The sequence below is a fragment of the Danio rerio genome, chromosome 13, assembly GCF_052040795.2.
Source record: "Danio rerio strain M-AB ecotype USA chromosome 13, GRCz13ab, whole genome shotgun sequence".
NCBI classification, from domain to species: Eukaryota; Metazoa; Chordata; class Actinopteri; order Cypriniformes; family Danionidae; genus Danio; species Danio rerio.
In genome coordinates this window covers 36,102,712-36,246,890 of record NC_141033.1, presented here as the reverse complement: position 1 = coordinate 36,246,890, position 144,179 = coordinate 36,102,712, and the positions used below count along the sequence as shown (strand labels likewise).

General features: G+C 35.5%; 3 protein-coding genes and 1 long non-coding RNA gene across 10 annotated transcripts in view; 2 read left to right on the top strand and 2 right to left on the bottom strand.

The window, feature by feature from the left end:
* Positions 1–10,369, top strand: part of rrbp1a (ribosome binding protein 1a) — a 27,338-nt gene extending 16,969 nt beyond the window's left edge. For 2 of the 4 annotated variants that reach the window (NM_001145555.1, XM_087277924.1), the window contains exons 16-29: positions 10–50; positions 183–270; positions 717–809; positions 1,769–1,861; positions 2,157–2,246; positions 2,325–2,417; positions 2,588–2,659; positions 4,660–4,755; positions 4,924–5,007; positions 5,130–5,210; positions 7,150–7,233; positions 7,319–7,414; positions 9,658–9,801; positions 9,881–10,369. In NM_001145555.1, coding sequence (NP_001139027.1) covers positions 10–50; positions 183–270; positions 717–809; positions 1,769–1,861; positions 2,157–2,246; positions 2,325–2,417; positions 2,588–2,659; positions 4,660–4,755; positions 4,924–5,007; positions 5,130–5,210; positions 7,150–7,233; positions 7,319–7,414; positions 9,658–9,801; positions 9,881–9,919 — 1,194 coding nt within the window. In that variant the 3' untranslated portion in view covers positions 9,920–10,369. The remainder of the gene's footprint in view (positions 1–9; positions 51–182; positions 271–716; positions 810–1,768; positions 1,862–2,156; positions 2,247–2,324; positions 2,418–2,587; positions 2,660–4,659; positions 4,756–4,923; positions 5,008–5,129; positions 5,211–7,149; positions 7,234–7,318; positions 7,415–9,657; positions 9,802–9,880) is intronic. The other 2 variants (XM_087277926.1, XM_087277925.1) reach the window with 1 other exon arrangement.
* Positions 10,370–12,642: 2,273 nt separating this feature from the next.
* Positions 12,643–15,375, bottom strand: cfl1l (cofilin 1 (non-muscle), like). Its single transcript, NM_213639.2, has 4 exons — positions 15,035–15,375; positions 13,666–13,964; positions 13,223–13,299; positions 12,643–13,067 (listed from the first exon to the last, which is right to left on the bottom strand). Exons 1-4 carry the CDS (start codon positions 15,035–15,037, stop codon positions 12,955–12,957), a joined length of 492 nt encoding a protein of 163 aa, NP_998804.1. The 5' UTR covers positions 15,038–15,375; the 3' UTR covers positions 12,643–12,954.
* A 43,354-nt stretch (positions 15,376–58,729) lies between these two features.
* LOC137487421 (uncharacterized) lies at positions 58,730–62,030 on the top strand. Of its 3 annotated transcripts, none has more exons than XR_015506184.1 (6): positions 58,730–58,861; positions 59,107–59,250; positions 59,968–60,084; positions 60,177–60,218; positions 60,563–60,649; positions 61,034–62,030. It is a non-coding gene; the product is annotated as an uncharacterized LOC137487421 (long non-coding RNA). The 3 variants fall into 3 exon arrangements; XR_015506185.1 differs by having other exon boundaries at positions 60,563–60,693; XR_015506186.1 differs by lacking the exon at positions 58,730–58,861 and having other exon boundaries at positions 59,198–59,250; positions 59,968–60,071.
* Positions 62,031–65,462: 3,432 nt separating this feature from the next.
* On the bottom strand, positions 65,463–134,185 carry jag2a (jagged canonical Notch ligand 2a). Of its 2 annotated transcripts, XM_087279547.1 has the most exons (26): positions 133,977–134,185; positions 133,197–133,508; positions 116,125–116,185; positions 103,936–104,190; positions 101,136–101,196; positions 99,743–99,873; positions 97,641–97,760; positions 97,376–97,489; positions 95,169–95,282; positions 92,319–92,432; positions 91,263–91,309; positions 88,755–88,928; positions 88,520–88,670; positions 88,261–88,425; positions 87,672–87,785; positions 86,892–87,005; positions 86,697–86,810; positions 84,388–84,504; positions 84,176–84,203; positions 83,826–83,911; positions 82,127–82,240; positions 79,852–79,967; positions 79,059–79,313; positions 78,809–78,940; positions 73,862–74,015; positions 65,463–70,840 (listed from the first exon to the last, which is right to left on the bottom strand). In XM_087279547.1, the coding sequence occupies exons 1-26, from the start codon at positions 134,037–134,039 to the stop codon at positions 70,374–70,376; spliced, it is 3,693 nt and encodes a 1,230-aa protein (XP_087135673.1). In that variant the 5' UTR covers positions 134,040–134,185; the 3' UTR covers positions 65,463–70,373. The 2 variants fall into 2 exon arrangements, with proteins under 2 accessions (XP_087135673.1, XP_087135674.1); XM_087279548.1 differs by lacking the exon at positions 92,319–92,432.
* Positions 134,186–144,179: the final 9,994 nt, after the last annotated feature.

Genomic DNA, 144,179 nt, shown 5'->3' with positions numbered 1-144,179 from the left:
CATTTACAGCTGGCAGACAGCACAGCCCAACTAGATTCACTACATAAAAGGTACATAATCAGACCCACTGAAGGCCACTGCATGTTTATGTGCCTCCCTAGCCACCCACGTTAGCATCATTCTTTGATTAAATGCCTTCCTACACGTTGAGTGTTTTTTTTTTTCTTTATGGTGTTTTTCAGAATATCTGAAAAAGAGAGCTTGATGACAACACTACAACAGGAAGTACAGCAGCTCAAGGAACTAAACCAGTCACAAAGCAAGAGTTTTGTAAGTAGCTGGGACAATTGTGGACGTGCATGTCATTATCTTGCGTGTACACAGTGATTCATAAAAATATGCGCAGACACATGTTATCATATCTTGTCGACAGGGTTTATGGCCTTACTGCGTAAATGAGATTGTCACAGTACTCTTACATTTCCATTTCAGGAGTGTTGACGTTAAAAGCACTATACGCAGGTCTTTCTGTGTGTAAAATGTAACCGGTATAACTGGTATTGAAAAGAGTGACATCAAGAAAGGAAGTTTTGAGCGTCATCATGTTACTCAGCAGTTTTTAGTTTCGGATTAAATCCATTTGTTACAATTTATTTTGCTTAGAAATGTGCTAAGAGATACAAAACATGCCTTTTTGTTGAATATAAGTGCTTAAGTTAGAATTTTTGTTTAAGCTGTTGCGTTCGGTTATTAATAAGCTTATAATTGTATTACAGGAGAGTTTGGAGGATATGCTGAAGTCTTTCCAGGGCGAAACTAAAGAAGTTCTTCACTCTCTTTTCCCACACATCAATATAGAGACAGCAAAGGTATTTAGGGTTTAAGTCGTCTCGTAGTTTCATTTCCCAGTTCTGTTTTTCGGATCCACATGTAATAGTGTTTTGTTTTGGAAACACGCATACACATGACCTCAGTCTCTCTGTATGTGCATCACTGTTCAAAGGTCTGGAGGCTGAATATACTTCCATTTCAAATTATCTTTTGGAAATCATTGTAATATATGAGGATTTTTAATCACTTAATTTGTACAAAATTCTTTAATAAAAACAATATTTAAATAAATTATATATATATATATATATATATATTTATATATATATAGATAGATAGATAGATAGATGGATATAAACTGAATTAAGTGTATACATTTACTGTATTTGATCATATTAACATTGTTGCTTGCTTTTTTTTACACAAAGATTCACACTACTTTGACACCTCAATTTCGAATAGTAGTGCACTTAGTCTTGTCATAAACAGTTAGTGACATTATTTTAAAAATGAATGTACAAAGCCACTCCAGCTCTTCTATTTACATTAGGGCTGCTCAATATTAGAAATATGGCATGACAATATTTTGATTTGTTGCGATATATATTGCAATATAAATACAATTTCACTTGATGATCTGAATCGCTCTATTTGGAAAGATTTCATTAATTTAGATCAACTGGAGGGACCAAGTCTTTCTACGCTGTGCATCTGCATAAAATATGATAAATTACAAACATTTATAATTACGATGGACTAAAAATAAGTAAAATAAAGTGGCCTATGGTTTTCTGGGGAATCTGACAGTATTCAAATGTAGAAATTGAACAATCAAATATAAAATTATATAATAATAATAATAATAATATTTAATAATAACTTTACTTCTAATCTTGCGATGTGACCATTGTAGATCCACACATTGTGATATCGATGCTCGCATATTGTTCAGCCCTAACATCCATCATCACTGAATGTGAGCTCATTTTTTTTTCAGACCAAATGGCTGCAGGACTTTGCTGTAAAAGCACAAGAGCTTTTAAATCAGAAGCAACAAAGCCAAGAATCTCAGCAAAGCACAGAGATAGTGGTAAGCATTCTGCAGTTTCTAACCAAGTGTTTGTCATAAAGTGCTTATTTGCAGCCCCCTAGTGGGGATAGAAGGAATATTTTTCTTGAAAACACCTGAAACCAAAGACTGTAAAACTCTTGAGTTCTCAACTATTTGTATTGAAGTTTCTTCTTTATAAAATGTATACTGCATTGAACAGTTTACATGGAAAATTAACAGATGAACGTTAGGATCCAGGTTGTGACTTTGAGCACTGTACATTAGATTTCTTTATATATATTTGTGGTTTTACAGTGTTGCTTTGATTTAATAGGAGATGATGGGTAAGCTACAGGCAGCCCAGGAGAGTCAATGCACATTACAGTCTGAGTGTGAACAGTACAGGATCGTTCTGGCGGAAACGGTGAGATTCTGCACCCTAGAATCTGTTTCAGCAAAGCCTGAATGCCAATGAGCCTGATGTTTTCCTGTTGTTCAATAGGAGGGGATGCTGAAAACACTTCAGAAGAGTGTAGAGGAGGAGGAGAGTGTGTGGAGGACAAAGATTTCAGAATCTGAGGACAAACTGAGGATGGTGAGGTTTGACATACATAATTCTGCAGACGTAGTGTAAATGCAAAAGAAATACTGAGTGAATATTAGTTTAAGTATTCACAAACATGGAAGTATCAGTGTTTGTGGGTAATTCAAAAGTTTATTCCACTGTCTGGTGATAAGTTTCAAATGATCATTTTGTTTTTGTAGGCACTCAAAAAAGTGCAAGAATTAGAAGAGACTGCAGAGCGCTTGAGAGCAGAGAGCCAAGGCAACCAACAGGTATACAGTTTTGTGTGTGTGCGCTGTATACATAAACCAACTGCATCCTGAAAGTATCCTATCAATATTTGTACTTGTCATACATATAGGAACTTATCAGACAATCTAAATAAAGGAGTGTATTTGAACACTTCTCCTTAGTGATCTCCAAGACAACAAAGCATTAATGAAATATGAAACATGCAGTATTAGTACTGTAATGCTTTGATGTAGTACTGGTATAGCAAAGTTCTTAATTATATTTTTAAGAGACCTTCAATTTGGGGACATAAAGTGCAGGAATTGTCATTTAAATGTAAAATATGATTATTAAATTATAATTGCAGTGCTACAGGTTTGCTGCGTCACTTACAAAAACACCATTCCAAGTGATTGCTTATGATTAGTGTCTAACAGAATCTGCGGACATTAAATCCTATTTCTGTACAGAATTTAGTAAACATTTGTGACTATGCAGAATTATTTTCAGAGTGTTTCAACTAAAAAACTTAAAGTTTGACAAATAAAACGATAAATGTTTTACTTTTATCTGAGGTTTACAATGCAAATCCAATTAGATCCCTATGTTTGGTAAACAAAGCAAGTATCTCATATAATATCTCTACTAAAAGAGAAAATATTACTTTACAAACTGTATTGTAAAGTCATACATACATACAAACATTTGAATATTAGTTAGCAATATTACTGAAATGAATATAAAAACTGAACAATACATATTTACACATTTACAAAAGTAAACGTATAGACTCAACGATAGGCTAAAATCTGAGGATTTCAGCGCATACAGATTCAGTGTTTGCCTATATAATGTAGTCTTGATAAATTATGGAAATGTTTACTTTGTTTTTTACATTATAATACGTTGTAGATCAGGGGTGTCAAACTCAATTGCACAATTCGGTTCCAACCCTGCTTCAATACACTAACTTGGGTATAAAACAAGCCTGAAGGACTCGATTAGTTTGATCAGGTGTGTTTAATTAGGGTTAAAGCTAAACTGTGCAGAGCTGTGGCCCTCGAGGAACTGAGTTTGACACCCATGTTGTTGATTGTTTTAACAGTGAACATTATCTCCCTCGTCTGTTTTAATGAGAAGTTGAAAGTAGGAAAGCATAGAAATTAGAATGGCAGTGTAATTTGAAATTGTTTATAATCAAAAGACCAACATAATGCATTACATTTATTTCCGCTCCCAGTCAATCTTGGTGTTTTGCTCATACAATGTTTAATATGTCTGTTTTTTTATTTCATTGTGCTGTTCTTGAAGTTCTTTTAAAAGGCCTACATTTGATTTTTAAAAACTCTGAAGATAGTCTACAATCATAGATGTAAAAAAAAAAAAAACATTTTACTTCATGTACAGTTGAAGTCATAATTATTAGCCCCCCTGTATATTTTCGCCCTAATTTTTTAACAGCTATTTTTTTTTCTTTTCTTTTTTTTCAACACCTTTTTAAAAATAACAGATTTAATAACTCATTTCTAATAACTGATTTATTTCTGGTTTATTTATTTTTGCCATGATGACAGTACATTTATATTTTGCTAAATGTTTTTTAAGATGCTAGTTTTCAGCTTAAAGTGACATTTAAAGGCTTAACTGGGTTAATTAGGTGAATTAGGCAAGTTAGAGTAATTAGGCAAATTATTGTATAAAGATGGTTTGTTCTGTAGACAATCTGAAAAATATTGCTTAAGGGGGCTAATAATATTCACTTTAAAATAGTTTTTAAAAAATTAAACTGCTTTTATTCTAGCCTAAATAAAACACATCAGACTTACTCAAGAAGAAAAATACTATTGGAAATACTGGACAAATCTATTAAACATTTGGTAAATGTTTTTAAAAGATAAAATTATAGAAGGCTAATAATTTAGACATTAACTGTCGTTGTATATACAGTAGAGTAGTATATATAAAGAAATGCGTTTTTAACAGCACTTGATATTCCTCTTTGAATCTATGCGCGTATCTAATCATTTTGTCCTGTGCACAGCTGCAGGAGCAAGTGAAGCTGCTGGAGGCTCAGTTGGAGGAACAGCTGCAGTCAGCTTCCACTGACAGTCAGAGTCAATCTGAAGAGATGGCACACGTGAGAGCACACTCCTATTCACTAAAGCACAATATGACATACAAAAGCTCAACAATCATCCCAGTCAAAGTCATGAAGCACATTATATTGTAAATTGTGCTATGTGCCGACAGACATGCATTGTGAATAGGTCACTCTTTCTCTTCTGACATTTCGTTTTGTTTTCAGTTGAAGCAGGCTTTAGCTGATACAGAAAGCCAGTTGAATTCGGCCCAGAAGGAGGCACAGACACAGAGAGAGGAACTTTTACAGGTTAGTTGGTTTTACTCAGAGGCCAGTGCAATTGTGTTTATCCATAATCCTGTGCAGAAGGTTTTGCCCATGAAAATAAAAAACACAAGTTGGTTTTGTTGAGTTAAAGCTTCCTTTTCCAGGTCAAGCAGCAACTCAACGACGTGACAAAACGAGCTCAGGGAGTGGCGGAGAACGGGCAGCCTGAGGCAGAGGAGTGTCAGGTTAGGGTGCGACGCTGAAAGGCACCCTGCACCTCACTTGGCAGCACTTGATAGAGTCTTTAGTACTATGGCTGTCTCTCAACGTAGCGCTGTGGATGAGTAAAGTCTTTCAAAAGATGGTCAACCAAAATAATGCTTACTTTTCAGATTACAGAAAAGATGCAGAGACAATTGGCAAATTCACTCATCATTGTTTTTTTCTTAAATATGCATTTTGTTATTATAGTTTTTGTAATCTTTTATTTTTATTAAATATAAAATTAATACAATAAAAAAAAATTCAGAGATGCATCATTACATGCATCCAAATTAAAGTTTGATATTGATAATTGCATTTTCTCTGTGCTAAATTAAGTACAATTTATTCCAATAAAATGTTGAAGGTCTAGTTTTTAGACCCTAATAATAATTCTCAAGTCAAGTCTAGCTTTATTGTCATTCTGCTACATGTGTGGACATAAGAAATGTCGTGTCTCGTAGGACAACGGTGCTACATAAATTAATGATAAATACAACACAACACTGGACATAAGAGCTATTTTAAAAAAAAAAATCTATGCATAATTACCCTATACTACAAGATATTCTATTATGGATTGTAATATTATTGATATTCTAATTATAATATCAATAATAATAAAATTTTGGTATGTACAGTTCTCCGAATATGAGTACACCCCGCACAAATCTGTCTTTTAAAAGTAATATTTTCTATGGGATGCTATACAATATATTTGTGTATATACATAACGCCCGATTAACTTCGGGCTTCAGCATCAATGCTTGACAGAGGACGTGTCTGAAGTTGGGGCTAATGCGATCATCATAGCAGAAACGGCCAATAAAATTAGTCAGCAATCGATTACTGTCTGAGCTGGTGTATTTGCATAAAGGAATCTGATTGGCTGACGTGTCTATTGGCACTTGAAAAATTGAGAAGTTCCCAACTTCTGTAGCAATCAACGCCACTGATGCAGCGCCGATGGATCCACAATGCAGTTCGGCAACGCCTGACGTCACCCATTCAAAGTGAATGAGAAGCATTGAAGCCAAATCTGGAGCTTATCTAACAAAAAAGTATGATAATGGTCCAAAAATTAGCACACCCAATTGAATATTAGGGGAAAATATGAAATAAAAATGTACAGGAGGAAAAATAAACAATCCAAAAATATATATTACATTTGGGTGAAATTTTGTAGTTTGTCTTTTTGTTGTTACAAGATTTAGTTTGAATTTAAATGTTATCTTTCGAAAGATGTTAGGTGACCAAACTATTATTTTAATGAATATAAGTTTAATGAATCTGCTATAATCGAATATATGAACTATTTTCACTGAAAAATTTATAAAAATATTAAATTCAAAGGGTGTGCTTCTTTATGCAGAGCACTGTATTATGTATAATGAATCCATCAGAATCCATGTTCCGTGAAAACGATTTGAATCAACAGAAAAAGTTTGTATTAAGAAGGTGAAAAATATTCGGAATCAGCCCGTAGCCATTTATTAAATTTAGCACTGGCCCCAATTTTTTTCTCATAAGTGGCTACATACATTCAGCATATACAACTTTTTCTCTTATCTAGTGCTGCCAACAATGGGAACGTCTTATTCATAAATCTAATCATTCATATTTCAGCATTTTGTTTCAGCAGCTTGTGTTAACCCAGCCAGCCGTTTTCACTTCTGAATTAGCTGCACCTTTGGGTTCTTTCTCTCATCCTCTCCTTTTATAACCACTAACATTTATCTTTTGCATTGGAAACTCACACTTCTTTGATCTTGCTGATTGTGCAGGATTTTATGCTCGTTTCACACTATTTTGAATGCAGTGTGCACTAATGCAGCTCTTGTGTTGGATGGCATGGAAAGGTTTAGCAGTAGTTCTTGTATTAGTTACAGTAGCTAATTGACCGTTTCGGTTTGCTTTTGTCAGGTCCAGGATCAGCTTGAACAGACATTAGAAAAACTGCAGGGTGAACAGGCTCTAAACCAGCAGCTCTCTGCAGAAGTGGAGCAGGTACAACAATATCCATGACCTTTACTCTCAATTCAGTTCAATTTTTAAAATTGTTGTTCACATTTATTAAACCCATTCTTTTTAGGCTCAGGAAACCCTCAAAATTCATCTCCAGAGCCATCTAGAACAGATGAAATCAGCTGAAGACACTGCAGCCATGGGAGATGTTGTTCAGCTGAAGGTACTTGGCATTTTTTAAACAAGATTTGAAATTGAATATGAAATGTATACAAATCAGTACTTCAATTTTACATTTAAAGATTTTACATAGTCACTTAGTAGTATCATTTAAAACTTGCTGCGACTTGTATTCCTAAGGATTACTAAAACAGAGTTCAACATCAAACCAAATTTGCACAAAGAATGCACCTTTTTGTATTCATGCCGAATGGGAGACGTGTCAGTATTTGTCTACAACATTTCTGACCAAGTTTAAGTTTTCGTTTAAATTGTTCTGGTTTGATGTTTGGGATAAATATAGCATTATCCAGAGAATAAAAATATTTGGCCATCAATACAAACTTTGATGTTGACATGTCAATAGACATATATTTAATTTAATTATGAATTTTACACAAATTCTGTTAAAGTGTCAAATTACATTAGGAGACTTCAAAATGTTCCATTCAAATATAGAAATCAGAATCTTTTGTATTTAAATTCTGTTCACACAAAATAAAGTACTAATAAATTTCAACAAATGACTTATACATTGACAGTACACAGTAGGGCTGCACGATATTGGATAAAAGTGACATTGCGATATTTTGTATTTCTGCAATATGTTTTACGATATGAATATAATTTCACATAAGTATTTGAGTAACTGTTTGGAAATAATTCATAATTTCACATTGATTGGGATGATTTTGTAGGGGAGAACATCTGTATAAAATATCCAAACAAATCAAAGCACAGATGAAAACAACAGAACAAAGATAAAAACTAAATGAACAGCGCTTTATGGTTTTCAGTGGAATCCTAACAATATTGAGGTTAGGCATGAGCCGTTATAAGATTCTGACGGTATGATAACTATGGATAAAAATGACTGTTTTGTAATATTGTGATTACTGCTCTAAAATGTATTTTTAAATATCTGGGTAAGAAACAAACTTTTTTTTTTTTTTAATACAAAGGTTGCATTCGAATTTGCACACTTCCATACTATTTAGTATGCTAAAAAAACAGTATGCGAACGGAGTATTATGTCCAAATTCATAGAAATCGAAAAATTTCAAAAACACAGATTTAAAACCGCATCTTTAGAGGCCTTTTCTGCTGGATATACTATTGCCCTTAAAACTTATCTATACCTTAGAAACGGTATAAATTTTATTTGGTGGTTTTAAAACCTTGACTAACTGCGGTCTACCTTGTAAATGGTCCCATGGCTAATTGAGGTACACAAATCCAATTATCAATTCTGAAATATGACTATATAGTCTTCATCTTCAAAGTAATCAAACACAATTATTCTTTGTAAAAGCGGCAAACTTGATCATTTCTTGTGCCAGATGGTTTAAATTTGCTTTAAATCTTAAGAGTCGCAGACAAAAACATGTTCAAGTACAAATCTTTCACATTATTAGATTATAATTAAAATTTGCAGTGACTTCACAAATCATGTGCACTAAACTGTAATTCCTGGTGAATTATAATTCCAACTGGACATTGCAGACTCTGTAATGGAGCTATTGCACATCGCGATATCCATGCTGAAACATTATATTGTGCAGCCCTTGTACCACAGTAATGCTTTGTCTTATCCTGAACATACAGTTGAAGTCAGAATTATTAGCCTCCTTTCGAATTTTTTTTTTTTTATATATTTCCCAAGTGATTTTTAACAGAGCAAGGAAATTTTCACAGTATGTCTGATAATATTTTTTCTTCTGGAGAAAGTCTTATTTGTTTTATTTCGGCTAGAATAAAAGCAGTTATTAATTTTTTAAAAACCATTTTTGGGAAAATATTATTAGCCCCTTTAAGCTCATTTTTTTCCCGATAATCTACAGAACAAACCATTGTTGTACAATAACTTGCCCAATTACACTAACCTGCCTAGTTCACCTAATTAACCTAGTTAATCCTTTAAATGTCACTTTAAGCTGTATAGAAGTGTCTTGAAAAATATCAAGTAAAATAGTATTTACTGTCATCATGGCAAATATAAAATAAATCAGTTATTAGAAATGAGTTTTTAAAACTATTACGCTTAGAAATGTGCTGAAACAATCTTCCCTCCATTAAACAGAAATTGGTGAAAAAAATAAACGGGCGCTAATAATTTAGGGGGACTAATAATTCTGACTTTAACTGTATGTGACAGGACTATAGAGAGTAATGCATGATCATTATTTCATATGTCTGTTTAACTGTTAGAATCGTCCCTGTAAATCTTTAATGCTTGTGTTGTTTAAGGAGTGTCTTGAGAAAGAGCGAAAGATGACCAAAGATTTAGGCCAGGCAGCCACTAAACTTCAGCAGCTGCTGAGAAACAGTCAGGACCAACTTGCCAAAGAGAAGGAGAAAGTCAGAAGCCTGCACGATCAGTTGCAAAACAAGGTGAACAAGCTTTCATAACAATAAAAGTTTGTAGGTGGTACAGCTGTGTGCTTATGAATTGATGTGCTTTTGTTTTCAGGAAGGAGATGGAGAGCTGAAGCAAGGCACTTCTGTTTGAGGTGGAAAGCAAAACATTTAGCCAAAAATTGCCTTACAATGACCAAAATGAAGCATTCCGATGTTTTTTTTTTATTATTATTATTTTTTGTCGTACTGTAGTCATGGGAGAAATTGTATGAAGACCAATGGAGAAACCTAACTTGTGCAAATGTTTTTATGGAGATGCGCTGGAACCATTTTCACTTTACATTCCACCTAAAACCTTCTGGCTATGTCAGAAACAATGCCTTATATATATCCTTCGTGTTCCTGCATTTCTCCTGATGTCAGTGTTAAAAGGGAAACCGTATGTACGTTATGCGTACATCAACTAGTGCAATTAATTACTTGGAAGTAAATGAGTATGGATAATTGTATGGTACATGGATTCAGCATTTGGAATGGCCTCTCTGTAGCTGGCTTCAACACCACTGTATAAGTTTGATAATAAATAATAAACAGCAACATAGTTACGGTTTACTGTCTTCTTATGAGTTTACCTAAAAAAAATGCATTTAATTTACTTGCATTTAAACCTATTAAGTTTTGACTTAGGTTAAAGGGGTGGTCCCCTATGATATCATATTTGAAACTTTAGTTGATGTGTAATGTAGCTGTGTTAACATAAACAACAGCTCTGAATGTAAGACGCTCAAAGTTCAATGCAAAGAGAGACATCGGCTTAAATGGAGTTAGTTTAGCAAACTCTACAGCGAACAAAGTTTGGGGACAAAAAAAAAATACATCTGGGTTAATGAGATCACAAACACTTCAGCATACGCACATTCACCATGTGCAGGAAAGCGGTGTGGCCAGAGGTTTTGTAATGAGGCAGAGAATGCTTAAATGTCATCTAAATGCTGCTATTTCCACCGAGCTTGTTCTGTTACTGTATTTGGGCCTCCGAAGGACACGACAAAAAGAGAGACGTGCTTACAATTTTATTATTATTATTATTTTTTATATTGTTCCAGATAATTATAAAATATACAGCTAGCATTTGACAAAGGATAGCTTCCAGAAACTCTCGGCTAAAAACTGTAAAACAACAAGGTTTGGATACCGAAACCTGGTGCCATTTTTAGCACCGGTACCTTTGTAATTGGTATGTACCGGATCAAATCAGCATATGAATTTCAGTGCCACTGGTGCTGCTACAAGGGCGTAAGAAGCAACAAGGGGTGCATCAAAGGCACAAATAGGTAGCTCATGTCAGGCATATTCAGCTTGTTTAGTTTTGCCTTCATTCATTTTTGATTTCCATCTTCAACACGTGATTTATTTACAACACATTTTAAAACATAATAGTTTAACTAACTCATTTCTAATATCCACTTTTTTTATCTTCCCCATGGTGACTGTCAGTGCATAATATTTTACTATTTATTTTGCAAGACGGTTGTATTCAGACAAAGTCCCTTTAAGTATTGTATTGTCTTTGATTCAGTTTAAAGTGTAATTTAAACACTTAATCAGTTAACTACGAACGTTTAAATAATTAGTCAATTATTTTGTAACTGATTTGTTGTGTATATCAAAAAATATAAATATTTCATAAGGAGGCTAATAATACTGACCTTAATTTGAATTTTTTTAATTAAAAACTGCTTTTATTCCAGAAATAAACAATAAGAAATACAACTTATTTTAACTCCAGAATAATATATTTAAGAAAACACTGAAAATTTTCAGAAACATTTTAAATGAATGGAAGGGCAAAATAAATTGACTTAACCTGTATTTCCTATCTGTTAAAGTTTACAGGTGCGACAGTGTGCCTTGATGTACTTGAATGTTAGAAATGTGTTATTCTACGCTAGTACAAAGTTACTTGTCAAATAAATAAACAATTAAGACTATTTTGAGTTTAATTTTCTTGTTTATGAAGATGAAAATGACTTCAAATATTTTTTTTAAGTATTTTGTGATATATTAAAATGTGCCCCCCAAAAGTATAAAATATATAAAATATGAATTTGATGTTTACTTTAAACTTTAATTGTATTGTTCTATTAAAATTATTTTTTTTAAAGATTGTCAAATAAAAGTATTATTATTATTATTTTTTTAAGAGGCTTAAAAGTATCAGTTCAGGTACCGTTTTGGCACTGGTACCATTTTAAAAGTATCAATTTAGCACCGGTATTGAAATAAACCCAATTGATACCCAACCCTAAAAACCGCCTGTATGCATATTTATTATTTGTTAAAATTGACCTATTACATGCATAATTTTTACTGTTAATGATATGTTGTAGCAGGGACATAAACAAGGATGTAAACAACAGTAAAAATGCTCTTCGGCAGCGTTAACAATTTAGCTACAAATTCATATCAGTCAAACCGCTGTACACCCACAATCTTCAGCAGCGCTGCAGAGTGTCTCTCTATGCAGCTGCTTTTTGTGCGTTCTACATCTCAAATAATAAACTTACAAAAGATATAACAATGTTTAATCTAACTTACACAAGCTTTAAACTCGAATGCTTAAAACTTTCGGAAGAACTAGGAAATATGACAATCGTTTTCATGTTAGCTGAATAGCTGTATGTAATCAAAGTAAAGTATACAGGCATAAAGAAATAACGTGTTTTTTTACAAACCAAGCATGAGCACACATTGCTTTGGATTTTATAAACACAATAAAGCCTTGAAAACACACCCTGGACCACCTCTTTAAACACTGAAGGATAAACACAGTATGTGTATTAATGTCAATAATTTTTAGGGAAAAAATGTATTCCTAGTTAAGACACATTCAACATTTATTGAAAATCATATGATTTTATTTCAGTATACGCTTTTGATAACAGTCCAATTATAATTTGTAATAAAGGTTTACGGTTACTTTGTAAAATGGTTTTTCATTGAAAACAACATTGGTATTAATGAACATTGAATGCAAATGGATAAACAAGAGAGTTCACATATGGTCAAATTACAAATACTGGTCTCAATGAAATACAAAGTTTCTCAACATATCTAAAGACGTTTTTAAGAGGTAATCTTTTTCATAATGGCCGACAGACTGACAAAAGGCAGGTGGATCAAATTTTAGACAGGCTTCCCCTCCAAAGACGTTACAATTTTGCTTCCACCAAGTTTTTCCACAAGACTTGATGCGTCTTTATCTGCATTGTCATTAATTTGCCACTCAAACTTCATACCTGTCAAAGAAACAAGAACAGCAATGAACTCAAAATATTGCTTTATATATGTGAACATAGTTTATTAACTTTCCCCTTTTCTGTAAAACTATTAATGTGCATTGTAAGAGAATGCATCACAGATAAATCTAAATATTATTTTAAAGGTAACAAACCTGGCAATTTGGCCTTCAGAGCATTCTTTGAGCTCGCGTACAGCATTTTACTCCTCATGGGGGCATCATCAGGGGCGCTGTACAAAACAAAAAAAAGAGAAAGCAAGAAATTAGTGCTATACAATAGTTTGCCTTGCAAAATGCAGTGTTGCTTAGTGGGCTTGTATGAAATGAGTGGCAGACATATTTGACTGTTGTGCTGTGTTGTGAATGTTACAATTAAAGATTTTTATGTGAATAGCATTGATCAGTGGTGGTGTTGTTGGATGCTCCCATTCCCATCTGACAACGCTACAGCCGAAATATGTCGAATTATTCTGAAATGAGTTTCAAATTGACTCCATTTACTCTGGAAACATGTTTAGCACAACCAAACAGTTTCACAGAACACATGCCATCATGAGCTACAAAACTAGTTTCAATGAATGAAAATGGTCTCTTACGAAAAGATGAAGACCAGGTCCTCCTTCACACTCTCCTTGTTAGTATATTTGCAGTCATACAGGGCGTAGCGACACTCTTTGGGAGGAAGCATACTGATGATCTTTTTGAAGACATCCTTTTCGTTCTCCACATCTTTGACTTTCAAACAGTTTTTTTCGTCCACTATGATGTTCTTTAAGTCATCACTCAAACGCATGACCACCAATTTAAACCTCTCTTTCTCATCTGTACCCTGGAGGCGCACCCGGATTAATTCATAGTGGGCTATCACGTCATCGCTGATCGCTACACCTGAGGCCTGGGAGACAAGTGGGAAAAAATAAATATGCAGAAGAAAGAACTGAACAACCCAATAAAGATATTTTCTTTAAAATGACTTTAAAATAACTGTAAAACGCACAACGCAGGTCATTGTTTGAATCTCATAAAATTATACATATTAGATTAAGCAGACTGTCGCTAAAGTATTTTTTCAATCAACATTCCATAAGGGCTGTCCCATCTTTATATATGCGTTTAAAAAGTAAGAGATGGAAATCTGAACCAGTTTGCAGCCTTCACATTCCTTTCCTTAACAAACAAGTCGAAACAAGAAGCCGAGTTACACCTCAAGACGCTCTGCTGCTTTCGTTCACCCTGGAATGTCTCTAAATATAATTTCCTGAGTAACACTTTAAATTAGACATAAACTCATGATTTTATATTGTTTATCAAGATATATAGGCAATCAAGAAGGAACCACTTGAGGGTGAGTATTTTTCCTTTTGGGTGAACTTTCCCTATTGTTCTGAGAACATTTGAAATGTCACTGCAACCATCCAGACAAAGAAATCTTAAGTTAAATGCTATTTTCAGAGCCATCCCATTGGAATACAACTCTGACACAAGCAATGAGCTACTCTAGTTCAAAAGTATTAACACACTATAGCTACCAGCAGTTCATTAGCATTACTCAGAGCTTTTGACATGAGAACATGTCTGATGTAAGGTGTGGCTCAACACATTCTGTCCTGTCCAAACAATTATCTAGAAAAGTATTACACAAATAAGAAACCTTAAAATATGGCTTTTCCACCAAGTCTCACCAAAGTCAATGAGCTTTTATTACTTTAATTGCTTTATATTTTAAACTGACAAGCTAGTTTTAACCTTTTATATAAAGTATTAGGGATTTAAATAAATAAAAGAAGTTTACCAATGAACAGGAAGCCACAAGCCTCTCATGGATGAATTGGCGTAATAGCTTTTTTAACATACGCTACTCTGCACGGCGCTAAACCGTTTTAATGCAAATTACCTTCACTTGATTAGCATATTTGGACACTATAGTACAGTCCACAAAACGTACACCAAAATCTGAGCACTTACCATGTCTGTCGCTTGTTTGGAGAAGAGAGAGAGAAGTGTGTCGTTGCCCTGAACTGCAAGAAAGCGACTCCGAGCAGCGCGCGGATGTGAACACTCCCTCCTCCTCCTCAAAACAGATCAGTCCTGAACGACCTGACTTTCCACCTGCTGTGCCTGTCCGCGACTGCAAACGACTTTAAATACTGGATGGTTGTGTAGGAATATATCCCGTTGCCGCAAAATTATTTATATTTTGTGCTTGTGATAAAAAAAGGTGTTATAAAAATTATGCGCTTATGGCACGTGAAATGGCTCAGGTGAGTCAGACGCAGATTTGGAGGCGGAGACTGAACAAAACGACCTTATAAGGAAGACAGAAACGCATAGAAAGCCTGACAAAAACCCGTATTTGGTGAGAGGAGCTCAAATACTAAATTTGCGCGGATGGGAGGATCCAGGTGTAAAAAATGCACGGAGCGTGACGTGGTTTCATGTTTAGCGACAGACCAGCAACTTCATTTTAATGTTTTGCGTTAATGATTATGTCATTAACTCATTACCCATGCCATGGGTTTTCATGGGTAAGAGTGTCAGGTACAGTTGTGTTTTGAAACCGTATATGGTGATTTAAAATGAACACGTACACACTTTTCAACACAATGTGGGTGAAATATGGCGAAAGCTTTTTCATTTAAAATAATTCAAAATATTTCCCAAAAGTTGGGCATGTCTATATTTGAGAATTTTAGTTGAAACTAAAGTTTTTTTTTAGATGTTAAGAACATAGCTTAAAATCTTATTAACCTTTAGTTCAAATAGTTTTAGAGCAAAGCCAAACTTTTTTGTTTGTCAGCATACTGGGGTGTTTTTTCTTCCCTCACCTACTTTGTTTGAAATTATAAAAGCAAATTAAGGATTCACATTTGACAGATTAGATTAGATTAGATTAGTCTTTGGTCTTCATACTGTAGGTGCCATTTGTGTAGGTCTTATTCGCTATGTCACATTAGTATCTTTTAAATAGCCTACTTTATTTTGGGATGGCTGAATGTGGGCTATGTAGAATTTTGAAAATGTATGTACAAAAGTCTCAAATAGATTCTCAACTCAAAAAAGTGAAAGTACAAAAAGCAAATGTAAACGTGGCAACGCCAAAGCTCCAAACTATATATCAAAATGTATTAAAAGGCTATGTAATGATTGTTGTCTGATGTAGAGCCAGTGTTGAAATGTTCCAAGCTATGTGATCACTTTTTAACAAACTTTTATATATGTTTTTTGAGCTTTATAGTGTTTAGAATGTTAAAATACTGTGGAAAAAAAACTTTTGTAACATCTAATTAAACAGTAAAAGTTTTTGATATCTTTTAGAAAGAAAACTGATTCATAGTTTTTTTGAACATCAAATGATTTTATTTAATTGCACATTGTTTCATTGGTAACTCAGTCCAGTTCTAATTATTGAATGATTTCTAATTCAGAAATGGCTGTCATCATGTTTTAGACAAGATGGTCTTTTATTGGAAACTGTTGGCATTAATGATTGTTGGTGTAATTGATTTATAACAAATCCTGGTCCTGGGAAATGCAAAGCTGATCGAAGATGATTCTAACAGGTCAAATGTTTTTTATAATGACCTCAAGATTGATAAGAAATGTTGGATGATGTTGTCTGCTTTTAAGCATCTCATATGAATACCATAATATGTCTTATTTAGTATTTTCTATGTAAATTGCACCTATCAGTAGGCCCACATGGAATCTGCGCACGCAGAATTTCGCAGATTTCTGCAGATTTTTAGCTCATCATTAATTCTGTTTATTTACTTGAGTAAATGTGTAAATCTGAATTTATTCAGTTTTTAATTAATTAATTTATTACTTTTTATTTCATATATTAAGGTTTTAGTTATGATACTCCGCTGGATACTCCCAAAATAATTCGCAGAAATCCGCAGATTTTTACCAAAATTCTCAGCAGAAATAGCAAAAAACGTCCGCAGATTCTGCCTGGCCCTACCTATCAGGCTTTAAAAACCCTTGATTTTCTTTGGATGCATCAGTTCTCGTTTAAGGCTGACAAAGCTGCAGCTTAAATATGTTGTATTATTGTAAGTATCAGCCATCTTTATGTATGCTTTGCTTTAAGGTATGAGAGGAAAATGTGAACCAGATTGAAGCTTTCACATTCCATTCCTTTACAAACAAGTCGAAACAGGATGCCAAGTTACACCTCAAGAGACTCTGCTTTGAGTAAGCTGAGTCTCTTGATTCATTAATTTGCTAAAATGTTCTGTGTCTTTAATTCTATGTGCTACAGTATAGTGTTTCTCCTCAAAACATAGACTAGAAACTAGTATTTTTTAATGATTCAGAAAAACTGTGGCAAAGTCACCAAGGCACCTCAATAAACCAACCTGGCTTAAATCACAAGTTTACCTTGGACAAATGTAGTTTTAAACTCAAATGGTGATTACACCAAATGCTGATGTAAATTAGTTAATAGAATCAATTCAGAATCAATTCTTGCTATTATTTTTAAAACCATCCATGCTTTTATAGCAATTTTTAAAAGATGGTTCTTAAATTGTTTATTGCGCATAATAACAGTGATGTTCAGAACTTTATTGTCCTTTTTCTTTGCTGAAATGTTTTTGTGTTTGTGTGTCAAAAACATTTTTAAAAAACAAGAACTTTGTGAGGTTAGCAGCACTGTCGCCTCACAGCAAGCAGTTATGCTGGATGAGTCCTGACTGGGTCAGTTAGTATTTTTTTGTGGAGTTTGCATGTTCTCCCCATGTTCATGTGTGTTTTCCTTCCTCAGCTGCTCCGGTTTCCTCCACAGTCCAAAGACATGAGGTAGGTGAATTGGGTAAACAAAAGTGGCTGTGTGTGTGTGTGTGTGTGTGTGTGTGTGTGTGTGTGTGTGTGTGTGTGTGTGTGTGTGTGTGTGTGTGTGTGTGTGTGTGTGTGTGTGTGTGTGTGTGAATGAGAAAGTGTATGGGTGTTTCCTGAGTTGTGGCTGAAAGAACAACTATGCAGTATGCCAAATATAAAATATATGCCAAAGTGAGAGTTTTTCTTTTTTATCAAATCTGTAACTGATAAAGTAGTTCTGATTGGTTTTCTGGAGCTCAAACATCCTCACTACACTGCCAGCACTCACTCAACAGGTACATTCATAATTAGTATTATTAACTGCATATATTTCCTGTTAGTTTTTGTTTCACATATTTATTAATGTTCATTGTCAATTATTATTTATGAACATATTTATCTAATAACTCTTGCATGAGCACTGCCAATTTGGTTCAAAGTTCAAGTTTTACATCAATTAAACAAAAAATAATAGAAATACTAACTCACGCATGCTTTTGAATTTCTACAATGTGTTTTATGTTTTTTTAAACCTAAAAGCATGTGAAATGCAAAACTGCACAAAAAATGACATATAAAAACAATTAATAATGTACAATTTTATAAACTAATGTTAATAATATTAATAAAATAAGCACAGTTTATGCTAAAACTAATGAAAATATTATCAAAGTATCTATTACATTTTTGTGTAGCATTTTCAACAAATGATTCTTTATGGAACCTTGTTAAAATGGTTCTATTTAGCAATAAAAGGGTATTGTTAGAAGTCAAGAAGCCAAAATTGGTACTGTGTGTAAAGCTTTGCAGGTATAGATTTTCTTGAAATGTTGCCACAGTTCTTCTGGATCAATCCCGGCATGTCATGTCTGATATGTTGTTGTTTATGCACCAGCACTTGCATTAAACCACATTAAAATCAATAATCAATATAAAATCACTAGATGGCGCTAAAAGACCTCTAAAATAGATTTTTATTTTTATTTTAATTTTCTATCAACCAAACATCCATCATATATAGCGAGGAAATGCAAGCATTTCCACATAAATTCTCTATATTTTATTAATTTCACCATACTCTACAAATTTTAATGCTCATTCCAAATTAAAGGTACCATTACAATAATGCAGTGATATACAATTCTAACAAAAAAGACATTTCTGATTTAAAAAAAATCCCACACTGAAGGACATAAATAAGCTTTGACAATACTTTTTTTTTTTTTAAGCTTTTAAGCTTTGACAATACATGAATAAACCTATCAAATAAGTTACGTAAGATGCCTTTAAAGGAAAACTATGACACATGGTCGGAAGAGGGCAATGTAACATTCCGAAAAAGTCTTCAGCTTTGTCTCTGTATTAAGACGTAGAGCCTAATAAAGTCTTTAAGACATGGCTTGCAAAGAAATTTGGATTAAAATATCTGCTCCAACGGGGAGCCTACTGCACTTCAAGAAGCAGTAAGTTGTACACTTTGTATATTTAAAGAATTTTGAACCACGTAGTCATTAGAATCACCACCTTTGCATAGTGTACACAATAACGAGGACGTCTCAATCTTACACCCCCTGAACAGATGAGCAAAAACAGCACAATTGCTGTGTGTGTGTGTGTGTGTGTGTGTGTGTGTGTGTGTGTGTGTGTGCAAAAGTTGTTAAGGCATTTGTTTGTGGCTCATTTACCATAGAGGTAAAGTTGGTTTTATATTCGCACATTCGTTCATTTAGCAGTCTCTCTATTGTTTATCATGTTACTTTGTATTCGATCGGAATTAGCATGCAAGTATGACTTCTAAACAACATTAGCACTATCTAATTCACTGTAAACAACGTTGTGCTTTGATTGTCATTTGCTTCTAATATGATTTCCCTATTTAGAATTTACTTTATTGTAATTATATTATTAAGGAGAGTGTCTAAATATCCGAATATAAAACCAACTTTACCTCGTATTCATTCACCTCACTGTGGTATTTGTGATTGTGGGTCTCGGTTTCATCATGTCGTTGCTTTGAGTAAAGGTGCACTTACACCTCGCTATCCGAACAATGCCCAAGTGTGTTCGTTTGACAAGTGTGAGTTTTCCGAATCGGGCCCAGGTGTAGTTCACTTGGCCGGTGTTCTGTCGATTTGTCCTACCTTGTCAGGTTGTCCTCCCATTCAAAAAAACTAGGTAGCACATTGTGATGATGCAATATGCTACCCATCAGATTTTGCTACCAGTGTAAATTTTAATGTGGAGTCGTGTGAAATGAAGCGGTGATATTACCCTAATAACCTACCTAATCCCTAACCCCAACCTCAGAACCCACTAAATCCATTGTTAGCATAACCCAGGTTGGAAGAGGTGTGCCAGAGCACAGTTCAGTTGGGCTTTGGCGCGGTACACTTGTAGTGTGAGTGTAAAGCACGCCAGAGGCCAAAGCTGAAGACGCAACGTCATTTAAGGGACTGTTTCATCTGGATTTTTTAATCATTCTTTTCAATGAACGCAAACTGTTGTAGTTTATTAAAAATGTAAACCCCTCAATGCATGACAGCTGCACCTTCAGCAAACCTCCTAATGTGCGGCACGATGACTTTATAAACATGAGTGTCAAAAGTTGTGGATCTGTTCTGCAAAATATTTGACTGCATGTCACTGCATGTAACTACAGCAATGTCCACTGAGCTGAGCGAGACCGCTTCTCTTCCTCTTAAACTGAACAGTCTCATCATCGATGATGTAAGCATGCTCGGTTGTGGAAGGCAAAATGCAGTGTGAGTGTAACAAACAGCAACATCCCACTCTCCTTCGTGAAGCAAATACGGAAGTAACTAAAACTGCAATGTGTTGAAATTCCGCTAGTCCTGGCTCCATAATAGAGCAAATTTCTATTGAGCCCACTGGTAAAATGGCCAAGTTTACAGCACACAAAAAGTTGTTTACAGCCTGGTACAAAGAATGATCTTGGTTCATATAGCTAATATTACCCTTCATGACAACTGTGAGGGGGGTGAATTTTTTTATAACTCATTCGTTTAGTTTATATTAAGTCTGCATAATTAAGGGCTGGCCACTTGTGTGACAGCTAGGTCTTGCTGGTCACCGTCAGATCAACTGATACATCGTATTTTTGTTTTGTTTTTATGTGGCTTCACAATTATCAGATGATATGGCATGCTGTGTGCACTTAATTTGTATTAACACGCTAACAATATGGCAATGGTTGGCCACGCCTACTTGTAGCTTCTTTTGCGATCTTTAGAAACCTATGGGTGATTTCACGGATACTACGTCCATATCTTTTACAGTCTATGGAGTGCAAGTCGTCAGGGGATAGGGGATGGGGCACAATCACGCTTCAGCTCCCTTAATCTTCATTTCTGAGTAAACTATCCCTTTAAATTTAAAAAAATAATAATTTAATTCAATTTTTTTAATTAAAACAGTTTGACTTCTTTGCAACAAACAGAGCAGCATGAATATTAAATATTTCTGTGAAGCATAAATATATCTGTCTTAGTAAAAACTCAAGCAGAATATAACCATTAATCCAAAAACACATTGGCTGGAGAAATAGTTTTCAGAGAAAGCGTTGTAAAATGTTCTAGGTTTTATCCTCATGCAATACTTATTTTTTTCTGCTCATCATGCCAAAACTTCAGCACTGTAATTGTTCTCTAGTCGTACACTTGTGTAAGTGTGTGGTTATGCACTTTTGCAATGCTAATTTAAAATGTCTTTAAGTTACGGAACCGTTGCTCTGTAGGCCTGTGCCGAAGTGACTGTTAAAATGGAGTTACACACAGCGTGCAGATGAAGCAAGCGTGGCGATTGCTCAAAACACTCACAGGGTAGGAGCAGGGTTTGGATTATTGGTATAAAAGAGATAGTGGAGGTCTGATTGGCTGCTGAGAAGGGGGCCGTTACCCATCTGGTGCAGAAAGAGATGATCTTCTTGAACCCTGTCAGTTCAGGGGTCTCCCGGGCTGCTGCGAGCTTTCACAATAGGCTTGATGTCCACTGAGCCTTATTGGACACAACCAATGCATTTTCCCAATCAAGAGGGTCCTATGTGTACAAGTGTGTGCATGTGTGAATTAATCTGCCAGAAAATCAATCTAAGCTTTGGATTCATTTTTATGTGTGTGTTAATGCTACTACGAACTCCATAACCCGAGTGAGTGCAGGGGAGATGAGGTCAAAGGTTATTTCAACACAACTGTTTCCCCCTCCAAACTCAGTTTTTAACATGTGCAACAATTAAAGATGATGACAAATATCCAGGCCCATGTGAGAACATTTCTGGCTTCTGGGGGCTTTGGAAGCATCTACCCTTCCCTGCTTTATACACTGTAACTGGGTTATGTTATGTTATGGTATTATTCTGAAAATGGCAGTGCATTCACATTCTTTTGGGGCTGTGGTTTAATGAAGTCAGTCTTGTGGTTGAAAATCTCTAAATGAAATGGCAAAGTGGTCGAACAGTGTCAGTTTTGAAAATGAAGATTACACTGTATGTGTGCAGGAGTGACTTTAAGCTCTCAAGCTTTAATGCATTTGATTTCAGGTTGTAAAAAGAAAGAATGGTCTCACTTTAAACCTGTGAATGAGTGAATCTCAAGTTACCATGAAGAATGCATACACACACTGTTTAAGTTGCAGTTTATTGAGCAGCTACTATGGTTACAAAGCAGAGAGGCGGTGAAATGATTTCACTGGAGTCAGATAATGATTTATGACTTCATAAAATGAGAGCAGAGAGCTGATTAAAAGAGTGTCATGGAAAACAACATGAAGGGGTGTTGGTGCCACCAATGGACCCCCACTTCTTTCCTTCTTGTTCTTCTTTCTTTTTTCTTTTTTTTTGTGGATGGTCTGGAAAAAATCTTTTGGAAGAAAGAACTGTAAGAATAAAAATCAGTGGCACTTTTAAATGTTATTTTAATGGTCTGCAACACAGTTGGAGTTCACCCTTCAACTCTTTTCTTTTTTATAAACAGTTTGAAAATATTCTAGCTGTCAATGAAAAAAAAAATCAAAGGTTTAGAGACAATAAAAAAGACTCCACAAACTGCAGATTTAAATTCTTTCAGAGCATATGGAATAGAACATAGACGTACATCTTATTTATTTATTTCTGTTCAGCTTTATATTTTATTTCTTATAGAGATTTATTGACAAGAGATCAAATTGCAGACATAATCTAAAATTCATATTCATGTAAAAATTCTTTAATGAACTTAATCACTGTGATGCATAGACTGCTTCTAGATGAAATGCTTGTATACTATTAGAAACCTAGTGCTAGTGACGAGCAATGTTTGATTCTTTAATGCAGAGATGCTCAAAATAGGGTCCCCAGGCCAAAGTAGGCCCATTGTATTCTTTGATTTGGCCCACCATCCCATCTAAGAGGAGAAGTGAGTATGATGGAGAGGGTTGGGACGAACACCTTTAATACAGAGATTGTCATTTTTAATTTGACATATAACCTTTTTTGTTTGTATTATTGCTGAGCTAAAAAAAAAGCAAACTGAAATTAGGGCTGGGGGATTTGGCCTAAAATCAAATTCTCGATTAATTGAACATTTTAACTCGATTTTGATTATTGAACAATTATCTTATTTATTAATTAATTAATTTATTTTTCCCCTCTTAGTTCAATGTAAGGTTTTGTACAGTAAATATGCTCACATATGACAAGTGAGCTTTTTTTGAATGAAGGGTGCATTACTTGATTTAAAAATAATTAAAGGGAAACGCACACTATCTACTATCTATGATTATTTATTGAATATCAATGCTGAACAACTGAAATTAAAACACACATTGCCTGAAGCCAACAGTCACAAATAAATAACTTGCACTTTTAGAAACGAAATTATTTTCAATGTTTTTTTATAATAAAAGTAGAAAATAAGCAGTATCACTACTAAATAAAATAAATCTTGCATATCATGTTAATAATATTTTCAACACTGCATTTCTTGCATCTTCTGTAAACAAATATTTTAATGTATAAATAAAGTTATTGTAATAAAAAAATATGCTGCCTCAAGGCATCTCTGGTGCAGCCTCAAATTAGCATCAATGTAGTGCAAATGTGTGATGTGTGACCACTGAAAGAGTCCACACCAGGACATTTAATACAGAATTAAATTAAATCAGCCTTAACACAGCGGGGTCATGTGACCACATGTAGTAGGCAAAGTAATTGAAAAAAAATGACCTGGAAAAAATTTTATTGATTATAGGTTGTAATTGTTGATTTCAATTACTTTTCGATTAATCGCCCATGCAGCCCAAACTGAAATTAAATGTTTCAATTAAATGTTGTAAATAAATCAGATTTTAAAAAATGTAAATTCTGTCACTCGATGAATAGAGGTCTATGCAGAAGATTTCTGCAAGCAAATCAAGGCAAAAACTAATGTATTTCTGATATAAATGAGTTTGTTTTGTAATTTTGTGATTTCAATATTGTAATAAGTGCTTTGTTAAATGCAAACAACTGTATTACTTAATATATGAACTATCAATATGAACAAATCAATTCAATAATTAACACCTCACCTCATAACAGATTTACGTTGTTGTGTCCAAAAAAAAGAATACTATAAATTATATTTTGGGTGACTCATAAATACAATGTGGAAGAAAAGAAAAATCCACATTTGGACCAGACTTAAAATGAATATAAATCATGATTATCATCTGTATTTTAATGATAACAAAAAGCTTTAAAAGGTAAAGGGCCTAAAATTGAACCCAGGGGGACACCAGTATGGACACAGCCATTCTCAGACTAAAACTAATTATAAGACTACAACATTGTTCAAAACAATCCCATAAACACCGAAAATAGTCTCAAGACAGTTAAATGGAAGATGGTAAATAAATAGAGGAAATATGCGTGTAAAAAGAGAAGAGAACCACAAACTCCACAGACTGCAGATTTAAATTCATTCAACAAACATAGAGCATACAGAATTGAACCAAGAAACACAGAAACTTCACAGAAATTTCAGATCAGCATTATATTTTATTTCTCATAGATTAATTGATATGAGGTCAAATGCGCTTGACCAAATCTGCAGACAAAACTTAAAATTCTTATTCATGTCAAAATTCTTTAATGAACTTAATCACTGTGATGGATACATGATTGCGCCTATATGAAGAGCTTGTACTTTAAGATAGTTATTTATAGTGTTGAGGAACACACAGATGATTCATTTCTTAATAAACCAATTTGAGCAAATCTATTTAATAAGTAAGCCCTCAAACAGATTTAAAGTGCTGTGTCCAAAAATTAATTATATTTTAGGCGATTTATATTTAAATTTCAATTTAGACCTTAGCATTTATATAAATCTGAGTATCATCTGTGTGTTGTAATGATTACGAAAAAGTATTGGGCCTAAAATTGAACCTAGGGAGACACCAGTATAGACTGAGACATTCTCAGACTTGAAAATAAGGCTGCAGTGAGTGAGATAACATTGTTTAAACAAGCACCGAAAATAGTCTCAAGGCATTTAAATAGAGGATGTTGATATATATGCAGTTAAAAATTAGAGGAAAAATAAGTGTGAAAAGAAAAGAGAACCACAAACTGCAGTTATTAAAAGATCATCATCATAACCAAAGCTATCTATGTAATATGATTTCAAAAAGTAGATGAAAGTGTTACGAAGAACTGAATAAGCCTTTCCTTTTTTAATGTGTTGATGGATATAAAAAGACGAAACTGATGTTGTTTGTCACATGACTTGCAAAATAGCAGTGTGATATGTCAGAATTGTATGTATACTGCATACATTTATACTCAAATTGCTTTGTAGAATAACTGATAAACTTAAATTTAACTGGGATTCTGCATAGTTTTTCAACTGAAATGATCCCTTACCATTACATTCCCAGAGGAAGGTTGCATCAGATTTAACCCAGAAAACTGTCCTTAGACTTTTATAATAAGCTTACACATTCTCCTTAAGTTCACACAAATGTGCTCACACACTCTTCTCTCCCACACAAAACAACAACTGATAAGAAAATGTTAAGAGCAGTCGAGGGGACCGTAATATCAGTTTATATCCCACCTGTCTGACTTTACAACCAAACCTCATCTGTTCATTGACTGTCTTAACCTTATACTTTCTCAAGTACTGAAGAAGTAGATAAAATACTGAAAATACTGAGCCTGATGTTGGATGGTGGTCACTTTATCTAACATACAAACCTGTTGGTCACAGATGAGTGATTTATTAGATGGGATATAATGTGAAAGATGGAGAGAAAGACAGAAAGAGGAAGAAGGAAAAAGAGGGCATGAGGTTTTTCTCACCACACCTGTCCATGTGGAGGATTTCCGCTCTGGGTCCATTGTTCCTGAACCTTGATGTGGTAACAAGCCCCCAGGATAAAAATGCACATATACACACACAAAAAGGATGAGGGCAAAGCATGGGGATCTTTATGCGCATCCTGTACCGCTTCAGAGATCTGAGCACTGTGCTGTCTGTCATAGATCTTCATCAAATAAAACCTGACAGGGTTTTATGACCAACATTTTTGTAACATGTCTTTCCTCTGGTTCTGGTTGTGTCGGTTTTTCAGTGACCGCATAACAATCTCAACTGCCTTCCTGCATCCAATGCTCTTTTACAGTATTTTTAGTCCATAAAGATGGAATCAGCACAATAATAGTTTTAAATACTAATTTCTATTGTCTATTCTATAATGGCAGTACATAATATGTTACTAGTTCTTTAGTAAGTTGTGAGTATTCAGCTTAAAGTATGATTTTTTTTTTTTATTTAAGGCTTAACAAGGGTATTTTTGCAAGCCTGATTATATAGGCAAGTTATTGGACAACAAAAAAATCTTAAGGGAGCTATTAATACTGATTTTAGCAGTTTCTTTTTTTTCAAAAAGTCTTTATTCTAGCCAAACTAAAAGAAATAACTTGACACGACTTTCTCTGAAATAAATAAATAAATAACAGGAAATACTGTTAAAAAAATCCTTGCTCTGTCAAACATGCCTTAGGGCATATTTTAAAAAGAATTACAACTTCACAGGTTAGGAGTGGAGGAAAGAGTCTTGAAAAATCATACTCTAGTACCATTACTTGCCTAAAAATGTAGTGCAAGAGTAAAAGTTTGTGTTATTAATATTACTCCAAGTATAAGTAAAAGTAGGCCTTGTAAAAGTATACTCAAAGAGTAGCAAGTAATGAGTATTACGCTGTAAAACGCTTTTATGCATTTACATGTAATTTGTGCATGTATGTAAACGTAACATTCTGTAGTGCATTTAGTGATTGTTCACAGTTAGATATTGCTTGATGCTATTAGCATGTTTGGCATACTGTCCTGAGAAAGAACCCTAAGCTCGTAGATTATTGAGCCCAGGGTCGTGTCTGGTCAATTAGTATGTAAGGGGGTTTGAGATCAGATCCTTCTTGGTCTCCTCTTGGTAAAGAAGGAAAAAGGAGGAGATAGGGTGGAAGGGGGATTCTTTCAAAACGAAGAAAAGGCAATAGGGTGAAATTGGTTTATTCATTGTAGGCTTTGATCAGTCTGATTGGATTACTGATTATAAATGAGGGATCAGCTGCGATCAATCATATCACATGCTCCTCTCGAAATTAGTTTGTTAAACTTCATCCAAGGCAATTTCAGTCATCATTCAGTCAATATCCGTCATCTTATTGACGGGCTAAATAGTCTCTCAGTCATTGTGTGTACAGATTTTGGACATCGTCTTAGACACTTTTATTGCATACAAATAGTTTGTTGCAGTTATAAAAGGCCCATGTCTTGAGGTTGTTTAGTATGATGTAATTTACTTTCTATGTGCGATTTCATTGGACAGGAAGCACAGGACTGATTTTTTTCAACCCCCATAGACAGGAAAAAATAGAGTCTGTACGTTGAAGTAATGTAGCAGAGTAAAAGTACAGATGCAGCACTAAGTATGTACTCAAAGAAAAGTAAAAGTACACGTTTTTAAAACTACTTAGTAAATTGCAATATCTGAGGAAACACTACTCAATTAAAGTAATTTCAGTGTTTGTAATTTGTTACTTTACACCACTGCAGGCTAATAATTTATAATTTTGGCTCCAACTTTTATATATTTTATCATGACATGCGATCCACAAATAAAGGACCCAAAATCATATTTAAAATGCATATTATTTCATGATTTTAAAATGAGATTTAGGCAGCACAGTACACAACTCAGTACTATCACCACACAGCAAGAAAGTAGCTGATTTGAGTCCAGGCTGGGCCAGTTGGCATTTCTGTGTGGAGTCTGCATGTTTCCTCCGGGTGCTAAGGTATCCCCCAGAGTCCAAAGACATGCGCCATAGGTAAATTGACTGTAGTGTATGAGTGTGTATGTAAATGAGAGAATGTATGGGTGTTTTTCCAGTACTGGGTTGTGGCTGGAAGGCCATCCACTGCATAAAACATACGACAGAATAGTTGGCAGTTCAGTTCATTCCGCTTTGGCAACCTCTGATAAATAAGGGACTATGCCGAAGGAAAATGAATAAATTAATGAATGAAAATGTGATTTACTGTCAAAAATGATACATAATTCTGTGTATCCAGGAACACATGAATACATTTACAAAATACTTTAAGTCTCCTATCAAACTCAATATCTCACTGGTAGTGCAAACAAAGCTCCAAAGTGGTGCAAGTTCAGATGATACTCTTATCTTGATAGCAGGTGATGGTTTCTGAGTGTGGCGGTTTCCGCTAACGGTGGCATTGTGGGGTGAATGGGGATTCTCGTAAGCGACACAGTTCCACCAGTGGTGTTTTGTTCCTCTGGTATGTCGGGCTGAATTTTGCATCCCCACCCTGTTACTTTGCGACAGACAGAGTTCTGTTTTCTATGGTTTTGCTATATAGGCCACACCAAACCATTCAGCTTTTATTGAAGACAAAAGGCTTCTTGTGAGTTCAGAGTGAACAATGATGTTGGGGAACATGAAACCTTTAGAAGTAGTTTAACCCTAAACAAAACCCCTTCACTGGGAAATAAAGATGACTAAATATGTTATCTTATTGCTGACAGTTCTGCCATGGAGTCATCTTAATATTTTCTCATGAAGAATAACACCTTTACAGGCCTTGCATTTTATAAACATCTGTCGCTATTCAGTTCAATAAAGTACCAAATTTCTTGTACAAAATGCACTAGATAAACATTATCCCCAACTGAACCCTGATGTCCAATAACATTGAAAGTTAATAATAAATTCTTGAGATTTTCTAGCTGTCTTTAGACAGCTGTGTGGCATTGAAATAAACTAGAAACAGAGAGCGCTTCTGTATGAACACATTCACACGTGTGCGACATGCATTCCTCCGATCAAGAGGAAAATTGATAAAAACCAAGCCAACTTCTCCCTAGGACCACACAACAGGTGTTGAAGACGTCTATGTCTTTTAACTTTCCAATGTTGTGAAGCCGGGGGTCTGAAAAAAAAAAGAATAATCCCATTAATCAATGGGTGCTTAAACCCCTCCTGTCCAGCAGGAGGCAGTGTTGTTGGAGAATTGGTGCAGGTTGAGATTCAGGGGAATAACAAGAATATGCCACACTTGGATTAGACAGACAAAAAAGCATAGCCTGAAGGCTCACAAAAGTCAGTTTATGACTGGGCGTGACACATACATACCCACACTCATGCATGCACACATTTGTACACACTGCCCACTCTATAAGTACAGCCTTCGACTAAGTAATATGTGTTTATGACAGAGTGTCTGAGACTCAGATTAATGGCCAAGCTTCCATTACACACAGTACACCTTAAGAGACTGTAGACAGGCAAACAGGTATGGACACACAGATTGAAGAGCTCAGATGCAGGGATTCACACTTAAACAGACCAAACCAATACCATGTTGTGCATTTAAATACACAAAAAACAGATGAAACAAACCAAAATACTTTTTGGGCATGTGGTCAATGCAACAGGAAACTTACTAAAGTTAGGATTCTGTATTTCTCTCACAGATGGGTTTTTGTGAATTTTTTTTCTCATAAATTGCACTGAGCGAAGGGATATGGACTTTGATAGGTCACCTGCAGGATCCATGTGGAGGAAGCAGGCGAAGGACACAGGTACTCCTTTTTATGGGCGCTTTTAGTGTAAGTGCATACATGTATATGCGCTTGTGTGATCTGAGAAGTAGGGCATGTCCAGGCTTGTTGGTTGACCCAGGTCAGAAATCTCAAGGAATGCATGTAACACAAAGCGGATATGTCTTTTTGATTCATTGGAAAGTTGCCTCAACCTAGCAGCCTTAGTAAAGCAGAAACGTGATTCAACAGAACATTCAAGGCAAGCAAATCTGATTGGTGGAAGCAAATGGAGTGATACTGCAGAAAATAAAATGTGTTACCATACATACACTCAGATTTTTTTCCTGATGCCAATGCAATATATATTTGAAAACAACTAAATACAAATTTATTATAAAAGCATTGTTGAAAGCTTGTTTGAACCATAACATCTTTATATTTCCACTGCTGAGAGGATCAGACACATAAATATTACGTAAAAAAGCTTTGCTGGTTACACTGAAAAAGGGTAAGCTAAAAATGGTAGCATCTAAATTATTTCAGTAAATAAGAAAAAAAAAGAACTAATGGAAGTCACTGGTTACAGCTGTTTAGCTTTCTTCAAAACATCTGTTTCTGTGTTTAACAGAAAAAAGAAACTCTTAAATGTTTTTAAAACCACTTGAGGGTGAATACATTGGAATTTTTTTGGTAAACTAAACCTTTATAGTAACAATTTAAATTTTTAGAATGACTGCTGTAATGATTGATAACTTTTTTATTTTAATTTAAGGATTTAAGGATGTAAAAATAACTGTGTGTCTGTCTGTCTGTCTGTCTATTCTATCTGTTTGTCTATAAGTGTGTGTGTATATAATTTAATGGTTACAGTCAGTGGTGTATTTGGCTTGGGCGGTATCCAAATTTTCAAATCTCTTCCCTCTTTTACCTTGGTATACGGTATTACCGTAAAAAAAAAAAAAAGTATGACGTAAGGCTCAGACAGCATCCCCAAACTTTTGGCTTGCGCCTAAACCATTCAGAAACTGAATACCAAACACTGAAACTGAAACAAAAACTAAATGACATGCACAACAATAATAACAACTTTTATTAGCAACAAATAGCAGTTTATTGAAAAAGCAAATACAGCAGTCAAACAGAATTAAATTAACATAAACATCAAGAGCAGTTTTTATGCAGAGACGTGCTCACAAATCAATTAATTTTTACAACCCAGGCTCATTCTGAAAACGCAGTTCCTGTGGACGTTTCTGGAAACCGCGAAATACGTCCCGGGAGGTACGTATTTTTGCAGTTTTTGTTTTTGCGAATCCATGAGAGGCCGCTGTGTGCGCTTTTTCATATCTCAAATGTCTCTCGCGAGTGCCGTTTGCGGCCACGCAGTTCTCGCGTGAACCTACCAGAGGGCGCTGTCGAACGACAATCTGTCTGACTTACTGAATGATTGACTGGGTGACCGGCCAATTGACTCACCTCCTCTCTGCGTCTCAAGTCCGCCGACGTACACCATGAGCTAACTGGACAAACTGGTTGCGGCGGCAAAGCCCTCCACACGGAGATAAGTGGATAGCCAGTAAGCGCGAAAAGGAACGGCGTCATACCGCCCCATAATGTTCGCATAAAAAATGAAATGCAGCCATACGTACCTCCTGCTACATAATTCACAGTCTCCAGAAACATTTACGGGACTACGTTTTCAGAATGAGCCTGGGTTGAAATTTTACCATACCCTTAAAGGAGTTTTTATCCATTGTGTGGAAAGAGACCATTTTACTTTGCCAAGTATGTTGTCACTCCAGCAGTACAGGTTTTCCACGGGACACTAGCCCTTTTGTAATTTGTTATTTTCCCAAAGGCCCTCATTGTCATCGTCTGTGTACTGGCAGTGGACCTAGATGTTGTTGGTCCTGCATCAGGAGGCATTGAAACTGTTGCACTAAGTGAACTCTGGTCCATCCTCGAAGCAGTTAGTGGATGGTAGTTTTGTACATGCAACCTTATGTTTGAGGTATTTCTCTTTCTCCTCCACGCTGTCCTGTGATGACAACCACACATGCGCATTTTTAGGCATTGAATAAATTATATTTAATATTTAATCCTTGTCTCCTATGTAAGTGCATTGTTTTTTAAGACAGTATAACGGTATTGAAACTCATACTGTTGCTATTTTTAGATACAGCGGTATACCATATTACCGTATTGCCACCCAAGCCTAATATATGTGTGTGTGTATATATAAGGGACTGGATGTGTGATTAGCATATTAACGGTCACAGCCTTGAGAGAAAATCACTATGAAAAAACAGACAAAGTGACAAGCAACTGCAGAAAACAGCTGTTGAAACACACAGACTGCGATAAACAGGCAAACAGCAGTGTGTGAGTGTATGTTTGCCAATTAGAGGGGAAAAAAAGAAGTGGGGTGGAAGGCTTTTTTATGGTCAACTTTGACCCCATCACAGACAAGCAGCAGAACCCTAAAATAATAGACAACAGAGACAGACAGAGATAATTACACCTTTGCTGATTACTACTGTACCCATTCAGCAGCTACTGAGAGCACTACTGTGTGTGCGTGCGTCTGTGTGTGTGTGTGTTCAACATGTTTTAGCACTGATTCAAGAGCATGTACTATTAGATTAAAAAACAATGTTGATTTAAACATTTATAAAACACTTCAAAATGATTGCACACATTAATTACAGATGTTGGAACATTTTGAAATTGTTTTTTTTTTGCACAAAAACCTACTTGGAAAATGAGGTACTGTATCTAAACAAGTATATCATCAAAATTGATTACTGGGTACAATTTTGCTTAAATTTTGAATGCGAGTTTGGACCACAGACCACATGCACTGCAATTGTAATTCAAGTTTAAACGAAAAGCTGTACGACAAAAGCAAACCAAAAACACTTTCATTTAAATAGATTTACAACACATTTTTATTATTACTGGAAATAAGCCAAACTGAAAATTGAAAAGGTAGAAGCAAATAGAGTGATACACAAGTCTGAAAAGAGACTGTAACCAACCAAATGGAACGTCTGTGATCTCTTTTTTGGACGCTGATGACAATAACGAATACTTAAATCTCAGCTAAATAAAGGGACAAGTGACTGCAAAGTGTCAGATAAATAAACAAATAAATAAATATAAAACATACAGCTGAAATCAGATTATTAAAATTAGCTATTAAATCCCCTTTGCACCTTTTTTTTCTTTTTAATATTTCGAAATAATGTTTAGAGTAAAAACATTTTTACATTATGTCTGATAATATTTTTTCTTCTGGAGAAAGTCTTATTTGTTTTATTTCGACTAGAATAAAAGCAGTTTTAAATTTTTAAAACACCATTTAAGGTCAAAATTATTAGCCCCTTTAAGCAATATTTTTTTTTCGATAGTCTACAGAACAAAGTATTTTTATACAATAATTTGCCTAATTATCCTAACCTGCCTAGTTTACCCAATTACCCTAGTAAAGCCTTTAAATATCACTTCAAGCTGTACAGAAGTGTTTTGAAAAATATCTAGTTAAATATTATTTACTGTCATCATAGCAAAGATAAAATAAATCAGTTAATAAAAATGAGTTAATAAAACTATGATGTTTAGAAATGTGTTGAAAAAAATCTCTCTGTTAAACAGAAATTGGGGGAAAAATAAACGAAGGCTTATAATTGAAAGGGGCTAATAATTATGACTTTAACTGTATATAAAAATCCTCAAAACAACTTAACGAGGAAAATGTACATTTTAAAAGCTGTAGTGCATAAAGTGTTACATAAGAAATACAATATATAAATAAATATGTATGGTTGAAGTCAGAATTGAAGTCAAAAAAAATTTTTTTTAATTGCATTACTATTATTTTATTATTATTATTTTTATGTACTTTATTTTTTGGTTTTGCTTTTTATCCTGTTTATATAATGTGGCTATTATGTAAAAAGACTGTTCTCTTTTACTGTATTCTAAGTTGTTATATACAGTTTCTTGGAATAAATATTTTTTTAAAAATAGTTATTTTATTGGCTTGCGTTTTTTGAAGTAGGCATTATCCAAGTCATTGAGTTAAATTTTAAAAAGTCTTATAGTCTATTATTTAATAAAAAGATATATAATTATTTCAAAGCATTTTAGGTTTCAATTTCGGTCTTCTGCTAAGACGAGAGGGATCCAGAATTTTTCATTTGTAATTTCCATTTCAGTGCATCCCTATAGGAAAGTCAGTTTTAAAACAAAAAAAGTAATTAATGTGTAGCCTACTGTATGTGTTATGTTATTAATATTTTTTTTTATAAAAGTGCATTATATATCTTTTAAAAGTAACTTTACCCAACACTGAAGAAGAGTGTTTGTTTGGAAACGTATAATTCTGGCAAATAGACTCTGTTCTGATTCTGCTTCTAAACTGTTGTTGGTGTTTGAGGAGTCTAGTGATTGAGAGCTACTTTTGCCACTTCAGTATTGATGATGGTAGTGTTCAGCAGTGCATTTAAAGGGCCATGAAACCCCCTTGTTTCAGCAGGGTGTTTTCACACCTCTACTTTGGAAAAAGTCAGAAAAATGGGCGTGTCCAGCTCTGTTTAGTGGGGAGTGTCGGAGGAAGAAAAGAGGCTTGGTGTGGGAGTGTCTATTTGAGTGCGCTGAATTTCAGAGTCAAAACACACACCCACAGCGGACAAAGTGACTGTGTTTACATGGACATCTGTAGTTGAATTATTTGCCAAATTATTAAATGGTGGACTTTAACTGCAATTTGGCTCTTTCATTCAGGGAATTCATTCATGTCCCTCGCGACAAACAATATATTTGATCCGAGAAACTGCTCTAAGCGTGTATTTTCATGCAATGTTTGATACCGCACGGCGAATGAGAGAAAAAAAACTCAGCATTTACCGGAAACTTAGATGCACTCGGCAGGTAGCGTCAGAAAGCCGCGTGTGTTATTCCGGTCACAAAATACTACACGAGGTTATAGTTTGGTTGTAGTGCTAACTTGTTTACACTCGGTGCAATAGTTTGTTCGATACGAATAAAATACGAACTGATTAAACAAAGAGCACTGGTCGCTCACTTACCAAATCTGTAGAGACAGGACAATCCACAGCAACTAGAGCCGCGTCTTTATTAAGAGGAGACTACAAGCGAATCCGGATCTCAGCATTTGCAGATGAGAACAGCTCTCAGGTAAACAATGTTCCTCCTTAGACACGTAAGTTATTGTTGTCGCGCGTCGCGTACACTGTTAATCCACGCATGACTCCAGCTGAGCTCTCACAGAGAGAAAATGAAAACAAAACTTAACTGTAGCAAACTATAAAAGCAACACTTCATGCTTGTTTTGTCAACACAACGTGGCGTCTCTGTCGTCTAAACACTATGACAGTAATGAATATTAATGAAGTTGCACAATAGAGTGAGCTGATTGGTTTGAACCAAGCTTTACTCATGCATTAATGCAGCAGGCTGTAAGACATAATAAGACTCACTCTGGCACAGACGCCCAGTCTGCATGCTGGAATACAACGCTATTATGTCATGACCGTGACGCAGCTTCAAAAATTCGTTTCAAACCGGAAGTACGAATTTGCTTGAAATAACGCAAAAACAACCAATTTACACTTTTTAGTGAAATATAGGTGTCCTAATAGTGTTTTTAGCAGTGTGGGACACATAAACGTCTGTCAACAGCTCAAAAAATGTGTTTTGGTGTTTCGTGACCCTTTAAAATGCATTTTGGGTGTTTTACACCATTCTTATATCGAGGGGAGACACATAAATGTGCAGCTCAAGAACTGGCAGCAGAGCAGAAATGCCCAGAAAGTAAGGCCTTCACTGCCAACAAGTGCAGGAAGAAACGCTGCAAGGGGCCTAAAAAGTATGGAGAAGTCAAAGCTCTTCAGACTCCTGCTAGACCTTCTGTATTAAAACCCATAAAGGGAGAACTACCAATGTATCCCAGTGGCTCTGGAGACCTTATCCTTCCAGCCGCTCGTTTTCAGCCCCTGCCGCCAGTGAAAAGACCACAAAAGTGTCCCGTGGAACAATCTGAGCAATTTGTCCTGCCAGGGTGTCCTTTTATTGTGGACCATACCAAACTGCTGGCTGTTCCTTCATCTCCTGTTCCTGCACCAGATGAGCTGTTCTCCCACCAATTCTCCTTAGTGCCTCCTCTAAGCCTCATTCCTGTGGAAGAAACTGAGCTTGAGTTTGCCCTTCCTGGGTGTCCACTTCCAGTGCATTCTCCCAAACTGCTGGCTGTTCATCTATGTCCTGTTCCTGCACCAGACGAGCTGTTCTCATGCCGATTCTCCACAGTGTGTCCCATTCCTCCTTGTGCAGGCGCTCCTCTGAGATCAGTGTACTCTCTCAGTTCAGTTCAGTCTTCAGATTCTGTCCAGTCTGCATCTGCTCCAGACCTCATGCTTGTTGATACTGAGGACGAGGAAAGCGAGTTCGTGAAGAATATTCAGACTTTCCTTAAGCCTGAAAGATCCCGACTGATGAGACAGAGTTTTGCCTGGGAGGAGGAGGAGTAGGATGAGTACGAGGAGAAGGTGCTGGATGAGGAATTATGGACAAGTGAAGTGTTTGAGTTCCAGGACATCATTGAAGCTGGAGACTCTGAGGCTGAACACAATACTGTCCCTCTGTCTCCTATTGATGGTGCAGAGAGCAAGCTCAGTGTGAACGTCCTGGAGGAGTCAGAGAACAGAAGAAAAGTACCCCTCATTCTGTTCAACTGCAGAGGAGAAAGCGAAGGAAAAGGTGCAGAGGAAACCCAAGAAGGAGAGGGAGAGGAGAGAAAGAGAGCTGCTGCATTACTGTTACAGAAATGAACCTAAACTGAAGCACCTGTGGATCAACAAACACAACCCCAACTACAGATGGTCCTGATGCTGGTCGTCACCCCTCCCCAAATTGACCCTGACCCTTTACCCACTGCACACTCCTGCCTGTAAATAAACACTGTGCAAAGGTCAAAAGATCTCTGACTCTTGTCTATTATAAAGCATGGTTCAAAAACATGTTAAACACAAACATAAATAATTTATCATTAATTTATTATTTTTAGCAGCAGGATGTAAATGATTGATCAGAGTAAAACATCAGTATAACATTTTCAATTATGTTGACATTTACTGTCACCTATTGGCAGTAAAAAAAATTTAGAGAGGAAAATTTCTGTTTAAATATTACTATAATATTCACAAATAAACTAATGAATTAATTTAAGTGATTATGTGTTGAGTAAATTACTTCAAAAAGGTAATTGAGTATTAATTACATCATTAAAATGGTATTTGTTACTTTTCTAGTGACTATTTATAAAGTAATTTAATTACGCAGAAATGTAATTCCTCAGTACTACTTAAAATCCCTATAGATATCCACACATAAATGGAATTTCTTTTTTATTTGAGTCAAATATGAATTTTAGCTTCATTAAATATTTTAATATGTAAGCATTTTAATATCAAACATTTTTAGTCAACAAGCTAAATTACTTTGAAAAAATGAAAATTGAAACATGATAGCCTATCAACACATGAAATTTTCAAAGAATGACAACATATTTTATTTGGTATACTATTTTGTCACTGAATACTTTGACAAATTTTCTTCTTTAGTTGAAAAATAGGATTATTCAGTAAAATATATTTATTTATTTATCATGTTTACAACAACAAAACACAACAATTTCTCTGCTTCTCTGAGCTGTTAAATTTATTTACAGTAGGCCAGTACAGTAGCCCCTTCATACAGCAATACCGGAAAATTACCGGAACGAATTCACCAATAAATTCAAAAAAGCGTTGTTCACACAGGCAAGGACGTTACAAATTTTTTTCTGGAAAAGACCATTCCCACATCCATTACAAAGTATGGTAAATTCTGACATCATTAACCAGACATGACCTCTAAATGGCTGTGATTGTATTTGTAAACCTGTGATTGTATTTGTAAACCTTTTTTTTTTTAAAACCTTTTGCATTCATGACCCTTTATACCCTTTTTACACATTTGACTACATTACAATTTTTGTGGATGGACAAGTATTGTGGACAACTTCGATGAAACATATAAAGAAAAATTTTCGCATGTCGAGATGCAAATAATATGAGTGAGTGCTGGCGCTCACCAACTGCCTTATGTGCTCAATCGTCAAGCAACAGAAGCAGAGCTTGAAGGTAAACAACAATGGTTTATCATAAGCATTTTATTAATACTTTTTATACACAGTTGGCATTAAGAAAGAACATGGAAACATTATCTGACTAACAACTAGTAGATAAATATGTCTGGAAAAATATTTAAAGGTATTTATTTTCATAAACAGCGCGAATGTAATTGCGTCTGAATGTTCTGACTGGCTGGAGTAAATGTCTAACGTCAGCGCATTCTAAACAATAAAGCGCTGTTTCCAGCAATTTTCCTTCTGCGTTCACACAGCGCAGCATTCCGGCAAATTAACGTTAATGTTACAACTTCTCTGAATGTATTATGTCTACAGTGCAAGTTATTGGATATTAACTTGCTTAATTACGAATGAATGTACATAGAATCTAAAAATTGTCAGTCCATCCTCAGCTAACATCCATAGACTAATTTTTAAATCGAGATTTAGCCAGAATTCAGAGTTAAAGTCTTCAGAAAACCCACTAAAAAACTCACAAAATACTGTATGCATGGTTGTTTTGACAAACATCTGAGAGAAGGAAGCAAACGTCTCATTTTATTCTTTTAGAGACTTTTACTTTCCGTAGAGCTGCATCAAGTCAACCTTGAGCAAAGTTAAACCTTGGCTGAAAAATTAAACTGATCTTTCAGTGGACAGAGATGACCATTAAAGCATTACATGTGCAACCCCAAATTGCAAAGACTTTGCTTGTTTGTCACAGTCTTTTAGTGATGTCCCACCTACTGTCACCTGCCTTTTTAGATTTATCCAGGAGACTAGTATTGAATGCAACATTGTCACAGCTGCTTAGCAGATGTGCCCTAGATTCAAATATATATATATTTTGAGGGCACGAAAGAAGCCTTTTATCATACTGAATGAATTTGAGATGAGAATGCATAGCACTTTAAAAGACTCCAGGTGTTTGTGCTTGGTTCAGTCTCAAAGAAAATGATCCAGCAACTGCCAATGTAAAAAAGCTTTATTCTGCCGGTAAGACAGTAGGTGGGAATTACCAGGAAAGTTATGACAATACTTGGATTATCACAAACATTACATTACACAATTCATTTTTATGTGATTCGATTCGTCAATATTTGTGATAATGTAGACGTAAGTCATAGAAAAATAAAATAGGTTACACTTACATACTTTAAAAAGCAAATTAGTAATAGTCCTTTTTGTTGTTAATTGAGAAAAACACCGTTATCAAAAACATGCAGAGAATGCATAATGCAAGACTTCCAGGCCACTAATCATTTCCAATACAATTGCACATAAACCACTGGTTTCCAAGCACTCGCAAATAGCATTATTAAAAGAAGCCTAAGAATGAAAACGTCAGTGTATTTTTTGGATATCAAGAGCTGATTTGAAAACACCAGATATAAATTTCTCAGAGACATCAATGTCATGTTTTAGAGACATTTTAATTTTAGGCTCATTGCCAAACAGTGCATTAGTTTGAAGGATTGATTGCTGCCATGCCTCTTGGCAAAAAGGAGCAAATCAGAAAGCAAAATATTGCTAGCTCCAGATTTATGTTATCCAGCCCACTTGCGGAGCTTGAGTATAATGTTATGAATTTTATTGTAAATGATTGATTGGTAAATTACTGATGAGATGGGCAATTGTAGATTGCTAACCATAAAATGCAAAATTATATTTGTGTTTACATGACAAAGACATACAAAAAATGCTATGTTTTTTTAAAGTTCACATACAGATGACATTTTAAAAGCATAGACAATGTATGTATTCAATATAAATACCTACTTTTTCTGAATGCAGCTAGTCACTTGTTTCATTTCTAAATGTGTCAGCCATTTTGAACAAATCATGTGACTTACAGAACTAACCAACAAATTATTCATTCATTAAGACAGGGACAGACACTTTTGTCCAAAGTGACTTACAATTGGGTCTTAATGTTGTGTTTATTTAACCATGAAAGCAAAGGTTTTAGCTAAATACACACTTAAAATGTTAAGATATTGCTATTGTTACTGAAAAATTGCACACCAAAATGGTGTACTCCATGTAGGCAGAAACTGTCTGTCTGTCTATTCCTTCATCCATATATGGTTTCTTTCATGTATGGAATCTTGTTACATTAGAAAAGTATTTACTGTCTCTTTAATCAGTTTAATTCTTCAATGTACTGACAGTTGTAAAGGAGTCATTTAAAAGTATTTAAATACACTGTAAAACCCAAGAGTCAACTTTATCAATTGAAATGAGTGTAGTTAACTTAAAATTTACTGAAAGTTAATTTTACTCATTTAAAAAAGAGTTTTGAACTCAGTGTTGAAGGTGAGTTGATTAAATACCTCATTACTTCAACTTAAATAGAGTTCACAGTACTCATATTGATTAGTTTTTTTTTTAACTCAAAAGGTTTGTAGCAATCGGTTTCCTCAAACGGTCTGAGTTGCCTTAACTTATTGGGTTTTACAGTACTCATTTGGTTTGAGTTTTCTTCATTTATTGGGTTTTACTGTGCTCAAATTGCTTCATTTAATCAACTGGATTAAGTTCATAGAACTCATTAGGATTAGATTTAAATGGTTTTGTTGCAATCTTTTTCCTCCAATGGTTTGAGTTACCTAAATTGTTTGGGGTTTTACAGTGTATTACCCTAGTAAATAATTTCCAGCACATAAAAAATCCTTAGAATGAAATTCAAATCTGTTTGAAATTTCTTAGCTGAAAGTACAATATTTCATAAATATATTTACCCAATCATAATCCTAATTTTTTCTCTCATTTACTATCATAAATAGGTTTTTGATGAGACATCACACTTTGTGTACCAGCATCTTAAGGTAAAGTTACTCTGACAATGCTTTATAAACAAAAACACACTTGTTTTTTTCCCTCATACACCGTCTGCTTGTATGTAAACTATATATAATAGAATTTTAGTTTTTTTCAGAATATACTGAGTCACGAGAGGACGCAGTGGCGCAGTATAGTGCTGTCGCATAACAGCAAGAAGGTTGCTGGTTCAAGCCTAAGTGTGGAGTTTGCATGTTCTCCCTGCGTTTGCGTGGTTTTTCTCCGGGTGCTCCGGTTTGCCCCACAGTCCGAAGACATGCGGTACAGGTCAATTGGGTAGGCTTAATTGTCCATAGTGTTAGTGTGTGAATGAGTGTGTATGGATGTTTTCCAGAGATGGGTTGTGGCTGGAAGGGCATCCACTGCGTAAAATATGTGCTGGATAAGTTGGCGGTTCATTCCGCTGTGACGACTCCGGATTAATAAAAGAACTAAGCCGAAAAAGAAAATGAATAAATGAATGAATGAATATACTGAGTCACTTTTCAAATTAGAAGCATCGGTGTAAAATATGATAACATAATTGTAAAGATTTTCAATTTGCCTAATTTGTGTGTGTGCGCTTGTGTGTGTGTGTGTGTGTGTGTGTGTGTGTGTGTGTGTGTGCGTGTGTTATTATCAACACAATCTCACAGCAGTTTGTAACTTTTTGATTTAGTGGCTAATTCGTATGAATGCGTACAATCTAATTCATACAATTTAGTACGATTTGCTCATCCCCCAATGACTGTTGGGTTTAGGGGTGGGGTTAGGTGCCACGCCTCCTTTTTAAAATTTCGTACGACTGAACTCGTGCTAGAATTAGCCACTTAACTGGCAAAATGTAAAACACTTACGTTTTCTCGTGAGATCAGGCTGGTTATTAGGCTAGTGTTGAGGTTGATTGCAGCTCAATTTCTTTCTGATTTACTGTATCTACCAACTCTCTTTGCACCCTGTGGGGACAATGAATAGTCTGGGTTTTAGTGGGGTTAGTTTATGACCTTGACAGTGACCAAAGATGTTCTCACCTCCAAGCTGTGCTGTAAATGAATTGTCAACAACCCCCAAAATATCAAAAACTTTTAATAGCCTCCTCATCTTCTCAGTATGTGCACATATTACATGCAATGTTTACGTGATCTTTTTTTTAGCTAGCGTAATGTTGATTGGATGACAAAATGTGCCGTAACACGTAAGAGACACAAATGAGGAGTGGCAACTTTCAGATGCAACCAGTATTGTGTCACTACATTAATGTCACTTTTGATGACCTTAATGGGTCAGTTCCCTTTGAACTGATCTGCGTCCTCCAAGGGTCCAGTCTCAGGTGACACATTCTGCAGTTACAAGTAATAATGCACGCAGCGGTGTGTGTGTTTATCTGTGCGTCGGATGGTTTATTTTAGGACTGGCTCCATTACCAAGGCTGGGAAAAGTCTACGTCTCATTGAGGGAGACAGTAGTCTGCCACACCCATTAAAAGACACACACATGCATACACACATACACACATACACAATCCCAGGCTACACCCCACAGCCTAGGGCCAGTTCCCAGACTCTTCCAGTGTATTTCCATCATACAGAAGCTGGTTAATGACAGACCCTAATGAAGACGTGACTGACTGAAGACTCACTATAAATCAATAAACCACTATAATGCTCTCATCTGAGATACACCATCACACACACTTCCACTACTCCTGGAGAAAACTTTTGGAAATGTGATGACATTATTGAAGGGGATCCAGTATCGGTGGACTGTCTGTGTCTGTGTATGGGTGTTTGTGTCCCTATACATTGAAAAAAAAAAACGTTTTGAAAGGTAATCAATTTTAAGGTAAGTGGTTGCAAACAATTTATATGGACTAAATTTAAACAAACAAATGAAATTTAATAACGTTTAACTGAATTGTTTGTTTAAATTCAGCCTATGTAAATTGTCTGCAACCACTTACCTTAAAAAGAACTTAGTAAACCCTTTTTTACGGTGTACCTGCATGCACACAGTGTAGTTTTCAGTATGGATAATTTGGATAACTATAACCTTAAACCTGTTATATGCAGGTTCAAAATCAACCTATATCTAGTAATTACAGCTCTAAGCAGATTTCTTTTTTTAGATACACAATTATCCCTTTTGTTTCTATTTACATCACACTTTATTTAAGGAACAAATCTTCCTGTTAATAAATCATTAACTATGATTTGTATCTCAAAAAACTCATAATTTGCTGTTTATTATTAGTTTTAAGGTAGTTAAAACTATTTTAAAGTGGGTCTAGCAATTAGATTATGGATGTAGAACAAGTTATAGAATTTGTGCTATATAAGTACTAATAAACGGCTTTGGTTCCAGATTTTACAAATTTGTTTAGTTTGTTTGGCATCCCATAACACATTTCTTCTATGGGCAACACATAACTTAAGCTCCTAATCCAAGTTTTAAAGACAGTCATGTAATCTGACTTCTAATTTAGTAAAACTATTTTTTTTACTAACATCATACACAAAGATACTGCCTGTAATATATATCTGTCTCCTATTTCTGAGGTGTCTCTAAAAGTGCTCAATTTTGGCTCTGGTGACAAATCAATTTTGTATACTTCAGATATAAATTTAAAAACGTTCTGCCAAAATGGACTCATTTTATGGCATGACCAGAATGAGTGTGTCAATGTAACTTCAAAGTTTTTACATTTATTGTACAATAAGGAACAGGCAATATCTTGATAATACACCGATAAAAAGCCGCTTGTTAATAGTAAGAATTGGTACTTAAACTAAAGAGTTATCAATATTTGTAATTAGCTTTAATATGATATATTTTCAGTTTTCATTACAATTCATTTTATTTATTTTTTTTTTTATTTTAAAAAACTTTTTTTTCATTGCGATATTAATATGAGTAATTGAGTGCTTATTTTTCTAATCATTTTATTTATTTAAAAAAGAAATAACCTATTCTATGTTAAAAATGGTGATGTGCTGTTATTTACTATAACAAAACCAAAAGGAAAATTTGATGGATGATAAAATGTGGGGGATTTCATATGCAGGCTTTTCTAATCACGATGGCTGACATGTACAGACACATACAATCACACATACTCTTTATTCTGAGAACAATATTTCACATTTTCTTGCCAAATAGTTATTGGGCACCTCTTTGATTTGTTTCCCATGTAAAATTTCTACAGTTTCTCCCAAAGGTGTTTAGGCAGAGTGAGTGGGAGGAGCACTTCACATCCCAGGAACCAAACTGTCAGTGAAACTTTAGTCACTTAAATGTGAAATTGATAGAACTCGATGCATGTTTTGCAAGATTTCCTTCTCATTTTATTGGATTGTACAGCTTTTAATGTTTGTAGAAAACATTTTCAGAAAGTGAACTTTCTTAAAGGGTTATTCAGTAAAGTTTTGTAAAGGTAAAGGTTTTTGAATTTCTACCATTTGTTAATGTGAAAAAGTCTTTTGTAACATAACTTCTTAGTATAACAATGTAACAAAACTTCAAAGTCTTAGTTTGTCTGCTGGTTTTTATAAATATTTATACTTCTTCTGAGACTAAAAATTCTGACTGTATCTCCTCCGATAGGGATTTAAAAGCTAAGACCACTGAACTCGGGTCAGACCTTCAGACTCTTCTAACTCAATGTGCCAAATCTTTTCCGACAGATCCGACTTTCGGTTTTCAGAAAAATCGGAAAAATCTTGCTTAACATTGGACCGAACTTTATGACCTCGTAACTCTGCGTCAGATTGTCACACTGACTTCTAGCTGGGCTCATTTAACTTAGACTACCCAACTGCCAAAAACTGATGACCTTTTAACTTTCTAGCCACACCCTATCTACTACTTTAGACCCTAGAAACTGTCCCAAAGACTTCCATTGCGAAAGCCTTTTATTGACTTAACATTGAATCAAAAGTTGTGAGCTCATAACTCTGCATTAGACTGTCATACAGACTTATGGCTGAGCTCATTTAACTCAGTCTACCCAGCAGCCAATCCCCGATGGCCTTTAACTTTTTAACCACACCCTAACAACCACACACTGCACCCTAGCAACTGCCCCATAGACCGCCATTATAAAGGCCCAGATTGATATCCTCATGCTGCAGTGTTATAGAGACATGGGGGTTGATATACATTAAATTATCATACTGGCAAGAAGCATTAGACTCATTAGTCTAATCTGTCAATCAACTCCTTAACAACAAAACAGACTAACCTAGCAACCATAAATCAGCAGCTATACTGTATCTCAGCATCAGAACATCGTAGAGAAGCGGCGATTAGCTCGTTTGACTCATGCTAGCACACCGTAAATCTTGTTTGCTAACAGTGACTAGCTACATGCTAATAATGCTTAGCTAAATGCTTTAACATGCTTGAAATGCTTACTAAACATTAATGACAAGATATAGAACACTATCTATCTATCTATCTATCTATCTATCTATCTATCTATCTATCTATCTATCTATCTATCTGTCTGTCTGTCTGTCTGTCTGTCTGTCTGTCTGTCTGTCTGTCTGTGTCTGCCTGCCTGCCTGCCTGCCTGCCTGCCTGCCTGTCTGTCTGTCTGTCTGTCTCTCTGTCTGTCTGTCTGTCTGTCTGTCTGTCTGTCTGTCTCTCTGTCTGTACTTTTTCAAACAGTTTTAAACTAAATAAACTATTGCCAACAGGCTTTCTTGAACCAGCGTCAAAGTATGGCTTAACTAAGTCTAGTTGTATTTGTTAAACTTGTATTTTGTTCATTTGTTCGCCATGGAAATAGTGAAATTGATGGATATAGTGTTTAGTGCAAAAGCATATTTTTTCAAAATGGCAGGTATTGTTTCCACCATCATTTCAGTGATTTAGTGAGGTTAGTGAGTTTCCTTTGAAGAAATGCACACATGCACATGTTCAGTGATCAGGAGCAGAACAGCTGAGGAATGACGGGACTCATCTGAAAGCAACAGCTGCAACATAACTATTGCCAGGGATATGAAAGAACAGATACAGTATATAGCCAGATACACTTTACACTTGCAGATCACACTGTAAGGTTATAGATCTGCAACGTGCATTGAGGGGACACTTATTTCCTAATGCCTTTTTTCATTTCACATATCGAAGGATGCCATATTTCAAGGATCGATGATGAGGTTACTCTACACATAGTATCTCTTTCCAGTTTAGGAAAACGTTCTACACAATTAACAATATAGGTGCTTTTTGGCATTAATGGTTTCCATTTCACAAGATATTCTATAGTAGAATAAGAGGAAAACAAGTTTAAGATGTTAACACCAATTCTCACTTTTTACTGGCATATCACAGTACCTTCATGTTATTAAGATATTGGCTTACTTATATATAAAGACATATTCAGCATGATCTTATTTTACATCCTAAATGCTGACTTCAGACTGCATGATTTTTAAAGTAGTCGTGTCACAGATGTTTTCACACTGCATGACTATCTGGGCTTGCATTCCCTCGCTGCTGTATTTACACTGCAAGATGGATCGGAGACAGAGGGTTTCACACTGCATGACATGACAATCGGAAGAATCGCTGACAACTTTGTCCAAACCATGTCTCACAACCAAACACAAAAAGTGGCATGGAAACAACGTGAGGTCATGTAGTATATCTTTTGTTATTGATGGCATATTTTGAAGAGAATTAGCAATTTCTCCTCAAGGTTATTTCTTTTTCGACCCGATTGTGGTATTGTTCAGATAACATGTTGTCAAACAGACACAGATGCTCCTGTCAAATTTAATCTAGTTTTTTCCTCCAGCTCTTGGGTCTGGATATAAGCTTTTAACTCCCCCCTCCTGTGCTGGCCTGCAGTTACCCACACTAGTGGATGCTGCTCTCTCATTTGCTGTAGGTAATTACCAATGTTATTTTCAATCAGGAGACATTTTACAATGTCTGATTTGAATCAAATATAATTTAGCATGTCTAATATCTGACTGGGGTTGGCGAATCATCTGTGATTCTCTCAGATCACTTCTTTGATATTTCACATTGTGTGATTGTTACTCACTTGAACAAGCACCGATTTTCCTGTGATTTTATGCATTTGTCAGCGATTTCCAAAAAAAAACTAAAAACGAGTCAAAATCGGGGCTAAAATCATGCAGTCTGATCTCCGCATAAACTTAACTTAGCTACTACTTTAATGAACAGCCAATTGGTGTCAAAGGCAAAAGTCATAGTTCATAGTTTGTTAACAGAAGGAGTTGTTCCTTAAAAAAAAAGTGTGACTAAATTCAAATTAACATTTTATTTGTCACATACAATCAAATAATAAAAATAATAACAATGCAATAGAAATGCAATATGATGCAATAGAAAATAAAAGCAAATATAAACTAATTAAAGACTTTTGATAGTGTATGTGGCTGTAGAAATAAAAGTGCAATAAGAAAAATAGAAAAGAGCTATCTATACAAACAGAAACATAGAAGTGTATACGAGAGCAAGAAGTGCATCCTATATTTTGATTATCTTATATTGTGACCTGGGCAGCACTGTGGCTCAGTAGTTAGCACTGTTGCCTCACAGCAAGAAGGTCACTAGTTTGAGTCCCGGCTGGGTCAGGTGGCATTTCTGTGTGGAGTTGTGCTCCAGTTTCCCCCACAGTCTAAAGACATGCGGTATAGGTGAATTAAATAATCTAAATTAGCCATAGTGTGTATGAGTGTGTATGGGTGTTTCCCAGTACTGGGTTGCAGCTGGAAGGGTATCCACTGTGTAATACATATTATGGATAAATTGGCAGTTTATTCTACCGTGGTGACCTTTGATCAATAAAATAACTAAGCCGAAGTAAAATTAATTAATGAAAATTTGTAATTTTTTTTTGCTTAATACAATATTATTAAAATATTTCCCAATAAGTTTTTTTTAAGTATTCGATTATCAATGTGTATCATTTCTAAATATTCGAGTATCAATTACACTCAAAGTGACCAGGTTTTCAGTTTCGATCATGAATGAATCATTTATAACATCTCGTTTTGCAAATTCAGCTTACATGTGGAAAGAGAAAGTATCTGAGAAACCATCACTAATGCATTCTCAATGATTCTCACATCCCATTGAAGAACAGTAGCCTAAAGCATTCACTATTTCAGTGCTTCTCACAGATGCAGCAGAGTTTCTCAAACTTTCTGATGCTGAACTTGTAGCACACACAAAGATACAGTACAAGGAGACGTTACAGTTCATCCATCATTATCCATAAATATGTCTAACTTGCTTAAAGACACAAAGACCAAAGGAAGGAGAACAAGCAATCTTAACATTTGCTGTAACACAATACTTGTACTTGAATAAGTGCACACACTCATGGTTTGTTTATGTAAAGGAGTAATGATTCATTGATAGGTTGACGGTGGCAGCTGCCTGTATGACGACTGACAGCTGCGTTGAAAAAGACAGCTGAATGATCGCTCAGACACATGCATGTGCTCAAGACACACACACACACACACACACACACACACACACACACACACACACACACACACACACACACACACACACACACACACACACACACACACACACACACACACACACACTGCTTTTTACTGTGTTTGGATTACAAAAACAATAATCATGCACCTTATCATACATAGTGGGCTAAATGACATGTTTTTTTTCTTGCAGAGGTTTTACATGTTGATTTAAAAAAATATTAGATGAATGGATGTTTTAATACATTAAAACAATATAGTCTTGGCTCTAAACTTAGTTTTAGCTCAAATGTACTAACTGATTATTATAAATAATAATTAATTTATTCAATAAAATGCATATAGAACAAAACCATTGGTAAAACTTTAGTTTAGGTCACAATTCATAGTATTAACAAACCATTAACTAATATTACAACCTAATAAACTACTAATTAACTGTTGATTAACAGTTAGTAAGGTAGAAGTTAGGTTTAGGTTTTGGGTAGGGTTAGGGATGCAGAATGAGATCATACTTTATAACTACTAATGAACAGTAAATAACTTAATAATCGGCAGGTAATAAACCAATAGTTATTAGTGTGAATTGTGATCTAAACTAAAGTGTTACCAAACCCTTTTTTAAAAACCAATGGTATTTTAAAGAACATACTGTTCTAGAATTTACACACAAAAAAAGAAAACAGTTTGGTTACTTTTAAACACAGTAAAACTATAATATGTGTTTGGGCATGGAGTAGCTTTTGCTATTATTATATAAAATGTTAAAATTACTGAAAGTGTTTATGTTTATGAAATACTTTAGTAAACACTTGTGCGTGCTTAATTTGCAGTTATGCTGAAGAGGCATGTGGTTACAATGTGTCAAGGTGTGCAGACTGTGGTGCATGATTTTTAATTTACTAAGCATTAGCTGCAAAAAAAAAGAAAAAAATATATTTATATGTGTATATATTGGCGTGTGTGTGTGTGTGTGTGTGTGTGTATACATGTATGTATAAAGGCCAGTCTCTACTACTTGCATATCTTGTGCATTGTATCTGTTAAAATTAATAGAACATAACATGTATTGATTTTTGTCAATAATATCTTGCTGTCCAGACCTAAAAGGTTTACTTTGTAAAGTGTATTCTGAAGGTAGACTCTAGCTTAAAGGCTGTATTGTGTTCTCAGGACAAGGGCATGTTCCAAAAATATGACCAACCTTGAGCTTTAACCAGCACATCATCATCATCATCTGTGAGTAACTTCTACACCTGGTCTTGAATCACACAGATTCAGACACAGCCGTCTGATAGTGTAGATAGTATGCTTAACAATCCGTTATGAGCCGAGCTTCAATTAAGAGCTGTTCTTGGATCAGTTTTTCCCATTATGTAGCTAATCTTCTCCATTACACATATGGCAACTGTTCAGACCTCATTTAAGTGACCTTTGCTGGAAATGACCTGTGTTTGAGACTCTGCTGTAGTTCAGCACTAGAGTCATTAAGTGGACAAAGCAGGCCAGAGATTTGTTGTGGATATTTGTTTCTTTTGTCTCTGTGCAATCCACACAAATATGCCATTAACCGATATTAAGGATGTGTTTGTAGTTGTTCAATTCTCTTGGTTTGCATATCAGTTGGTCTGAAAGAAAACACTTGTCCTGTTTGCTTAAATGTGACCATGGACCACATTTTTTGAAATTTGAGATTTACACCTCAGCTTCATCTCACTCAATTTTTTTTTACTGCTGCTTGTTCAAACTACCTATTTAAAATAAGCTGAAACAACACAATTCTTGTCATTACTTTGGCTAATTTATTTGTTTTATGTTTAGTGCACTTAAATTTATAAACCATTCAGTTAACTTAAGCATTTTGTGTTATGACAACATGAAGGAATTGTGTTGGATTAAGAGAGGGAAATGTTTACAATAAAAGTTATCTTAGTTGTTTAAAGTTAATAGAAAGACTTGTTCGAGTTTAATCTTGACTTTAGTTTGAAGATTTAGAGTTTTATGTAATGCTTTGAGTTTTCAGATGCAGAAGCAGCCATGCTCTGAGTGTTGGCAGCTTAATTAGTTAAAATGCAGTTTGTTACTTTGCTCAGTAAGCAATAACTGTTCTAAAATTAGTTCTAAGATCAGTCTCAATCAGCTCTACACATGTAAATATGCTTAACGGTAAATGACTCTAACTTGTGAAATATGCTAAATGGCTCTTTTAGTTCATTTAGACTTGGAAATGTACGACACATACATACATGATATTATCAGACCTTTGAGTTTATGTTAAATAAAAATACAAATGTATTTAAACTTTTATTTGATAAATCATGTTGGACCAACTCAATTGCATTTAATTGTGTAAATATTTTTTTAGATGGTGCTAAACCAATTTATTGGATGGAAATCCTGCACTCAATTAAATTGAGTTCATCCAATGAGTTATTTTTTTGAGTGCTAGATACTGAATAAATAAGCTTCCCACTGATGTATACTTCATCAGGATATTTGACAGAACTGTCTTAATATGGAGTCTGAGGCTTCCAAAAAAGTGAGAAAATCCCCTTTAAATTTAAATGAAGTGTTCAGCAACATACACATTACTAAACAGGTTTTTGTCATGTTCAGGAAAATTACAAAAAATCTTCATGGAACATGATCGTACTTAACATTCAAATCATGTTTTTGCCATAAACAAAAATGTATCATTTTGACCCATAGGCTACAATGTATTTTTGACTATTGCCAACATAAGACACAAGGTTTGTGGTCCTGGGTCACAAATATTGATGAAGAACTGCACACTGACGAGGGAAAACCCAGACATTTACTGAGTTTGTGATGAATGAGGAGGTTGTTTCTTCATGCAAAACACATTTGAGAATTTCGACAACAACACAGGATGGTATTGATTGTGGCCGGTCTCTCATTTGCAATTAGTAATAATCCAATCAGATCGATCCAAGCCTACTCTAAATAGAGTGATTTCACTCTACTGACTTAATTTCGTTTTGGAAGAATCCCCACTTCCACCCCATCTCCTCCCTTTCCTTCTTTACCAGTGGGAGCTCTCGAGACCTACCTGATCTTGGACCCCCTTACACGCTCTCTCCCGGGACAGCATGCCAAACCTGCTAATAGTGCCAAGCAATATCTAAGTGTGAACTCTTGAAATTATATTTATCTGCTTTATTTAAGAGCTGTAGTGAAGGCGGTAACTTTAGACCTTTAGGACTTTAGACGTTTAGAACTTTAGGGGTCACCAATCTCGTTCCTCGTTTTAAATTAAATTCCTTGTACTACGATGGGCAACATCACAGAAAGCTGAAAAAATTATGCTTGAGCATTTTACTAATTATATGATGACAACTTGCGACTTTACTTACTTCTTTATTGTCCACAAGTGGAAATTTATCTTTGGCTTAATCACACCACATCAGCGTTCACATTACACACATCACAGAAAAAAAGGCAACACAAATACATTCAATGTCATCACATATATCACATTAAAAACTCAATTTAAACCCCTATACATACTTATAACCCAGTATTTAAAACTCTAATGGCAGTCGGCACAAAGGACATTTGATACACATTTCTCTTTACTTAAGGTTGCCTAAAACATCTTTTTGATGGCAAATTTTAAATTTAAGGGATGGGAACAATCTTCAATAATGACGGATGCTTTCCGTTTAATTCTCATTAAATACATTTTTTTTGGTTGTCTTTTTGCTTTACCTACAACTGCACTGGCATTTTTTTACTACTCAACACAGTTTTTGCTATTTGCAGTTTTGTTAATTGGCAACAATCCATACCATGCAATCATGTTAAAACTCACAACACTTTCAACCAAGTTCTTGTATGCCATCTTCAGAACATCTTGACTCACACCAAATTGTTGTAACCTCCTAATAAGATGTAATCTCTGCATTGCTTTTTAAAAAATGCACTCTGCATTTGCAGTAAACGTTAATCTACTATTAATAAATGTTCCTAAATATTTAAAACATCCAACTGTCTCTATTTCATGTCCCTTAAAGACCAGAGGTCAACCCTTGACTAGGGACTAGCCTATTTCTGCCAATTATCATCTCCTTGGATTATTAAAAACAGTTGACAGTGACAGTTTGTTTGTTTAGATGCTTTTGGCTTTTGTCAACAAAGTCCAGTTGTTAGGTGCACACCTGTGTGTGGATGGCAGGGCTCAAACTTCTTAAACTAGATCCCTCTAGAAGAGCAATGCCAGAGTTCAGGATAATCAAGTGCGAACACACCTTAATCTATTTGTGTTGGAACTACTTTAATAACATTTTTTACCATTAGCTGAAACTAGGCTGGGGATTTCTAGTTTCTGTTTGCTTTGCATGGGATTTAATAGGAAGTGTAAATGCTTATCTTGTGTTATTTTGAGCAAGACTGCTGTTTAATATCCAATTATAATGGGATTTAGTTTCCTTTCTGTTATTTCTACTTAAGCCAGTGTAATTTTATAGTTTAAATGATGTGTAATTATTTGGCATAAACTGAATTTGGGCTGTAAAATAAATAATCTGACACTAGAATTAGTTTAACTTACAGTTTGACAATTTATATATGCATATATTGTTCATATATGTTAAATTTATGCATATATTTGCACATTATTGTCATTTTTAGTAAATTCACCGGTAAAGCAGAAACCTAAGAATGGGTATTGTCTTAAAATTGTGCTACAATAGTGTGCTACAGTGGGACGTTCAGCAAAAACATTGAGACATGATGCCACATGAATGTCTGTATTGCCATTCTCCTAGAAAGAGAGACGGGAATAGCCAGGTATGTGTGTGCGCATGAGTGTCGAATAGCTGTTTGTTTACCCTGCTTTTCTTCTATGCATTACGCTAAAATGGATCCACCCTAAAATGAAGAAAAAAGAAAGGAAGAATAGTTTAGCTTGTATTTATTATCTGGGATAACACTGGACATGAGATCGTAATCTCATCAGCGCAGCAGTGAACGTAACACCCTCTGTGTCAGGGCCTGGAATAACACAGGTCTTTTCTTGTCCCAACATCAAATGAAAATCACTCCAGCAGCTTTTTCTCCCAAATGGAGGTTTAATTCTGGGTGTGGCGTGCCTTGTATGTGTGTGCATGTTCAAAATGTGATCCCTGCTGCTACATGATTTTTTGTAAGCATAGATCAGCTAAACACACACATGCTCGGATGCGTTTGTAGGATTTAAGCTCATGACTCAAACTGTGTTTTGTGTGATTTGATTTACACTTGTTGTTAAGTTTAAAAATAATTTAACATATCTGTATATTTGGAAGGTATAATCTCTTTATTTAAAGAAACAATCTACTATTGTGGAGATAAACTCACAGGCCACTTTATTAGGTAAACCTTAATAGTACCGGGTGGGACCCACTTTTGCCTTCAGAACCGCTTTAATCCTTCGTGGTGTAGATTCAACAAGGTACTGGAAATATACCTTAAAGATTTTGATCCATATTGACATGATAGCATCATGCAATTGCGAACCTCTCATTTCACCACATTCCAAAGGTGCTTTATTAGATTGAGCTCTGGTAATTGTGGAGGCCATTTGAGTACAGTGAACTCATTGTCATGTTCAAGAAACTTGTCTGAGTCTGAGAAAGCTGAGATGATTCGCCCTTTATGACATGCCATGTTATCCTGCTGGAAGTAGCCATCAGAAGATGGGTACACTGTGGTCATAAAGTGATGGACATCCCTTTAGCAACAAAACTCAAATAGGCTGTGGCGTTGACACAATGCTCAATTTGTATTAATGGACCCAAAGTGTGCCAAGAAAATCCCTCACACCACTGTACCACTAGCTTAAACCATTAATACAAGGCAGGATGGATCCATGCTGTCATGTTGGTGATGCCAAATTCTGACCCTACCATCTAAATGTTGCAGCAAAAATCAAGACTCATGAGACCAGGCAACATTTTTCCAATGTTCTATTGTCCAATTTTGGTGAACCTGTGTGTTTGTAGCCTCAGTTTCCTGTTCTCAGCTGACAGGAGTGGCACCTGGTGTGGTCTTCTGCTGCTGTAGTCCATCCACCTCAAGGTTGAACGTGTTTTGCGTTCAGAGATGCTCTTCTGCAAACCTCGGTTGTAACGAGTGAATATTTGAGTTACTGTTGCCTTTCTATCAGCTGGAACCAGTCTCCTCTGACCTCTGGCATCAACAAGGCATTTGCGTCCACAGAACTGCAGCTCAAGGGATATTTTCTCTTTTACGGACCATTTTCTGTAAACCCTAGAGATGGTTGTGCATGAAAACCCCAGTAGATCAGCAGTTTCTAAAATACACAGGCCAGCTCTTCGTCTCTAAGAACCAATGCCACATTCAAGGTCACTTAAATCACCTTTCTTCAACATTCTCATGCTCAGTTTAAAGTGCACCAGATTGTCTTGATCATGTCTACATGCCTAAATGCATTGAGTTGCTACCATGTGATTGGCTGATTAGAAATTTGTGTTAACGAGCAGTTAGACGTGTACCTAATAAAGTGGCCGGTGTGTGTATATAGACTCATTTTAAAGTTAAACTGTTCATTTCTACCATACACTTTTAGCTTAGCATTAATCATTGAATTGGATTAGACCATTAGCATCTCACTAAAAAAATCACTGAAGAGTTTCAATAATTTTCCTATTTAAAGCTTGACTCTTCTGTAGTCACCTTATGGACAGAATGCAAATGAACAGTTGCTGTTTTCTAGGCTGATATGGCTAGGAACTATACTCTCATCAAATTGAGCCAGATGCTAATGGTCTACTTCAATTCAACGATTTATGCTAAACTAAGCTAAAAGTGCTCCTACCAGACCACTGATCGACTATATGGGTTACAAATGGTAAAGCACAACTGCTTAACTAAAGGGCACTTGTAAAAATTCCAAACAAAAGAGGAGTGTTACTCTGAGTGTGTACTCAAGTCTGTAACTCTGAAACTTGATGAAGTGCTGAGATATGCTCAAAACGTCTGTAGTGCCTTCTAAAAGTGGAGAAGGTGATCTAGACCTGCACACCTCTTCATTTATGGCACAAGTAAAGCGGGCAGATCAAAACATGTCCAAGAATGCAGAACAGGAATTTAATGATTAATCAGGGTAATAATGTGATCACTGTCCATTCATTTACTCAGAAACTCACACCTTAAATGCTCAAAAGCTTGTGCTTGTAGGAGATGTTGTTGTTGTTGTTGTTGCTGTGGTTGTTTTTGCTGTAGGTGTGCTATTTAATACATATGGAGTATTTTATTATCTGGTTTTAAACCACAGTAAGTAGTGGTGAAAGTCTGAGGATGAGAGGAGTTTCGATTGGCAGCTGCTGTAGTTTTCTGCCAGCACTAGCTGAATGAAGTTCAGTTCAGTTGAGAGCAAGAGGAATTCTGGGATGTGTTCAATGCCAGCATGTAGTCTTAAGCCTGCAGTGGGTCTTTAGCAGCTGTTACCACAAACAATTAAGGTATTGAAGCAAGCAAAATACAGGCTCATCCTCAGTCTTCTGCCATGCATGTTTTCCATTTCATTATTCCATGCACTAGTCTGCCTTTAAAAGAAGTTGAACTTTTCAACAATCTAAAAGGGATAGTTCATCCAAAAATTAAAATGTATTCATTTCATTTATTCATTTTTTTCCGGTTTAGTCCCTTTATTAATCAGGGGTCGCCACAGCGGAATAAACCACAAATTTATCCAGCATATGTTTTTACGTAGCGGATGTCCTACCAGCTGCAAACCATCACTGGGAAGCACCCATACATTTACATTCACACACACACACACACACACACACACACACACACACACACACACACACACACACACACACACACACACACACACACACACTCACTCACACACACACACACACACACACACACACACACACACACACACACACACACGCACACACACGCACACACACATTACAGAAAATTTAGCTTACCCAATTCACCCATAGCGCTTGTCTTTGGACCTGCGGGGGAAACCGGAGAACCCGGAGTAATTACACGCAACACATGCAGAACATGCAAACTCCACACAGAAATGCCAATTGACCCAGCCGAGGCTCAAACCAACAACCTTTTTGTTGTGAGGCAAGAGTTCTACCCATAGCACCACCGCGTTGCGCTGTACTTATTATTCAACACAATCTCACGGCAATTCGTAACATTTTGATTTAGTGGCTAATTTGTATGAATTCGTACTTCGTAATTCGTACAATTTAGTATGATTTGCTCATCACCCAATGACAGTTGGGGTTAGGGGGGAGGTTGTGTGCCACGCCTCCTTTTTAAAATCGTACATTTTCGTACGACTGAACTCGTACGAATTCGTACAAATTAGCCACTAAACTGACAAAATGTAAAATACTTACGTTTCCTCGTGAGATCAGGCTGTATTATTTATGGTGACTATTTACCTTTTACGTCTTATAAGCCTCTTTGAGTTTCTTTAAGTGAAGTTTATTCATAAACAAATTTCGAGAGGATCACGTGCTTATGATTGTTCACAGCTGTTCCGACTTTAGCTTACGAATGATTATCCTATCAGACGATCCTTAACTCAATATAAATAACCAGACTTTTCTCATCTCAATATCTTCGTCTTGAAGAAACCCCCCCACCCAACCCTACTTCCCTCCTTTCAAACGGGCGTCACGGTGGCCAGCGATTAGCGCTGTTGCCTCACAGCAAGAATGCCCCTGGTTTAATTCCTTTCCAAACCAGACGGCATTTCTGTGCGGAGTTTGCTCGTTCTCCCCGTGGTCGCGTGGGTTTTCCCCGGGTCCTCCGGTTTCCTCCCACAGTTCAAAAACAAGCACTCTAAACAATTAATCCAAATACATTAGCTAAACTCTGAGTACACCTTTCAGCATACATATCCGACACTTAGCTACAACAAGCAAGAGAGGGAGTCATCGAGATCTACCTGAGCTCAAACTCCCCTCTCGCCTTGCAACGGGAGGGAGCCCAGGGCTCGAGGAGCTTATAAGCTCAGGGCTCTCTCCCGGGACAGCACGCCAAACTAGCTTTACTATCAATCATCAGCTAAGTGTGAACTCTTGAATTGGCTGAAAACGTAAGATAATTTGAAGAAGGCTGAAAACCCGGTATCCATTGACGTGATAGTAAGAAAAACAAATATTATGGAAGTCAATGCTTACAGAATTTCTGTTTTCTTCAAAATATCTTCTTTATGTTTAACCAGCCTGATCTCACAAAGTAACGTAACTGTTTTACATTTTGCCAAAAATATGGGATTGTAAAAAGGAGCTGTGGTACCCAACCCCTCCCCTAAATCCAACCATCATTGGGGGATGAGCAAATCAAATAAGATCATGTACTCATATGAATCGTACATATCGGAGATCATAGATTCATACAAATTAGTCAATGAATCAAAAAGGTACGAATTGCCATGAGATTGTGTTGGTTTAACAGAAGAAATAAACTCAAACAGGTTTGCAATAAGTGAAGTGAACAATGAAAACATTTATAAAAAAATGTACTATCCTGTTGGCACAAATACTGTCAAAAGGACACTGCCTGGTTTACAAGATTTGCATTGAATTTATGTAAAATCATAGACTCAAAAAATTGAATTTTTTTTCTGCCCATTCTAACTACTTGCTTAAAATGAGCTGAAACAACACTACTCTTGAAGATGTTTTTGAAACAACTTAATTGTTTTATGTTTAGTCCACTTAAATTTGTTAAAACAATTACTTTAACTTAATCGATTTGTGTTGATTGTGTGGAACCCAGCATTTTTAGCAGTGTATAGTAGGTCAAATAAGTATGTTTACTGATTGAACATATGAAGTGTTGACATTTTTATTTGATTTGTTGTCCACGATAAAAAATTAATCATGGATTGTATAAAATGAAATGAGATATTTTCTTTTTTTGTGGGCCTTTGATCAGAATTATTTACAATCCATCTACAGAATTTTATCAAATGTTATCCAAACCACGAAGAATTTAATATTGAACTGAACATTGCTGGAATGTTAAGGGCTCCTACACTGTTAGACATTTCTGTAAATTACACAGTTAATTACTGTATTTCACCCAGTGTAATACTGCAAATTCCTTTTACGGTAAATAACTGTATTTACCGTTGCATTATGGGAATTTAGTGTGACGTCGAACAACATATACAGCGATGTACTGTATTTGTAAAAATTCGTGTATTATACTGTATTTTCCACAACTGCTTCAACGCCACCTTGCGGCGATTCGACTACTCTGCACCACATTTTGCCTGAGGACCCTGGAGCAATTCTGGAGGACAATTTATTAGTGTGCCTGAAGAACATACTGGATTTAACAAACTTTACTCTGGTAAGCTGAGGCAGTGTTTCATTTTACAGAATGTTTTGTGGACGAGAATAGAACAAAGTAAAGTATAAAGTTGGCTATTATTATTTTCTCTGGCTTGGCGTTATTTCGCCCATTTGAGAAATATATCATCTATTAAGATGTTACCTTTATTTAATTTATTACATTAACACTACTATTACTTTAAATAAGACTGTTTATGACTATTAGCCATTGTTCTCGTCATATCTTTTTATTTATTTACATAGGAACCGGTGTTGCAGCGGGTTTTGGTTTAGGAGGGAACCAGAGGTATGCAGACAGTTTTGGAGGACACTTAGCACGAGACAACGGTCCGGCAGAGAGTGTTTTCCCCCAGAAGAATATGAATGAAAGACCATCAAATAATCCAGGTAAAAGCGCGTCTGTCTGTGCTGACAACACTCGACATTGATTTGAGCACCTCTATTAGCATATGTTTGCTCGGCAACATTAGCTGAAGCGATCTTAAAATGGTAATGTTAACTGTTAGCTAAACTGAGCTAAGTTTATACTGAATTGGACTCAAGCTCATTTTAACGTGCAACGTTTAACTTATATTGATTTATACTTTATATATATTAGATGTTGTGAACTTATTTTTCTCTGGTTTAGAGTAACTTATATCGTTAGCTTGAGAAAATAACATCGCGACGTAACCTATAAGAACGTTAACGTAAATCTACAATATGCATAGAGGTAAAGTTGGTTTTATATTCGCACATTCGTTCATTTAGAAGACTCTAACGTTATACTGTTTACCATGTTACTTTGAATATTCGATCAGAATTAGCATGCCAGTATGACTTGAAATCAACATTAACACTGTTTATTTGACCGTGAGCATGTTGTACTTTGATAGTCGTTAGCTGCTAAAATGATTTCACTATTTAGAGTTTGCAAATAATACTTTTATGAAATTAAATTATTAAGGGGGAAGTCTGAATCTGCTAATATAAAACCAACTTTACCTCTATGCATTATGCTAATAACCACCTTTTTGCTATTTATTGTTTGCTAATTATTTTTTTATCACAACTCTTGACATTTGGTTTAACATAATTGTCACCATTATATTTTTTTCTGTTTAGATATGGCACGAGCACAGCAGCAGGTTTTGTCTGAAGAAACAAACAGCATTTCGGAGGAACATCTTGATCAGCACAGCCTTATGCTTAAAAAATAAGCAAGACCAGTAAGCAACCAAGGTAAACAAATAAAAAAAAAGTTGTGTGGAGGTTGTGGATTGTAGCATGGTATTCTTATCTGTATTTTTGGCTTTTTTATGGTCTCAATATAGAATACTGGGAGCCTGCCTGTGCAAACTGGACCTCATACAACAGTAAGTACTGTACATCTATTTGTTTCTCAATATAGTAACGTTACTTTTAATACAAAATGTGTCACATGTTTAGTTGCTAGCTAAATAAAAAATCTTTTTCCCTTTTTTATTAAACCATTTAGTAGGGTTTTTTTCATCTTTGTTTATAATATTTTTGAGCAGATTGAGGTCTGTCATGGGTCAGACATTTTAAAATACAATAATTAGTATTGGGATACATGCATTTGTCTATGTATTAAATGTCTTTTTCCCCATTTCATGTTGCCTAAATATTTTGTAATATTAAATAATAAATATTATTATATTAAATAAAATAATAAAAAATTTTGTATAAATAATTCCAGAGGATGAAACAAAATGCACAGCAACAACCAGAGTGAGCCAGAAGAAGGCAGGAGAAGTAGTGAAGAGAATGACAACCATGAACAACAGTGAGTTATCCTTCTTTCACCAGCTAACTGAGAACTTGGATTAGGTGAGACACTCTCAATAGTTGTATCAGTATTCAGTCTGTTTTAGTTTATTAGGAATACATAAAACAAATTGTCTAATCTGTCCTGCTGTGAATCAACCCATCACAAATGCTACAATGTTTTTGTAAAACCTTGTTAGAGGAAAAAATAAACAGGACATTCTGGTTAGTTATCTTTTAAACATGGTAGTGAGCAGGTTATGAGCAGGAGCCAGTTGCTTAGTACCAGCTGAAAACTAGCCCAACCTAGCTGCCATGCTTCAAAATAATTAACCAGTATATGATTTATTTTTTTTAAACAAGCTTCTTCTATGCTCATGTTAGTCTGTTTGTCCTTATCCAGAGTTCTTCATAATCCTGGACTGGGCCAAATCCTGACCAGATGCTGTGGTGGTCATGGAGGAGTGAATCCTAAAAGACACACGTGATCAATGAGTTTCCGCATTGATCCAATGGGCCAGCCTGACCACCCACTGGTGAACTTTCAAGCCTCCGGTGCCTTTACAGCGGCCTTGCACAAGTTTGGCTAGAGGAGAACTGGTCGTGCCCAACTGAGCCTGGTTTCACTCAAGGGCTTTTATTCTACACTTTCGTCAGTTGGTGAAGTTTCTTCCATGCCACTGTCGCCACTGGATCGCTTGGCTACGATTGGTGGATCGGTGGATTTGCTCTTCAGTGTTTGGACTTTCAGCAGTGACATTTACTGCTTCAATTCTGAAAACTGGACTGAAGCAGCTTCAATTTACAAGAACTTCTATGTTAAGCTGCTTTGACATCATTGATCTACAGTGTAAAAGTGCAATAGAACTAAAGATGAATTGCATTTGAATATGTGAATTCAGACCTTGTTGAGCATTTGACACCAGAATTAGTAATATTTTAAAGTTGTGTTGTTTCTGAGTCGGCTAATAGTTACAAATATTTATTTTTCCAAAAATATGCAATTCAGAAGTTTAAATTTTTATTGTACATGTATGTTCTAGTGCTTTGTGTGATTTATTTATTTTTAATGTGTTGATTTTATTGCTTAATGTAATTGTCACACATTTTCCTTAAATGCTTTAAGCATTATTAATGTTTTAAAGAATGGAATATTTTGTAATTGTGTCTGGTTTAATGTCAGTAGTACTTAGTACAATTGGGTTTTTTTTTTCTCAACAATATGCAGGTCAGACACTTAAATTAGATTTGTACATGTATGTTAATGTGCTTTTTCATTTTCAATGTTTTTTTTCTTAAAATAAAATATTTTGAATGATTGAAATGTAATGTTTTTACACATTTTTAAGCTTGTATTAAGCATCTCCAATGTTTTAAATAAAGAGTGTTTATTTTGTTAATATTTTGTAATTGTGTCTTTTTTAGGTCTATAGTATTAAAATAATATTAATAAAATTATATTATAAAATATTTAGGACAAAATTAAAAGGTTTACAGTAGCTAACTGTTAACTTAGGTTTTTACAGTAGTTAACCATTTTCAGACACTACAGTAACATGCTGTAAACGGATTTACAGTTGTATACTGTAAATCTAAAATACAGTAACTTACTGGCAACAGTGTTGCCAGTAAGTTACTGTAAAAACCCTTTGAAATGTCTAACAGTGTAGCTTGCACTGCAGTATAAATACACAATATGGTTTGTATTGGAATAAGCTGTTTTCTGACTTAAATAGTTTTTTCTTTTTTTGTGAGTTATTTGTTGTGATGTGAACAAAATCTCTAGTGAAGCTGGATTTTGGCGAATGTATAAATTAGACTTAGGACAATTATGAGGACCACAGTTATGAGATCAACAAAAAAAATCCTTGATATGTACTTTGAACTAGAGTGCAGACAACTTATAATCAAGGTAACGTCTATAGCTTTGTTTCTTCTTTAAATATTTTCTCTGTTCATCATTCTCGATTTGCTTTAAAAACAGGAATGTGAGGTGTACTTCAGGTTTCAGGTACTGAAGTCTGAGCTGCCAGATGCCTGTTGGCTGCTTCCTCTGTTGGCAGAACAAATGTGTTCACTAAATTCTTTTCTTTATGTCTGTGCATGCAGCTTGAATTGTGAACCTGATACAACTGCTGACTCAGCAATAAGAAATACAGCTTATCACAGCTAAAAAAGCTTGCACACTCCAACACGCATTCAAAAAAACATCCAGGTAAGCCTACTTGTCTTGACATCAAAGTTCAGATACACTTACTGTATGTCCCTCCGTACAGTAAACTTACCAGCACCTGCTCTCTTAATGAAGTATATATTACAGTACGCTGAGAAAAACACAGTCCTAAAATAGACACCTTTCCACTACCACAGACGTGCCAGAGAGAGCCACAGGACAAAGTCATTTAAGCTCAGAGTTCAGATCAAGGGCATCAGGCCACCTAACAGAACCTGAGGGTGTAAAACCACAGACAATGTTTGGTGTTTGTCACAGGAGGATCTCTTTGTTAAGTGAATCATTTCTGTTCTACATAGGAAATAGAGTAGGAAAATTATTAGAACTACATTTAGTTTTGTTCCGATTGGCTATTGAATGGATTGATTGTGTCTGTTTGTGGTGTGTGATATGTTATCACTCAATTGAATGGGCATTATTATTAGTGATTATCAGCTGATAGATATGGGCCAGCAGGGGCCTACTAATAATCTCAGAAGGCTGTAATCATCCAACAACATGGATAATCAGCTATAGATCATGTAAGGCTACACCCGAAAGCTAAGGAGAATTATTTATATTACTTATAAATTAAATTAATTTTAATTATAATTACTTATAATTAAATTTCCCATTTGTTATTTTATTAATGTCTACCCTTACCCCAACCCTAAACCCAACCATCACAGTAATGCAGAAAGAGATCTGGATCTGGAGTTTTCATTATTAGCATACCTGATTAACCATATGGATGGATGATTACAGCCTACTAGTAGGCGCAGAAGACACCTACTGGCTCATATCTATTAGCTGATATCCATTGATAACACCCATTCAATTGAAAAATAACAACGATCATCTTGTGTTGTAAAGTTCAGACTTGAGTACCTATCCCAGCTTAAGGCACCTGTCTTTAATTTTAAAGCAATTCTTCCATGTGTTTAAATACAGTATGTCTACTTCCATAAGAGGGAATATTATGTGAGCCTAGTAGTATGTCTGAACTCAAATATTCATAAATTAATAAGCTTAACATAACCTTGTAATAACAACACACTGTAACAGGCATAACATATTTAAACCAAATGTAATGCACATTATACTGCACTTGATAATATTATTTGATTGTAATTAGGAGGGGAGGGTTAAAGCTAAATTCAGAAAGATCCTTTAAAAGTGGGGTGGAAGATCTCTGATGTAGATGACTATGGGTATATTGATAAAAAAAGGGGTAAAAAAAGTGTGTTGGTGTCACAACAAATTTGGTCCCCTTCACTGAAAAAAGGACTGGATTTACAAATGTTTTTTTTAAGGTACGTGGTTGCAAACAGTCTATTTGGGCTGAAGTTAAACAAACAAATGAAATTTAATAATGTTCAACTTATTTTTTTTGTTTTGTTTGAATTCAGTCCATTTAAATTGTTTGGCACCACTTACCTTAAAAAAAAATTGTAAATCCAATTAATAATTTTTTCAATGCTCAGAAATCGGGTCTCTTTAGGACTCCGAGTTCTCCTATTGATTCACTGGTTTTAATAGTTAGAAATTTTAGCACCAGATTACAGCTGGTGTGAAATCACGTTCTAATACATATAACTTAAAAAGCATTATAATGACTATAATTCTACTGTGGATCATAGAAGTCATCAGTTTTAAACTAAAAACCATCAATAGTTAAACATGTTTACTCTGAAGCATACATACAGTATAGGCTATATAACTTTTATATTTAGTTTAGTTTAGTTTACATTTATAAACAAAACAAATGGCTGAAAATATTAGTAATCAATGCTGATGTGTTTTTGTACATCTTTGTTAGATATTTGTCTGAAAAAACATTTAATATAAATGGATTAAGTATCTGTGTGTACACATATACAGCGACAGTATCATTATACAGTAATACAGTAGCAGGACTTCTTTATTTAATGTTCTTTTTCTATTTTCCCCATTACTATCTAAACATTGTCTGAGAGCAAATCCAACACATCTCAAGCATTTTTGACTGAAATTTAAAATGCGATGAGAAACATCTTAACTCTCCGTGAAGGTCCAGGAATCTTCTGCAAACTGATAACAGCTCACTGATGTGCACAAAATTGTAAAAAACAACGTGCAAATCTTTCCTGACATTGTAAACGTCTTGCTTTCACTTTTTGATTAACAGTAATTTAACATATCCTTGTGGACTCTAGACCTCTGAACAGAAAGTCCTGTTTACTGGTTGTCTGAATCATGACTCATAATGCTACACATTTTTCCCCCCAAATCTTTGAAGCTTTCTTTACACCCTCATCCGCCAGAGACATCCGGTAATCCGACGTGAATGTTCCTGAAAAGAAATGGAGGAATTTTTGATGTGGGAGTGTCTTTTTGTCTTGAGAGCGAGGATGAGTTGGAGCAGGTTAATCTTTAAGAGAGATGATACACATCGTTACTCTGACTGAGTCAAAACAAAACTCTTGTTATCGGCCTCTTCAAATCAGAGGATTCTTCTTTTGACTCGGTGGGATTTCACCGTCATGCATGATCATCAGCAGCCGACAGACGAGCCTTGAGCTGTATTTTCAGTATTTAACAAAGACACCACATGCAGTAGGAAATAAATGTGTAAACTTCATAGGTACAAAAAAAGTCTTTAATAAATACTTGTTGGGGAAAATCAAACAGATAACAAATGAGATGCCAGATTCAGTATGAGCATCAGTGCATGTAGAACGAATCACACACAGTAATTTGATGTGTTTTTTAAGTTTTCTGATGGAGATTTTCAGGTTGAGGGGAGTGTTTCTGTTCATTTGTATTGCAACTTTATTTAAGGAGTGGCATGCTTTTTCCGATTATTTTTATATTCTACAGTAATATTTTCTGTGCTCTAAGAGACATTAAATAATAAACAACAGTGAAAAAACATATATTGTTCCCTTCAATCAGCCACAGTAACATGCACTGATACATTTTCCTGACCTTCCAAAAAAAAAAAAAAAAAATTGAAACTGCTCATGAATCAAAAAACAAACATTAGTGTTCTTATAGTGTTCTTTTGTAAAATGGCATCAAACTATCAAACTAGGGTAGGGCGACATGGCAAAAATGCAGTCTTGATAATTATTTTCCATATTAAACGATAACAATATATTTTCCAATACAAGTTGTTAATGCTTCCAGATTTAAAAGAGGTCCCCAACATAAATTAGAGAGTCCATAAAACAGCATAACATATTTTTGGTCGATAAATTTTTTAGTGATTTTTAGAATATTTTGTACATCTCCAATATCAGCACACTTTTAGATTCCCATTGTTGCACATTTTTGCTGTGTGATTGGCTCAGATCAATATAGAGTAAAAAAGTCCAGAGCTTAACATTGTTATTGCCATAAATTTTATCGGAATAATTGATATAGTATCGTTTATTGGCCCAGCCCCACTAATCTAATACCATTTTAAAATATCAAATCTAATAACTCACACATACTCCTATAGAACTTTTGTGTTTTTATGAAAAGACTCTGGTCTGTTTTGGTTGATTTTGAATTTATAGAATAATACCAAGCGGTGGTGTTAAGAACACATTAATAATAAAGCATTTTCTAAATGTCTGACTTTCTGTTAATTACACTGTAAAACAAATGCTGGGTTCCACACAATCGATTTGTGTTGGGGTTAATGTGAAGAAATTAAGTTAACTTATTAGTTTTTACATATTTAAGTGGATTGAACATAAAACAGTTAAGTTGTCCCCCCCAAAAAAGCTCAGTAATTGTGTTGTTTCAGCTCATTTTAAATAAGTGGTTTGAACAAATGGCAAACGTAATTGTTTGACTGACATTGGCTTGAAAATGCAGGTGTTAAACTTCAAACACACAACATATTTGTGTCTTAAGTCTTTCAGTCTTTCGCTATTGTACTGTAGACCTTCAGAAGAAGGCACCGTTTGATCGGTGGCAAAACATTTGTTGTTTGTCTTTTACCTTCAGCATGGTCAACCCCTATTCAACATTCATTAGTAAAGTCAACAGCACAGATCATCTATTTTATCATGAAGTCAGATCATCTAATGTTTAGAGCATTTCTGACAGAGTCCCCACAAATAGACTACCTGTGGCCATTTTACATATTTATATATAAAATATTTTCTGAACATAAATAAAAGGAATGACACTGTTTAAAAAAAAAAGAGACTGAAAGAGAGAATAAGCAGTAACTCTAAGAATGACAATGGTAAAATGCTGTCACATAACTTACTAAACTCAAATATACACAGCTATGTCTTTTCACTATTTACATATTTACATATGCATTTTTTTTATCATTATAATGAATTATCTGTCAGTGATTTAAGAAGTCATATCATTGTCCTCTACTGTGTGGCCAAAAACAACACATTGATGCATTAAGTGATTCTTTACATTGGAACTGTAGTATTTATATGGCTGTCATAGAAAAGTCTGACTTGTAACGAGCTTTTTGATTCAGTGTATCGGTAAGAATACTCTTTTACTGTTTGGACTATGAGTACCAATTCCCAAAGAAGGTGAAAGTTAAAGTAAACCTTGCATCTTATCAGTCTAAAGAAGAGAGTTCCCCCCAAAATAACAATTCTTTCATAATTTACTCAACGTCATCAAGTTATTCCAGGTATCAATTGACAACTAAGAGCTTGTGCCAGCTCAAACCCTCTTTTGGTGTTCAGAACTAGTCAGTATTCACTAAAGGCTGAAAAATGAATGAAGAACAGAATGATGTAGTCACTTGCAGAGTTGTTATTGCATTTGCATTTGTAGGAGTTTCTCTTTCAGATATTAAATAGTTAATTTATCATGCGGTGTGGTTTTGCTAGTGTTTGAGATCATCAATTTACTGTTATTTGCACAAATATGTACAAATATATCTTCTTTTTTTTACTCCAGATGACAATATGCTCAAACACTGTCATAGACTATCATCCATGTCTTTTGTCTGCATTTTTTCTCTCCAAAAGTTATGTGCTATATACTCATTTAAAACAAGAGTATGCACATCTACTGAAATCAGATAGCAGTAGTATGCACATGCTATCCTGGTGAAGAAATTTGAGTTGAACTATATGAAATCCATATGTATGCATAAAGCAAAGTATATGGCCTTTTATTGCCCATTTTATTTACAAAATAGTAAGTCCGGACTTTCGACACACAATGTTTAGACCAATTTTATCTATCTCTTTAAATGGGGTGCTTTTAGAAGCTTGAACAAGAGTGAGCAACCACACTCATAAAACTTTTGTGTCACACAGATGGATTAATATAAAGTAATATAGGTTTAGAATGACATGAGGTTGAGTAAATGCTGACAGAATTTTTTTCTCAAAGTAGGTGAACCAGCCTTCTCATACCCCTTTTCCACCTGCAAGAACCTGGTGCTAGTTTGAAACCAGTGCCATTGCTGGTTCATCTGGCAAGCCGACTAAGAACTACTTTGCTTTTCCACAGGCTAAAGAGCCACTGTAAAGCCAGGTCTGACATCAGTGCATATGTCCCATCTTTCCCAGCAACACAAATGCGGAAGTGCCAAATACAGTCGCAGCTTGATTTGTTGGTTAGTGTTGGCGATATGAAGCCTTCTGAAGCATTAAAGTTCACAAAAGAGTTAATTTCTTGAGGATTTTGTTTGCTCAAAATACCACCTGATGGTCAAACAGAGTAAGACAAACCGTTACCGAAGACCTGATGTGATAAACTGTAGTTTGCGGCAGTTAAGTCTTAAATAACAATGAAGAACTGTCTATTTCCACATAGATAAATCTATTTATATGCATAAAACGTTTGTTGTCTTGTACTATATAATTATTCTATAACATTACTGTGTAATAAATTTATTAGCTTGAAATAAACGAGACCCATTTCTGTAAATAAAGTGTGTTACGGAGGGGTGGTGGGTGTTGGCAATAGTTTTATTCTAAAACTGGTAAGTGCCTGGGTTTAACTCATGGGATGTGCTTGAGTAACTCAGCAGAGGATGTCACACTCAATGGTCGCACCGATATTTGAACAGATTTCTTAATCGGTCGAGCAAAAACGTGGCTTCAGACATCATCAATGACGTCATTGTTCCAAATGGTACAAGCCTTGATATAAACTTCACTAAAAGCTTTCACGATTCCTTGACACACACTCCAAAATTTCGCCAAAGAGAATAACATTGCTACTATTAAATACTTTGTGAATCTGCAGCATCCATTCCAAACAGAGTAATCCAGTGTGTTCATGTAGCATGTCGTAGTTCGTATAGACAGAGATTACGAGCTATAATAACATGTTCATGCAGCCTGCCGTAATTTGAATAGGCAGAGATTAGAAGTAATAATGTGTTCAGCATTGCGTTCAATAGCTATTTTACATAAGGCGCTCAAAACATTGTTCATCTCATTGGTTACGGTAAGGGAGTAGATTCGCTCTTGACATTGGTGAGGACATACATCCCTAGAGCGCATGCATTGAACAGTCCAAATTCTGTTTTGTGCTTTTAAAAACAAGATTAAATAACTTAATAATATAAAATAAACACTTAATAATACAAATAACAATCACATCCCTTGCTGCAAAGGTCAGTTTACATGATTTTACTGCAGTTAGGCTTTGAGAAGGTATGATTGTAGAGAAATTTAGGGAGGTGTGTGACACAATTTACTGTTTTATCCTGATTATTGTTTTTCATAATCATGGAGGCAAAAATCAAAACAGAATTTTAATTAATTGGTAATAGTATTACGGTAAACTAGTAGCGAACTTGACTTGGTGCACGTGTAGGTTAAGAGTTGACGGAGCACTACTTTATTTTGAAGTCAATTAAATTATTGGTAGGGAAATTTCAGTTATTGGTGGGGACACGTCCCCTCCGTTCAAGCCATTTCTATGCCCTTGGGTCATGGTAACACCACCCTCAGCTGCAAGTGGTTCTTTCTTCTAGGCTAGCATTGTTTAATGCTGCTTTTCCTGGTTCAGAGCTGGAACTTTGAGTGTTGAAAGACAAAGATCCTATTTGGCTATACTATAGGCTCTGGTTATGAACCACCAGTGGGCCTGCATCGATGGAAAAGGGGTATCTATAGCATTATGCTAACAACAACAAAACCCAACATCATCATAAGAAATGTATATAAAATGTGTAAGCGCTGCTGCGAATGTTCAGTGAGGCACTTGTGTATATTATACCTCTGGAAGATTTAACAGCTTCTAACACTTGACTTTGGGCAGGTCTGGACATAATCAAAAACACTTTAAAGCTGCCGATCGCTGATTCCTCCTCAGCCCCAAAGGTCAAAGGCCGCGCCACAGTTCACAGACATAATCTCAAAAGTTCAGCCTTGAGTTACCTTCTTTTTAAGGAAAGTGAGTGCAAGTGTAAACAAAAGAAAATGATTTTAAAAACAGGTCTTTGTGAGATGAATCCATTTGGTGATGGAAGAAAAAAACGGTCACACAAGCCTTGGGCCATTCGGATTAGACAGCAAAAAAACACTTGTATATTTCTCCAGTTTTTCTGGCTCTTTCATACGTAATGATCTTTTGTGTGCTCACTCAAGCGCTCGTTCACATTGTTCTTGCAGCGGTTGTCTTTGCCACCGTAGTGTGTCCTGTGCTGCTGATTTTGGGCTGAAGTGTGAATCACGTACACTGTGTCCCCTTTAGAGTATGCGAGAGATGAGCACTTATGCAGAGCCAGCCCCCTGTTGCTCTCCTCGTCTCCCTCTTCCTCCTCTTCCTCTCGCTCGGCTCCGTCTCCAACCCGATCCAGAGGGTAAAGCAGGTTCTTGTTCTCCTGCATTGGGTCTGTGTTGTCTTTGTGAGGTGTGCGAGCACTCAGTAGTGTCCCGCGCTGGTTGTTGATGCTCTCCTCCATCTGAGTGTCCTCTCTTTGTCTGGCTTTCCTCCTTCTCCGAAACCACCAAACGCACACGATGATACACGAGATCCACAATACCACAAACAGTACACACAGCAATGGGATGAGGTAACCTGTCAGACAAACAACAACAAATTAAATAGATTTTATTATTTTAATGTAGAAATAATACATACATTACAATTGTAATACAGGGCTTATTCTGAGTTCTGCATTTATTTTCTGCAAAAGTAATTTGACCGCATTACTGCTCCATATGACTACGCTCAATGATTTCAGTTATTTCATAAGCTACAAAAGTCAAAAATCCAATTAAAAAACAAACAAAAGGCTTTAGATGAGATGTGTAAGAACAAGTACACAAATACAAAAAATGCGTTTCTTATCTGGTGTTTTTTGTTTTGTTTCTAGTCTAAATTAATATCTTAAATCAAGAAGGATTTTCTAAATAAGCAAAAATGATTGTCTTGTTTTCAGAAATAATTAGACAAAATTAAGTGAGTTTGTCCTTAAAATAAGCAAAATAATCCTCTAATGGGGTAAGAATTAACTGTAAAAAGTAATTTGTTAGTTTTACTTAATTGAATTATGCAAACTCGTTGCCTTAATTCAATTAAGTAATCGTAACATTATTGCATTAAGTATACTGTAAAGTCAATTAAGTCATCTCAACTTTGTATCAAGTATTATTTACCAATGTTCATTAATTTTCTTTTCAGGGAAGTCCCTTTATTCATCAGGGGTCGCCATTGTGGAATGAACCACCAACTTATTAAGCATAAGTTTTTTAATGCAGCGATGCCCTTCCAGCTGCAACCCAACACTGGGAAACACTCATACACTCTCACATTTACACTCATACACTACGGCCAATTTAGCTGATTCAATTCACCTATAGCGCATGTCTTTGGACTATGGGAGAAACCCACATGAACATGTGGAGAACAGGCAAACTCTATACAAAAATGCCATGACCTAGCTGGGTCTTGAACCAGCGACCTTGCTGTAAGGCGATCGTGCTACCCACTGCGCCACCGTGGCGCTCCTATTTACTAGATTAGTAAAAGTAGTTCTTAATTATTCATTCATTCATTTTCTTGTCGGCTTAGTCTCTTTAGTAATCCGGGGTCACCAGAGCAGAATGAACCACCAACTTATCCTGCACGTTTTTACGCAGCAGATGCCCTTCCAGACGCAACCCATCTCTGGGAAACATCCACACACACTCATTAACACCTACACTCATACACTACGGACAATTTAGTCTACCAAATTCACCTTTGGACTGTGGGGGAAACCGGAGCACCCGGAGGAAACCACGCGAACACAGGGAGAACATGCAAACTCCACACAGAAACGCCAACTGAGCCGAGGATCGAACCAACAACCCAGCATCCTTCTTGCTGTGAGGCGACAGCACTACCTACTGCGCCACTGCGTCGCCCATTCCTAATCATATTGAGTCATATTTACTTAGGTCAATGAAATCATTTTAACTTTATTTCAAGTATTATTTTCTAATGTATAAAAGTCATTTTTACTTATACTGAGTCACATTTACTTAGGTCAATTAAGTTATGTAAACTCACGTGAAACTGTACTGGAATGGAATAATGCTGGTAAAGTTGATGTAAACTACAGGCTTAATTATGCATAAATACATTTTATGGTAACATAGTAACTAGTAAAAACCACAGGTGTCAGTTCAAGAATCTTATTTCAAAGAAAAAACTAGATTATTTTGCTTACCCCATTGGCAGATTATTTTGCTATATTTAAGGAAAAAAAATCACTTCATTTTGACCTATTTCTGAAAACAAGACAATTGTGCGTGTCTAAAAATGCTTCTTGATTTAAACGTTTTTAGATATTTGGATCAGAAGCAAGACAAAGTTCTATGTAAGAAAAGCATTTTTTTTTTGCAGTGTAACACAGACAGGATCAGTTTGAGAGCAGACACCTGTCAAATGTCTGTAATAGGAGTGGTAACCATCAAAATCGAATAATTTCCTCTGGTCCACTGAATTATTAGAAAGAAATGGTACATCAGAGATGGTAATGCAGCCACAACATATTCTGATAGTCTCTCTTAGGCATTCTGTTGACTATAAGTAACATATGTGTCAACTAACACTCTGTTTTGTACTTTCAATAGTTTTGAACCCCTTTTTAACTGTGTGTAGTTTTTTGTTTCCTTAACCACCATATAAGAATATACAGTATTTCAGGATGACAAAGATTCCCTGGGCTCAAATTGTAAAACAGGACTCCACAAGATTTCCACACATGAATTGGCCACCAAATAAACTGAACCCTATGGAAAGTCTTGAGATTTGACTTCAGCTTGAGATGGAAATCAGCTTTGTGAAAATCCATGTTTGTGGAAACAATGCCATGACAATGCATACAGTAACCAAGGCTAGAGATTCTCTTTATCTGCCCGGTAATAGAATCACTTTGTTTAACAGTCTGAGCCTAATAAATCCCAGCAATGTCACCCTAGAATGTGGCCATGGGATATTTTATCAGTCATTCCTGTGCTGGCAACGTGGAATTTTCTGCATTTATTTCTCCACTCTTCAGTGTCGCATGTTGAAAAACGCTGTGGGCTGGTTAATAATCTTTTTTTTTGTGGAAACCATAATAGTTAATAGTTTTTTTTTCAGTGTTCCTCAGTGAAAATAATGCTTGAACAGCATTCAGTTAGAATAGAAATCATTTGTAACCTTGTAAATATTTTTTAATCACTGTGCATCAATTTAATGCTTGCTTGTTTGCTTGCTTACACTGAAAAAACAATTTATTGGATTTACTAAATATTTTTAAGGTAAGTGTTTGCAAACAATTTATTTGGGCTGAATTTAAACAAACATTCTAAGTTGAACATTACTACGTTTAATTTGTTTGTTTAAAGTCAGCCCATATAAATTGTTTGCAACCACTTATCTTCAAAATGTTTTTGTAAACCCAATGAATATTTTTTTCAGTGTATTTAAAGAAAACAAACTATATTGACCCCAAAATGTTAAACTATAACATTAGAAAATGCATTATCATTGAGAAACGATACTGGACAGTTATTTGTATCATTGTCTGAGGCTTGTCTAAAAGAGAGATGCACAAATCTCACTCACCGACTTGGGGATGTGGGTCCTGGGTGTCCACTCTGACCTCTCTCACAGCCAACAGTAACGTGCTATTGTGAGGTTTGGACAGGACATCAATGATAGAGCGGACAACATCATGAATCTGAGCGGGTCCATCAACAAAGTTGTTTTGCTCATAAGACTGAAAGCAAAAGAGAAAATAAAAACTGACTAAAAATGTGCAGAATCAACTCCTTCCACTTTAGTCCTGAGGTTTTACTTAGATCGACTAGTTCAAAACACAATGACAGACTGTATACAAGACAACAATGGACTAAAACAAAAACATATTTTTCTCAGGGTTTAAAAAAGTTTTGGTAACACTTTGTTGATGGTCCATTTGAATATAAATAGACTGTCTGCTTCATCATATCAACTAACTAACACCAACCCTAACCCCAACCTAACTCCAGCTTCCTGGCTCATTAAAAGATTGTCTCTTTCACTGTTGTCTTCCCATGATTTATTTGAGTGCAACATTCACACAATTGTCTGGAAAAATCAATTCCACCGAAACCGTAAGAGCTTTTTATACAAAAGAAAAACAAAATCAAATGTAATCAAACTGCAAAACAAACAGCCATATACAAATAAACAGACATCACTTGAATTCAGTATACACTGAACTAACAGACACTAATTATAACAAACACAATAAACATGGAGTGTCAGTACCTTGTTCTCCAACCAAACCAGAAGCTAAATCTTTAGGCGTTTGCAGACCGTACAGCTGGGACGCCGTGATCATGTGCGATTTTACTAGTAATCTAATGAGAATTAGTTGCCATGTAGATGCAATGTAACTTAAAATCCAAAAACGTACCATCAAAATAAAGTGTGTCCAAAGTTTTTAAAAGTATGCGCTACAAAAAAGCTAGTGTTATATAAATGTATTTTCAAAATGCTTGAAAACCCCTCATTAACCATGGCTTATATAGAAATTCAGATTGTGACATGCAGGAAAAGTTTAACCACAAAGAAAACACATTTGATTTAACATGCAGCGAAAAAGTCCCTGTTCTGTTAACTAATAAGTAATAAGTAGAACAAAAACGGAAATGAATTAAAGTTTATAAGGCAGTAATATTATTTATTCCCTCAATTTCTTAAGAAAGTAAACTCAAATTAAAATTGAAGAAAAAGTATGCTCATTCTGAATTTGCCAAGTACGATGCAATCCTGAATTAACATCTGTTGATCCTGGGACATAATCCATAACTATTCCCTATCCCTAAACCCAACCATTACTGAATAGAAGTTGGATAACAATCATGTAGAAGTGCATAAACCTAACCATAAGCCTAAACATAAACAATATAAACATATATCTTAATTCTGATTGGCTGATTGGAATGTTGTTCCAGGATCAACATACTGTAGATATTAATCCAGGAACATGTCCTACTTGGTGAAATCAGGTTAGGGAAAAAGTACAGTCAGAGAAACAAGAAGGGGGAATGATGAACGATGAAGAAATTTGAATGACACTTGATGAAAGATGCCATAAAATAGTGGAAAGGAATTTAAAGTGAGGAAGGAAGCAGAAAAGAAAGAATCAGAAATGAAAGAAGTCAGACCTGACTGGGCAAGCTGTTCACCTTTCCCTTAAATTTCATGACTAGGCACATGTACTTTGCATGTGGTAATAGTCAGAGTATAACCATGCTAGATTCCACAGGGGATGTCCCAATGCTGAGCTTATAACATCAGCACAAAGCCTTTAGAGAGCTCGCCCCATAAAAGGTTACCGCAGCTTTTCCGGAAAACACTCAAAGTTACAACATAAATCTTGACAGCATTACAACATCACAGAAATAGTGGAGCTAAGATTCTGGCCATTAAGGGCTTAAAGTTTCCTTTCCCCAAGAGTCTGCATTACTGAGCAAGAGAAAGAGGAGACAGGTACTGTATGTTAAAGGTGAAACACTTGATTCTGGATCTGTAAAAACATTGGAAGGGAGAAAAGAAATGAGGGAATCACATTTAACAAGCTCTTTGGAAGCTGGATAACTGATGTAAAGTGGCTTTTTTAAAGGAGTCTAAACTGAAAAAAAAGACAAGCAAACGTGTTAAAGCAGAGATGAGACAACAAGAAGGAAATAAACCCTCCACAGTGAAGGAAAACAGATGTGATGGTTTCAGGAAAAGCGTGTTGTTGGATGAAAAAAAATCTGTATTTTGATACACTGTTTTTATTCATGCCTTCAAGTCATGTCAGAGCAACTGCTTTTACGAGATGCGCACACATAAATGTCACCAAAGTTGTGTTGTGCAGCAAGAAACGTAGGGTTTACTTTGAGGCCAATTTGAAAGCATGTCAATTAATCACAGATGTTTGATCATAAAAGCTTCCCCTAAAATATACACTACTGTTAAATGCATTTTGGGTACTTCTAACTACTTAGCACTGCAGTCAAGCTTGCATCATGCCGCTAATTTAGACATGTCCTATTCTGTATTAAAACATTAGTAAAGTGCAACAGTATAGTGCATGCTTTGCCCCTTATTAGGGACTGTATTAGTGCTGCATGTTAAAAGGTTATGATACTAATTCAAGCAGACATGCAATTTTATGTCTATTTATCATTTGAGAAATATGATCATAACAAGTTGCTGCAGAGCTTTTTTGAATTGGCTCAACCCAACAAGTTTTTGTTTTTTAAAGATGTCTAATAGACGTCTTAACATAGTCGTCTTGGCTAAAACAAGGTTAAATATGGGTTGTCAGTGTAAATCTCATAGATGTCTAAGAATAGGCCAAATGAATGACTACACATATAAAATCTGTCTAATCTTCGATGTCTATTAGATTTTCACTGACAGCCCAAGTCTAGCCTTGTTTTAGCCAAGCTGTCTATGTTTAGATTTCTATTAGACGTCTATTAAACACAAAATAGTTTGCTAGGAACTTTCAACCCAAGTACTGCACTTGACTCAATTTAAGTTGAGTAAACTCAAAAATGTCCTGAAGCTGGTTGCCTTAAAGGTTTAAGTTGAGTCAACTTTTTTATTTACAGTGTGGTGTGCTGCCACTGACAGAGATAGTAGCTGTCATTTATTGAGCTAAAACAGCTTCAAGTCTACATGAACTGGAAGCCGCAACTGTTTTTTTCGTATTGTGATGCAGTTCCTAGAGAAACGGAATATTAAATGAGACAACAGTGGGCGTGGCTTGTTTTTTCTGCTGCGAGCTGAATAGATATAGTAGGCATTTCATTCAAAAAGATCTGGTTTTAGAAGAGTTATTACAAGCTAACAGAAACCTCCTCCTCACCATTTTTGTTTGGGTGTCAAAACTGACAGTTGGGGGCGTGGTTAAGTATGTTAGCCACACCCAATACCTCAAAATCACATAATCTGAGAATTTAACTAAAAAAGAAGTGCATTTTCAAATTTTAATTTTAGATTACAAGAGAAAACTATTTTTTTCTTAGAGATAGATGAATTGTTCACCACAAAACTGGCAATTTAAGCTAACAAAATCATACGATTAGTTTTTATTTCATTTGTACTTTAAGGTTGTTTTTCAACCACACATTGTCCTTATTTTAGTGTTATAATTAAAGTCAAATTTTCATAGAAATACTATGATTAAAGTATGTAATTAGAATATAAACACTTGTGTCTGTGTTTATAGCCAAAAAGTATATGGCCATTTAAAAGTAACTTTGCTCTTTAAATGAAGAATGTATCAGTTACATCTATACACCCATAGGTGGCGACAATTAAATTAAAATGTATTTGTTATTGAATTGTTCATGATGTTTGTGTTTGTCAAAAAAAAAGAAAAAAGCTTGGTTAATTAAGTAAAGGTGCAGTAGGTGATCTGCCTCAAATATGAACCAATGTGAATATAAAACCAACTTCACCTCAGTAAAGCAGGCTAGGCAGAATTTACTTATGTTTTGTTGTTAAACTAAATAAAAATCCACATTATTGATGCTGTAAAAGGTCCTTTATGAAACTGAAAATAGCAACATCATTCATTCGCTGGAAGGTTTCAATGGCTGAACAACACTTCTGTTTATATAACCTATTAGTGACAACATAATCTACTTAAGCTTTGCACAACTAAAATAGTTTTAAAACAGAACATTACCTGTCTAAAGAAATACTTCAGCCATACTTCATCCTTCCTCCAGTGTGCAAAACTAACTCAAATATTGATTCAGGGTTTTAATTTTTGATTCAGCATTTGAATTTACCCTTTTCTCTCTCTCTCTCTCTCTCTCTCTCTCTCTCTCTCACTCACTCTCTTTCTCTCTCTCTCTCTCTCTTATGGGCATGTGCATGTGCAAACGGTTCTGTTTGCATGAAAGGGGATGTGCAGTTGTACAAACCTACATTTGTTAAAAGACAGTTTGGGCTACTTATCAGAATTATGGGAATTGTTGGCCTGACACTATTTAATTGGATGAACATTTTTTAGTTTTATGCCCAACCCAGAATAAATGACATTTAGATCATTTTCTTTAATCAGTACTATTGGAATGTGAAGAGACTTTCAACCAGCACAAAAAAAAAAAAAAAAAAATCTGGAGACAATCACCTAGTGCACCTTTAATAAAAGAAGTGTTTATAGTTTTTTATAGTTCAATTAATCATTCTTCCAAACCGATTTATTTAAATAATTAATTTAAATAAATGAAATCATATTGAAAAGACTGCAACAATTAATGTTTTTTCCCCAGAACCTCCTGTAAATTTCATTAATTTGTTTAGCTGTCCGATTAACATCACAAGACAATGCGTATATTTAGGGGAAAAGACTGCAGCTCTACACAATATATTGAAAAAAAAATTACGAAATCATTCAATTGTTTGGTGTCAAGATGTTTGTTTTTTCTTAGCAGCTCCAAGATTAAACATTAGCACCAGACACAAATTTTGTTTCTAAATATTGTGCAAATTTCATATGGTCATTGAAGAAATTACCATAGCAACCTCCACAGCATTGTGGCCTGAGGGTGATTGGTCGCAAAGAAGGAAAAGGGCGTGGTCTTTGGCCAGGGTTCGTGTGATTGGAAGATAAGTTAGCTCTGTGCAGACTCCTTCAGCAGTAGTACCCTGTCAAACAAATCAACAATACTTAGTGTTTTGATCAGAAATCCTGTTAATCTGAGATAAAAGCAATAAGCTTCACCTCTTTTAAATGCATAAAACAAATTAAATGAAAACCTCTTACCTGCGGTACAGTGTCAGAGTCAAATACAAGTGTAACACGAGCACAGTTGACATCTAGGTAGCCGTTGTTGGGCAGACAGCGAGTGTTGATAGGTTGTAGACGCCCGCGAGTGGAGCACATTCCCAGCTGATCACAGGGTGGACGAAGACAAGAGAGGAAATGATGCTCGACGCACTCCTGTCCTAGTGGACACAGGGGGCGCTGTGCCACTTCAGAATCTGACTGCAACAAGCAGGACTGATGACCACAATTCACCTGTGGTCACATTAAATAAAACTTCATGAAGATTGAGTTTTTTTTTTTTACATATACTGTAAAAATATCCATTAATTAAAGGGATATGTTTTTTGTTTTCCATTTACTTATGTTTATTGATTGCATTATGGGACATTAATCTCTCCTCTGCATTTTTGATGTTAAAAATTCCACTTTTTTAATTGAAATTGTGGTAGTATAAAACAATATTTTGTATGATAAATAATATAGAAACAGTATATATGAAAGTAAGTCTTTTAAATAACATTAAAGGTTCTGGCAGTTTATTACCAGGTTTTTGTACTGTAATTTACAACACAGATCCACACAATATATTACTTTAAACTATTAAAATGTAGCTAAAAGTCACTTTTTTCAGCATCAAATGTTATTAGAGAAAAGATGAAGGCCTATAATGCAATTCAAAAGCATAATTTAATCCAAAATATATCACAAAATACAGAAAACTGTTAATTTACATATATTATTGAAAATGTTTAGTTGGTAGAGTATCAGAATCTGAGATTGCAGGACTTACTTTTGTGCACTTGATGTTTCCATTCATGCACTGACAGCTGTTGCATCCATCCTCCCAGCGTCCCCCATGATGAACCTGCAATCCTGAGCGATCACATGCCTTTCCAACACCAATAACTGAAAGGAGAAGAACAGAGAGATCAGCTTATGAAAGTTTTTCTACTTTTCAAAGGCATGTGGTCAGTATGATTTAGATAAATCCTTTTATTTAATAATTAAAGTAAGTTGTGTGTGTGTGTGTGTGTGTGTGTGTGTGTAAATGAGAGGGTATGGGTGTTTCTCTGTACTGGGTTGCAGCTGGAAAGGCATCCACTGACTAAAACATATGCTGGAATAGTTGGTGGTTCATTCCCCTGTGGCGACCCCTGATAAATAAGGGACTAAGCCGAAGGAAAATGACGAATGAATGTCTTCCTTTTACTCCCTATTGTTTTGAGTATCTTTCTTAAGTATGGACATATATAAAGCTATAATTTATATTTTATCATCTTTGCATTGAATTACAAAATTTTTTTATTTAAAATGATTACAATTTTATATCAAGTGTTTCTAATTTAGCATCAGTATTAGTAGGGACAGTAAATGTGACAATGTTCTTTCTATCAGTTTTACTCAATTTGTTTTCTGTTTTTGAAGTCGTGAATCCACTTGGTAAGTGGTGAAGTAAGGAATACTGTTTGTATTGTGGAAGCTGAAGTATTCAACACGTCATGTTTTTTTCTGGGAATAATATTTTGTAATGGAGCTGTTGAGATGGAACTGAATCAGTTTTTGGTAAAAACCCAAACAATACAAACAAAAAATTATAACAAAACAAAAGAAATCTGAAATAATTGTTACGTGTAATTACAATGGAATGACACAAGGAGAAAGTACTGAACAGTTTAAAGACACCTCTCATATGGAGATTAAGTCATGCATTGCTCAGGTGTCATTTTTTGTCACAGACTTCTACAGAGTGTAAAAATCTTGATGTTTCTGTGGGTTTCGACCATCCAAACTGAACTTTATTTTATATGTTCTATTGGAATAAAGTCAGGTGATTGGCTGGGCCATCCTACAGCTTGATTTTCTTTCTTTGAAAGCATTTGAGTGTTTCATTGGCTTTGTTTTGGATCATCTAGCTGAAATGTAAAATCTCATCTTCATCAACCTGGTAATGTAGATGTTGTACTAAAGCAGGCAGCTTATATCAATTTACAATGACAAAGGGCAGATGGTTATTAAAGAACTACTGAGAGATTTCAGCTGCTATTTGAGCTTTTACTGCCTTTCTACACCTCCCTTCTTCATGTGTTCAATGCTTTTTTTCTGTGTCATTTAATTTGATTCATTTCATTCTGTGTCATTTGTAACCAACATCTGGTAAAAAGTCAACAGCACCTTTAAAAATATGTTTTCTGAGAAAAATTGTGACCTGTTGAATACTTATTTCCACCACTGTGTATATAAATGATTCTGGAATGATGTGAAAAGTTAAAAAACTTATAGAAATATTTAAAAAATGACTGATTTTACTTTCTAATTAAATTAATGCAATGTAAAAAAAATGCTTAGACAAAATATGTATCATAATAATATGCCATTTCAATAAATTAAAAACCTTTACATATTACTTATAGCAGGGGTGTCAAGGAGGGCCAGTTTCCTTCAAAGTTTAGATCCAACCCTAATCAGACACATCAAATCAAGCTATTACTAGGCTTTCTTTTAACATCCGTGCAGATGTTTTGAGGCAAGTTGGAGCTAAAATTTGCAGGACATCAGCCTTTCAGGACTGAGTTTGGACACCCCTGACTTAAAGGGATAGCTTCTGTCATTATTTACTCATGCTTGAACCAATTTACATCTGTTGAGCATAAAAGAAGATCATTTGAAATAAATGCTGATAGCTGCCACCCATTGACTTTCATAGTAATAGCTTTTCCAACTATGGAAGTTGATTGGTGGCAGCAACCACCATTCTTCAGAATGATTTGTTTTGTGTTCAACACGGTTTAAAACCACATGAGGTATAACTATCCCTGTCATCCGAATTTTAATGTGGGAAGGACAATGAAATATTAAGCTGAATCTGCATTCACGTTTAACACATATTTTCTGTTCGGAAACCCTGCATTACAAACCCTGCTGATTGCTTTTGAAAAGGCAATTTATTGCGTTTTCTTTGGCTCAAGATAAGGTGTGTTCACACAACATGAGTAGGGTGGAAAGACATTCAACACTTCATTTCTCATAATGCAAACAAGTAGGGTGGTCTGTCAGTGGGAACTCACAGTCCTGGCAGCGTGGTCCAGCTCGTCCCATGGGGCACAGACAGCGATATCCATTAATCTCATCTACACATGTGGCTCCATAAGAACAGGGAGACGACTGACATTCATCTATGTCTGGGATTGAGGAGAAAGACACAACAGAGTGTGTGTGAGCAAGAGACAGTTATAACAGCAATAGATCTTTACTTCTAAGGTGTATTGTGACATGGCATGCATCGAATGAGTGAAAAAAATCACCAAAAAAGGAGAAAAAATGTAGGGCAGGGGCTTTTAGTTTATCACTGATCTATTGGTTTGAATTCATATCTGTATGCAAGTCTGCAGTTGATTTTTTTTAATAAAAAGGTTTACGTCAATTTGTAGAAGTTTATCATACATAAAACAGACATGAAAAGCACATACAAATCTCTATTTTAGTTTTTAAAAAGTCTCATTAAAAAAAAATAAATTATCAAAAACCTGCATTTATTATGTACAATAACTGAATAAAGTCTTGTCACCTACCCAATTCATAGTAACAACAAATAATAACTTCTAGTAGATGATTTGGTATCAGAAGTGTCTTATATAAGACAAAGGCCTCTAAATTATGCTTATTTTACCAAAATAAAAAATGATCATGCCTTGATTTTAATCAAGAACTCCCGGAGTTCATCAAGATTCTTTGGATTCATTTTCAATGCCTCCTCCTTCATCTTACCCCAGATCTGCTCAATAATGTTCATATCTGGTGACTGGGCAGTCCAATCCTGTAGCACCTTGACCTTTTTTGCTTTCAGGAACTTGAATGTGGAGGCTGAAGTATGAGGAGTGCTATCCTGCTGAAAAATTTGCCCTCTCCTGTGGTTTGTAATGGGCAGTACAAATGTCTTGATACCTCAGGCTGTTGATGTTGCCATCCACTTTGCAGATCTCTCTCCATACTGAATGTAACCCTAACCCCAAACCATGATTTTTCCTTCACCAAACTTGACTGATTTGTGGGAAAATGTTGGGTCCATGCAGGTTCCAATAGGTCTTCTGTAGTATTTGTAATGATTATGATGCGGTTTAATAGATGATTCATCAAAAAAAAAAAAAAAAAAAAAAAAAATCTAGTTTTTGACACTTTTCCCCCCCAAATGATTAACTAGAAGTTATTATTTTTTGCTCTTACAAGATAAGATAAGACTTTTGTCAGGGAGTGTATCAGATTTACCATTTAGCAAAAATGCATCTTTGTACCAGTTGTGCAAAATTCAATTACAAAAGCAATGTCTGTGTTCAAAAAAGTTTTTCGAAAATTCCATCTATATATTAATTCAAACAAAAATTTGATGTTAATGTCCATGTAAGATAAAAAATGGCAAGGTTTACTTTGCTATTGCACATTTTCATTCTTTTGGTAAACAATTAATCAGTTCTAATCAAGTAATGTTTTGTAATTTTCAAAATCTACCCATGTGCTTCAGCGTTTGGATTGGCGGTACTTCTCTGTTGACACCGCTTTGACACTTCAGCTGCAATTTTCTTAACCACACCCATTTTACTGTTAGTTTGCTATAAGGGAATGATGCGCATAAAAGAAAGCCCCACCCCCTACTCAATACTCAATTTCAGTTGGATGTACATTAACATACTAAAAATCCAGTCCACCCAGACTTCAAAATATTTTATCATTAAGTCATAATTACAGACATGTGGAAATTGATTTACTCACTTATGCGGCAGTCAGGCCCTGCAAACCCAGGTGCACATTCACAGCGAAACCAGTTGACCCCATCCACACACTGTCCTCCATTATAACTACAGAGAGAGAGAGAGAGAGAGAGAGAGAGAGAGAGAGAGAGAGAGAGAGAGAGAGAGAGAGAGAGAGAGAAACAGATAGAAGGTCTCAATAATGCACACTCCATCTCAACTGCTACATGCACAGAGAGTAGATGTAAACCTTTATATTCAAATTATTCCAACTTTTATGAGTGACAAGCCCAATTGTTGAAGAGTTTGATGTTTTGTTTGATTCTCTATTATGTGCTTTTCTTCACTTATTTAATCTTTTGCATCACTCACCATGGATGAGGGTTGCAGTCGTCAACATCTGAAAACAGAATCAAAACAGATCTCATGAAAGCAGAACTACCAGAGGATATATCAGAACTAGACCTGTCAGGGCAACACACAGCCTGCCAGCACATCTGAGGCCCAATCGCATGCATACACGTGGGAGTAAAGCACATTCGCATATTTTTGAGAGGAACACAGAAAAGTGGGCGTGATCTTACTCTGAGCACAAGTAGGCCCCTCCCATCCATCCTTACAGATGCACTTGAAGACGCTGCCCGAGCCTATGCAAGTGCCCCCATTTAGACACGGGCCAGACTCACATGAGCTGTTCATGGCTAGACAGAGGGAGACGGAGGTAGTGAGTAAGATTCATTGTAAACAGACTGGCAGTCAAGGATTTTATTGTTCATTAGCTGAAAAAAAATCTGAAAGTGATTCAAACAATGACATAAGTCTGAACTATTTTCATTGTAGTTGTGGTGTGGATTTAAATTTAGAGCTGTATCATCATTGGTGAAAATGGGTGTTCAATTAGCTCTAAATTGAGCTTTTTACGGTTTATTTTTCACTTGGTGTAACATGAACAAATACCAGGGTAATTTATAATAAATACTAAACTATTTTTAAACCATAACATAGTAAAGTGGACTATACTGTGTATATTATAATATTTGCATACTTTGAAAAATACTATAGTATTAACTGGTAAATTGATAAATTGTAAAAAATACTGTAGTATAATTTTGTTTTTTACTACAGTAAACTTGTTTATTGTATAGGTCGTTAGTTGAAAGATCAACTCCTTACTGACAAAGGTCCAGAATTTGTCCTGTTCATAAACTTGTTTGTCCTATTTTGACTGCGGTGCCATCACAAACTGTAAAATTAACCCATTGCATCCTCTGTTGGCTTTCGTGACTTCAGCTAATCAGTTTTGATCAGTGCAAACAATTATTTTTCATGAGTCCAACATCCAGCTGTGCAAGAAAGCACACAATCTGCCGTAAGACAAGTCATCTTTCACTAATGACCTACTGTTTTGTTTTTAAATAGAGAAAACATTTATTAAACAAAGTTACTTTTATTCTAAATTTTAGACGTTTTCTTGAAGTAAACAAATGATCAATAAAAAGGTGTGAAGCACCAAAATGGCCTGTTTTGGTGCTTCTGTGAATTTAAATTTGTGAATTAAATTTGCTTAATTGAAATTAAATACAAATTTGACTAACGTTGTTATCGATGAATAGATGCTAGAAAAATCATGACGCTCTACAATATATTATTGTTTGAATTTTTTATAATTAACCAGTTTGTTATTTGCCTAATAAATGGCAATAGACTAGTTTTTGAATGAATACTTTAACAGATTCCTATTTATTTCTAATAATGTAATATGATTCAATAAATTTGTATTTTAAAAATAAGCATTTTTTCATACTCTTTGTTCTGAACCTTTAGAAAATGTTTTTTGTACATCAAAAAGTGTGGTTATGATGACCACACGGCAAATGAATCCAGCTAAAATTAGTGCTTAAAATGTCACTAAAAAGCAGTATTAAAATCTTATAATTAAATAATAAGGCAAATAACTTCAAGGCTGGCTTTGGGTCTGTTGTAATAAATTTGACCCTATACAGTAGTTGTAGAAAACTACAGTACTGGGTAATTTGTTTATATCACTATAAATGTTGTGTTACCATAACCATTATAGAATTACCACAACAGATTCATTCAAGTACTTTAGTATGGTTCAAAACCGCTATAGTATGTACTACAAATTACGGTAATACTTTAGTTTAGGTCAAAATTCATACTATTAACTACTGGTTTATTACTTGCCTGCTATTAAGATATAAACTGTTCATTAATACTTCTACCTACTTCTATTACTTCTACCTTATTAACTACTAATAAACAGCTAATCAGTAGTTTATTTAGCTAATAGTGGTAGTTAATGGTTTTTTAATACCGTGAATTGTGACCTGTAAACTAAAGTGTTGTCAGCCGAGATGCATTACTGTTTCAGCCTAGTATTAGTGTGCTAGAATGCAACTTTTGAAAACGTCTGCCTTTAAATTTCATTGAAACTATTCACAGTGATTTCATCAAACTCTACATCACTTTTGCAGAAGAGCTCAGTGTAACATACAGAATGAGAACTACTGAATGAACACACCAGCGTGACTTATAAGCAGGAATGTCAGGTAAAGCTTTGATTGTAATCTGCATTCTGCTCTGTATATCTTGTTTTGGTGCACTTTCTGACACCGTGTCCCTTAAATGATTACATAGTACACAGAGTCTTTTGTGGCTGTTGCATTCAACGTCAAGCAAGTTTACACTATGAAAGTAATCTGATGCATTTTTGACAACATTCTGTATGTGTTTGAAAGACACTATTTTTTGACACAGACTGTTTGTAGACAGTCTCAAAAAACCTTCTAGAGCCTGTTTACATTGAATTTAAGATCATCCATAATTGGACTGATGAAAACACATCTAAGCAGGGCCTTCATTTCCATCTCACCTGTGTTGCAGGTACTGCCACCCCAACCAGAGGGACACAAACATCGGAATGATTCTCCACGATCGTGGCATGTTCCTCCATTAGCACACGTACTGGAATCACACTGATTTTCCCCTGTGACAACAAAACTATATTTTCTACATGCAGCCATAACACAGTTAAATGCTTAACATGACAATGAAAACATTCACTTACGTGAGTTACAGGTCTTTCCTTTCCAATTATCAGTGCAGCGGCAGTAAAAATCATTCAGCAGGTCAATACAGTGACCTCCATTTAGACACGGATCACTGCTACATTCATTCACCTCTGAAAATAATATTTGTAAAAGATTATTCATGACCAATAGTGGCATATTGCTTAAAATTAGGCTGGACTAATTTTAAAAAGTGTAAATGTTGTCAAATTTGAAACTATCATTTTACAAAATCTAGTCAAAGTTGTCACATATACAGTACTTTACATGTATGTTCCAAAAGTATGTGGTTGGTCCGATTTTTGAAAATTTTGGAAATCCAGCATGCCAAAACTATTTTTGATCGAGAATATAGAAAAAATAATACTATTGTGAAATATAATTTACAATAATTGTTTTATATTTTTAGAAATTAAAAGTGCTAAGCAGAATTAGTTACCAATATTCCAGTTTTCAGTGTCACAAGATCTCAAAAATAATTTTAATGCATGCTGATTTGCTACTCAAGAAACATGTATTATTAGTGTTGACATTTTGGCAGAAACTGAACCATTAACAGTATTTTTAAATTTGATTTTGATGCATCCTTTAGAATAGAATTATTCTTTTTTATTATAATAATTCAAATTATCTTTAATGAAGCCAATCGTTTGAACAACAGTATACAAACTATCATCTAAATCAATGAATAAATCAATATCCCTCTCATGAAACTAAAGGGTTTAAGACTCCACGACTGAAATAAACAAACATTAATAATTTAGAGCTGAATATTTTACCCAGCTCACAGAGTTGCCCATCAAATCCATCAGGACAGACACAGCGGAAAGAGTCAATGTCATCAATGCATGTTCCTCCACTGTGACAAGGAGACGATTCACAGTCATTTATATCTGAGAGAGAAAGCAAAAAAGAACTGTATATTAACAGATATGTGTGTGTACAAAATGCTTGTGTGTACACTAAACCTTTAAGGTCGGTGTGAAAACGGAATTTTCCTATTTTTCTAGCTCACATTGTTCTTCTTAAGGTGAATAATTAATCAGTGTGAGTTAATCCACTGAAAAAAAAATATTTCGGTAATCTTCAATCAAAGTCTGACTGTTTGCTACTGTGTTTTCAGTGGCAGTCCAGTTGTTGATGTCAACTTGATCACTTTTATAGCAACTGCATACCAATATTCTAAACCTCGCCCCTCTTACCGTTAGTTTGTCATGAGGAAATGATGTCCAAAAGAAATCCTTGCCACCTACTCAATATTCTGTTTCATTTCGAGGTACATCAAAATACTGAAATAAAATTCTCAGAAACTTCCAGATCACCCAGACTTTATTAATATTGTGTGTGGATGTGTACAACATCACTCACTCTCATGACAGTACGTCCCAGAGAATCCGGGTTGGCAGGCGCAGGTGAAGTTTCCTCCAGACTGGCTGATGCAGCGGCCGTGAGGACCACACACATTTGATAAGATGTACCTCACTGCCTTCTCTGTGCCATTGGTTGTAATAGCAGTAGTACAGCTGTCGATCACTTATGAGGAAAAGAGAACACCACAGAAAATAATTGATGTTATTTTTGGGTGCAAAGCATTATATGCAAAGGGCATATATAGGAAGTAGTCTACCATGGCACGTGCTGGTCTTGCAGTGGTCTCGTAGCTGACTGCATGTCTTCCCCTCGTATTCATCAGCACAGGCACAGTAAAAATCTCCCTGTAGAGAGTGACACTGCGCTTTTTTTTGACATGGGTTTGGATTGCATAAATCTACCTGCACCTACAGGGAGAGTCGGAGAATGATTGTATATGAGGGGTTGAAAAGAGAAAGTTCTTAATGTACCTGTGTAATTACTGACTTTACCTCACAGTTGTTTCCGGTGTATCCATACAGGCACTCGCACTCATAGCCCGTGGCTAGTGAACGGCACCGTCCACCATTTTGGCATGGGGAGCTGGCACACCTGCTCTGCTGCACTTCACAGTGTCTTCCCATGAAGCCCGGCTGGCACTGGCACACGTAACCATGACGACCATCCTAATAAAAACACACAAAGGTGGAGATGATTCGCAGGTGTGCAGGGCAGAGGCCCAGGTAAACTTGTAAAGAAGTTAAGATCTACTCTGATAATAAATTATATTTCCTGGCATTTCCTTAAAGGGCTAGTTCACCCAAAATTGAAAATCCTTTTATTCTCCCTCATGTGGCTTTAAACCCCTATGAGTTACTTTTTTAGGTTTTGAAGAATTTGGGTTGCTGGTACACATCAACCTCCATAGTAGGCATGGGTCGGTATAAGACTCTGATGGTATGATAACCTTGGATAAAAATATCAAAGTTTGACAGTATTGTGATTAACTGCGCTGTTATGACAATCACATCCGCCCCAACTTCAGACATGCCCTCTGTCAAGCTTTGACACTGAAGCCCTGTGTGAATTGGGCATCAGAACAGTATAACAAAATTTTGGCAGTATTTAAAACCTTGATTTTTCCAAACCGCGGTATACCCTCAAAAATGGTTATCGTCCCATGCGTACTCTATTTGGGAAAAAAATCTGCATTTTAGAAAATACCTTTTGCCTCCAACAGAAGAGAGAAATTAAAATGTTTTAGTGAATAGTTAGTAAATGATGACAGTATTTTTCTTTTTTTTCCATTTGCCTTAAAGGATAGTTGCAACAAAAGAATATATATTTCTATATGTACTAAGGGTCTCACTAAACATTATTTGTAAAAATTATCTGAAAATTTTTTTTTTTTTATAATTGGATTAAGGCTATAATTTGGTAAACCTTACGGGAATGAGTTAGGGTTAGCTGCTTGAGCTGCTTTGGCACATTCTACATAGTGAAAGCACTATACAAATACAGATGAATTTAATTGAATTTTAAAAATTACAAATGTGGGCAAGGCAGTGGCGCAGTAGGTAGTGCTGTCGCCTCACAGCAAGAAGGTCTCTGGGTCGCTGGTTCGAACCTCAGCTCAGTTGGCATTTCTGTGATTTTGCGTGGGTTTCCTCCAGGTGCTCCGGTTTCCCCCACAGTCCAAAGACATGCGGCACAGGCGAATTGGGTAGGCTAAATTGTCCAGAGTGTGTGTGTGTGTGTGTGAATGTGTGTATGGATGTTTCCCAGAGATGGGTTGCGGCTGAAAGGGCATCCGCTGCGTAAAAACTTGCCAGATAAGTTGGCGGTTCATTCCGCTGTGGCGACCCCGGATTAATAAAGGGACTAAGCCGACAAGAAAATGATTGAATGAATGAAATTAAAAATGTTATGAACATTCAACAGAAACATGAGAAATTCTTAAGGAAATGAAGTCTAAATAACATTTTAGCGTTAGGATTAAGAAACACCAGGCAAGTTCAGACAAATATTATATTGGTGTTGCAGAAAGTATATTTAACAGAACTAAGCCTCCCCCTTATCTCTGTAAGAAGTGCTAAATCTGATTAAAGTACTCTGTCACTGCCATCCTAAAAAATATAGTAGAATTTCTTATAGTACAGGATGTAAACAGGAAAATAAAAGCGTTGTAAATGGTTCAAACCAGCAGGCCCTGTTTCCACCTGGTATTAACATGCATTCTCAGTGATTCAATCGAAAGTGGTCAAGTGAGATGCATTACCATTTCCACCTGCTTTTTAACATGCAATGGTGTTAACATTATTCCAAGCTCTGCATCACATTTGCAGAAGCACTCACTGTGGCTATAGGATGAATGAACTCATGTTACACAGCTTATGAATGAGTGTGAAAGCTTGCAATTGAAAATAATTTGAATGTATTTGTTTTAAACTAAAAATAAAGTATATATATATAATGTAAATGATAAATGTTCGACCATACTACAAAAGGAATCCCATCAAACTACCTCCACTTTAAAACTCAAGAGTCAACTTTATCAAATAAAATGAGTGTAGTTAACTTAGACTGAAAGTTATTTCTACTCATTTGAAAAGCATTTTGAACTTAACACTTTGAAGTGTTGAAGGTAATAAGTTAATTAAGCACTTCAATACTTCAACTTAGAGTAAGTTCACAGTACTCATTTAGATTAGTTTTCTTAACTCATTTATTTTACTGTGCTCAAAATGCTTCATTTACTCAAATGGATTAAGTTCACAATACTCAATAGGATTATTTTTTTAACTTAAACCATTTGAGGAAACCGATTGCAACAAACCATTTGAGTTACCTTAACTTATTGGGTTTTACAGTGTAGAAGTGGTTGAAAATAGACTAGCTCAAGCTTTACACCTGTATTTAGTGTCATATAGTTATGATTGGATTAACACCAAGAAACTTAAATACAAGGTTTAAATAGGCTTCAGTGTCAAAACGACAAGTAAAAAAAAAAACATGCCCACCTGACAGGTTCCTCCATTCTGACACTGACCATAACAGCTGTTGATGTCTGTAAAATAAACATTGGTGCAATCAACATTCCAGTACATAAAAGAAAAATACAAAGAAAAAGAAGAAACCAAAGAGATCAAAATGTCTTAAGGCTGTTAGACATGCAAGTACAAGCACAATAACAGACAACATGCACAGTTTTGAAAAAACTTGTTATTAGAGACAAAGCAATACACAATAACTGACAATTGTTAATATAACTTCACTCCTTTTAGCACTTTTAAGGACATAGTTTTATTTTCTGTTGAAGACTGTGTTAGTAGGCTTTTCCATTAAATGATCATCTATTGAAGTCATACAACAATTCCGTTTGATGAACAAACCAAAATCTATTATGATATTTACTGAAATCTTGCCATTTGCTTGGCGTATTGGCATGTTTCAAAGAAAAATGTCTAATTTGTGAACAAATACTCTTATAGTGTCCGATTTTTTTAAATTATTTGGTTCCCTAATCATGTTACACCTGGACAATGTGTGGACGTTACCACTATGACATCTATCAGACATATAATTTGGGTCACTTTCCAACACAACCTATAATCAACCAAATATCAACATAATTTGACCTCATTATTGGACTTTAAAATAACATTGTCGTTAGACACTGGCTAGACGTTGAATTTTGGTCACCTGACGTCACGACCTAAATCTAATCTAATATTAATGTCTTTTGATGTCAAGTGCCTGCCGGGTTGATCCAATTCATCAATTTATAAACAAACCTTACTGACAGACAACATTGTAAGTGAAGAACAGCAAATACTGTATTGGTCACACAAAGCTATTGTTTGGTGAAACAAAAAAGCTTCTTAGATGGCTTTGGGCCAACATTAGGATGGGCAAATGATGACAGAATTGTAATTTTTGCAGCTCTGATTCACGTAAAAAAGCAAAGCAGCTATGATCAGCATTAGAGCAGAAGAAGAAGAGCAAAAGTCTGCTGCTTGCAGGAAAAGAGGGGAGAATTATAAGCAATATAAACTTAACAGAGTTTGTATACTGACTGATATTACAGTTCGGTCCCGCCCAGCCCGGGTAGCAGTTGCAATGATATCCACCAATTAGATTTTTACAAGCATAAGCATTTAGACAAGGTCTCCTCGTACACTCATTCACATCTGCGTGAGAGAGAACAGGAGCATGAGGGGAGCTAAAGAGAGCATTATAGAAGATCAAGCCCCGTCACCAAGTGCAAAATCACATCAAGCCACATAATATAAACAAACTCAGATTATCATTCATCTATATGTGCTGTTACTACAGTATCAGCAATCTCACACATCTGAAATATAAGCAGATGCTCATGAAAACTAATTATTTAATTTTTTTAGATTTTTTTCTCCAAAAAATAATAAAAACCAAGATTCTGAGAAAAACGTTTTAGTCCTGGAAAATGAATTATATCTTTTTTTGGCAATAAAGTTCATTTTGCTAAGTCATGACTAGGCATGGGCTGGTATAAAATTCTGACGGTATGATAATGTTGGATAAAAATATTGCGGTTTTACAGTTTCACAGAAGTGTGATTACTGATCTAAAATATATTCTTTTTAAATGTCTGGATAAAAAAGCAAAAACATTTCCCCCCTTGAACATAATATATTTTATTTTAAAAGACATTTAAAATATTTTGGAGTAGTAATATGTCAGGCTTCTGACATGTCTTCTGCTGTCTTCATTAGTTTCTAAAACACAGATTCATTTGACACTTTAAATTGGCATTTTTGGATATCTTTTCTGCTGGAGATACTGTTGTCCTAAAAAACAAACTAACAAGTTGGCTCCAATTGGTGTAGTGGTTAGTGTGTTGAGTTGACACATGCACTCCAGTGCTCATGGCGACCTGAGTTCGATTCCCACCTCGAGGTCCTATGCTGATCCTTTCCCTCCCTTTGCTCCCCACACTTTCTAGTCAATACTCTCTACTGTCCTAATTAAAGGTGAAAACCCCAAAAAATAATTTTTTAAATAAAAAAACAAGAAAACTAACCAAAATCGTACACATACCTTAGGATTGGTATAACAGAATATTTAGGTGGTTTTAACACCTTGAATTTTTTGAACCGCGATCTACCTTGAAAACAGTTTTTGTCCCATGCCTAGTGATGACAAGCTCTAAGATATTTTATTTGAGAAGAAATGGTGAATAGATGTTTCCTCATTCAGTACATTCCAAACAACTGTAAAAGTCATAAGGTCCATGAATACTCTTGTGTGGGCATTTGGCCTTGGAGCCAAAAATATTGAGAAACACTTCTTTTAAACAAGGGTTCACAAAAAATAAATAACTAAATAAAATAAAAATTGTTAGCTAAAACCTTTATCCCTAAAATATTAACTTTACAGATACAAGTTTATAAAATTAATATTCATTTAATGACACATAATTGAATGACATTCACAAATTCACAATTGATTATTTTGTCAGTTTTATGTGATTATAAAAATGTAAAAATTCTAAATAATTACTTTATAATTATATATAATGAAATGCACTGCTTGTTCTACTTTGAAATATGCAGCACATCACATTACACAGTCATCTGCAGCCTTTAATTTAAAAATATCCTTAAACTATACCACAAATATTGTATATGTTCATTCATTCATTCATTAATCTGGGGTCGCTACAGCGGAATGAACTGCCAACTTATCCAGCATATGTTTTAAGCAGCGGATGCCCTTTCAGCTGTAACCCATCATGGGAAACATCCATACACACTTATTCACGCACATACATAACAGACAATTTAGCTTACCCAATTCGCCTATAGCACATGTCTTTGGGCTTGTGGGAGAAACCGGGGCACCCGGAGAAAACCCGCGTGCAAACTCCACACAGAAATGCCAACTGACCCAGCCGAGGCTCGAACCAGTGACCTTGCTGTGAGGCGATTGTGCTACCCACTGCACCACCGTGACACCCATTTATTGTATATCACTGTATATTTATTCCTATATTAAATTCAACTTAAATATGAGCTTTTTTTAAACTCGTAAACCCCCAGCACCTCCCTCACAAACCCCATTCAGGGAAATCCTGCTCTAAAAGAACAAGTTCACACACAGGCAAAAATGTGTTAAAAGGTAGTCTATAAAGTAAACAAATAAAAGTAGTGCATGGCACTGTGGTTACACAGAACCAATGCTGTTCCCTGGATGAAATCAAACTCCCTCTTTAATCCAGCACAGGTAACCCTGCCGCTCCACACCTGAGACTAAAAGGCTATCTGAGAAACTCAACCAGCCTCCTATAACCAGACACCATGTCTACAATAACACACTGTGCTTGTTTACAGGTTATAAAGCATTTCCTGCAGTGTAAAGTCCTTCCACCACACCCCTCTTCAGCCTAATTCTCCACCCCACGATTACTCTAATATAGTCCTGCAAAAAGATAAATTTAGCCCCTGTCTTGGCGGTTGCCAGGCTTGTTGATATATTTAGCTTCACTTAAATCACCTGGGTCCAGTTACAGATAATATTCAGCATGGCCTCTGACAAAATTCCATATCACACACATACAGTACATACCCGCAAACTCAGGTTAAATAAACATACAAGCTCACAATGCCAACATATATACATAGTTACAGGCATATCACACACTCATGCACCTGCAAAAAAAAACACACACACACACACACACAGAGATACACGCTCGCATAACTGAGAGTTATTCATGGTGTAAAATCAACAGTCATTTACACTAAGCAAGCACTATAGAGTGAACTGTAATGAGCCATGCGGCCCCCATAATTAAACATGGTACGACCCAGTTAAATTCGGTTTTCAGTATATTTGAGAATTAAATCAGTCATATAAACATGGTAAACAAAAACAACAGGACTCACCTATTTGACAAGTCTTGCCAGTCCACTGTGGGAGGCATAAACATTCAAAGCCATTCTCCAGATCAATGCACGTCCCTCCATATGAGCACGGGTTTGACTCACACTCATCTTTGTCTGAAAAATGTGTTTTTTTACATAAAATTTACATAAAATTTACATAAACATAGATAATAATTGCCAAAAGTGCAGATTGCAGAAGTTGTGGTGTTAAAACCTGGAAGATTAAATGGGGCTGATTTATTTGAAAAAAATGTATGTATGATGTTCTTAGACGTGTTAGACTTATTTGTTGTTTTAAGAATGTTAAATTAAATTTCTTGGATGTTTCACTTTTCAAAGGGATAGATCCAACCCTGGTATATTCTGATTATGCGCACCTCTATATATTTCTGGAGAGAGCAAAAAACGTATGTTTTTTTGCAATTTTTGTTTTCGCGAATCTACCAGAGGTCTCTTTGTATGCTTTTTTAGATCTCAAATTTCTCTAGCGAGTGCCATTCGCACCTGCTGTTCTCAGGTAAATCCACCAGAGGCCACTGTCGACTCACTGACCGATCGACTGACCCACCCTCCCCCTCCCCTAAATCCAATCAATATTGTTTTTAAATGCACCTATTGACCCATCCACCCCCTTACCTAAAACCGATCGCAGTATTTTCAAAAGCAATAAAAAAAATAAAATAAAAAAACAATAGCCCTCGTGGCAGCCTGATTTTTACCATGTTTTAAGATTTTACCACATTCTCACCCTACTTTTACTTCTTCAGTTTATTTTTTAGCTTATGTCTTACCTGCTTTCTGGCACCATTCTTCACCGGACTCCAACCCTGTTGTTACGGTCAAGCTCAGTGTTTCAAATCCGCAGACGTACATGTCGAGCTACCAGAAAAACTGGTCACAGTGGAAACGCTGTCCATACGGAGGTAAGCGGTCAGCTGGTAAGCGAAAAAAGGAACGGCATCATACCGCCCTGTATTGTTCATAGCTCTGACTACATAACTCGCAATCTCTAGAAATGTATATAGGGCTACGTTTTCAGAATAAGCCCATGTTAGATAGATTACCAAAAAAAATCTAATTGGCATAATTTACTAACTCTTCACTTATACCAAACAAAAATAAAATATTTTGAAGGAAGATGAAAACCTGTAACTTGACTTCTATATATATATTTCCTATTCTGAAAGTCACTGTGTACAGGTCTTCTTCAAAAAAGGTCTACTTTTGTGTTGAAGAGAAAAAAAGAAACTTATGAAGGTTTGGAACCACTTGAGGGTGAGTACTAGTGTATTAGAGAGTGAATAAATTTTTTTTTGACAAACTATCCCTTTAACATGATTTTATACACCAACATGCTACATGTATACAGAAAACACACATTTTGGAGTTAGTAGTGCATAATAATAAAAAAATCAAGTTGCTAATAAAAGGAAGGTGGATTTCCAAAAATATAATATATTTTATTAAACTATAACAATTACCATATTTTTTAAATAGTATTTAAAAGTTACCTAAAAACAACATGCAAATAAAAAGTTATCAGCGTTTCAATTCTTTTTCCATTGGATTGCGACCCCTGGGGTTATTGCGTTAGATTAATGACACAGCAATAGTGTTAGTTGCAATAGAGTGATTTTATGGCTCAATGTTAAGTTTGACACCTTTACGGCACTCACGTACATTGAAAATTAAGGCAACGACTGAACAGAGGACGATCTCCAAGTCTCCAAAGATCGTCTCCGAAATTCAACCAAGAATAGTCTTGTGCTGTAAACATTACCCACCATTCACATTAAGTGAGGTTAATATTACATTAAACAAATATATGGTTGTAAATGTTCACGTGGCTATTTACGCACGAATAGCGCGATTTATCCGCGCGTTTCGCGTCTGGTGTGAACACAGCATTAGACTGTTGTACTTTTTCGTGTTGTTAATAAGCTTATTTATATAGTTCCTACTGTTGTGTATGTTTATAACTACCTTTGAGGATACTGGTGGTGGCAAGTCACTGGAATTGTTATTTTGGGGGTCGTAAGCTGAAAAGTTTGGGAACCCCTGCTTTTTTTTACTCTTTAACTGAAAACAAAATTACAGCATAGAAAAATCCAAGAAACTAGGATTGTAAATTAATCTTCCAGGTTTAATGTCACTGCTGCAACACTCTACAGTCTGCTTCGTGGAGAGTAATGTGAGTGACTTCTGACCTTTAGCACAAGTTGGGCCGTCCCACCCTGGGGGACACAGGCACTCAAATCCTGATGCCAGCTCATGACACGTCCCACCATTTGCACAAGGGTTTGACATGCACGCATGCTTGGCTGTATGATACAAACACACATATATTGGTATACAGTAAAATAACAAATATGCTGTATATGTGCATGTAAATAAATCTATGTTGGAATATGAAGTCATTTATAATCATTTATAACATACTTATATAACAGCAGTATCAGAAAGCTTTCTTACAGATATGGCAGTTTTCACCAGAATAGCCCTCAGGGCACAAGCAGAAATATTCATCCGGCTCTGTATTCAAACACGTGCCTCCATTTACACATGGACTGTGTGTGCCACAGTAATTCAGATCTGTGGAGAAACAAAACATGATCTTTCTTTTGCAGCAGGAAAGAATATAGCAGAACAAGTCCATTCAGAGCAGAAAAATGTGCGTGGATGTCAGTGAATGTTTGAAGTGAGAGGGAACAGACCTCAGCTGCATTCATTTACTATCTTAGCTAAACATTTTTTAGTTAAGTAATATGTTTCAGGTCACTAGCAATCTCACATACAAGTTATTTACTTTTTATTTTGTGAAAGGTTGCATCTGGTTATGTTAAAATAACATTAGTTTGGGGTCTGGTGAAATACTAATATTGCTGTTGTAATAGTAATATTTGTTGGGCTATAGAAAAATAGTAGGTCACGATTTTGATGGTTTTGTTGAATTACTGTAAGTTACATTGCATCTATGTGCCAAATAATTCTCATTACATCATAAGTAGACTGTTAGGTTAGGGTTAGTGTAAGTTGATATGTACTTGCAAAGTTTCTTATAGTCAGGTCAATATTTCTTGAAGAAGCAGCATCAACAGATATTAAGCAGAAAGTCTACTAATAGTCAAATGGACCATAAGGAAAAAAGTGTAACCAAATAGTAACATTGCTGTCACTGATTAACTGTCTGAGCTGGACCCAAATTGAAATAAAGTGTAAGCAAAAACTGAACTGATTTCAGCATACTCTACAAGCCATTTTAGGAAAAGCCAAGACAAAGAACACAGAAAACAGTGGCACATACTGTTTTTATTAAGTATGCTCCTTAATTCTAATCTGAACTTTACAACCACTGTAAACATATGTTCTTTTTATATAGTATTAATATATAGAGTAGTATGGAAGTAGTAATGGAATTTAGATGTTCTACATCCACAAAGTTGTCATTATCACATGACCTTCTTCCAATCTGTTGCATCACTTTACTTCTTAAAACTTCTTACTCGGCCTCCCTAAGGGATAGTAAATTGTCCATTAGATGTGTAATTTAGGATCTTTGTAGAAGTAGATCATCCAAGTACATCTTACCTACAGTTTTCTCACCTACAGTTTACGAGTACTATTACTATATCAGTGTGTGTGTGTGTGTGTACTATTCAACTTACATAATTTATTTCATATACTACAGTATATAGTATAGGGAAATATGTGATTTAGGACACTCTGCATGTAAGAAGACCTCAGACACACTTGATCAAAATCAGGATGACTAATCAACAAGAAAACCTTAAACTAACTACAAAACAGACAGGAGACTGGAAAAAGAAAACTATGGTGGACAAAAGTCCAAACAGACAGAGAATGTGACATTTGTAAAATATTATTGTTCTGCATAATTGATTTAATTGTGTTTAAAGATCATTTAAACATCCTTGTTTTATTATTTCTGTGAGAGCAAAGCTAATTTTTCTGCATCATTACTCTAATCGTCAGTGTCACAACACTTTTTTCTTAGCATCAATGTTGAAAATAGAGCTGCTTCATATTTTTGTGATTTTTCAGGATTGTTTAATACATATAAAGGTCAATTTATTTGAGACAGAAATCTTCTGCGACATAAATATATTTACCTTCAGTTACGGTTAGTTTATTGCATCCTTGCTGTATAAATTATTAGTCTACGGTAACATTTTATTTTAACGGTCCATTTAAGTATTAGTAGACTGTCTGCTTAATATCTGTTGATACTGCTGCTAAACAAACATTTAACTGCCTATAAAAAACTTTGCAAGTCAACTTACACAACTCTAACCTCAACCTAACAGTCTTATACTTATAATCTAATGAGAATTAGTAGACATGTAGATGTAATATAACTTAAATTTAAGAAAACGGACCATCAAAATGAAGCGTGACCTAATGTTCTTATCATCCCCCAGTCTTTTAAATAGCAATGCCTTTTTTTATTTTATTCATAATTACATTTTCTATATAGACTTAAAATATTTGTACACATTTTTTATTTTCATTTATTCAGTTAATTGCATCTGTAGTTACTTAAAAGTATCACTTACCTTTGTCACACAGAAGTCCACCCCAATTTTTCTCACAGGTGCACGTCCAGGGTTTCACACAGGTCCCATGTTTACAACCTGGATACGGCAAACACTCATCACATAATGGGCCCTGCCATCCATACTTACACCTGTAATACAAACAGAGCATAAGTAAGTGTGTGTGTGTGTGTGTGTGTGTGTGTGTGTGTGTGTGTGTGTGTGTGTGTGTGTGTGTGTGTGTTTATACAAAAGCTTCTCTAAGCTAAATCTATACCTACGTACAGTTAAAGAGATTTTATTTTATTTTTTAAATATTTCCCAAATGATGTTTAACAAAGCAAGGAAACTTTCACAGTATGTCTGACAATATTTTTTCTTCTGGAGAAAGTCTTATTTGTTTTATTTCAGCTAGAATAAAAACATTTTAAAGTCAAAATTATTAGTTAATTTAAGCTATTTTTTTCTGATAGTCTACAGAACAAACCATCATTATACAATGACTTGCCTAATTACCCTAACCTGCCTAGTTAACCTAATTAACCTAGTTAAGCCTTTAAATGTCACTTGCATAAAAGAGTCTTGAAAAATATCCAGTAAAATTTTTATCTACTGTCATCATAGCAAAGATAAAATAAATCAGTTCTTAGAAATGAGTTCTTAAAACTATTGTTTAGAAATGTGTTGAAAAAAATCTTCTCTCCGTTAAACAGAAATTGGGGAAAAAATAAACAGGGAGTCGAATAATTCAGGGGGGCTAATAAGTCTAACTTCAACTGTATCTACATATGTATCTATCTGTTCATCTATCAACATAAAATGTTTTTCTGCGCTTCTGGTAGTGTCTCCCATTGCATATGTTCACTACACCGGTAACTCTAATGGATACAAGAGTGTAAACTTATTTCCAGTAGCAGACACAGGTCATGACCTCTGTCTGTTTCCTAATCTTTGACTGCAAAGAATTCCAGTCAGACAGCAGGTCAAAGGTCATTTCCACCTCGCATACTTTAAAAGATGGCTGAATTACAGCAAAGGAAAAGAATCATCGCTCAACAAAACAAGACAGCTTAGTGAACTTGCTAACGTGAAGGACTAACAGTAGCATGGATTCTTTGAAATGTTTGATGCATTGATTTTCTCTGTAGTATGTAATAAACCTAGAATTGAATTCTGAATATAGCCAGCCATTCATGAGGGCAGTGGAGCTAATATTATCATATTATCCTTCAGTTGTTTGCTCAGCTCATTCACTACTATTTAAAGCTGACATGCATGCCGTCAAATGTGTGTGATGTGTGTGTGGAACAATTTTACTCTAACGAACAGACTCATTCATCTCTTCAGGATCCATAACCTGAGATTAAAGAGAGAGAGAGAGAGAGAGAGAGAGAGAGAGAGAGAGAGCACTTACACACAGTCTCCTGGTGTTTCACAGCTTCCATGAAGCTCACTGCAGCCTTGCTTACAGATAGCTGAAAGACATGAATGAAATATGAATGAGCTTTATTACATTCTGATGCTCTCCATTCATTTAGACATGGTTATTTTGATTGTGATCACCAATTTATTGACATGACAGAGCTGTTGTATTGTTGATTAGACTGGACATTTAGGTATCAAAATTGTATCAAAAACTGAATGTATTAATAGTAAAAGAAAAACTAATTTCATATTAGTATTTTTGTTAGTATCAATGAGTTCCTTTTGTAGTTTTATTATAGTTTTAATTGGTATTGGTATTTTTGTTTTAATTTATTGTTGTTTTCTGTTTCATTTGAACTGATTTTGGGTGTCTGTCATTTTATTCTTGTCATTCTATCCATCCATTCATTTTCTTGTCGGCTTAGTCCCTTTATTAATCTGGGGTCGCCACAGCAGAATGAACCGCCAACATATCCAGCTAGTTTTTTACGCAGCGGATGCCCTTCCAGCCGCAACCCATCTCTGGGAAACATACACACACACTACAGACAATTTAGCCTACCCAATTCACCTGTACCACTTGTCTTTGGACTGTGGGGGAAACCGGAGCACCTGGAGGAAACCCACGCGAACGCAGGGAGAACATGCAAACTCCACACAGAAACACCAACTGAGCCAAGGTTCGAACCAGCGACCCAGCGACCTTCTTGCTGTGAGGAGACAGCACTACCTACTGCGCCACTGACTCGCCTCTAGTCATTCTAGTTAAACTGATATTATATTTTTCTCAATGAAAAAAAAAATATTTTGATGATTTGTTTTAGTTTACTATAATAACCCTGCCAACCTAATTTCACCAAGTAGGACATGTGGAATATCTTTACCATTTATGTTAAGTTTAGGTTTATGGTTAGGTTTATGCCCTTCTACATGACTGTTATTCAACTATTAATCCACTCTGATTTTGGGAATAATTTACAGCTATGGTTGGTTTTAGGGGTAGGGAATAGGTATGAATTACATTTTTGAACAACAAATATGTTCCAGGATCAACATGGATGTTAATCCAGGATCAAGTCCTACTTGGCGAAATCAAGATGTGCAGAATATCCTAATGCATTCTAATGAATCAGTTGTTGGCTTCTTAAAATGAACTTTTGTATATAAATTGCAACCACACACCTTTGTTTACCATCCCTGCCCAGGGTGACAACAACAGTCATTGCATCTATTTGCATGACATACATTTTAATGTCAGGAATGAAACCAAAATATGCATTATTCTTTTCTTGTACAAGGTGCAATCCAAATGAACAACAAGAACAGAAATAAAATGTAGGATGGGACTTTTTGTCCATCAGAAATTGATTGAATCGTGACAGATCTTGCAGAAAAAGCTCATATAGAATCAAAATAAGTCCAAAGACTTTAAACTAAAAAGAAAAACACCAAAATATTAGCTACTAGCATCTGCCCAGTTTAACGACTCAATAAACTTGATTGATTTATGAGCCAAGCCTAAACAACAAGCCTAAAGAAGTTTATAATAAGAGGGCTTGGCAACACTTGAAGAGCGCACTCTAAGATGCAGCCTTCCAAGTGTAAACCAAACATGACGCCTCTGTCACTCATGGTTTTTATATTGCAAAATATAACATGCGCTTTGTGTGGTAATATTAAATTGGTAAAAAAAAAATTGTGCACACCAAATGTTACTATGGGCGAGGCAGTGGCGCAGTAAGTAGTGCTGTCGCCTCACAGAAAGAAGGTCGCTGGTTCAAACCTCGGCTCAGTTGGCGTTTCTGTGTGGAGTTTGCATGTTCTCCCTGCCTTTGCGTGGGTTTCCTCCGGGTGCTCTGGTTTCCCCAAAGACATGTGGTACAGGTGAATTGGGTAGGCTAAATTGTCTGTAGTGTATGAGTGTGTGTGTGTAAATGTGTATGTGGATGTTTCCCAGAAATGGGTTGCGCCTGGAGGGGCATCCGCTGCGTAAAAACTTGCTGGATAAGTTGGTGGTTCATTCCGCTGTGGCGACCCCGGATTAATAAAGGGACTAAGCCGACAAGAAAATGAATGAAATTTCACTATGGTTAAAACACATTCAGTTGTGTACTTTTGAGTGTTAGCTATGTTCCATATACATTCTAGACAATAATTGAGTAAATACACTTGTATTTTAAAAACATTTGCCACTCCTGAAATTTGCAGTGTACATGGCCAAGATGTCATTGTGAGTTGGAAGTTCATGTTTCTGCTTTAAGATTACTAGATTACCTGTATAATGATCTAGATGCCTAGCTGACTACATCACATAACCTACAATTTCTGTCACTGCTTTTCAAAAGAATGAAAAAGTTGATTGAACACTAAGTATTTTTATTTTGAATAACTTTTAAACTTGTTATGGACGGCCTAACCGTGTTGCTTTCAATTTTATTATGAGCTGTTAGTTTAATTGATTGTTCGCTATACAATAACTTGCCTAATTACCCTAACCTGCCTAGTTAACCTAATTAACCCAGTTAAGCCTTTAAATGTCACTTTAAGCTGTATAGAAGTGTCTTGAAAAATATCTAGTCAAATATTAATTACTGTCATCATGGAAAAGATAAAATAAATCAGTTGTTAGAAATTAGTTATTAAAACTATTATGTTTAGAAATGTGTTGAAAAAAATCTTCTCTCCATTAAACAGAAATTGGGGAAAAAATAAACAGGGGTTCTAATAATTCTGACAACTGTACATGTACCAGTGTCAATATGCATGAGCTCATGGACACACTCACATACCTTGCTTGCAGTCTTGCCCTGTCCATCCCTCCATGCACTGCTGATTGCCAGACTGATCACACGTGTAATGACCAAAGTAATCATCCCTGGGCCGACACTGTTTGTTGCACTTGTTGCCGTAATAATGTCGGTCGCAGCGCACACGCACACTGTACTGGATGCTGGCTGTTCGGCCCTTGTGTTGAATGACCTGTCGCTCCTCTCCAGGGTTCATCTCTCCACGATTCACACTCCTCATAATCAACTGATCATCACCTGTGAAGAACACAAATGCATTGGTTAGTCATGTTGATTAATTGTTCACAAGCTGTCCTCCTGCTTCAGATGAGGCACTATAGACTAAAACAGCCTTTTTGTGCAGCTGTCAGTTTTTGAGATTTGGGGCTTTTTGCATCCAGGCTCATTGAAAAAAGGTGCCTCAGCTGATATTTTTGTTAAACATTTAATAAGTTGCTCCAGATGCCTTTTGTTGTATGTTTAGGTAGTAGTTGCCTTGTACCTTGCCTAAGCTCTCTTTTCGCCCCTCCACTCTCCCCTGACAGCCTTCACTAACACTGCATTTTTTTACCTTTCGAGCCTGAGCACACTTACGTCATCGATGATGCGACTGTTTAGGAAGAGAAGCACTCTCGCTCAGCACAGTGGACGTTGCTTCAGTTATATTGCTTTTTGCATTATTTTTAGTCGTTTGGAATTTAGTGACACAGTTAAATATTTTGTGTAACAGATCCACAAATTTTGATGCTCAGAAATTATGATAAAAGTCCTCGTGCTGCATATATTAGGAGGTTTGCTGAAGTTGCAGCTGACGTGCAGTGAGAGGTTTGCATGTTCATTGATAAATAAGAAAAATTATTTAATACAGTTAAAACAGTCCCTTAAAAGAGATGCCGCGTCATCAGTTTTGGGCTCAGCCGTGCTTTGCATTCACACTACCAGTGTACTGTGCCAAAGCCCAACTGAACCATGCTCTGGCACACAACTTCCTTTTGGGCCAAAGCCAGCAAACTGAACAACAGCTGTGCATGATCCAGAGCATTTACACTTGTCAAACGAACCGGAAAAAGTACCCGGGCATGGTTCGGATAGTCTAGTGTGAATGCACCCTCAGATGATACATACACTGGAGGGCAATGTCTACATTTTTGCGCATCTGGAATATATTACTCAGGGTAAATTATTTTATAAGGTATGTTGCTAAATAACCAGTCAGAGTGTTCTCTTTAACAGGCTTAATCAGGCCAACAAACTCTGGCATAAACCTGACAAGAGGCGACATGTGGGACACACAAAACCAACTAGCCAGATGCTGATTGCCGACTTGGTGTGTCCCGGTCTTAAACGCAACCAATAATGATTTTAAAGGCAAACGTAAGAAAAAACATTTGCCTGAGTCCTCTGCATCACAAGTGATCCCCAACCAGGCATGGGGAAAATACATTGAAATGTATTTTAAAATAAACGACCAAATACCTGAAATTTACATGTATCAAAATAAACTACAAAATACAGCAGCCACAGATGTACCGAAATAAAATACAGTATTTTGTATTTTGAAAATACTACAAAATATTTTACATGGGAGCATGACATTTCTTCACAAACTTTCAATCAATGGGCCTATTTGATCAATACTTTCCCCATTAAACTGACTTTCTCTTTCATTTTAGCATTCATTTTGTAAAACTGTCATACAGCAAGTCCTGTCTTAAAGATTATCTTTTTAATCACTGTAAAATCATGTAATGCAGATAATGAGTAGGAATATAGAACTACTGTATATAGTACTATATCTCTTCATATATCTCAAAATTGCGACCATCTCTTAACAGTCTTATTTAAAGGGTGATATAAGAAGAGATTGTGTTATTTTGTTTTACTTTTGTTCAATAAATGTAGTTTTTTGCAATTGAAACCTTTTTTATATGTAAACATAAAAAATTAAGAATGTGATACAAAAAAAAAGTTGCAGATCTTAATGTTATCAGTCAACTATAGTGACAAATATTTGTATTTTATTTTTTTACTCTATATTTACCGACTTGAACCACTGGTGACTTGAAACAAACGCACACGCACGCACACACGTACGCACGCTCGAACGCGCACAAACACACACACACACACACACACACACACACACACACACTTGTTTCAGACAGCTTGGGAGCCAGTAAGGAAATAATACAATCAGGAACAGACCAGGAAGTTTCCCCAAGAAAACACACACACACCCAAAGTCCCTCTCGAAAAGCGTAGAGAAACACTGTGACCTTGTGAACAAGCGCGGTCACAATGTAGGAGAGAGGGAAAGTCTGTATGTGTGGGTGTGTGGAGAAAACAGCATCTTTAAGAGCGAGAGAACACAACATCAACAATGATTCCAATCTAATCTGCGCTGCTCATGACGGTGGGTGTTGGCTTGAGATTCTCACATTGCAGCACTTTCCATTCCAAACCAGAAATTCACACCTGATTAAATTAGCAATATCATCATCTGGGGATTTGATGGGGATCCAGATAAGACTGAATTAGGGATCCCATGACCATCACACATCTAATCACTTACCTGAGACTCATTTGCATATTACGTTACAAAGTGTGGCAGATCAGTTTTCTTAAACATTTCTTTATTTACACTCTTTTTATCCACTTGTGTGACGTCACACGAAGAGGCTTCCGAGTCCAAGTGCTATATCAAACTGATCTACTCCCAAACAAAGCAAAGGAAAATTAGGTCATTTTAAAATTCTACACAAAATATACCCAGTCAATACAGTTATCTCACAATTTACTGATATAGCAGATACTTGTTCTTTCTGTCAGGAAAGTGAGGAAACTTTGACTCACAAAAGTTTTGGCTGGATTTACATAATTATTTAAATAAATCACAATCAATGAAACAACATGGGAAAAAATGCTTAAAGGGGCTAATAATTTTGACCTTAAAATGGTTCATAAAAAATTAAAAACTGTTTTTATTCTAGCCGAAATAAAACAAATAAGACTTTCTCCAGAAGAAAAAAAAATATTATCAGATATATTGTGAAAAATTCCTTGCTATGAATATCATGCTTCCAGTAAGTTAAGCTGAGGCTCGACCCAGCGACCTTCTTGCTGTGAGGCGACAGCACTACCTACTGTGCTATTGCATCGCCATTATTATTATTATTATTATTATTATTATTATTATTATTATTATTATATATCATAAAGTACTTGTTTGTTGATGTTTAATCGCAGAGCTTTTATTTTGGCACAACCTCTAGGAAGCTTTTTTGAAATGTGTTTTTTTTTCATTAATAGTTACAAAAACTATAAAAGTGTTTGCTTCATTATGAAATATGCATCAGATAAACAGATTGCATATTTATATGTACAATTATAATGCAATCTTTGTAATTGAATAGTCACACTAAACCGAATACATTAAAAATAATTGAAAAAGCCAGATAAACCTGTCGGATATCAAATCTGAGGAAGTCTGAGAGATCCAGCAATGTCATTCCTGACAGGTCGTTGTGTTTGACCGCTGGCCAAGGTGCTCGATAAATCGTCCTTCCCCACAGCCCACATCACCCCTCGCCCCATCTCAGTCCACTTGCTCTCTTCCTTAAATGGACACACCATTCCAGAAGTGGAACAAAAGCTTTGACATACTTTCCTACTTTCTGACTAAAAAAAGGAATTTGACACCTTCTTTTTCATATCAAATGTGCCATCCCCCCATTTGCTCTTGTCTCTTCCCCCTCTCTCACTCTCCCCCCACTTATGAATACATAAAAATCTAGTACTCATCTCCTAATTCATCTACAGCAATTAGTTATAAAAATACACACCAATCACTCACTCTCTATAAGCTGAAGCAGACACTTAGAGGCTGTTACTGGGTAGAGTCACTGTGTGTGTAAGTGTGTGTAAAAGTGTGTGTGTGTGTGTGTGAGAGAGAGAGAGAGAGAGAGATTCTGGCTTATCTTCAGCTCAAGAACACACTCGCGCACACATGAATAACAGTTCTAACTATCATACAGGTAAACTGATGAACTGAACTGCGATTAGTCATGTTAATCCGCATGCTCAAACATCACTGACTTCAGTTCTCTTTAACTCATAACTAGGGGTGTGAAATACTTGAGTAATTCTACTTGATTACTGTACTTAAGTATTATTTTGGGGGATGTGTACTTTACACAATTACAATTCAAACTGACTACTTGTGCATTAACTTGAGCGCATTTCTGAAGAAGAAAATCTTTTTGTTGCTTCTTACAATTTTAACCTAAAAAAACACTATATACCTGTATACATTTTATCTTACGCACATTAAATATGGTAAACAAGCAATCAGTTGTTTCACCATTGTTTCAGATTATGAAACAGCTATTGGGAAAAAAAATCAAAGAGACTACTTTTTCAGGTTTTTTCCTACTTTGTTTTTCTGGATTTATAGCCGTGTTTGAGTACAATGTAGGTGGCGCCATGTTTTCAGACATTTCCATTTCGCTTTTAGACAACACAATACTACACATCAGGATTTTGCAAAGTACGATGCGATCCTGGATTAACATACATGTTGATCCTGGAACATCATTTTTGTTCGAAAATATAATCTATACTTATTCCTTACCCCTGAACCCAACTACAACTGTAAGTTATTCCCAAAATCAGATGGGATTAAAAGTTGGATAACAATAATGTAATAGTGTATAAGCTTAAAGGTAAGCCTAAACTTAACTTTAACTGTAATTTATCCCTTAATTCTTATTGGCTGATTGGAATGTGATTCCAGGATCAACATAGATGTCAATCTAGGAACATGAAAGCAGGTTGGCGACACAATACCAATGTTTTAATGTTAGAAGTGTTAAAAAAATCTATATTTAGTCTAATAACTTTCAATCCCAAAAAAATGACATAATTTTGCCTTAAACTTTTGTATTTTCTCAACTTTTGATTGTTTGCAGTTACTTAAACTATTAGGTTTCGTAAACTTAAAGTTTTAAATTATTAGGACTAGTCAGCTCAACATACCCACAGGTTCATTCTGAGAACGTAGCCTTACATACGTTTCTGGAGATCGCGAGCTATGTAGCGTTTTGTCTTTAAAATGAACGCTACGGGGCGGCATGATGTCATTCCTTTTCTCGCTTAACAGCTGACTGCTTAGCTCCATGTGGACGGCTTTTCCACTGTGACCAGTTTGTCCAGAAATGCAGAGGGGAATTGACCGCGACAACGGGGTTCGAGTCTAGTGAAGAACAGTTGCAGAAAGCAGGAAAGACAAAAACAGAAATAAAAATTAGGCTGCCATAAGGGCATTTCGTTTTCTGGATTCCTTTTAAAAATACTGCGGTTGGGTTTAGGAAAAAGGTTGCCTGGGGGGATTGGTCAGTTGATCAGTCAGTCAGTCAGTGATTCAAACGCGGTTTGTGGTGGACTTACGTGAGAACAGCAGGTTCAAATGGAACTAGCGAGAGAAATTTTAGATCTGAAAAAGCATACACAGCGGCCCGAGGCGGATTCGCAAAAACAAAAACTGCAAAAAAGCGTAGCTACTGGGACGTATTTGGTGATTTCCAAAAATTGATATAGGGGTACTGTACATAATCAGAAAGATCCTGGGTTGGGACATACAATTGTAGGTTTAGCTAAATATAAAAATTTTAAGTTTTCTCAACTTCTGCTTTTTTTACAGTGTGCTCATAACAGCAGCTTTAGATATAAAAAAGGCAGATGATGGCTGCTGTTAGGCTTAAAAACAAAAGGATCTTTTCTTAGTTTCTGTTTTTTTCCTATTATTTTCTTTCTGTCTTATTATTCACATCTTTCCATTAGTCTGTCTCCAGTTTGCTCTGTTCCACTGCCTCCATCACAATGGGTGTGATTCGGCCCCCATCGCTGCAATGATAACAGATCACAAACAATAGACCAAATAGTCGTAAAAGGCCAGATTTTCCCTTTCTCTCTCCAACCTTTTCTTAATGTACCCCACCTTTCTTAACGTCCACTTCCCTTTCGAATTTTTTCCACTTTATTACCAGCTAACGATCTGCCAGCCAGCACTACAGAACAAGCGAAACAAAATAATGTCGCTTTCTCCGCCCCTTGACGATACATGAACAATGTGACCTGCTGGCCAGAACAACTGTTTAGAGTCCAAACGCAGAGCCGGACTTCCTGAAAGGTAAACAGCCTCGCAGGACCCTCTTCTCCAAGGGCTCCTGCCGCTACCTGATGCCTTGAAAACTGCAAAAACAGCTTCTTTACATCTAAAGCCAGATTTTTTTATTATTACTTTAACACCTGATTTATACCTGTGAGCTAATTCTGCAAGACACCCTTGAAGATAACGCCTGTAAAAGATAAAGGTAGATCTGACGCCATGATGATGAATTGATCTTTTGCTGACAGCAGATAAGTGTTTGGGTGTCAAGGATACACTCTTGAAGAGATATAAACAGAAACCAGCTGCTTTGATGAGGATTTCTATTTAAAAAATATGTCAATAAAGAGTTCAGGTGCAAAAGCCTTAAATGGCATAAGAGAGATTCACCCAAAATAACCTTGCAGTTGCACATGTCTCTGTCCAGTTATTTCACTTTAAATACAATGACAATAAACTATTCTGTCATAAAAGTGAAATTACTGAGCTCCATTTAGACTAATACCTTTTAGTTTTAAAACGGCGTTTTAGAACGAAAACGATCCGTGCCCACACTGGCGTTTCAGCTAGTGTTTCTAAACCAATCTCCATCAAGACTACATCGCTGAAAACGCACATCACGTGACCACACACACAGACTCTGGCATGTGCTGCTCCTGTTCATCAAGAATCTGCCGCTGGATCTAATCTGACTATTATTGCTAAACATGATATTAAATAATAATTAATAATAATAATAATAATAATAATAATAATAATGATTCCTTACATTTATATAGCGCTTTTCTGAAGACTCAAAGTGCTTTACACAAATAAAATCAATAATCTTGTCTATATCTAACAACATATTCCCCGACTTTGGTCTTTTGAATTTATTACTTGTTTTCACGTAACATGTTTTGGCTAAGCGCAAAGTTAATATATTAATGTAACCACGTACTTTGGTTCTGCACATTTGACTGATTGCCTGCCTTTATTTCCTATAATGTATAAACTTATTGTAAATTATACTTTTATAATGACCATTATTGATTATTAAAACTGATATTCAGCAAAAGAGGGTATGATTCGTATTTTTAATGAAAATGAAAGGAGGCAGTGATGTTGTAGGCTCCGTTTTGTTATAAATATCCACACAGTGAAGATGACAGTCATATGAATATATAGCGATATTTTTGGTGTCTGTTAAGTTGTTAATATTAAAATGAAAATAAGCAGTTCCTCATATCATGTTTTAATTTTATTGTTAAGACAGGAAAACAATGTAGCCAGGGTGATGTAAAGGAGGTTTTAAAGTACACTGTTCCCTTTGAAGATTCACCCAACGTGTCCTTGGGAGTTTCTTTTTCACTTTCCAAGTCTGAATTTACAAGGAGAGGATGCAAGTCTGAACTTTGTGTAGGCTACTTAATATTGAGAAAAAACAGGCGAATGTCTGCAGCCCCGCCTCCGTTTTCAGATGTCTCCGTTTTCCCCCATCCACATTAACATGGAGTAGCAACGTTTAAAAAAGAAAAAAAAACAGCCTCTTCGGCATTTTCAAAAAGCTTAGTTTTCGGCGCTCGAAAGCTAGTATTAGTATAAACTGGGCCTGAATCTTCACACAGGAGCCTGAGAAAAATGTGCATTTTAGAAGAAAACTTCATTTATTTGCATCTGTTTGCATTTGCTTTTGCATCTAAAGTCTTATTAATAATAATATTAGCATGCATTTTGTGTATTTAATAACTGAAAATAATACAAATATATGAAAAACTATATGAAAATTAAAAATATCATTTGAAAAATTTATATATGATATAATATGAAAAAGTTATTTCATACACTGTAAAAATGATTGTAGTTTAAATTTTAAAACACTAATGCTATGGAAAAAAATGTTAAATGATTATTGGAAATTTGGCAGTAAAATTATATTGAAAGCATTGATTTTAGAAGTGAACAGTAAAAGTAATCTAATAATTTACACTGAAAACCTGAGAACTGAACCTGCAAACTGAATCCTTTTTGTTCAAACAGTTTTGCTTCTTACTACATTTATCACTTATTTACATTTGATTTTTATCATCTATTGTTTAATGAATGTTTAACAAAAACTTTAAAAACTACACATACACTTTAAAAACATGATTAGTTGATTTGACTTTTAATAAGTGAGTAAACACTGCCTTAAAATGAATAAGTGTTGAAATATGTGTATAATTATAAAAAAAAGTTTGTAATTAAAAATGTCAACTTAATCATTCCAAGTTACAGTATAACAGGTTTACTCACTTTTTAAAGAAAAGTAACTGCTTTTTACAATATAGTAAAAATGCTAATCCATTTGCAAGTAGTAAAACAACCGCCTTCAAGGAATAACAACCCAGTTTAACGTAAACATTATTTCTACTCAGAACAGTAATTCACTGGCTCAAAACCTCCTGCCTTTGTATCAGTTGACGGTTCAGCATCTTCTCATCTGAGTGAACATTTATAATAAAAAAGCATGCAAACTTTCTCATAGTCAATCTATATAAGATTTGTCTCCATTTGAAACAAATGAACACCTTGCACAGAGTCAAATGACAATTGTCAGACAGAGTTGCCTATATGAATATACAGTATCATGGTCTTGTTAGTGCTGTGTGTATTTGTAAGAGAGTGTACAGCCCTTTGCTTTAAGATTAACTGGGAGTGGTGTATTTGTTTGTTTGTTTGTTTGTTTTCTTTTACACGTGTGTGTGAAGAATAGTAGCGTTGCAGCTGCTCAGACAATAATTAGCTCACAGACATGTGTGGAAAATAACGAGCAGCTCCAGTAATTAATGTCTTAACAAGGCAATGACCTCATGCTCTTTGTTTAGACCCAAACTTTCTCAAGGGACTTTAAACAAGACACGCTAAGTATAAACAGCCTTCATTTGCATGCTAAAACAACCTCGATGTCCCATTAAGGGCACTAGCATGCTAACAAACAGCCACACTAGATATTCATACACAAATAAACATAAACTAACCTTTGCAAATATGCAGATCTGATGTAAAATGTCTAGAGAGGTGTAAAGCGGTGCTTAGAAAAAGAGGGCTGTAGGAGCATGTGCACACACTTTCTACTACTTCTGAGTATAATAGATGTTTAAAAATAAAAATAAATTGACAGATAATTGATGGTGGGTATATCGGAGTAGGATTTGGTCTGTATGATGACATTTGCTCTTTTTATGTTTAAGCATTTTTGTGTACCGCTTTACACACTGTAAAAAGTCATTTGACCCACTGCCTTAAAAGTGATTTGCTGACTTGATTTTTTTAAAATTGAGTAAACATATTGTAACTTAACGCCTCACAGCAAGATGGTCGCTGGTTCGAGTCCCAGCTGGGCCAGTTGGCATTTCTGTGTGGAGTTTGCATGTTCTCCCCATGTTGGCATGGCCTCTTTGTTTCTTCCACAGTCCAAAGTCATAAGTGAATTGGATTAAATATAAATTGGCCATAGTGTATGAGTGTGTGTGTAAATGTGAGAGAGTATGGGTGTTTCCCAGTTCTGGGCTGCAGCTGGAAGTGCTTCAGCTGTGTAAAACATATGCCGGAATAGTTGGTGGTTCATTTCTCTGTGATGAACTCTGATAAATAAAGGACTAAGCCGAAGGAAAATGAAAATGTATTAATATTTTAACTTAGTACTGATAATCTAACTTAAATGTTATAATTATGCACACAATTCTTTTTTTATTTTAAAGCAATATTCATATTATTATATTAAGTAAAGTCAACTAATCGATTTAAAGGCAAGGGGTTTACTCTTTTTTTAAAGTCAATTAATTGCTTTTTAAACCTGTTTCTGCCTAATCCACAGATTCCAATCCTCCCCTCCAATTTCCTTAAACTGATTCCCCCCTCACCAGTTTTTACCCAAAAGCACATAACATAAGTGTACTTTCTAACACTTTGTTTGTTTAAGCCTTATGATGTGTTTCTTTCCTGTGTTTTGTTTCAGTTTCCTGATTGTTTCTATGTTTAACTGATTATGTTCAACTGTGCTAAAATACTAATTTGTAACTAAATAACAATTTGTAAATTAAGGAAATCTTCTACAATTGAAATGCTCTACTACTCTTTGTTTGAGTGCAAAATTAAATACGTCCTTAACTAACTAATTTCTTTAAAATAATCATACTGTTTTCCAGTGATGGGTTGCAGCTGGAAGGGCATTTGCTGCGTAAAACATGTGCTGGATAAGTTGGCAGTTCATTCTGCTGGCGACCCTAGATTAATAAAGGGACTAAGCCGAAAAGAAAATGAATAAATGAATGAATGAATAATCATACTGACCACAAACATTTGAATGCTATACAGTATATATTTGTTTCTTCAAGTAAATAATTTTTCAAACGCATTGAGCATGTTTTAGGGTTTATAGTGTTCATTGCTTCTAAATCATCAGCCAATGCGAAAAACATGAATTCCTTCATTAATGGTACATCCTGACAGATTCATTCTGTTTTATGGAGCAATGGACAACCACAGCAGTAGAAGAGGAAAACAGGACACATCTGTGTTAGTCAATACACACACATCAACATTTGCACCATGTGTCATATGTCCTGCACACTGTGTTTCCATACACATGTGTGGACCTACTACTTTCTGAACAAGAAAGTACAAAAAATGAGTCACAGATTTGCCACTGCAACTATAAAATCAGCAAAGCCCAAAATAAATCTGATTTTATTTATCAATTTTAAAATGTGGAAGATTGGCTGCATTAAAAAAAATGTTTGGCTTTGTCAATATGCAAATGTTCAGTTACTGATACAGTACCATAACATACACTGCACTTTTGAAAGATGTTCTATATGTAAAAATAATCACACAGTCTATCTTTAGACACCATACAACTTTTAAACAAGTATTATACTCATTTTCTTTTAGTAACATAGGTCAAACTAACCTGAATACTTAAACTTCAGCAGATCAGGGAGGATCTGTAAATAATAATGAATGATCGTTTCTGCAGAATTGTTTCTGCTGAAATCTGTGCATGCCAATTCTTCAACCCTGTGTGGTTGAAAGACATGTCAGATCACAGACATCCACCTCTGATCAACTGTTCTGTCCATCTGTTTTTTTATACATAAAAAAACAGCAATGGTCTGTTTCAAAACATGTAAAAATCTGTCTTACCTACAAAGAATTTAAAGGGCATGTTCACCCAAAAATGTAAATTTGCTGTTATATTACTCACACTTAGATCATCATTTAAAATGAAGATTACTTCTTTCTTTAGTAAAGCATTAAAGATTATTTTTAGATGAAACTTTGGTCCTTCATAAAATGCAAGATAATTGCTACTGCCACTCTGAGATTCAAAACACACACAGGCAAACAAAAGATCAAATTTCGGAGTTTTTTATCTGGAAATATTGATCTTAAATATCCATAATAGTTCTATAAAGCACTTCAGAGTCAAACAGACAACAACAAAAATATTCTGCATTAGTGTGCCCATACTTTCTTTAGTAAATAAATCTATATTATACATAGTCAAAGATCCAAAGTCAGAGTAAGCCAGCAGAAATCGTACTATGTGTGAATAGATGTGAAATTGCACAAGAGATGAGTAACAAGTACTGACTGCTTACAGAAATTTGCGGGCCAGTGCATCTATGTGTGTATGTGTGTGTGTGTGTGTGTGTGTGTGTGTGTGTGTGTGTGTGTGTGTGTGTGTGTGTGTGTGTGTGTGTGTGTGTGTGCTCCTCATTCTTTCACCAAATTTCCCAACAAATATAGCAATAACAGTCAATCTGATCTTGTGTGTACAATTTAGTCCCTCTGAGAAAAATAAATCATAAAGAATGCAGCATTTTGAAAATCTAAAACTGCTGAATAGTAGTTTTTTTAAGCAAAAGGTTGGTTTAGGGTTAAGAAGACAGAACAGACAGCCTGTACAATATAAAAATCCATGGGAAGTCCCTATAAAACATAAAACCCAACATGTGTGTGTACATGAATGTATGTTAAGGTGTTGGGAAGTCATTACTTACTACTCTCTGTAATTGTTTGATTGTCCCAGTCCCAAGCCTCCACGATGAGAGTATACGCTCTCTAGGAGAAAGAGAGATTGATATTGTTAAATAATATACAGTCATCCTCAGTCAAAGTCTGCTGAAGACAGTTTATCAGATACATTTGACAGATTTAACAATCTCTGCCGATTATAAAAGTTACAAATTCAAAATCCCTTTTAAAAGTGCATGTCCTCAAAGAACAAAATAAATCATGATATAAATAACATGATGTTCTATTTCCCAGTTTTGATGTCCTCATCTGGATAGTGTGTGACGTGTGTCTTTTTAACAGGATGCAAGTCATAACAGCAATGTGAATAACCTGGTTCCCACGCTCTGGTGACTGATTAGCTCAGTTATAAACCAGATGAAAGATGAGATGGGGCAAGGATGTTTGTATGAGCATGTATCAGGTCACTGCCGCAGTCAACAATTCATAAATGATTGTGTGATGTTTATGCATGCGCGCTTTTATTTTCTGAAACACATGCTTTAATGGTGTTCTTTAGTTCAGTGGTTCTCAAACTGTGGTACGCGGGCTTCCTCCTAGTGGTACGCGGAGGAATCGCTGAATAATGAAAGAAACAAGTAACACTTTTAATTCTTTAATGCGTAATATAACATTGATGTGATCAGCATTGGCTGTTTTGTAAAGCGTACGATCACAACGCTGTGCTTAGAGTGTTTATTTTAGTGCATTGTGTCATAAGCTGCTGAAAATCAGTTTCCGAAGTTTAAGAATTGATTCTGAAGCGTGATTTGACTGACATGAAAAGTAGCCAATCACAGTCGACCTTGTCTAGTTGCGTGAAACGTAAGGGCGGGACAAAGGCTTTCTGTGTTGCAGAGACAGAAAAAACAACTTAAAAACAAATGTTTTGTCGGAATAATGCTTCTCGGATGTTTTCACTACAGAGATGTCTAGCAGAGTAATTAAACCGCGGACTTATTTCCTGCCTATTTGATGATCTTCATACACGTTTCGCTCTCCGACAGCCAGTCGACTCGCCTCTGACCTGTCACTCCTCTAAACACAGTCTGAATTGCGGCGCGGGAATGGAGGTATTGCGCAATTACTCATTTCTGCAAATGTGGCGAGTGCTTTATTTTAACACGAGAGCGCATTCATGTACGCAAATCGCTAAAACAGATATGCAAGCTCTTAAATAGGCTTTTTTCAAATGAACTGCAAGTCCTCTCATGATCGCGTGTGTGCTCAGATAGAATACAATCGCGATCTTTCCACTATTAAAGTAGACATTATTTATCTTTGCTCCTTAACTAAATTTAGTCAAAAGTATTCAAAGTTATCAAATATTTGGAAATAGATTGATACATGATCGATGACAATGCTAATGGTCTTCTTATTTGGCTGTGTTGTGAAGTGAAACTTACTTTTAGCAAAGGTGGAACATTTTTATTTCTTTACCACAAAATAATTATGCTGGAAATGTTTCTGGATGAGGTATTTGTGTGATTTATACATTTAGCTGTATTCTGATCTGTCCTAAAGCATTACAGGTCAAAGCAATCCATTGTTAGCCTACTTATTGTTTATTTATCACAATTTACAATAAGGCTCTTAAAGCACTGCTTTGATAAATGTAGTGTCGTCATATTTCAAATACCTCAAGTAAAATGAAGTCATTTGTTTTATTTTTTTACTGACAGTGTACTTGTATTTTTTACATTTCTATTTTAGATTAAGATCAAGTGTAAAATAAAATCTACATGTGATGTACAGCTATTTAAGAAACAAATTTGCCATATTGTAAAGAAAATAGTGTAAAATATGTAAATAAAAGGCTAAATTTAAATCTTTTTACCATTTACTTTAATTTAACCTTTCAAAGCTTAAAAATATATTTTTTTAAAAAATGGGCAAAAAGTGTCTCTATGGCCTTAAAGATTATTTGGTAGTTTTACCAGTGCTATTGAAAAAGATTAATTGTCATGAAAGGAAAAATTGACTATACTTCCTTTGTTAGTGCAAATTATACATGTAGCTTTGGGATGTAAGCAATCAAACTATTAAATCAGGTTTACACTTAAAAAAAAAGTGATTTCATAATGAAAATCAGATTTTTTTTCAAAAATAACCAACTAGTACTTTTTAAAAGAGTAATTTGTACTTTTACCTAATATTAGTATTATTTACTAAAATCTTTGTTATTTTAGCAGCGTAATAGTATTTTTACTTGTGTACAAAAAAGATTTCACAAGCACTTAGTGCAGGTTTATTATATTATTAATATATGATTAATAAATATTATTATTAATGGTTTTTATTTGTATCTATTCCTATGCAATGTTTTATGGGTTGCTGAGAATACATTTCAGGTCTTCAATACATAGCATGTCAGTCTTGAAAAAAAAAATAGGTGCTGGAATCGATTTTCATTAGGCTGTGCCTGTGTGAACCCTGTCATATGTACATTTAACATTTATTTTAAGATTTGTCTGAAAGTGTAGGAATATGACATATAGCCTATATTTATAAGGTCCAAGCAGCATTTCCAGCTTTTGATGGATAGGCTACTTTGAATACTTTAGATTTAAGTACAGCAGTTTTCTTTTTACTTTTTAAGAACAGCGCCATTTTTTTATGAACTTTTAAAAGCACATTTTAACTAAAACTTTTTTTTTTTTATCTGCAAGCAAAGTTAATGTTCAGACTATTTCAAATGTTTAAAGTGACTGACAATAACACATATTCTTACTAATAGGAAGTAATCTGCATCGTTTTAAAACTGTGCACACCTGTAGCTGCTTAATTTTGCTTACAACGCTATTTTTTAATACTGGTTAAAAATAGCGTCGTAAGGTGGTACTTGGAGAGACGATTTTTTTCTAAGGTGGTACTTGGTGAAAAAAGTTTGAGAACCACTGCTTTAGTTCATTCAATTCGTGGGAAAATATTCAGCGGACTTAAGTCAATGGCAGAATGACTTCAAAAGGTCCCTGAAGCAGCAGCTTTTTTACTGAGGTGAGCTCATCAGATGGGAGGGTCGTGTTCTTTCTCAAATGAGGGGTAAAGAGTTTCTCCCCTTTAATCTGAACCTGAGTGCTTTTAGGATTACAGGAATTGAACATTTTTGGAAATATCTGAAACATTAGAAGACTGAATAGAGTGTAATAAGCTTCTGTGTAGTTTAAAGAGTTTTTTTTTTCCTTTTAGTTTAAAAGGGTAGTCTAACCAAAGGGAAAATTCTTTCATTATTTACTCACTTTAAAGTTGCTCTGAACCTTAAATTTTGCCTTTTGTCGACCACAGAGAATTAAGGATTTTTCATATACGTGGGAAAACGAAGCAATTTATCAAGTGTAAAGCAAAAATTCCTACAGGTTTACAACTTTATGAGAGTAAGGGTGCTTTCACACCTGAGGTTCGGTTCATTTGGTCCGGACCAAAGGCAACAAATGACACACTGTAGCACTTTTCGTGGTTCTTTTTCAGACCACAATGATTGCTTTGGTCCGAACTAGTTGAAGAAAACCAAAATACAGTCCTGTGACAAAATCCACACCACTCATTGGCCAGATATTATTGAATGCATTTTGTAAACTGCTTTTCAATTGGTCAGAATTGGCATGTAGGAAAAATGCCAATGGAAATCCCGCAGGTAAACAAACCAGCAGACACAAAATGTCACTTTTAACTGTGGAGGGCGCTGGCTTATTGTATCCCTTGTCAGAGTAAACTATATAGCTTGTATACATCACTTTAGACAAACTATACATTTAGAGAATGAAGCGTGGCTGCAGTTGGAAAACAATGTTTTAATGCATTGCAAATGGTGAAGGCGCATCACAAGTCACTTCAGGAGGCGTTAATTAGTTTTGCTAAACTGCGACATGGTCATCTTATGGAAATATTACCAACGATTCAACAGGTAATAATAAAAGACTAATAAGGGTATAACGACAACCCTACTTACAGCTTTGGATGAAGTGGGCTATAAGAAACCAATGATTTTTTTTTAAAACCAAACACAATAACTTTCAGTGCTTTGACACAAGAAAAGGCAAGGAAAAAGCTTGTATTTGCACAATTTTAAGCTTCACAAAAAGCCACTGTGCATAAAGGTGGATGTTTTTGAAGAGGTGTTTAAGCAGGTTTCAGTTTTTATTTTTTGGTTTGGGCAGAGATCAGGTTTACTGCAGCAGCACGGCATGAGAAACATGCCCATGGATCTGTGTGCTGACACTCACCCATCTTTTTTCTGGAAGCATGAATCAGCACGCTAACATCAGTGAAGCCAAACCGCTCAAACTTGTAGATGCTTGCTGTAAATGGTAGGAAAGAAAGACTCCTAATGTATGCATGGCTTCAAACTTTTCACTAAACCTCAAGCAAAATTCAGATATCTCAACAATAAAAGGGGAATTATTTATTGGTGTTGCATTGACATTTGTAATATATAAAGCAAGTTGGCCTCAAAATACACACTATTCAAAATAAACTTTCCAAAATGGAGTTTTCACATTTTGGTTTCCTTAAATAACCTTTTAGAGAATGGTTCTTAAATTAAATAATCTTTTTTTGTGTGTAATATGTTTGAACAATCTAAAGAACCTTTTTAAAGGACACTTTGTGCAATGTAAAGGATCCGTGAAGGTTAAACTTTTTCATGGAACCACTGATGCCAATAATGAAACTTTATTTTTAATAGTGCAAGCTTTGCTCTGTTCTGCTGATCTACGCCTGCATGAGTTTGTACAGTGTGAATGGGCCATGATACAATATACTACAATATCAGAACATTTTGAATGGTACACAAGATATGCTTGAAAACTGGGAAAAACAAACAGAAACTACTGAGCCAAATCTTCTGCGTCATTTGCTGCAAATAAAGAGTGATATTTGTTTTATTCCAAAGTTAGCCTGGAGCATCTTTGCAATCATCACATTCTGCTGAAAACTTCAAACAGACGCCAATCTCCAAGACAGTATTGATTAATTGATCGTAGCTTTTAATTATTCATTCTCATCTGTTGGGAATAAGTTAAATAAAATGCAAACGTTCAAAGGTCTGTGGTTTGTAAAACTTGTTTTTGTTTTGAAGTAACATTTATTACCTCGAAATTACATTCAGACTTTCTTTTGAGGTTTAAATGTCATTGCTGATCAGTTTCTTGATGTTGAAATGTTACAACAATAAATAAAGGGTATACAGTACAGGCCTGTACAAAAGTTGACTTATAGCAGTTATTATTTTCTATTTAATTCTGAGGTTTAAATACTCCATTTTAGTGACATTTTAAGCACTATTGTTAGCTGGATTAGCTTGTTGGATGGTTAATTTTTGATGTACCGAAAATATTTAGGAAATATTTATAATAAACTATTATAAAAAAAACTTATTTTCAAAATACAAAAGTATTGAAGTTATTACATATATGAAGTATATGAAGTTATTACATCATACATCATTAGAAAAAAAATGTAGCCTGTTGTAATTAGACAAATAACAAACTGGCCAGCACATCCAGCTTTTCTCAGTCAGAATTTGGCCATTTAAATAAAAAACAACTAAAACATAATAATAAAAATGTAGAGCCTCACAATTTTTTCTAGCCACTCTTGAAAAATGTAAAAAATTAAGGGACAACAACAACAACCACCTAACTACTAATAAAATGAACTTTAATATGGGCCGCTTTTGGTGCTTCAGACCTTTTTATTGGTCATTTTTTTGTTCTTTCATGAATAAGGTCCAGTATTTAACAACGGTGAATCAATAGTGAAAGTTGACTTCACTTATGTCATATTCTGCATGGTCTTAAAACCTTTGATATATTTTTTGCACAATTTATTATGACAAAGCAAAATAGGACAAATGAGAGAAGAGTGGCAAAAATTCTGGACCAATGGCAAATACCTTTGTACCTTTGTCAGTGGGAGGTGGGTCTTTGAAAACAACCCAAACCCCCTTTGGCTACGGGCCTGCAGTATTATCATTTATTGATTTTCTCCCCATCCATGACAGATTTTTTTTTTCAACTAAAATTACATTAAAATGACTTAAAATTATTAATTGACAAAACATATTGTCTTTTGTTTCCAATCGAGAGTCTTTGTGCTTTCTTTTGATATTCTGTATGTTCAGATATTCATACAACAAATTAACAAACAATTATTTAAAACGTAGTGTAAATTCTCAAATATTCTTGATGTTGATATTTACATACACTGTAAAACCCAACTTAACCAAATTAAATGAGTGTAGTTAACTCAAAATAGCCTGAATGTTAATTCTACTCATTTAAAAAGAGTTTTGAACTCAGTGTTGAAGGTAATGATTTAATTAAATACCTCATTACTTCAACTTAAATGGAGTTCACAGTACTCATATTGATTAGTTGTTGTTTTTTTAACTCAAATGGCTTGTAGCAACTGGCATTCATCAAACAGTTTGAGTTCTCTTTATTTATTGGGTTTACTGTGCTCAAACTGCTTCATTTACTTAAATAGATTAGGTTCACAACACTCATTAAGATAAGTTTTTAAACTTTAAATGGTTTGTTGCAATCAGTTCTCAAATGGTCCTCAAATGGTTTGAGTTAACTTAAAGTTTTGGGTTTTACAGTGTACTGTTGCAATGTTTATATTACAAAGACAATAACATTTCTCATTACCTTGGTTCAAGTTAACTTACTATTGCAATTTTGTTTACTACATTTCTTTACAAAGTTTGTTGTACATAAAACAATAATTGGCAGATCTCCTGTAGTTCTGCTACCGAACCCCTGAGGGAAACTTGTGCTTTATAATATCCAGAGTACACCCCATTAAAAGTGTCACAATGCTGAGGACTCACTAATGAAAGGCTTTCGCAGCATTAGTCTGCGAACATGCGAGCACGAACATATTGATGTAAACACCTGGTCAGTGGCGTAAAACACAGTTACTAATCTCCCAAGACAGCCATCAGACACCAACCAGTGGTCCAGGGAGAAGCAGAAGCGGGGAAGATTTTATCTTTCCTTAGTTAGAGAGAAATAAGACACCCGCATGCAAATACACATGCCAGCAGATACACAAGAACACACACACATGAATAAATTACACCTCCTAAGTGACACAGAGCACCAGCACTACAGTTTTTACACCTTTAAGGCCAGTGAGAATGACATATTTTATCATATATTATCCAGCTATGGTGGTCTTTAAGGATTCAGCTCAAATGTAGATCAATGCACAGTATGACAAACACATACGCAGGAACTGTTCCACATAAAAGCTGAATGTGATATGTGCAGACAGGTAACACAACTGTGTTCTGAAGTCACTTCATTCCCCATGTGCTTGGGTTTCTGTGGCACAGAATTAACAATGCATTTCCATTGTGTGCAATTTTTCAATAAAAGAGGTGGTGTTTTGAATGTGTGTGCGTCTTGTTATTACCATGATATTCATTCCATCTAATAAGCATTTTCTGTACAACTTACACAAATTTAGAAAATACATTCTTTATAAGCTTCCCATTGAAAAACAACTAGCTGCTTGAGGGTTGGCAGCTTGAGGGTTGTAGCTTTAGACTGATGTATAGTTTGTCAAGATTACTCATGTTCTTATTGGTGTAATCTATTCATAAACACTGACATGTGGAAAAACAGTGCCCCAATGCGTCCACGTCCTGGCGCTGGCTAAAAACAGCAAACCATGAGATCCTGTGCATTAGACTATCACATTTAAAGTGTTTTTTTTTTTTTTTTTTACTGTAAATGCTCTTTATTTAATATTTAAGGCAAAAAAACATAATTATTCTTTCTATCAAGTGCCTACGTGATCAGAAATTAGGATTTCATTGAGGCTAATATATGATAGACAACTACAGAACAACAAGGCTAATATATGATAGACAACTAAAGAACAACAACCTATTACTCTCTTACTATAAAACTTTTAGAAAGTAATATAAATTATCATAAAATAATAATTGGTACATAGGATGCATGATCGGATGCAGTCTATTCAAATAGAAAAGATTAGGTATACAGTTTACGGTAATACTGAAAAATTTGACACTAGCACCCTTCCTCACCCTTTTATTTCATTTAAAAATAAAAATAAAAAATACTAAATAAATAAAATAATAAAAAAAAAACTACAGCTGACATGTTTTACCTGCACCTGGCTTATTTATGAGTGGAAAGCACAGAGAAAATGTACAAGTTTATATATGTTTTTTCTTTCTTTAATTATTTCCTTTTTAATTAAGAAAATATTATTATTAATTTAAAATAATAAATTGTATATATATATATATATATATATATATATATATATATATATATATATATATATATATATATATATATATATCTTTATTGATGTAAAGCCTAATGTTAGTTACTTTTATCTTTTTTATTTTTTATTTTATTATTATTATTTTATTTGTATTTTGCACCAATTATTGTTTTTGATGCACGAATACATAACTGTATTGCTTAATTAAAAAAAATGTGAAAATTGTTTTCTGTTGATAGATTTGAACATTTGATGTGTTGCGATGCTTTGTACTTAATACTGTAACTCTCTCACTAATATGCATCAATAAAACAGAGTTAAACTAGAATAGTAATTAGTAACACTTTTCAATAAAGTTCCATTAATTAATGTTAGTTAATAGCATGAAAAAAATAAGAAACAATACATTTATTACGGTATTTATTATTAATCTTTGTTATTGTTATTTAATGAAAGTAAAGCATTGTTTAATGAATTGTAAAGTGTTACCTATTAAATTTCAGTAATATTATATAAACTATTACATACTCTAATAGCTTCCACCTGTGAACTAGTTGGGTTCTGTCATTCTGTCCCTTTATAAACATGGTCTCTCTCTTGCTGCTCGATCAGGTTTAAATGTATCAAATCTGCCTGGAGGCACCAATGTTTTGTTGTATTGTGAATGAAGACCTCAATACACTTAAAGTGAAAGCAGAGAAGAACCGCTGTGACATCATTTCAAACTAAATCAGGCCAAAATGAAGTTCATTTGGAGTTTGCTGCTTGCCAAGGTGAACTTTGCGTAAAAGTTTGCTTCAGCTGGTCAGTGGTGTTTACATAATAGGTAGGTGCACTCTGGGGCTTTGCCTTTACTGACTTGTATTTGTAATGATTTTATAGTGGGTTTTGTGTCATTTTGAAGCTTTACAGTGTGTCAAAGAAAGAAAAGTAGTTGGAATGACATTAAAGGGTTTGCTCACACAAAAAATGAAAATTATCACATCATTTATTCTCTCTTAAGTGGTTTAAAACTTTAAACTCAAGTGGTTAAAAGTTTTACTTCTTCTGTTGCTTGCAAAAGAAGATATTTTGCAGAATGCTGGTTGCTGTGAAAAATGCTTTACAATGGAAGTCAATGTGTCCAGGCATTTTATTAAATCACCTTTATGTTTAACCGACTAAAGAATCTCAAATAAGTTTTGATCAAGCGAAGGGTGAGTAAATAATGATAGGATTTTTATTTTGGGTAGGACTATCTTAATCTATTTAAGTAACAGCACCAACAATGCCTATTCTTATAATGTTTTATAAATCTACTTGCATGAAAAAAGAGACAAGCAACTGTAGCAAGATAAGGCAAACTGAAACATGTTTACATTAACAGGTGTGACAGTCAAATATCTGCCATTATCAGCTCTGTAACCAGCAGACATTATCAACTTGATGAGGAACATAAAGCAGGTTTGCATCAAACACCTGTGATCTGTCGCTCAGCCAACCGCTTACTGAAAACACCAGAGAGAAACACTCGTGAAACAAGAGACCTCATCCAAGATTTAAAGTAAGCGGGATAGGGTGAAAGGAGGACAAGAAGGATTTGAAAATAAACAAAGAAATAAATGGAAAAAGTAGTGGAAATCAAAAAAATTAAGTTCGGCAGCAGGACCACGCCTCACCTTGCTTCCATAACCAAGCACCGACTCCCTAAAATTATTTAAGGCAGACCAGCCCTCTAGCAATGTTCTTCTCATTCTATTGAACTCCCCCTTCCTCCCTCTATTTCCTTGTTTCCCTTTAACAATCCTTTTAACCCTCTCTTCTCTCCTACGTTGAATCGAGGGGTCTAATCACTCTACCAAAATATTACAGAGATGGTACCCCCACTCTTAGTCTCTGGGCATCTTCATAGGACGCCCGATCAACCTACCTACCTGTTCACTATTTTTCCTCTTACTTCCATTCCCTTTAATCCCACTGTTCCCTTACCACCCCATTTCATCACTACATCCCAACAATAAAGTCTAGCTCAAACTGTGTCGTGGTCCATGCTGGTGAACGTTTTTCTTTTCAGTCATAAATTCCCTCTTTAGTGCTTTAGCTTTAAGGAATAAAAGAATTAGATTTGTTTGTCATTTAGGCGAGGCAGTGGCGCAGTAGGTAGTGCTGTCACCTCACAGCAAGAAGGTCGCTGGTTTGAACCTCGGCTCAGTTGGCGTTTCTGTGTGGAGTTTGCATGGTACGCTAAATTGTCTGTAGTGTTAAGTGTGTGTGTGAATGTGTGTGTGGATGTTTCCCAGAGATTGGGTTGTGGCTGGAAGGGCATCCGCTGCATAAAAACTTGCTTGATAAGTTGGTGGTTCATTCCGCTGTGGCGACCCCGGATTAATAAAGGGACTAAGCCGACAAGAAAATGAATGAATGTTTGTCATTTTCCATATCTTTCATATAAAAAAAAACTGCATCTTGGCAGGCCCTCATTTATGCAATTTAACACAAAGACATAAATGACAAAGGAAAGATACAGTGATTTCAAGCTATAGTTCACTCAAAAATGAGAATTCTCTCATGCTTCACCTGTTTCAAACTTTTATGAGTTTCTTCAGTTCAACACAAAAGAAGATGCTATGAGGAAAAAAGGAAACATTTAACTACTGTCTTCCAAAGTATTTGTTTTTCCTACTATAGAAGTAGATGTTTAAATATTATCAGCGTTCTTGAAAATATCTTCTTTTGTGTTCAACAAATAGTGAGTAAATGTTTGTTTTGGGGTGAACTATCCCTTTAAGTAGCAGTACCACAAATCTCAAAACTACCTGCTACACTCACTCCTTTGTAGAAATCTAACTTCATCTTTGAAAAGGAGACATAGTAAACTATTTAGCTTGACTTATTAAAATATATTTTCTTGACTGTATATTCAGGGTTTAGATTATTCATGAAACAAAACATGAACTTGTGGAGCTTTTCCTTGGAAGACTTTTGTGTGTGCGTGTGTGTGTGTGTGTGTGCTCAGTGGGATGACATTTTTTATCCAAAAACAAAGGATGGTATGCTGGAAGAGAATCAAAGATCTCACAGCTGTAGGACGTCAGACGCAGCAGGACTTATAAGGCTCATAAACATCACCTTCCGTAAACTGCGTCCCTCTCCTGGCACACTATGTTTGATAAGAAACTATGCACAATGCCAAATATACAATAAGTGCCTTGGCAGATTTCAAATCAGCTATTGTGGATTCAAATTATACTGATGCAACTGTATAAAGTAATATGTTTGTCTACCATCAACCTAGTCCTGTTGCTGAAATATTTTTGAAGACTAAGAGGTAGACATGCCGCAGAGAACATTTTGGGAGGATCATTCCCATTAGCAAATGTTTGTTTTTTGCGGTTTGCCAGTTCCAAAAATAACTATTAAACATCACAGCAGGAGGATTTCCTTCCTACTATTGGCTGTCTTCACCAGTATTAACACGAGACTGCAAATCTTTTTCCTTCAGACTTCAACAGTGAAATAGCAGACAAGAGTCTTCAGATGTTCACCAGATGAAAGTGAATACACTTGTTCGGAGACTTGAATGACAAACTGAGAAAATAGCACTTATGAATCTGTATGTAAGATAGCAGTTCTGATGGATCATTCACTCAAAAATGAGCATTAGCTGTGAAGTTAATCACCCACAGGCAATTTAGCGTGTATATGACTTTTTTTTTCTTCTGTAGAGCATTGAAGAGGATTTTTAGGTGAAATTATGGCCCTTTCTGTTTTGCATAATACAAGTCAATGGCTGTGGCTTAAAGCTGATAATGTAAATAATGTTCAGTTTCCTGCACAGACCAAAAATTTTGTTTCACAAAACCTCAATCTATTGCCTGGAGCCAAGAGTATTGGTATTGTTTTGCTTATATGTGAGGGTTTAAGGGGAACCATTGACTTTCATGATTTGAATCACCAAAGACCACAGTTTCAGCTACAAATCTTTTTTATTTATTTACCACTAAAGAAACAAAGTCCCCTACATCTTGGATGGCCTGAGGTTGAGTAAATTATCAGCAAATTTTCATTTTTCAGTGAACTGTTAATTTTGCTAGACTAAAAACTTGCGAGACAGTCTTAATCTATTAGACTTAACTATTTTATGAGGTAGAGATTTCATATTACATTTAGATCATTTCAATCATGCACAACATTATTAGAGAAAAAAAAGTATCAAAGCCTACCCCCCAACGCCCACGCAAAGTGTTAAATAAGTCACCAATTTGCTGATTCTACCGATTTTCTTTGCATAAAAAGAGAGCATATAAATGAAACAATTGTAGGAAGAATGATAGAGAGAATGAGATTTAATGGTACAAGGAATAAGAATTTGAATGAGAATCGTGGATAGGACAAGATAGAACTAGAAAAAGACAGACAGACAGACAGACAGACAGAGAGACAGACAGACAGACAGACAGACAGACAGACAGACAGACAGACAGACAGACAGACAGACAGATAGATAGATAGATAGATAGATAGATAGATAGATAGATAGATAGATAGATAGATAGATAGATAGATAGATAGATAGATAGATAGATAGATAGATAGATAGATAGATAGATAGATATTGAGTTGTGAGTGGTTGCAGAGCCCTGTAAATTAATATTAACGTTGATTCTGATCTTGGTTTAAGCCCTGGAAAGTGGAAACCAAACCCTTTTAAACAATCTAGGTAAGCTGTCTCAAATTCAGTCCTGGTCAGATTCGTTCAAGATCAGCATGCCAAAGAAAAACTCAAGATCCTCAGCACATTCATTCATTCATTGTCCTTCAGCTTAGTCCCTTTATTCATCAGGGGTCACCACAGAGGAAAGAACCACCAACTTATCCAGCTTATGTTTTACAGATGCCTTTCCAGCTGCAACACAGTATTGGAAAACATCCATATACACTCATTATACACATTCACATTGCTAAGGCGACAGTATTAACTACTGAGCCACCGTGTCACCCCCTTCTCAGCACTTATATAATGATATTCATATAGAGTCCCAGAATGTCTCATATACTGTGTACACAATTTAATCTTCAATTGAGCAATTACTGTGTGCTTAAAACAAAGCCACTTTCAAAGGCATGTGTACATAACAGAAGAACCCAGGCAGATCTCACCACAGCGCTACTGTTATCACCACCGCTGAAATCTGAAAGCAAACAAGACTCTAATGCGGTGATTCAGCATTTTTCACTACTTACAAAACAGATTTACCAGGTTTAAGAAAACAACAACAGACTGATGTAAGCGCTGTGTGGTTTAAATGTTTTACTCACAGTAATGTGCCTTGCGTTATCTTACAAACTATCTGTTCTGGTCTATTTAGCGACAATACTGCTATCAGAAACATGATCGTGAAGACAACTCCCACTGCCTCTCTCTTTCTCTTCTCTATCTCGAGGATTGTGATATCACTTCGTGAGCATGCCAGCTCTAGTCAAGAACTCTGTCTTGTGTAAATTGTCCTCTTTTTTTAAACATTTTTGGCCAAAACAGCATTCTTGTGAGCTCACGCAACTGTCACCCTTCACTGATGAGCATATCTTATGATTTCTAACTAAGAATATGAAATTAAATAACCTAAGTTGCCCCAAGACACTCTTTAATCAAGAAGATGGTAGATGCATTAATGCCTACAGCAACATAAACAATATGCACTGTAAAAATGCAGGGTTCCACACAATTCTTTTATGTTGTCCTAACACAAATTAATTACATTTTTATCAATTTTACAAATTTTCGTGGATAAAAATAAAACATTTAAGTTGTCACAAAAACACCTTTGAAATTGTGTTGTTTCAACGAATTTTCAATAAGTAGTTTTAACAAGCAGCAAAATAATTTTTGAGTGCAACTGTTTTGTTGTTAATGCAGTAGTCTTAAAAAAATACTGATTTTAAAGAGATTTGGACCATTTTTGTTCCCGATAGCCTCATCCCAAAGATCAGGCAAGTTTTTGGGGTTTATATCATCAAATTGCAGTGACATTAGAAATCTGGGTGTCATCTTTGATAGAGCTCTGTGTTTTTATAGCCATGTTAAGTCTGTTGTTCGTACATGCTTTTTATATCTGAGCAACATTGCAAAAATAAGAAATATTGTTTCTAAGGAAGAGATGGAGATGCTTTTCCATGCCTTTATCTCTTCATGGTTGGATTATTGTAATGTTCTGTTCACTTGTCTGAACAAATCGTCCATGGATCGATTGCAAGTTTAGCAGAATACAGCAGCGAGGCTTTTAAAAAGCACCAGTAGGAGGTCGCACATTACTCCTCTGTTTAAGGCACTTCACTAATTCATTTTAGACTAAATTTTAAGCTTCTGGTCATTACATATAAAACTCTGATTTGTCAAGCACCCGTATATATTCAAGATCTTTCACATAGTCACTCATGTAGCTCATGGACTCTGAGGTCTTCCGGCAAAGACCTTTTAACCAATCCCAAAACTCATCTTAAGACGAAAGGTGACGGTGCCTTCTGTGTTGTGGCACCAAGGCTCTGGAACTCACTCCCTATAACCCTGAGAAATCTGAGATTATAACTTTTTAAAAAGCATTTAAAGACACATCTTTTTAGACAAGCTTTTAATTGACAGTATTGGTGTTCGGTACTTGGATTTTTAACTTGTTTTAATTTGTTTTTTTATTTGTGACTCAATGTTTGGAAAAGGTGCTATATAAATAAATCTTTACTTACTATAGACAATCTCTAGACAGACAGACAGACAGACAGACAGACAGACAGACAGACAGACAGACAGACAGACAGACAGACAGACAGACAGACAGACAGACAGACAGACAGACAGACAGACAGACAGACAGACAGACAGACAGACAGATAGATAGATAGATAGATAGATAGATAGATAGAACGATAGATAGATAGAACGATAGATAGATAGAACGATAGATAGATAGATAGATAGATAGATAGATAGATAGATAGATAGATAGATAGATAGATAGATAGATAGATAGATAGATAGATAGATAGATAGATAGATAGATAGATAGATAGAAAAATAGATAGATAGATAGATAGATAGATAGATAGATAGATAGATAGATAGATAGATAGATAGATAGATAGATAGATAGATAGATAGATAGATAGATAGATAGATAGAACGATAGATAGAACGATAGAACGATAGAACGATAGATAGATAGATAGATAGATAGATAGATAGATAGATAGATAGATAGATAGATAGATAGATAGATAGATAGATAGATAGATAGAACGATAGATAGAACGATAGATAGATAGATAGATAGATAGATAGATAGATAGATAGATAGATAGATAGATAGATATACATGTTCGTAAGAAACAATCATGGGTAACATTTTACAATAACAATATACAAGAATAATGATGTATTACAACTAAACATTACTTTATTATGAATTAATGATTAAGGTTATGATTATGAATTAAGTTAAGGTGTGCGCCAATCATAAACTTACTTTAGCTACATCAAGAGCCACATGAGTTCATGTGTGAATAATGGCTACCATAATTACTTGTTAGTTTATGTTGTTAATTAATGCATTAATTAACATCTGTTTAAGATAAATGTAACTAACACATGAACTCATGAGTTATTAATGTATAATTATGTCATGACTTTACTTGGAGGGGCACGTCATCATTTAAACTCTTCATGTTGATGTTGAGAGAACACTTTTCTATTGTTATTCTGTGTAAATGCACCTGAAGCACACACAAAAGGAGTTCATGAGTAGTTAAGAGTGGGTTAAAAATGATGTGCCCCTCCAAGTAAAGTCACAATTTAATTATACATCAATCTCATGAGTTCATGGTGGTTAAATGAAGCATAAAAGATGTGGTAAGTAATACATCAATGAACAAATAATCAAGTACTAAGAAATTTAAGTAGCCGTTGTTCACACATGAACTCATGTAAATCATGTTGTAGTTATAGTTAGTTCATGATTAGTGCATGGGTTAATTTATCATTAGTTCATAATGAAGTAACGTTTAGTTCACATATTAACACCTCATTATGCATGTAGCCTACTGTTATTGTAAAGTGTTACCCAATTACGAATGTCAATTGCTTCTGTACTTTGCAAAGCATGTTCGTGCAGCCCCTCAAAACCCCCTCCGCATGAAGTAAAAACACTACGTCCTATAAATTCGACACCATCAGTTAAGCGTGTAACTGGAGACTGAGCGCGCGCGAGAGACACGCACCAGCCGCCGCTCGCGCAGCCAAACGCGCGCCGTAACCGGAGATGTTCTACCCATCATCTGTACGATTAACGCCAGTGACCACCGTGACACCGAGCTCTCCTCTTTCCACAGAGTCAAACATTTGCTTTGCAATGGGTGTTTAAAGCGAAGGCTACCAGTTGGTGTTGTTAAGACCAGCTATGCGTGTTTCACTCGTGCGTTCTGGCCATCTGTTGGAAACAACAGCTTTGGTTTCTAGCTGATCTAAACTGGTACCAAGGTGGTCAAGCTAAACATTATCTACATTGGACTATATCTAATAATCATCTTAAAACTGCTGTCATTTAGTGGAAGCAACGTTTTACATTAAATAGAATAGCTATAATCAGTACGGAAGCAATAATGTTACATAAAAAAATTGCACTTTCCAACACCTTTTTATGTAATAACGCTTCTGGAAAAAACGTTAATACTTATAAGACTCACTCAATATATAGTTACAATATACACAGCAAGAAAATGTATACAAAAGGGTCTGTTTGTGTTGAAAGAGCATATGAACACCTACCGGCCAGGCGAATTGAAACGGTATGATAACGGTCCCGAGGTCATTGGCCTTGTTTGGGTTTCCATTGAATCCTTTCAACTGAAACGTATTCCCCCCGACCACGCTCGAGCTTCCAGTGCCGTACGTACAAAAGCCAGATGTGGTGACCTCCACCTGGTATTCCTTTAGACACACTTTCAAGTAGGTGTCGCATTGGTCCTGGTCGCACAGCCCGTCTCGTGCGCCGTCACAGCAGTTTCCATTCGCGAGCTCAGCCCTGTCATTCTCCACGCTGATCAACTGCAGCTCCAAATAACCCGACGACTGGCACACCTAAAAATAACATAAACAGCAGTTAAAATATGAGTTGGAAAGAGAATGTGGCTTTGTAAGATTGCACAGAATAATTTTCCGGTCATTTTTAAAAAGTAGGTTATACCGGAGAAGCTTTTAAGAAGTGTTTTATGGACATAACGGTATTGCAGACAAATGTTAATAAACAGGCTCGTGTCATAATGTAATATTAACTTAAAAGTATGTACTGTATTAGCAATTTATGCAATGCTTTACGTTTCAAAGTAGATCTATTAGGGCGCACGGGGATTGGTTTTAAAAGCCTTTAAACTTTAAGGATCACATGCTTCCACTGACAGCAGGATAATTCTATTAGGACAAGAATCCCAAAATCCAATTTGACCAAAATGAATGAGTTTCAGTTGAATGTGAAGCGGTTGTTTACTCTGTGGACTTTAAAGCAAGTGAAGTAAAAAGTGGATTTTAATAAAAGGAAGTTTAACTCACCTCAGTCCAAAACGTTAAAATTAGGAACACTATTGAGAAACAAGCTCCAAAATAGTTATGCATGACTCCTATGAAGTTAATATGACATGGTTAAAAAAAGAAAAAACACGAATGCATTATTATCCACAAAAATCCAGCCATTCAAAGTGGTTCGTTTCTCCGCAAGACCTCTAGAAGATGAGATGAAAGTCACACGCATACATCCACTCGCTCCTCCAGCGCGCTGCTCTCACTATATCAGTCAACTACTCGCAGTCTGAACGGCTTTGATTGACAGCTCAATACGCCATTGGCAAGGCATCAGCTGTAGTAGAACGCCTGCCTCAGCCAATCGCTGGAAAGGGCGGGGCCTCCTTATAAATTATAGATCAGACAGGGTTATTGACTTAGTTTGTAGAGTAAAAGATAAAAGAGTTTAAAGCGTCAGACAAGCACTGCAATCATTTATAAATATTAATCTTTCACAAAAGGAATCATTTTACATTCTTGAATATTTCATATATGAATTGTTGTAGCTATAATAAGGCTACAAGTACGCCTACATTTGACATTTTGCAAACGACTATTAGGCTACACAATAAGGTTATTTGTTTGTTTGTTTATTTGGGTAGCTTTTTGCTCCGCTTGTTCTCTCACAATCCAAATGTGCACTCATATCAAGACACTGTTGAATGTTTGTGGGTAACAGATACAGAGCGCCCTCTGGTGATAGATTATTGACTTTTACGAGTTAAAATGTCTTGAAAACTTACCAAAAAATTACCAATTGGGTTTATATAACCAACATTTCAATTGTATTATACTTTTTGGAGTTCAGTTTAATCTAGTCAGATTTATTTTCAAAATTTCCTCACAAATATGCAATATGTTGACTTGTGAGGGTTTAAAACAGCATGTTTGTATGTAAGATGGAAAACCTCTTCAAGGAGGGAACCTTACTGCCTTTTTAAACTATTGTTTCAAAATTTACCAAGCCAACATTTCCTCAGCTTCCTGCATATTAGAGATTACCTATTCAAGAACACTTCTCTTACTTCTCAATACTCGTTTATGATAATTGAGAAAATTCTGTTAAATCCTCCGAAACAAAAGCTGATCTCTTTTTTCTATAAGGCTCTGTGCTCTTATAACACTGTCTGTAACTCACATCTCAGATCAATTTGGGGAAAAGAGGGATATTTTGGAAGAACAATGGGAGATGGTTTGGTCTCTTTAGCCAATAAACTTTCAGTTTGCAACAGGGCCAGAGCCTTTCAACTCAGGATCCATCATGGAATTCAGCTCTCACACCTCATTTAAGACATAAATACAATGCAACCCACTCACTTCTATGCCTTAAATGCTAATCAAATATACGGGATTAACTTCATTGCATATGGAACAGTCAGGTGATTCAGGTTTACTGAAGCAGAATTGTAGCTCAAATAAACTACATTTTTGGTCTGGACATGGATGTACTGTAGACCCTCTGTCCCTTCTCCTGGGTTTCCCTTCAAACTGATGAGGAACAAGTATGAACAACGATTGTTCTGCCTGTTAACTTTTGCTGCCAAGAAGAACATTTTGATGTGGATCAATGATAAAAGTATGAAAGTATTTTCCATGAAAGTATGGCATTCAATCATTCAAGAGACTATTCCCCTGGAATATTTTCTATATATATATGTCTTAGGCTAGTCACTCCACAACTGATACATTTATTCGCACTTTGTCTCCATATCTGGACAATATAAACCTTGCCACATGTGACATTTTGAAAGACATAATGTCCTTATAGCTTCACTTACACCACTTCTGGCAGCAACCTAGCTTTTTTATGGTCTCCCATCCAGTTACTGAAGGGGCGCATTTCTGCATAGCAGCCAACAAAATAATAATAAATAAACAGTATGTTTGGGTTTTGTGTGTTTTTTGTGTGTCTCACTGTCCTCACTATGATAGTGCTTGCTTATTTATTATATGACTCTTTATTATGACCGATAAAACAGTGTGGGATTATTTTGGTTTTTTTTGGTCAAAGGCCCACTCCTCAGCAGTGATGCCAGCCCTAAAGCTTTGTTCTTTCTAAAATTTGCAAAAACAACTGTTAGTAATAGTCTAAACTACATGATATCATGGATTTACTGGCTGTGTCACATCCTTTTATTTGTTAATCAATGTCTTTCTCTGTCTGCCTCTACACTCTCTCTCTTAAGGAAATGGGTGACGCTATAGTCCTAATCTTGCCGTCAGACTCCATCCTGCGTTCCTCTAGAGCCGGTCCATAACCAGAATAAAGAAAGGAAGTCAGTCCGAAAGCTGCATGCAGAGGAATTGGATGTGAACAATACTCGCTGCACTCTAAGGATGTGACACACTGCTGCTCTGATTGAAAGAAAGGCACCTGCATTCTGTTACAAACCGGGGAGAGGTTGAGAAACTGTGATGTTTTGCAGTGAATGCACATAATATCTTCACCACAGATGCACACATTATTTGGTTCTAAGGGTATGACTAATTCAAAGCGTTGTTGCTGTCATCATTGTCATTGTTGGTGTGTTATAACAGCTGAGGTTTGCCCCACAGGCAAAAATAAAATTGTAGTTTTGATAAGTGTTGATGAGTGATTTGGTTGGTTGCCGGTTAAGATAAAGGATTAGAGTATTATGTGTTCACATTTAAAAATTTCTCGCATGCAAAATCACATTCATACGTGCAGGTTCCTGAAGAGTATTTTAACTCTAAAGCATATGGTTCAAACTTAATATTTGAAAAAGTATAATAATTTTTTTAACATAACGAAAATCTCTCACAAGCCACTGTCTGGTTGTTCAGTTTAGGTTTTTTAATTTTATTTTAAAATGAACACCTTCTAGCTTCTGAAATTATATTTATAAACATAAGAACAACGTCAATATTGTCAGTACTTCAAAACAAACAGAAGCAATACACACATGCCACGTTTGAGGTGCAGAAGAGTTAGTGAGCAGGTGTGTCATTGGGAGGTGTGAAATTCTGTCTCAGGTTTATAAATGTCAGTGATGGAGTGTAAGAGTGCTTAACCTCTGGCCTCAAGGCAGACTTCTGTTACAACTAATGCAGATTCCCCAATGTGTGCTCTCTACACCTCTTTTAGGGTCATTGAAGGGCTGCGACATGTCAATAGGCTGACCTGAAAATGTCTTCTTCAGAAGGGGCAGCTAATAGCTCACCTCAGCCTACCGTCTTCTGATTGAGGTATGGAAATTTATTTTAGCTTCACTGCAGTGAATCTGTTCAGATCAGGGGTGCCCAAACCTTTTTCTACGAAGGGCCAAAAACTAAATATCACTGAGATCTGTGGGCCGAAGGAAAATATACCAAACTATATTACATTAAATTTGCCATGGGTAATTTCATAATTTATCTCCTAATATTTCTAAATAAATAGAAAAATTATTTTAAACCATATTAGCTAATGTTAACTTAAATTATAACTTACTGCAATAAAAACATAATCATATTTATAACAGCGGAGGTCAATGCTGAATACATTAGTCAAGCAGAATCTGCCTTTGACTTGATTTGCTCACCAAGTCTCTGCATTGTCGGGTGACAGTATGTATGTTTGTATAGAGAGAGAGAGAGAGAGAGAGAGAGAGAGAGAGAGAGAGAGATTGCTGCAATTCCAAATATATTTAGAAAGACATAGGCAGTGGTGGAAAGAGTGCTGAAAAATCACTCCAGTAAAAGTACCACTACTTGGCCAAAAATGTCGTGCAAGTACAGTAAAAGTATCTGTTGTAAATATTACTCAAACTATAAGTAAAAAGTAGCCATAGAGTACATAGTGTGAGTTCAGTCGTACGAAAATGTACGTTTTTTTAAAGAAGGCATGGCACCCAACCCCACCCCTAACCCCAATCGTCATTGGGTGATGAGCAAATCGTATGAATCAGATCGTATACATTCATATGAATTAGCCACTAAATGAAAAAGTTACGAATTGCCGTGAGATTGTGAGAATTTGTGCGTGTGTGAAAACGTAACTTCTGTAGTGTATTAAGGGATTGTTTAAAGCCATTTGGGCAGTCTAAACAGTCTCTGGGTCTAGAATAGATTTTGGACATTTATTGGACACTTTTAATGCTTCAAAACAGTTTGTTGGCTTCATAAAGCACCCAAGTTATGAGGTTGTTCAAAAGGATGCGATTTAGTTTCTATTTGCGATTTGATTCGACAGGAATCACAAGACTGATTTTACTTCTCAGCCAATCCCCAAAGACAAAAATATATATATATATAGTGATGCGATTTGAACAAAAATAATAGGAGTGAAAATACCCGATACTGCACTAAAAATGTACTCAAGGGTAAGTAAAATTACAAATTTTTAAAACTACTTAGTAAATTACAATCCTCAGAAAATATACTCAATTACATGAAGTTTATTTATAAACCAATTTTGAGAGGATCACATGTTTATGATTGCTTGCTGCCGGCCCCGCATTATTCAATTTATGATTCACCAATCAGACGCTTCCTAAACCTAAAAAAAACCCTAAGTTCCATATAACAGCCATTTTGTTTTGAAGAATCCTCCTCTTCCACCTCTACTCCTCCTCCTTTCCTAGATAGGTGGCATGGTGGCCCAGTGGTTATCACTGTTGCCTCATACCAAGAACGTCACTGGTTCTAGTCCTTACCAAGCCAGCTAACGTTTGTGTGCGGAGTTTACACGTTCTCCCCGTGCTCACATGGGTTTCCCCTGGGTTCCCCGGTTTCCTCCCACCGTCCAAAAAACATGCAGCTTAAGTTAATTGACTAATCCAAATCAGCACCATAGACATGCTCATAATAAGTAGTTATCTCTTAAGAGCAATCACTATCTGTTTATTACTGTAGCTACAGCAGGGAAGTCCTCAAGATCTTCCTGAGCTCAAACTCCGAGGGAGCTTCGGGCTCGAGGATCTTATGAGCTCAGGGCTCTCTCCCAGGACAGCATGCCAAATAAGCTTTATAATCCATCATCAGCTAAGTGTGAACTCTTTAAAGTGTGACACCACTGATAATAGGCTACAAGAAAAAGTTCAAAGTATCAATTATAAAAAGTAAAAATTTTCATATAAACTTACACTTGTTTTATTTGCAACTAGTTGCACCAATGTAAATTGCAAACAAATGAACTGAGACAGTCAGTGCCACCCCCAGTTTACTCCAGGAGATAAGTTAGTTTCATCAAGTACTTTCTGTTTCCATAGAGATTACACACTTCACCTTCAATTATAAAAAAAAAAAAATATTGTCTGAATGCTGATCCGAGCATTTTTTCAAAAGATTCACCTCGAGACTGCAAACCGCTGGTAATTAGACAGCTATGTGACCCCACCACATATGCCAGTTTTTGAAGCCCAGCTGTGGTTTTGATCCAGGCTTCTGGGAATAGATGCCAGGCAGTGTTTAGGTCTGCGGCCCATGAGGGTTAACCTCAGGCGGGCATGTGCGTGCCTAGCTGAGGGTGGGTATGTAGAGGATGGAGCTGTTATCAGCTCAGTCAGCTGTGCCAATCATTCATTGCATTAGTCTGCTGTAAGAGAGGGAGGAGTACACACACACAAACACACATGCACAATGAGACATTGTGTTTGTTATATACAGTGCTGAATAGGAGGAGATAGGCAGGGCTGGTTGAGAGTGGATTATGTGTTTCTCAGAGAAATCCCTGAGGACCCCTTGTGTGTGACTGACCTTCTACACATGAGAATATTCTCTAGAGTGTTTTTCAGGGGTGGTGGCATATAATATATTATACATACTGTACAGTCCTTGAATTTAACTGGGACTTATGACTGCTTTTATTACCTCACCTGTTTGAGTATTTAAGAAAGATTGACAATTCATGGACCTTTTACAGCAGTGGTTCTCACTTTAACATGAAATAAATATTAGTTCATTCACTTATTCATTCATTTTCTTTTGGCTGAGTCACTATACAGTCGAATGAACCGCCAACTTATCCAACAAATGTTTTACACAGCGAATGTCCTTTCAGCTGTAATCTTCCTCTTGAAGCTGAACCCAGTACTGGGAAACACCCATACACACTTAGTTACACACATACTGAGGCCAATTGAGTTTATTCAATTCACCTATAGCGCATGTCTTGGGACTGTGGGGGAAACCGGATCACCTGGAGGAAACACACGCAAACAAGGGGAGAAACTCCTCTCAGATATGCCAACTGACCCAGCCGGAACTCAAACCAGCAACCTTCTTCCTCTGAGTGCTAACCACTGAGCCACCATGTCGCCTATGTATAATAGTGTAAATTAATAAAGTATTGTAAATATTTGAAATAATATTATTCACTCATTCTCCTTAGGCTTAATCTCTGATTTATTAGCGGAATGAACCGCCAATTACTCTGGCATATGTGGTGGACCCTCTTCCAGCCGCAAGCGTGCCCCCCAAACTTTTATTTAAAGTAAAAATGTGTTATAATAGATTTTATGTTGTTTCTCCTCTCAAACAAAGTCTTGAGACTTGAGGAATCACACAGTTAATCAAGGCTTACTTATAGAGTTTTAGTGTGCGCAGAAAAAAACTTAATAAAGCAGAAATGACCAAAACATTCAGTGGGGGGACACTGGGGATTAATGGAATAGTTCACTTAAAACTGAAAAATGTCATCGATTACACATCCTACACCCTACACTACAAAAAAAAAACAAATAAAAAAAAACATGTTGAGCCCAAAAGAAGATATTTTGAAAAAAAGCTGGACATCTGAAACCATTGACTTCCATAGTATTTGTATTTCCTATTATTGATGTCAATAGTTATCGTTTTTCAGCTTTTGGTTTCAACAGAAGAAAGAAACTCATAATGATTAAGGACCACTTGACTTGAGGAATGAGTAAATAGTGAATACATTTTACTTTCACATACAAAGCTACAAGTGATATTATATAAACTAATACAAATTAGTCACCAATTTGCCAAAGTGTAAAATAGTCATGTTTATATTTGGTATGTAATATTGATAATATATCTACAAAACCTTATTCTAAATTTCCCCTAAGTATTTTAAAAAGCTATGTACTTTCACTTCATTTTTGAGGTATCACAAAATGAATCAAGACTTATTTATATACAGTTTGAATGTACATTGAAAAATTTAAGCAGAAATGACAACATTCAAATGGTTTGTGAAAAATTTGCTAGACAAGGGGTACAGCAGGAAATAAAGGGATAGTTCACTTCAAACTAAAAAATATCAACATTTACTCACCCTTTACTTATCACAATCCTGTGTTGAACCTAAAGAAGATATTTAAAAAAAGCTGGACACCTGAAACCATTGACTTCTATATTTGTTTTTTTTTTATTGATGTCAGAAGTTACTGGTTTTCAGCTTTTGGTTTCGACAAAAGAAAGAAACTCAAATCTTTAGGAATGAAAAAATACTAAATACATTTCACTTTTGTGTGCTACAAGAGTAGGGAGTTTGTGTGACTAATACAAAGTATTCACCAATTCACCAATGTAAAATAGCATGTTTATTTTTATGTAATATTGATATCTATAAAACCTGAATAAAGTTTGCAGTGTATTTACGGCTATGTTCTTTCACATTTTACCTGTTATTTAAATATGTTATTCCCTCTTGTTAGGACTTGTTACAATTTTTTAATGATTTCCCGCGCACTCCTCCATGTTTTAAATTTTTTTTTGAGAAGGAACATGGGAACTGTTGGAAATGTTCTTGGGCAGGGAAAGATCCTGTCCAATTGTGTTTTACAAAATCAGAGGTATTTTTCTGTATGAGGTAACATTTCCTGCGATAGTCAGAGAACGATAGAAAACCTGAGCAGAACAAGGTCGAGAGACTTCACTGAAATCTGTCAAAGCGATGGCATGATGCAGGGAATTGGAGGGGAATTCCAGAGACATTCCAGTGTGTTCCAAACACTTCACAGCTCAGTTTAGCAGGACAGGAAAAACACACACTTCAGGAGTCAAGGTCATATCGCTCTCCCTCTTCCACGGTAAATCTCAGCCCGTACAGTCCTGTGCCAAATCACATTCCTAGTTTTTGCATGAATGATACTAATTCCTGAACCTTAACACGATGATGGAGGGCAAACCTTTATACGTGAGGCAATAATCCTTTCATGCGCAAGGCACTGGTATTAATTTCCCAAAAAAACGGAGAAGAGCCTGGCCTCTACATGTCCGGGAGACTACAAAGTGCACACTCACATTTGTCCTAATGCTAAAAGTAATGCCTGGGCAGATCTTATCAATCAAAGCAGAACAGAAGAGAGGAAAACTCCAGTCAAACGGGAGAAGAGGAGAACGGCTCTTATCTTTGTTTACTGTAAGCACTCCGGAGTTCTCCGAGGACTCTTTGTGACATCACAGCTCCACGATCTGGATTCGGTTCGAAACGGAGGCAACATTGTTGATAGTTAAGAGTTTAAAGAGCATGATGTGTTTGCCTTTGACGCCTTAGATCTTTAGCACTGCTGAATCACGGTGGTTTGTATTTCAGAAGCTTCAGGAGCAACTTGTCTCTCAGTAGATAAGCATGTCGGCCTGTGATTGATCATTTTCTAATTGTTGTCTAAATGTGTCAGCTTAGTGGCGTCTTGCCAAAAGATTGAAGTGATGTCATGACTGAAAGAACTTGCAACTTAAAGGAATAGTTCACCCAAAATGTTTAATTTGCTTACCCTCAAGTGATCCCAAACCTGAGTTTCCTTATTGTTACACACAAATGAAGTTATTTTGAAGAAAGCTAAAAAACCTGTAACCATTGACTTCCATTAAATACTACGAAAGTCAATGCACTGCAAAAAATGCTTTTCTTTCTTAGATTTTTTGTCTTGTTTCTGGTCCAAATATCGAAAAACTCTTAAATCTAGCAGAATTTTCTAGACAAGCAAAACATACTGTCTTGTTTTAAGATATATTATGCCAAAATTAAGTGATTTTTTTTCTTAAAAGAAGTTAAATAATCTGCCAATGGGCAGGATACAAAATAATCTTATGTCAAAAGGAATTACAAGATTATTTTGCTTACCCCATTGGCAGATTATTTTGCTTGTTTTAAGGAAAAACTCATTTAATATTGGCATATTATTTCTGAAAACAAGACAATATGTTTTGCTTGCCTAGAAAAGGCTTCTTGATAAGAATTTTTAGATATGTGGATTAGAAACAAGACAAAAAAAATTTGTAAGAAAAGCATTTTTTGCAGTGTGCTTACAGGTTTCCAGCTTTCTTCAAAATAACTTCATTTGTGTTTAACAAAATAAGAAAAGTAAATGGTGAGGAAAATATGGCAACATATTTTTTGTGTGTGAACTAACCCTTTTAAGGAATCTGTACTATTCGGTGCTTCCAGCTGAATGTTGGTTAATTTTGTTTGTACGTAAAGAATTGATTTATCCAATGTGGAGGAGTTTTTAGACCTAGTGAAAAGTTTATAAGCAGGCCTCACAAGCTAACATCACCGCCTAATCTCTCTGATGCTCTTGTGCCTAAATGGTAGCAAACCCACAGCTGTGTTCTGACATGCAGTGAAAAGCCTTCCCAGAAGGAAGTGGTAAAAAAAAAAGGTTACTAGATGATGATTTTGAAATCAAATATTCAGCGAACTCATATTCTGTGGGTGTGGTGTCTAAAGTCTACATACTTTCATTTAGTGTAAACTGGAAAACACATAGATGTTTTGATATAAATACCGTAAGTGCATCATTTAATCGAAATATTTAACTTGATGTGCCTTGCTTTTATCACAGGTTTGTGCAATAAGAACACTTTGTGACTTCAGTTAGGGCAGCTGTTGCTGTATTGATTGTTTTATGATTCAAATCCATTGTAAAATAAACTGTGTGGTTTTCGACTAGTTTTGACTCCGTTTTTCCTTCAGGCTTTAAAATGTAATTAAAACTATTAAAAATGCCATCATATGTTTGAGTCCTAATTTGTATGTAATTTATTATTACATAAACATTGTAAACACTGATGTAAGGTATACTTTGAAATTAATTTCAATCAGATATTGCTATTACGCTTCACAAAAAAATTACAAAGAAATGGCAAGTATTACATGGAATACAACATAAGCTGAAAATGGACATAATATTTCCTTTTTTATGCTGATAAATAATACACTACCTGACAAAAGTCTTGTCGCATATCCATGTTTTAGGAACAACAAATAAAGACTTGACCAAC

Excerpts from the sequence above, each read along its gene's own strand:
- cfl1l (NM_213639.2), bottom strand. Across the intron at positions 13,300-13,665 it reads GACCTGGTCTTCATCTTTTC|CGCCCCTGATGATGCCCCCA; the intron begins GTAAGAGACCAT and ends TGTTTTGTACAG. Across the intron at positions 13,068-13,222 it reads TCTGAAGGCCAAATTGCCAG|GTATGAAGTTTGAGTGGCAA; the intron begins GTTTGTTACCTT and ends TTTCTTTGACAG.
- jag2a (XM_087279547.1), bottom strand. The coding sequence starts at position 134,039 with ATGCATAACTATTTTGGAGCTTGTTTCTCAATAGTGTTCCTAATTTTA. Across the intron at positions 88,671-88,754 it reads ACACCGGAAACAACTGTGAG|GTGCAGGTAGATTTATGCAA; the intron begins GTAAAGTCAGTA and ends CTCTCCCTGTAG. Across the intron at positions 79,968-82,126 it reads TGGACCACGCTGCCAGGACT|TTATTGGTGTTGGAAAGGCA; the intron begins GTGAGTTCCCAC and ends TTCTCCTTTCAG.